The following is a 138,319-nucleotide window of genomic DNA, read 5'->3' as shown; positions in this document are numbered from 1 at the left end:
GGGCCGCGCCAAAAGGAACATCAGCAGGAGTGGCCGCCCCAGAGCCCGTCGGAATCAGACGGGGAGGACATGCAGGCTGATGAGGCAGGCGGTGCTGAGCCCACGGACGGGGTGTCGGAGCACCCAGAAGGCCATGAACAGCTTCCCCTAGTGAGATCGGGACTTGCTCAGGGGGGTGAGGAGGTGGGTGCAGATGCCCCCTATGTGGCCCCTCCCTCAGGGCCTACTCCTACAGGGAATGTGGGGTTCCCCCTGATGCTGCCACTGTAAAGGGCTGGATTCAGGAGGCCGTTCAGGTCTCACTGGCAGCGGCGCTTAAAGCGCGGAAGCCTGCAAGGCATTGCAAGGCAAGCTGTGATCCATGTGTCGTCCTCAGACTCAGGAGGAGACGGTGCCCGCTAAGCAGCCCAGGGTGGCTATACGCCAGGACTCTGTGCCCAGGGGTAGGGGGAGGTCTTCAGATGAGTCAGGAGAGGACTCCCCAGATTTATTGCAACCCAGGGGCAGTGGGTCAGAGACATTGCTGGGCAACCCAGACAAGGGGCCCTCCTCCTCGGAAGAGGAGGAGATTATTGAGGACTCTGCAGCAAACCTACACAGTCAGAGGCTCTCTCTTATGGAGGATTTTCAGCCACTAATTAACCAGGCTATTGCTGCGCTCGATCTGAAGCCAGTTACAGAGGAACTGGTCTCTCCTGTGTCCAAGGGCTCCTTGGTGCTGCCTAAGGCTAAGGTACCGCAGATTAAATCAGGGATACCTGAGGGCTTTACTTATGCCATCAAAGAGGTATGGGCGGCTATTGTGACTCCCAAAGCGTATGTTGGCATTGGCTAGCAAATTGTACAACTTTGAGGAGGAGACTCTGAACTTGCTGAAGGTGTCACTTACGGATGCTCACTTCGGGGCCCTACTTAGTAGCATAGTGGTACCCAAGGATGGGGACTCCTCTTTTAAGGAGCCAGGAAACAGAAAAGCAGAATCTGCACTGCGCAGGGCCCACGAGGCTTCAGCAGTGGTCATCAGAGCTGACACCACTGCGTCATTGGTGTCTAGAGCACCGGTCTTGTGGATCAACGAATTACCCAATGACCCTCCCGCTGATCAATCTAAGATGCGGCGTAAGCTACTTCGTCTGCAGAGGGCAGCTGCCTTTTCAGCGGATGCTACTCTGGACAGTGTTCCATTCTCGGCACGCGCGGTCAGTGCAGGTCTCCTGGCAAGACACAACATATGGCTGAAATATTGGAAAGTGGATAATACGTCTAGGGCTAATTTAGCTGCTGTTACCTATGCTGGGGGGAAGCTAATTGGGGATGAGGCCCTGAAAGAGGTCCTCATTGGAACTAAGGATAAGCGCAGGGCTCTGCCATCAGCCCCTAGGAAGGAGGACAAGAGTTTTAATTGTAGACCGACGCAAACCTTCAGGGCATTTAGACCTCAGTTTTGTCAGAGGGAGACTTTTAGGCCTTTTTGGTCACAGTGGAACAGATCCAGAGGCCAAGGCAGGCAAGGGTTCAATCAGCAGAACTGTCAGTCTTTCGGAAGCCAGCAGCGGGGCCCCAAGCAGCAGTCCTGACTCACACTCAGGCAAAGTGGGGGCTCGCCATTTGGCCCGTTTGGAAAGAATCCATCAACAACAGGTGGGTTCTTTCCATTATCCTACACGGGTACAAAGTAGAGCTGGCCAGGGCCCCCCCCCCCCAGGAAACAGATTCCTCCTTACCCCTAGATCTGGGAAACCGGAAAAGCACAAGGGGTTGTCCATGGCCATTCAGTATCTGGTGGCTATAGGGGCCATAGAGGGGGTCCTACCTCTTCAGAGAGGAAAGGGCATCTATTGCTGTGATTTTTACGGTGCCAAAAAAGGACGGATCGGCCAGGGCAGTTCTCAACCTACGCCCAGTCAAGCGCTTTGTGATAAAAAGGAGGTTCAGGATGGAAACCCTTTGTACCATCTCAGAGGCATTGCAGATGGGGGACTACATGGCTTCAATAGATCTCCAGGAGGCCTATTTACACATCCCCATTCATCCACTCAGTCGACATATACTCCGCGTCTGCTACATGGGGAGGCATTATCAGTACAGAGCCCTTCCTTTTGGTCTCTCATCAGCCCCCCAAGTTTTTACGAAGGTTCTAGTCCGCTAGTGGCCACTTTATGCACCGAGGGGGTCCACCTGTATTGTTACCTCAACAACTTGCTCAAGAAGGGGCAATTCAGTCGGCTCTGTCCAGAGCAAGTCTGCGTTATGTGCCCATGGGTTTTTGATAAATGTGGGCAAGAGTCACCTGACGCCCACACAGAGCCTTCGTCATCTGGGCATGGTAATGGACACCTCAGTAGGCAAACTATTTCGGCCACAGGATCGGATGGAGGTCTTATCGTCACCAGCTCGAGTGATTGCTTCAAGACTGTGGGCCAGCCTTCTCAATCTAGCAAGTTTGTTGGGTCTCATGGTGGCGGCTATGGACTCGGTGCCTTGGGTGAGGTTTTCATCTACGCCAGTTACAGTGGGCTTTCCTCCCTTACCAGCACAGGATTGCTCTTAAGCATGACAAGAACATTCCTCTCTAGGTGTCTCTTCGTGAGTCGATTTGTTGGACGGCCCGGGGAACCTAGACAAGGGCAAGCTGTTCATAGAACCCGAGAGAGTGATGGTCACAACGGATGCCAGCCTATCGGACTGGGGGGCTCACTGTTGGAACAGTTCTGCCCAGGGGCTTTGGTCGGTGGAGGCGTCGCTCCATAGCATAAACTGGCTTGAGCTGTGGGCTCTCTTTCTGGCCCTAAGAGCCTTCACGCCCTTGGTGAAGGGAAGGAACATCTTAGTGTTTACAGACAACATCTCAACCAAGGCACACATAAACAGGCAAGGGGGGACAAGGTCAAGATCTCCTTTCCTTCAGTCTGTGGAGTTGTTGGATTGGGCGGAGAACAACTTAATATCCATGCTGGGCCATCATGTAAATGGAATTTCCAATGTTCGGGCAGATTGGCTAAGACAGCAGGAGATCCAGCTGGCAGAATGGGGCCTGCACCCTCAAGTATTTTGGTGGCTGACAGAGCAGCTGGGGTGGCCCCAGATAGACTTGTTTGCATATTCTCAGAATGCCAAGATTCAGAGATTTTACTCACGTTTCCCGACGTTGGGGGCAGAAGAGAAGGATGCGCTATCGGTGCCATGGTCTCCGTGTCTGCTGTATGCATTTCCTCCAGTGCCGCTGCTCTCCCATTGCCTCAGGAAGCTGCGGGGGTCACGGGCATCCCTGATATTGATTGCGCCTTTTTGGCCCAGAGGGCCTTGATTTTACGAGATCGTCGACTTGACCATAGGTCATCCACTCAGATTGCCAGACCATCCAGATCTGCTGTGTCAAGGTCCAATTTACCATCCTTGTGTCTAGAAAGTGTTCAGCCAACAAGATTTACCGATCGACTTGGCGTAGTTTTCTGCATTGGACAGCAAAGCGCTCCCTGCAGCTAGACAAGCGCAGGTTGAGGGAATTACTAGGTTTTCTTCAGGATGGCCTTGCACTTGGTCTGAAACCCAACACACTTAAACGCCAGGCGGCGTGCTTGATCCAGATGTAGTTTCCTCATCAGCATTCGTTCAGGCACGGCACCCTCTTCTACGCAAGTTCTTCAGGGGGGCAGCTTTGTTGTCTCCACGGGTCTGTCATCATTTTCCGTCATGGGATTTGCATATTGTGTTGTGGGGTCGGCAGTTTCTGCCTTTTGAACCACTTTGATCTGTATCATTGCAGATTTTGTCCTGGAAGGTGGCCTTTTTTAGTAGCTGTAACATCGGCCAGGAGGGTTTTCTGAATTGCAGGCTCTGTCAGTTAAGAGTAATTTGTGTATTTTCTCTAAGGACTCTGTGAGACTTATACCGGATCCTTCGTTTATCCCTAAGGTAGTTTAATCGTGAGGCGGACATTTAATTACCTTCTTTTTGTCTGGATGCTCGTCACCCTGCAGAGAAGGAGTGGCACCGTCTGGATGTCAGGCGGGCGTTGAAGATATATATTGACAGGACGCAGGTTTTTCGTAAGTCAGATGCTCTTTTTGTGGCCTTTAAGGCTTCTAAGATGGGATACAAGGTCTCTACAGCCATTATCGCTCGATGGGTCCGTTCATGCACTACGGTGTAGTATGAAGCCCAGAAATTTCCGGTGCCTTGCCAGATTACGGCACACTCAACTACATCGGCAGCCACTTCCGCTGTGCTATCTTCACCGGTGTCCCTTGAAGAGATTTGCAAGGCAGCTACTTGGTCGTCGCCTTTTACATTTTCAAGGCATTACGAGTTGGATGAACATGAAGCTGCCAGAGCGGCATTTGGTCAGAGGGTCCTGCATTGGATCCTTCCGGGTCAGTAGCTCCAGCTTGGGTATTTTTCCTCCCGTGGTTGGTGCTGTGGTATGTCCCAAGCTTGGGTGACCTCCTACACCAGCCGAGAAAGGTACATTGGTACTCACCATGAAGGTGTCTTCTGGCTGGTGTAGAAGAGGTCACCCAAGGCCCGCCCGGGTTGTGTTAGGCTGGAGCTGATGATCTGGTTGTAGGGGGACAGTTTTTCTGTCTTTTTCTGCATTATTGTTCGTATATTGTGGTATATTCTCTGTTATGTTCTGTGGTTTTCATTCTGTAGCTTGAGCTGTTTTGAGCACTGAGGAGATCCGCCCACATGCACTGGGTTAAGGATCTTCAGGTATGACTACTTCCTGCCTTTTGGAGCATGTGGGGGGATGTAATCCCAAGCTTGGGTGACCTCTTCTACACCAGCCAGAAGACACCTTCACGGTGAGTACCAATGTACCTTTTCCTCACAGACATGCAATTGTGGATTAGTTATAAATTAACTTCTTCTTGGTCAGAATAACGAAAACATGCGCACCGATCATTCAGATTACAGATGGCTCTCAGCCCCCATGGTCTCAATATTTCTAAATCAGGCAGATATCACAAAAATTGATCAGATGCTATGGAAGCCTAAGAGATCTTGGGGAGTTTGATCCATTAGGTTCAGACTGTCCCCCCGCCCCAGTTTTAAATTCAATGTGTAACTTGATCATCCATTTAGATAAAGAAAGACACATAGACTTTCTAAAATGGGAGACAGGTAATGTCTCAACATTGAAAGTGTTGACTCACTGTGCAGCAGCTGTGAAAAAGGCCAATTCCATGCTAGGGATCATTAGAAAGGGGATTGAAAATAAAACGGCTAACATTATAATGCCCTTATACAAAACTATGGTGCGACCACACTTGGAGTACTGCGTACAATTCTGGTCACCACATCTTAAAAAGGACATTGTTGAACTGGAGAAGGTACAGAAGAGGGCAACCAAGATGATCAGGGGCCTAGAGCACCTTTCTTATGAGGCAAGACTACAACACCTGGGGCTTTTTAGTTTAGAAAAAAAACGACTGCGGGGAGACATGATAGAGGTCTATAAAATCATGCATGGTGCGGAGAAAGTGGAGAGAGAGAGATTCTTTTCCCTCTCACACAACACTAGAACCAGGGGTCACTCCATGAAATTGATTGCCAGGAGGTCTAGGACCAACAAACGGAAGGACTTTTTCACAGAACGTGTGATCCACTTGTGGAACTCTCTGCCACAGGACATGGTGACAGCCAACAACCTCGATGGCTTTAAGAGGGGTTTGGATGACTTCACGAAGGAGAGGTCTATCAATGGCTACTAGTCGGAGGGCTGTGGGCCACCTCCAGCATCAAGGGCAGGGTGCCTCTGAGTATCAGTTGCATGGGAGTAATGGCAGGAGAGAGGGCATGCCCCCAACTCCTGCCTGTGGCTTCCAGTGATATCTGGTGGGCCACTGTGCGAAACAGGATGCTGGATTAGATGGGCCTTGGGCCTGATCCAGCAGGGCTGTTCTTATGTCTGAAGATAATGTGGTCATGGACATGGGGAGTTCCCAATTAAAAGTTTAAAAGTTTTAATAATAAATAAAATAAATAATAAAATTAAATGCTAAGTGCAAATTGAAAAGAAAGCTGTCTTAAATTGGTGTACTGGTATTTAATTCCCAGTTGACTTGGCTACATTCATATGACTTTACTGGGATCTATGCTGGAGGTGCAGACTTACAAGAGCACATCTGCTCTGTGTATATCTTGGCACTGCAAAGCATTGCAGTGCTTTTTTAAATTTAGGTTATTAGCAGCATTAAGGGTATCACAAGGGCAATCTGCTGTAACATTAGGGTGGTAACTCCAGAAGAAGATAGGGAAACTATTATACATTTATTGATAGCAGCTACATTAATTATCAGCAAGAATGGGAAAATCCTGAGTGGCAATTTTGGGATGCAGTAATGTTAATTAAATTGACCCACTACATTAAACTGAAGGAGAGAATGCACTTGCAGGGTAGATTTATAAACTGAATATTTTTAATTATGTATTGGAATAACAATCAATCAATCATCTTTATTACGGTCAAAGACCAGTACAGGATAAAGTACAAATACAATATAATAAAACTCATGCTAAATAAAATATAACTCTAGAAGCTAAATATGATTTAAATTGTAAAATATAACTCTACAAACTGTAAGGTAATTAGTAAAATAAAATACTACTGGCTAAGCCTAAAAACTGTGGGAAGATTAATAGAGTAAATGTACAACTATCCTTGAAAGTAGGGCAACCAAAAATATAGAATGGATAAAATAACATATATAAGCTACATAGAAGCTATGAAGTAAAATGCAGATTTAAATTATAAAATCAAGCAGGAAAATGCTCTCAATAGTCATACATCTGTTGCCAGAGGTGTTAACTAGCAATCAGGACCCTGCAGATCTTGCACGCTTCTCCGCAGAACCTGGCAACACAATGTGAAGAACCGATTGTCATCGGAGAGCAGCATCTTGGCGTAGACTTGACTGGAGTGACTAGGGTATTTAAGAAGAAGGGGAGAGATGAGCCTGTCCCGACTGTCTTTATAGAAGGGACACGAAAGGAGCACATAGTCTATGGTTTCCACCTCCCCAGAGTCACAAGGACAGAGCCTTTCCATGAATGGGATCTTCTTGTATTTGCCTTTCAGAACAGCGGAAGGAAGGCCATGACACCAGGCAAGGGTGAACGCCCTTTATGACTTGGTATTTCCAATTGTACCAGATATGCAGAGGGGGAGACGATAAACCTACGACTGTCCAGGGCCAGAAAGCCTGTCTCCTTACTTAAATCAGCCTGGCATTCCGTGTCCAGAATCCTCTGTTTGATGGCCATTTTTGCCTTGTCCCAGCCCATTGCAAACAGAAGGGACAGAGAGAAGCCCAGCTGTGCCACTTTGTTGTAGACTGCCCGTTTCCATGAGAACTGAAAGTTGTCTTGCCAGGCCCCATGGATAAAGGGCTAGTTTGAGCCAGTGGTTGAGAACTGTCATCCAATCCTTTGCCTCCACTTTTATCATGTCAGTTTCCAGTCATAGGATAGCACTGGAGACACAGCAGGGCACTTGTAAGGTCCCTCTCAGGGATTTAGACTGAACATGTTCCAGTATGGCGAGATTGGATGGATATCCTGGGTGGGCACCATATAATAATTGTGCCAGTGACTTGGCTTCATATAATTTGAGCACTGCAGGTTCATAGTGGCCGCTTCTAGTATGAAAGAACTTCAGGATGGCGGAGGAGCTCCTCTGTGCTGCTAGGGCAACATCTTCACAGTGGGCCCTACCTGAGCCAGAGGCATGAAGGACCACCCCCAGGTACGTAAAGCAGGTGACCTGCTCAATTCTGTGTCCATCAATATTCCAACAGTGGATCTTCGGTCTTCTAGCGAAGGCCATGACCTTAGTTTATTTCCAGTTGTTCATTCTTGCAATGCTGAGACAGTGTTGCCAGCACCCTTCTGAGACCTACAGGGGTCCTCAAGAGGATAGCAGCAGCATCTGCATAGAGTAGGATAGAGATGGCTCTTCTGGCCAGCTTGGGAGGGTGGAAGTCAGGGTTGTTGAGGCAGCTCACCATGGCATTGATAGAGAAGTTGAGCAATAGCAGGGCCAGGATACATCCTTGTTTAACTCCCTTCTGGGATGAAATAGGGTTTGTAAGGTGTCCTTGGGAGCTACATCTCACCTTAAGTGATGTGTCTTTGTGAAGGGCACGGATCAGGTAGAGCAAGTGTTGATCAATAGAGGAGGATTCAAGCTTTCCCCACAGCTTAATTTGGGAGATGGAGTCAAATGCAGCCTTGGTCTATGAAGGCAGCATAGAGGGCGGTAGATTTGTTAGAAGAGTACCTTTCAATGAGATGTTGGAGCACCAGGCACTGATCAGTAGTAGATCTGTCTTCCTTAAATCTCACTTGTTCATCTGCCAGCATCTCCTCTTGCTCTAGCCAGTCCTTGAATTTTCCATGTATGTGCCTGGCATACAGTTTGCTGATGGTGTTGAGCAGGCTGATGGGCCTATAATTGGCAGGGTCATCCCTTTGCCCCTTTTTGAATATGGGGACAATGATCTCCCGCCCCCAGTCCTTGGGGATGCGGCCCTGGAAGTCAATATGGGTAAATAGCGAGGCCAGGACTGGAGCCCACCACTCCACGTTACTTTTTATAAGATCTGTAGGGAGTTGGAATAACAAAGTGCAGGATAATGTACAACAATTTCAGTATTTGGAACACTGCTTATTAGCATACCCATGGATTTAACTTTCTTTGTTCTTGTTGCTTTGGTTTCTGTATATTATACCTGCTTTGAGTTTATGCTTGAATTGTTCTCAGAATGAAATTGAATAATGCATCAGAAATTAAACAATAGAACATGCAAAAACACAAAAACAAAACCCCAACCCCAAATTGTGGGTTGCTTAAACAAAAGAACCTGGAAGCTTCAAGCTTCACTATTAAAAGGCAGCAGGTGCCTACACAAGATTAACACAGACACATTCATAATTCTGTCTTTTGCCATTTAGCAGCTTTGCTAAATGCCACAGCCTCAGCCAGGGGAGTAGCTGGGGAGAAGGGGCCCGTGTTCACCCCTCTCTCTGGTAGCCCCTTGGAGTGAGGGATATAATGAAGAAAATAGGGAGGGGTGGAGCTAGGGGCTCCTCAGCAGCTTGGGGGCCTAGATTCTTTGAACCCAATCACTCAATTACAGCTACACCTCTGGCCTCAGCAAACTCTGATCCTCTGTGCACCAAAGCACAGGTCAGCACCACATCTTCACACTAGATGGGATTTGTTCACATTTGGTTAGTGAACCAGTATTGATTCTGGCTTGCCACTTCGGCTTGGCTCATTTACTTGAGTCCTCTGCAGAGGTGGCTTGATAGCACAGGCATGCTCAGAACAACCAACAGTGTGGCATGATGCAAATGGTATTCACTTTGTTAGAAGCAATGCTCAACCAGCTCTTTGCATTAATTGAGTGTGGTGCATGGCCCCCTGGCAATATCACAGAACATTCTGGGTGCTGCCACTCCCAAAGGGGTGGGATGGGGGAGCTTGGATTCTAGTCATCTGGAAATATTTCTCTTATTGCAAATAGCTCATTTGTTTCCTGATGGTGTCCGATTGTTGCCTAGATTTCACTGGGAGCAAGTGGGGGGCGGGGAGGTTAGTGTGTCCATCACTTGTATGGAAGGCTGAAATCGATAGTTATTTGGTTCTTCCCAGTTGTATAAATCTAATGTTCATTCAGTGTTAATTGTTAGATTTATATGCTGCAGTTTTCTTTTTATCTGCTTTATGCTGATGTGTGGAATCGGATCCTGCAGGGTGGATAGGAAATATTTTAAATCAACATACTTTATGGCTAGGCTCCTGGACATTCACGGCCATCAGCAATGTTTATTCTAACCTCACTTAACACACTGTATTTTTTGTGGATCTGGGCTCAGTATGCCAGCTTAAAAGAAGGGAAAACGTCAGGCATTAACAACGTGGAGAATCTCTCCTGGAGGTTTGGTATCAAAGGCTGAAATATTTGAAGTCCGGTCACCGGTGGAGTGGGGTATTGTCCTTGTAGCGGGAGCTAAGGGCGCGGCTGCTAATGGCTGTAATGGTGGCAATTAAAAGGAAAATAATTGCAGCGCTACGCACACCAGTCATAGAGTCATAGCACCTCCTGAGACCATCCCACACGAACTCCGTCGACGTCTCTATGGTTATTTCCGTTTCCTGTCCCGGCTGCGAAGGGGCTGAGTGTGCGCGTGCGCAGTGAGTGCTTCCTTTTCTTTCTCTGCGGCCTACGGTGGTAGCAAGATGGTGAGTGGAGCTCTTTTCGCTAATACTATCGGGTCTATCTTCTGTCATCCTGCTTGGCCATCGCCTCATCCGTTCAGGCGTTTCTCGGGATTAGAAGTGCGGGGCCTGGATTATTTGGAGAGCGGGATATTGGGAGTATTTGGAGTTGGGTGCCTAGGTAGTGGTAGCTGGCGCCTGGGCCCCTTTGAGTCTCTGCAGTGGGCCTGGGCTTGGATAGAACCGGCTTGGAAAGCGATTCATGGTTAACTTGTCTCCATTTTTCCTCTGCGTCGCCTGACTTGTACCTGCATCTGTTTCCCGCCTTCTCTTCGATTAACATCAAGTTGCAGTTCTTTTTGTTGTCTAATTGAGGGGTAGGAAGGATGATTTTAAAAACATATCTCTTTTTTGTGAGAGGTGGGCTGAATTGTAGGAACCTTCATAAAAATACGGAGCCTCTGCCTACCAATCCTCAGTACAGGGATAAGCGAAGTGTGCCTCTCCAGATGTTGAACTACCACTCCCATCATCCGCTGTAGTAAATTGTGGTTGGGGATGATGGGAGTTGTTGTTCAACATCTGGAGAGTTGCACGTTGCTTATTCCTGCTCTAGGAAATACCAATTTAACTGTATTTTGTTGCACCTTCAGCAAAATAACCTTATAACAACTGGTTGAAGACTTGCAACAATTCTTAAGTGTACAGCCCCCACCCACCCCCCGCTTTCCCTTTAAGACCCAACCATGTTTAATGCTACATGCCTCTGTACAGCTACATGGGAATATGGCCAGTTGAATACCCTGGGATTTACTCAAGTGAATAGGCACAGGATTGTACTCCTTAATTGTTTGTATGTTGGCTACATTTGTATCCTGCTCATGAGATGGCATATGAGGTAATCTCTCTCATTTTCTCCTTCCAACACCCTTGTTAGGTAGGCTAGGCCAAGCGATAGTGACTCTCCAAAGTCACCCACTCAGCTTTATGGCTGAGGAGATATTTGAGCCTGAGTCTCTCTAGTCCAAAGTTGCTGTTCTAGTTATAGAGAAACAGTATAAAATCTTACAAACTATTAAAAGCTTCCAAGATAATTTCCCTTAGGTAACACTATCTGAATGAGAAATATTGTGGTAAATGCCTACCAAGAATGCTTCAGATAGAACTGCCATTCAAACATGAACTGAGAACTAATGATTATGATATGTATGGCTTCTGTTTTTATTGCAAGTAATCCTAAGATACAGATCACAGGCTAGTGAACCCTATGAACAGAGAGAAAATTTTGAAAATTATACTTTAATAACATTTGGTTCATCAAAACAATGCTAATTTGTGGGATTTCCTCTCATCCTATTGAGACTTTTAGGAAGAGGGAGGCCCTGTGGCTGCATGTAGGGCATGCTGGACTTCGCCTGACTCCTGTGTACAGAATTGCTAAGGGATTTTCTTTCCAGAATGATTTTCTTCTAAAAAGGGATGTGTGGAAGCGCCAGTTCTAGTGCGCTGGATAGCTTTTGTAGGAGCAGGGGAGACCTGCAACCTGGCACAACATTATTTGTCAGCCTGACGTTCTTCACAGGCTGGTTGTGAGGATGCGATGGGATATAGCCGTGATAAATTGAAAGATCAAAAGTTAGTTACACCTATGTCCTGGCCTTTTTCCATGATGAAACTCAAAGTGGCATAGGGTTTCTAGGTGATTTCCCATCTATCCAGGCAGACACTGACCGACCATCTTCATCATCACATACTGTTTATAGGCACTATATAGAACTTTTTAAAAAAAACAAATAACAAACCACAAGTTCCTGCCTGCAAGCTGACAATCTAACAATCATGGGACAAAAGGAGAGGAGAACTGATGTGAAAGGGGAAACAAGCTGGGAGAGAGGGGGAAGAGAGGATGAGAATTAACCTAGGAGCAGGAAAGCTTTAATAATAAAAATAATAAAAATAATTTTTTAAAAAATCAAGACATCAAAAGGGAATCGCAAAAGAGGAAAAAGCCAGTTGAAGGAGACTGCCGGCTAGACCTAGACCTACTTAAGCTTTAGAAAGATGACTGTATTATGTGCACACAGACCACCTTCAGGACCCCAATTTAATAAACTGAAAGTTGATTTGAAGAACTTCCTCCCCACTTGGAATTGGATAAGGTGGTCTGAATTGTGAACAATGGATTCCATAGTCGTTTTGCTTTGAGTGAGGCAAAAAGGTAGCTGCTTGAAACTGATTGCGGAAGAGCTCCGCATGCATTCATCTCCTTCAGACAACTTGGTTCTGATGGATTTCCTCCTTTTGCTAACTCCTAAAAGTCCATTAAGTGTTTGCCTGGGGTGGGGGGCAGGTTGTACGATAGCAGAGCAAAACTGCTGGCTTAAACCTAGAAGCCTATGTATACTTGAGAGTATGGGGCATCTGTGTAAATAAATATGTATACAGTTTGGCTGTTAAATCTTCTTTTTTCCAGATTGAAATGTGTGTTAAGCTTCTTAACTGTTGTTGTTCAAATTGGGCATAGGTTAGTTGGTGATGAGTTCACACTTTTAGAAGAATTAACAGGCTTTTTTCATTTCTTTGTAACAGGCCAAGCGCACCAAGAAGGTTGGAATTGTGGGTAAATATGGTACCCGATACGGAGCTTCACTTAGGAAGATGGTGAAGAAGATTGAAATTAGCCAGCATGCTAAGTATACTTGTTCCTTCTGCGGCAAGGTGAGAGCCCGCTTCCCCCCCTGCAGCTCTGCTGTGTATCCATGTTGTGAATAAGCAGGGACTGTCGCTTGCTGAAGAGCATGAGTTCCATCATGCTCTCTGAAGTTGTGGTTTAAGTCCCCGATGGTTTTGTGCTGAGATGGTTGCAGTTGTGCTGTTTGTATGACGGTACAGGACATGTGAAGCCTCATGCTTCATGTAGTGTTCTGAAGTATGCCTTTATGGGTTCAGAGGCAGAATATTGTGAGTGTGGTATAATGTGAGCAAAAATGCCAGCTATGTGCCAAATAGAGATGATTTTTTAATTGATGCAATGCTAACAGGTTTGTCAGATATTTTTAGCAAAAGTGACCCCAGAAGACCATTGCTGCCAATTTAATTTGTCATCAAACTTCCCTCGGTTAACTTACGTAAATACAGAATGGGGATGATTTTTTAATTGGCTCATACCAGATTATGGGTAGCATTCATAGTAAAGTGGGCATGAGTGGAGTGCCTCTGCTTGTGCACAGAGGAGAGGGACAATTTTTGCCCATTTCCTCCTCCTTTCCCTCTGCAGACCCTGTGCCCATTGAAAATATGTCCCTGAGGGTGTTGAGACTCTTGGACATATTTTTGGTGGGCATGTGGCTTGCAGAGGGAAGGCAGAAATCATTCTCTCACTCTCTCTCTCCCCTTTATATATTTAGCAAGGCCCCATTGCTATCAGTTTATCATCAAACTTCCCTTGGTTAGTTCCATAGAAAGTTAAGTTTTTGTGCTAACGGAATGGAACACAATACATTTTTTTGGTAGCCATTTTAATTGAAGATAAATCTACCGGTATTTGCTTTTCCTAGACGTTAGTTACAGGACAATTTCTACTGCTTTCTTGTAGGTGTTAACGCTGTGCTGCATTGTATACATTTAAGATTCTGAAAGCTAAAGGTTATTGTGGCCATCTTGTTCCTAAAGGATGATAGAGAAGTTTTGGGAAATGGCATTCTTCTAGGACTGGCTTTCTGTAAATGTAATACTACTACTGAGGTGGTGGGCATTCAACCCCTGCTCTAATAGGCTTTCCTTCTACTACCATAGCTGGCTCTTCTTTGTCTAAGGCATAAATCTGCATTAAGTGATTGGTGTGACCAAATACAGCTTACTGGACAAGGCAGGCTTGGACATCTGCTTACACCAGAAACTGGGGTTTCTTTGTGTCTGTAATGCTGATCATATATCAGATTAAGTAATCACTTAACTAAGTGTATTATATATTAAAAGGCTGGAAAAGCCTGAGATATACATTGAAGTGCTATAGTGGAATGTTTCCTGGTGTGAATTAGTAATAAACTTTTCTTGCAGACCAAAATGAAGAGAAAAGCAGTGGGTATCTGGCATTGTGGCTCCTGTATGAAAACAGTGGCTGGTGGTGCCTGGACATACAAGTAAGGAAACTTAGCAATGCAGGGTCATTTTGAATGTGTGTGGTGGGGTGGAGGAGTTGATTTTTTTCAGTCTGTGGTTAAGAGGTTCTTCTGATGCTGGGTGGAATTTTGCTGTGATTTAAAGTTCAACTGAGTTGTGCATTTGGATTTTGGTATGTTTTGGAGTCTTGAGATGCTTTATTGTAGGTCTTCTGCACAAGTTCCCTTTGTAGATTTAAAGAAACACTTTAAAATCAGTCTGCTCACGGTCTTGAGAAGGTGGAGGTAGAAATTATTTGTTTTCTTGTCTCCTTTATCAATTCGTCTCCCCACCACCCCCAAATCCCTTCAAGCAATGCATCTAGAGCTTGGGAATTGGCATTCAATTGCAGGTTTCACTTGGAGTTTTCTAGTAAAAACTTCTTAAAAGTGAGTGTCAATTGAAATAAGACAACTTGGTGGTTCATACTAAAAATTAGTTGAAAAGTATGGTGCTAGTTGTTTGTCTCAAATACCAGTGATATTTTTATTTCTTCCAGTACCACTTCTGCAGTGACAGTGAAATCTGCCATCAGAAGACTGAAAGAGTTAAAAGACCAGTAGAAACATCTTTTTGTTTCAGTGTGCTGTTTATCTTCCTCCTGCAGTGTCACGATATGTCATTTTGTCTATTAAAGGTGGATGTGAAAGCTGGACCCTGTTTCATTTTTGTATAAAAGCAATTCCATAGTGCTGTACTTCGTTATGATAATTGGCTCTGCATTAGTTACCTAAAGTGTCCAAAGCAAGGTGGCTTTTGTGATTCCTTGGAGTAACATTTTCCTAGCATGTTAACCAGATATTATACAGTAAATTGTATTTTGCTTACCTGTATATCTGTTCAGTTCAAACTAAAATACAGTAGAATGCATTTACCAAATGGATTTTAGTAGTAGTAATCCCCACCCCAAAGTATGAACAACAAACTTAAAATGTGAAATCAAGATGTTGGATTGTTACAAAGTTCAACTTCTGGAAACTTGCTACTTTTATTTATTACTTCACTTGAGGTAAGCAGTTGCTAATAGCAGTGGAGTAGAAACTGTACTGCTGCAAGGTGATAGTTTTACCTTAGTTTTGATTTGTGCCTTCTCCCAATCTGTGTGGGTTAATGAGATGGATTCTCTGTTGTCTCTGAACACCCATGAGCATCACATGTAGGTTATCTGCACACAGCTGAGCTAAACAGAACCTTTTCCAAACTCAAAGGAGGCACATGCCAAGTAAGTGCACACACATCAGCTCTCCTTGAATCCGACCAGTCTTTGTTGCAGCACTGTGGGCAGAGTCAGATTCAAATCTCTAGTTGGCCATAGAGTTCACTTGTGACTCTGGGCCAAAAGCAAGTCCTTGATAGTCTTTGGCATACAATGCATTTGGGTGTACCCCCCTGCCTAATATATTTGACTCTAAAGGGCTGATACCTCATTAATTAGCTAGTAGGGTATTTTTTAAAACCAGCTTTGCAGTATGTTTTAGACACACTTATATGGAAACATACAAAGGCATTTCCTCTGATGTGGTGCTTCAGTTCTGCAAATGGCCTCATGTGGGAGCTGCAGCTCTACAAATTCAATTTTATTTAGGGCATAATTGATTTTGCTTTAGGTGTGTGAACTTTCTGCATAAGTATTGGAGCACAGCATAATCTTGACCCAGTGGCAGGAACATCTAGTGAAGATGCTGAGGAGGATCCAAAGGGGTTTGGTCAGCACCCTTATTTGCTTTTACATTGTGAGGAATATGTATAACTTTACATAACCTTTACCCAGCAATTTGTATACCAACGCAAGACAGGGCTGTGGGGTTTTTTGGTTGCAAGCAGTAAATCTTGTGTATGAACTTAATGATTTATGTATTGCACTGTCAAAATGCATGATCCCAGATTACACTTTTTCTTGGCAGATGTGATTTATTTTAGGGGTTTTGGCCCTATTGTTGCTGTTACGCTAGAAACTATACACGGCTGTAATGAATGCTCAACCTGTACAATTGTAAAATTTTATTACATAGCCATTACAAGCTTCTAGAATTCTTCCCCCACTACCCCCCTACACAAAGAAACTCATACTATAGCCAGAACATCCAACCACTTTGAAAAACGGAAGCATGAAACCACCTAAATAAGTCACTGCATATTCTGGCTTCCTTAAGTGCATGCTAGGGCATAACTATGATTTGGAACAAAACCCCTTGTCATTCTGAAGTCTGGCAGTGGCTTTTGAAAGGGTGTGACTTCTTCCATTAAAACAACTTGGAGTTGTACAGATACAATTTTCCATCTAACACAAACTGAGCTAAGCGCACAATATACGCTGGCTCTGTCTTGTTACCTAACAAGCCTGGCATTTGCTGTGATCAGGAAGATAAAGGCAGCCAATCCATGTGATAAGAGGCATTCTTACACTGATACACATTTCATTACACAGGAAACAGAATAGAAAGATTGGCATCCCATTTAATTTATTCCAACGTTCTCAGTTTAGCAATAAAAAAGAGCATTGTAATTTCTCAAGAGTACAAATTGTGGGTAAGATTTGATACGTGCAATGTTTGCATGAAAAGCAGGCAACAGTGTCCTTATCCATATGAATTACTAATATTCCAAAGTGAAATTTGGGTGTTTTCCAGCAGGGGGGAAAATGCAGCAACACTGAAAAATCCTGCTGGCATTTTGACTTTGATATCCAGGACAGTTTTAGATTTGTACTTAAGAATCTAAAAGCTATAAGTTCATGTTGGAGGAGCAGTTGATATTCGTCAAGGCACTAGTTCTAGTGTTTTCATCAAGTGCTAAATATATTGGAAAGTAAAAGTGAGCAGAATATTTTTGCTGGGGAGAGGGGGTTCTAATAATTGTAAGGCTGGTTCTTTGAGCTTTGTTGGGGTCTGCTAATTTCAATTTTTTGTTATGTATGACAAGGGTAGCATCGTGTGTCCCATCACTACAGGGGTGGTGAGAAGTTCATTACTTCCATCTTGTTGCATCTCGTAGGCCGATTCTGTGGACAGTGCCCACTTGGGAAGTGCCCCAGCGCATACTCACTTTCACCACTGCCCTTATCTGTACTTCCTCACGGTTCATCATCTCTGCCTTCAGCAGCAGCCAGTGCTGCTTCTCAGACTGCTCAATGGCTCTTCACATGTTTTGCCAAACGGTTTAGCTCTTTTCTTTCAGCTGATCCCAGCCTTGGAAAACCCAGCTCGAGAGTTATCCCTGCATGCATTTTCTCCAGTTCACATAGGTATATGGTATATTATTTGCATCTCTGATGGTAGAGTTCTCATAATCAATTTAGAACCTCATTTCCAGAAAGGGGAAAAAGAGAAGCATATGTGAAATCACCTCCAACTGCTAAATTACCACATAGTGTTTGAAGGTGGTTCTCCAAAGTAACTATGACAATTTTCACTGGTGGGGGAGGGGGGATTTTGGAGAAAAAGCTCTACATGCAAAAATGAGGTAGCAGAGTAGCTGTCCCAAGGAGGACTCTACTATCTCAGACAAGCCACCCACCCTCTTTTCCCTGCTCAATACTGTCACTCAAGACGGCTACAGAAAAGGAGGAACTTGCACTTGTTGGCTTTCCCCTCCCCTTCCAATATATTTAAAAACCCAACCTCCAACTATTCCACTAAGTATTCGAACCTAGCAATTGCCCTGTAAATATAAATCAGTATATATAATACAAGAAAACCTCATTGCCCCATGCAGGTGCTAAGTCATTTTCAGGATCTGCATGATCCAGACAGAAACAAATCAGAAGTGTGAAACAATGTCAAGAAATATAATCCATTCATGAGAGCTGCATATTCAACATATCTTCCCTAGCTCCCAGATATTTATTATTAATCTATACATAAGTGTATGTATAATATATATATCTTGTCCATTTGCATTTCTTGGGGGCTTTACAAAGCACTATATATAGTGTAGTTTACAAAACAAGCATTGCTCAACTGGGGCCCATGCAACAAGGACATTGGCAGCAGCCGATGTGTGGGTTTTATATGGGTTTTTGCTTTGTAGGGAAAAATTGAGAGTTCTGGGGTTCTCCCAATAGCTGATCCCTCTCCCTCTTTTTGCTTCGACTCTCATGCCTGATGGAAAAGGGTGACCCATAACAAAGGGTATGGATACGGATAGTGGTATGCAAGTTCTTATCAGAATTATTAAATCGAAGCCTACTGCAATTAGGTCCAACACAGGAGAAAGACCATTGTTGCTCAACAGCTTATATAGCATCACACGCTTAATGAAGGTTTTGTAGACATTCAGGGCTTTGTGGACTTTACCAACTTGCGGGGGGAGTGGTGGTGATGGGAGAGTCACATTTCTATGGACCTTGTGCTAAGGGAAATGCCTTGTGGGAGAAGATGGTGGCAGGGTGTAGCCCCCTTGTATCCCCTGCCTCCCAAGAAGGAAAGCCACATTCCAGCTGAAAGGGTGCTAGATCATTATTCTTTGAACCGCTCACGTATGCTGCCACCTAAACAGGACAGGTTGTCAGGGTTCTATGTAGCAGGCAACGTGCAGTATTTACAGTCTTTGGTGCATATGTGTTGGTGTAGAGGGCACTGGGACGAAGATGCTCTGATCTAGCCTGGTGGGGGCACAATCACCCTGCTTTGGGGAGAGAGTTGAATGGAGGATTCTACAGCCAAGAGGGTAGATTAGCTCCCTCGAACATGAGCAATATTTACTGCTTGCTTTGGGTAAGTCTGTGAGTGACCTAGGAAAGGTGCTAGGCAGAGGCTTTTTGCTCTTGGGCAAAAAAAAAAAAAAGCCTAAGAAACAAGGCCCGCTACCCAGCCCCTTTGTGATTCTCCCCCAAGGGTTTAAAGGCAAGCAACTGAGAGGCACATGAAGCCCACAAAAAGCTGGGATCTTCTGGAATACAACAAAGGAGGAAAGGAAAACAAAATGCACTGAAACCCATGTAAAATCCAGCACTGGAACTCAGCTGAGCTGCCTGCCAGTGAGTGGGAATGCATCCTCTATTGCACGCTCAGGGCCTGCATGCCCCTGTCCTCTTGCTCATGGACAGTATAGAAGAGATGGCACTGTGGATCTCCACGCATGGTAGGTGCCCCTTGGATCACTTTCCCAGTGTTGGGATTAACACACCAGCATTCTCCTCTCTGGCCGTTCACTGACATTTTGCACTAAAGAAGGAAAAGAAAATCATCACAACTGGCTAACACACACACAGATAATTGCTAGAGCTTGCTACATCAATAGGGTTTCATATTCAGCCATAGGAACAGTAGGATTGTTAAGGCGGCACCAGACCATGTTATGTTCAATACTTTTTAGACTAGCCTGTAACCTTTGACAGCAAATGAAACTTCCCAGTCAGGGATGTTCCACAAACAAGGAGGTTTTCTTGATAATAATTCCCAGGGATAATTCTTCTGGGGAGTGGGGTGGGAGTACAGACCAACACTTGTAAAGTGCAACATGAATGGTTTGGGGATTTTGTTGTTTTTGTTTTAACTGGGATTATTCTGGGAAACTCACTGGCTGACATGTTGAGAAAAATTACTCAAAGTAGGCCCACTGAAATTAGGACACGTTGAGCATTGCCTAACTTGTCCTTTTAATTGCAATGGGGCTACCTTGAGTAATTTTTCTCAACAGCCACTGTCTAAAGCACACAATGTTGCTAGAACAACTTCTTATTTCATTAATATGAAATAACCACGTATTCTCCCCCTATTTACCTTGCCTCCACTCCCTTCCCCTTTCCCCCGTGTCTGTTTCTAAGTTGTAAGCACACACACACACACACCCGGGTTGGGACCTGTCCTCTCATCCGTTGTAAAGCACCATGTACACAGGACTGTACAATCTGTGGTGGTGCGCGTCCTCGTATGCCACCCATAGGACTAATACAAGCAACCCACCCATTGGCATGACTTCTTGCCCTCACAGCAGGAGAAGCATGAAGAGTGAGGACCACGAAGGTCTCTGTATATGAGCCTGCAATTTTAAGTCAATGGAAGAATGCATATACTGGTGCAAGACAAGGTAGTGCATACACAGGCGGCTTCATTCAGCACAGCTAAATCCCTTTAGGGAACTAATCCATTTAAGGGGGATTAGCCACAGCTGTGGGGTGTGGACACTCCAAGGCAATTAGAACCTTAGGGGAATCAGGGTTGCTTCTTTCATCCCCAAGAGGGGAAAGTTGCATCAAAGCAACCACACCCTACATGTCCAGCAGGGGAGTTACTAAGAACATCAAATTATGCCAGCTGGTCTTAGAAAGTAAAAAGGCGCAAGCATGCATCTTGGAGTCTTTCCCAACTAAATCTTTAAAGAATGGCAAGTACTCCTACCTAGGGACAACTAAAAGGTGCCCGAGGAATGACCTCCTGGTTCCATGACTGGGATTCTGGCTCGTTAAGAGGCAGTGCTGCCCTTATGCTACTGCTAACAGCTTAGGTAATGGATGCAGGGCCAAACCAACCCCTTTATCCGTATGCCCTTGATTTGTCAAATCCCATGCTGTGGGGTAAGTGGGGCTTCCTGCTCTGCATGCAAAAAAAGGCTAGGGGCCCTTTTAGCACCACTGAACACAGTGGGACTTGCTTAAAGTAAACAGGCCCAAGACTGCACTGCACACCTATTCACTGTTGCAAGGCTACACATCTGGCATTCTGTAATCCCCCTCAACCCTCCACTGTAGACTCCAACCAAGGTGTCTGCTGAAATCTTGTTTCATGCCTGCTTCTGAATAGATCCTTCCACCTACAGGCAAAATATGCCTGTCATTCCACTGCTAAGGGCTCTCTCCCACTGCAGGAGCACAATTGCTCAAAGAGGATGTGCAACAGGGCACCAACCCTGGTGGGAAAGCACAACAGGGGGTCTTATGCTGGTTGCACTGGGGCTGTCTTTCTGCCCCTGTTGTACCACATCAAGGCTGTGCAAGGTACAAGGCCAGTTACATGACACTGGCAAGGATCCCTCTGAACCCCTTACCTATGTCTGAGAGTCAGCATGGCATAATGGACAGCGTGCTGGACACAGAGCAGGGAGACCTGGGCTCACATTTCTACTCCACCACCAAACTCATCTGATGACCTCAGACCAGTCACCTCCTCTCTCAGCCTAAGCCAATTCACAGGATTATTGCAAGGATAAAATGAACAATTTAGGCATGCCACCCTGAGCTCCATGGGAAAAGGGCAGGGTAGAAATTAATAAGTAAGCCCAGCATTGTCTGGGCCTTTGGGGGAACTTCCATAGATGATGGATTGGAGGGCAATCTGGCAGGTACAATGCAAGCCATGAGTGATGCTCTGCTTTCCAGGCAAGGAATTGGGTTTAATTGTGGCAGTGAATGCTGTTCTTTGCAGTGCTGCTGCTAAACCTAATCTACAGGGTCAGGTTAGAGGATATTCTGGTTCTTGATTTCCCACAAGAATATAAACACCCCATCTGGTTTCTGGAGAGGCACACAATCCTGGCTTGAAATTCCACTGTGCTTGACTCCAAATGGTTCTTTTGTGGGGTGTTTTTTTAATATAAACACAATAAAGATCCTGTCTCCCTCACCAGGAGAAGACAAGGTGGTAGGTTTTTTATTTGTTACATTATTGTAATTTGACTCTTATCCCGTTGTGAGCTGCTCTGAAAACTACTCAACTGAAAAGCTGGTAATACATCTTGGAAATAAATAAGTTAAATATAAGGCATAAATTGGCTATCAGCTTTGTTAGCGTCTACCCAGCTGAAAGGCACAAAAAGATTTCATGTCTGCTTTTAAAAGCAGAAGCTTAAAGTTCGTAACCATCCCTGTTCCTTGATAAATGCAAACATTGAGTGTGAAGCCTAGCACTTCTGCGTCAGTGCAGAATGCACGAGCAAGCTTGTTCCAACTGAAGAGTAGGAAAGACCCATTTATGTGGGAAGATCCAAAAGGCTTAATGTCTGCAGTGTGAAGAAAGGAAACTAAAATGATAATGTAAAAAGTGTACTACACAAAAGAAGAGCATTTATCCTGAATGATGCAAAGTAGTCATAGACAATTAGAACAAAATTACAGGAAAAATGTGGAAGAATGGTATGTGGTAAGGAAACCATAACCTAATCTGTTTCAGCCGCTCCCCGTCGCTTTATGCGATTGCGGGGTTGTGCCTTCGGCCCCTTGAAGCAAGCATGGGGGTCGCCATGTTTAAGACCCGCCATGTGACACGGGCCAGCTTATAAGGAAGTAGGACCGGCGTTTCAAGATGCGGAGTTTCAGTGAGGGAAGTCTGGTCGCCAGTTTGGGACCAAGTAGGAATTTGGGGGGTTACACCTGATTGGCTGTGGTGTGGCCTTTTTTTGCCTACGTCTCACTGAATCTGATTTAAGGTTGTTAAATATTGATCGGTCACTTGCTGATGAGCGTGGTTTAGTTTAAATGTTGTAATCGTGTTTGACTGGAGGACCCTTTCAGGTGATTAGGCAAGCCGAGGAACAGCCCTTGCAGGTTTTGAGGCCCTTGGGCTGGGATCCACCCCTTCTCAGAGGCAGGCCAGCACCCATCACTCAGAGTTTTGTGGCTGGGTGGGTGGGGCAGCCTGACCTCCCCTCAGTGGGGTTTTACCCCGTGGTTGTTATGAGGTCCAGATTCTTTCTGGGTGGAATTAACACCCAGTCTGTCACCTGGGGTTGGGCAGTCCTCCTTGTGAGACTGGCCCTTATTTGGGACAACCTTACTCTGAATTGTCATGCCTCACTGCAGCATGACTGTTACCTAAATTAATAAAGTGGCCCTAGTTTATCCAACTGTACGTGTCTTGTCTTTATTGGGGTCTGGGGGTGCAATATCACGCTGCTCGATCACTGGAAAGGGATAGCTGGCTGAATGCTGCTCCTACTCATCAGAATAATTAGAAATATGTTTACATTAAATAGTTTCTGGCAAAACAAGTATTTAGGCATTATGAGAATGAAACACCATTATGTGCAATATATATGTGTCTATAGTACTCCTTGCAACAATAAGATGTAAGGCCTGTTACAATACTTACGTTTGGGGCATGTTTAAGGTCATATATCCCCATATCATAAAGAAGGGGTAATTGGAATTCAATGGAAGAGACAGGTGTTTATAATACCTTCACAAAATAAGAGTTCCCAGGGTTACTCAGGGGAGAGCAATTTGAGTTACATCTCATCCAAATCTGCTTGAGTGCTAGTAGGGATGCATCCAGAATATAATAAAGCAATTGGTCGCAGAGATAGCACTGAGGATGCTATTTCCAGTCCCATAGCTCTCTAGTATTCTTTACTGGTCACAGTATTGATCTCAGGGATGATGAACAGGTACAGCTAGCAGCATTCTTCTACACCAGGCATGCTCAACTTTGGCCCTCCTGCAGATTTTGGCCTACAACTCCCATAATCCATGGCTATTGGCCACTGTGGCAGAGGATTATGGGAGTTGTGGTTCCAAAACCGCTGGGGGGGGCTAAGTTGAGCAGGCCTGTTATAAACCATCTTTGGCGGCCATGAGTCTCAAGGTGGGCCTCTCTAAAAAAAGGTAGCACTGAGTTCCTTTGCTTCTCTCCCATTCAGCAGCCAAAGGACAGCTTCACACATGTAAGTTCATCACTTGGATTGCAGCATCCAAGCAGCAATCTTGCATGTGTGAATGAGCCATCCCAGATGGAAGAGAGCCTTTGTATTACCCAATGTCCTCTCAAAGGCAATGATTCTCAGTGAAGTCATTTCTGTTAAGCGATATAAATCTGTACTGGATGAACTATCCCACATACTGGACCAGTACTCTAATGTTTAAGATTACATTTGTCTGAAGGAGCCCCTAAACCCTCTCCTCACTTGCCTGTTTAAGATTGTAAAGGCCTTGCTTATCGCAGTTTGGGATATTCAGGGAATAGAGATGCTCCAGCGGACCACGCTCATCTGGTAGGCGCATTGTTGAGATACGTTCCAAAACTTGATCCAATTCTTGCTGGCATGGGGTCTGCAAAAGGCCAAGAAAACAGAAGTAAGTTCAGGACAACCTCAACTTTTCAGTTTCAACTGACGATTACTTTCACCTTTGACATACCTTCACTTTTGTCAAGTAAAATCAAGAGACCACTGTTACCTCTAACAGGGATTCCCAGATGTTGTTCACTACAACTCCCAGCAGCTCCAGCTGCAGTGGCCTTTGGCTGGGGATTATGGGAGTTGTAGTCAACAACATCTGGGAATCCCTGTTAGAGGGAACACTGCAAGGGACCCCACATAACAGGAGAACACGCTGCTCACAGTGTATGCACATATATGTGTATGTGTGTACACGCACACACACACACGTCACACTATCTGAAGTCTTAAGGTTATTAAATCTTAAAAGAGGGATGAAGTACCCAAGTGTTGTGGCACACTGGCGGTTTCCTTAGGGTCCAAAGATGTTGTACAGGGCCCATATATGTATGTGCAGTTGACTAGACGATTAAATGCCTTAAAACACTGACTCACGCTGCTTTTTATAAATGGATATGGAAAAAAAACTGTACAAGAAAAATGTAAGAGGATGACTTTGCCTACTTCAGACAGATCTGGGCTCTTTGCAAGCACTTGTACATTAGCATTGCTCCCCACCCTAAGTAATCTTGGAAAGCAGTTCTTTACATATTTGCATTCCCACTGAAATTGCCCTCTTACTCTCTATAAACTAAGCTAACCTACCTGAATCCAAGAGCTATCATTATTATTTCTTGTTTACACAGTCAGACAGGTGTTATTGACTGTTTGTTTTATCCAGACATCGAGTCCTTCCCAAGGACCTGGGGTGGCTGAATTTTATTGTCAATTGTTATAGATATCGTCGCAGAATATAGGCTGTTCCCAGTAAAGCTGCTTTTTGTAATTGGCTGATGGTGATTTCTGTGTCCCCTATGGTGTTGAGGTGCTCTTCAAGGTCTTTTGGAACTGCACCCAGGGCGCCAATTACCACTGGGATTATTTGTGTCTTTTTCTGCCACAGCCTTTCAAATTCCATTTGTAGATCTTTGTATTTGGTGATTTTTTCTATTTCTTTTTCTTCTATTCTGCTATCCCCTGGTATTGCTATGTCGATTATTTTAACTTGTTTTTCTTTCTTCTCGACTACAGTGATATCTGGTGTATTGTGTGGCAGATGTTTGTCTGTTTGTAGTCGGAAGTCCCATAATATTTTTACATCTTCATTTTCTTCAACTTTTTCAATTTTATGGTCCCACCAATTTCTGGCTACAGGTAGCTTGTATTTTTTGCAGATGTTCCAGTGTATCATCCCTGCTACCTTGTCATACCTTTGTTTGTAGTCAGTCTGTGCGATCTTTTTACAACAGCTGATCAGGTGGTCCACGGTTTCATCTGCTTCTTTACAAAGGCGGCACTTGCTGTTTGTTGTGGATTTTTCGACTTTTGCTCTTATTGCATTTGTTCTTAGTGCCTGTTCTTGTGCAGCCAGTATTAAACCCTCAGTTTCTTCCTTCAAGTTGCCATTCTTAAGCCATTGCCAGGTCTTGGTGATGTCTGATTTTCCACTTATATTGTGCAAATATTGACTATGCAGGGGCTTATTTCTCCATTTTTCTGCTCGGTTCTTGACTTGTTCTTTCTTGTAGGCCTGCTTTCTTTCATTGGTGTTGAATAGTTTCTCGTTCTTGACCATTTGAAGTGCATCTTCTTCACTGTCCCTTATATATTCTTCAAGGCCTCTTTTCTCCTCCTCTACTGTTTGATGGACTTGCAGCATTCCTCTTCCACCTGAGCTGCGAGGGAGGTATAGCCTATCTACATCACTGCGGGTCATGATTTTCCTGGTCTTACGATCTAGCGTCTCTAGCTCTGCCTGGGTCCAGTCTATTATTCCTGCACTGTATCTGATAACAGGTATAGCCCAGGTGTTTATGGCTTGTATGGTGTTCCCACCATTGAGTTTGGACTTGAGGATTTTTCTAACTCTCCTGATGTATTCACTTCCAATTTTTCTTTTAACTTCAGTGTGTGCGCAATGTTATCAGCCTGGAGAATGCCCAAGTATTTGTAATGTTCTTTCTCTTCCAGGTTCTTGATGTAGCTTCCATTGGGTAGTTCTATTCTATTCATATTTGCATTCCCACTGAAATTGCCCTCTCACTCTCTGTAAACTAAGCTAACCTACCTGAATCCAAGAGCTATCATCATCATCATCATCATTATATTTATATCCCGCTCTTCCTCCATGGAGCCCAGAGCAGTGTACTACATACTTGAGTTTCTCTTTCACAACAACCCTGTAAAGTAGGTTAGGCTGAGAGAGAAGTGACTGGCCCAGAGTCACCCAGCTAGTTTCATGGCTGAATGGGGATTTGAACTCGGGTCTCCCTGGTCCTAGTCCAGCACTCTAACCACTACACCACGCTGGCTCTCATTAGGGGCACTTAGATTACTGATTCTTTTAAAAGGACAAGAAGTCCACTACTACCATGCTTAGAAAGAAGCACTACTACTAAGCAGTGACTGACCTGAAAGAAAACAAAACCATGGCTGCACATATCCAAATATCTCAGTGTGATAGCTGCATATATCTAGCTATCACACCGAGAATATACTACATATGTAGTTAAGCTGTGAGAAGTACACAGAGCTGGTTCAGATGATTCTCCAGCCAGGCCCTTTAAACCTGTGGGGCAAAAAACATGGTAGCGCATCTCTCCCTCTCCATCTGGTGCACCATCTACCATGCGTAGAGGAGTGGTTTGGATGAACCACCTCCCCACAAAGTTAGGTCCTAGCACAGCAGGTGGTGGGGCAGAGGGAAGAGATGTGTGCACCCACAAGTACGAGTATTGACTGAATTGGCCCATTGTCAAAAGACAGCGCGAGAACCACAGCGGTGCATGCAAGTGTGTTGCCCTTTAAACACTACAGAGCAGCTTAGGAATTGTTTTGCTGTGAGTTGATTCCATATGGCCTTATAAAGAGCAAAGGCCACAACATGTGGGCAGAGTCAATGGCATGGATCTTTCTCATGGAATCCTGATGCAAGGGTACATCAGACCAGTCACATTACATGTATGCAAGTTGCACAAACATTGTGTAAGTACACAGAGTAAGCCCAGTATTCTCAATAGGTTTCTTCTTGTGCAACATTTGTGCAATTTGGTACATACAATGTTACTGCGTAGCCCTGCGTGGTATGCCAGCCATTGTTTTGGGCTGGGGTTTTTGTTGTTGTTCCTTTTGGGGGCAGGTTGGATAGCTTTTATTTAGTTTTTGGGCAACACCAGACTCCACAGTACACTTGGTTCAAGGACATGAGTCTTCCTTCTCTCATTTGGCCACCAGCCCTCCTCCTCTTCCCTCTTGATTTTTAAGAGCACAAAGACCACACACAAGTAGTTAGTGTGCCAAGTCCCTAACACACAGCCCACCATGGCTTTGAAAATCAATCTCAATACTCTGGCTCACCAGTTTCTTTCCAAGAAAGCGCCCTGAAAATCTTTCAGCCACTCAGCCTCTGCTTGGCACCAGGCCAGTCAGAGAACAGTGAAGCGAACTAGACCAATGCGAGTGGCAATTCAGAGCCGAGAGAGAGAGAAACCGCATGCAGCAGCCTAGCAGCTCTGGGAGTGTCTTAGAGGAAGGGCCACAGGGGGAGGCCCTTCTCCAAATGGACAGTTCTCTAAATGGAAGAAAGAAAGAAGTGGGATCCCCCAGGAATCTGTACTGGGACCAGTGCTCTTCATAAATGATCTAGAAGTTGGGGTAAGCATTAAGTTGGCCAAATCTGCAGATGACACCAAACTATTTAGGGTAGTGAAATCCAAAACAGATTGTGAGGAGCTCCAAAAGGATCTCTCCAAACTAGGGGGGTGGGCAACAAAATGGTTCAATGTTAACAAGTGTAAAATGATGCATATTGGGGTAACCACCCACCCCCAACTTCACATATACACTGATGAGGTCTGAACTGTCAGTGAGTGACCACGAGAGGGATCTTGGGGTCGTGGTGGACAGCTTGTAGAAAGTGTCGACCAAATGTGTGACAGCTGTGAAAAAGGTCACTTCCATGCTTGGAATCATTAGGAAAGGGTTTGAAAATAAGACTGCTAATATTATAATGCCCTTATAGAAAACTATTGTGCAGCCACATCTGGAGCACTGCCTACAGCTCCGGTCACCATATCTTAAGGAGGACATTGTAAAAATGGAAAAGGTGCAGAAGAGGGCAACCAAGATGATCAGGGGCTTAGAGCACCTTCCTTACAAGGCAAGGCTTCAACACCTGGGACTTCTTAGTTTATTATTTATATTGATTTATTTATTTGATTTCTATACCGCCCTTCCAAAAATGGCTCAGGGAGGTTTGTACAGAGAAATAATAAATAAATAAGACGGATCCCTGTCCCCAAAGGGCTCACAATCTAAAAAGAAACATAAGACAGACACCAGCAACAGTCACTGGAAGTACTGTGCTGGGGGTGGATAGGGCCAGTTACTCTCTCCCTGCTAAATAAAGAGACTCACCACGTTAAAAGGTGCCTCTTTGCCAAGTTAACAGGGGTTGGAGCAAAATGTTTAGTTTAGAAAAAAGATAGAGGTCTACAAAATCATTCATGGTTTGTAGAAAGTGGATAGAGAGAAATGCTTCTCCCTCTAGTATAACACTAGAATTAGGGGTCATCCTATGAAACTGATTGCCAAGAAATTTAGGACCAACAAAAGGAAGTATTTCCCCCTGACACACACACACAACGTATAATCAATCTGCCATAAGATGTGGTGACAGCCAACAGCCTGGATGGCTTTAGCTAAATTAATGGAGAACAGGTCTACCAATGGCTACTGGTCTGGTGGCTAGTAGCCACCAGACTACTCCACCCCCAGGCTCAGAGGCCAGATGCCTCTAAATATCAGTTGCAGGGGTTTAACAGTCGGAGAGGGGGCATGCCCTCAGCTCTTGCCTGCGGGCTCCCAAGAGGCATCTGGTGGGCCACTTTGTGAAACAGGATGCTGGACTAGATGGGCCATCTGACAAGTGAGGAAGACGATCAAGAGCTGAACTAGAAAAGGCAAAATATCATCTTGGCCTTGCCCAAACCCAATAATTCTCATGAAGAGAAGTCCTCTGGGGTTTCCCTCCCATACAAAGTGTTATCTGTTCTCTTGGTCCTGATGTAACCCTTTGGCCCTGTATGAAGCAGGAAGGGGGCAGCTTCACTCTCATGTGGTCTGTGATACTTCTGATTAGCATCTCTGGGGTCCACTACCAGGTTTTAAATGTGCAAAGCAGACCTGCATACTCAAGATCTCCTGACAGTTCAGGCAGGGGCCAGCAACCTTTCAGAAGTAGTATGTCATGTCTGTGGGATGGGGTCTTGAGGAACACCTCCTTCTGAGGCCTTTGTGCACAAGGCCGGAGGGGGAGACAGCAGCTGCTGCTCCCACCGTGAGAGGAGGAGGAAAGGCCCCAGTTGTTGGCAGCTGCCTCCCGTGCCGCCCCTCCGCCGCCACCTCCTCCATCTTCTTGGCTTCGGCTGCTGATGTGTTCTAACTCCCCAATAGCAGCAACAGCAGTGAAGGCAACAGCAAGCCCCTGCTCTGCTCTGCTCTGCCCTCCCTGCTTCCTGCAGCAGGAAGGGAAGACATATGGAGCAGAGCAGGGGCTCAGGGCTGCCTACTGGGGAGTTCGAGCACGTTGGCGGCAGAGGCAAAATGATTCTGAGTGGCACTCACACTGCCAGTCCAGTTCAGAGTGGCAGTGTGAGTGCCACTCAACATCATTTCATGTTTGTGTGTGAATGATTGTACTTGCATTGCATTCATTTTAAAAGTGAACTTGCTACAAGGCCCTTAAATACAGGGTACAAGCAGGAAGTGTACCAACTACTCTATGAAGGTGATTCACACGACTTACCTTCTCGGAGCTGGGGAGGGCTGGTGGGGAGGCAGGCTCTTACTTGCCTGCCCCCCCCCCCACAATCAGCTTTGTTAAGCTCTGCTGGTCAGTGTGGCACATGAGTTGCACCGCAGTGAGTGGCCGAGCTGGGAGTCGGTGGAGGAAGGACCTCTGCTAACTGAGCAAAGAGACACCTTTTAAAGTAGTGATTCTTTTATATTTAGCAGAGGGAGAACAACTGGCCCTAACCAACTCCAGCACAGCATCCCTCCAGTAGATGCTGTTGGTATCTGCCTTATGTTTCTTTTTTTAGACTGTGAGCCCTTTGGGGACAGGGGACCATCTTATTTATGTATTATTTATTTTTCTTTGTAAAGCACTTTGAGAACTTTGGTAGAAGGTCAGTATATAAATATTCATAGTAGTAGGAAGTCCTCCAGCATCCCACAATGCACTGCACCAGGAGCATAGTGCATTGGGGGATTCCTCCACTGACAGGCACTCTTGCTGCCCAGCTTTGTACATGCTCAGGCTGCTGGCAGCCCAAGCGTGCACACGACCGGGGAGCAGCATAGAAGCGTACCTTCTACCTCCGTAATAGCCTGGGTTAAAAAAAACCTCATCAGGTTACCTGGCAGGGAAGTGCCAGGATTGGGCTCGATCCCATCGCTCCACATGAGCAGCACTATTCAGGTCAGAACAGCCCCATCGTATGTTGAACAGAACACACAGATCTGTATATGCATACAACGTATGAGTGCTGAACTCAACACGTGACTAGGATTATTGTTGACATCCTTTTACCAACTCACCCTGAGAGTTGGTGGCCGTAGCTCAGTGTGGTGCGGGAGCTTGGGAAGCTTGCCCATCTGTTTTTGCCGTTCAATCTCCTTCTCACGGATGACAGCCATCTCCTTGCCATTTTTCACGGGCTTGATCCTTCCACTCACCAACACACCGCCACCATCGAGATGGTTTTCTTCGGGAGGTTCCTCGGTATCTAGACAGACAAGAGAAAGGTAAGGGTGGGGGAAGGACCAATCAGTTGGGTCAAATAATGTGCAAACACAGCCAATTTGCCCAGATGCTTACAAGGTGAACAGTTCCCATAGACAACTATGAAGGTTATGAACTCCAGCTGAACTACATGTCAGTGGCATACCAGCTATGCAAGATTTGAAACCTCTCCATGTAGAATGGCCAAGAGAAGGGGGTGCTTCTCTTTTGGGGAGAGCACAGCTTGAGTTACACACACATGCACACACACACACTCCATACAAATGTTGTAGTCTTTGAATGCTTGGTTGCACAACTGTCAAAATATTTAATGCATTAATTTTAATCAGAACCCACACATGTCTGAACCAGAGGAGACAATTTGGCTAAGCACACAGAACATCATGTCCCATTTGTACTATGAGGAGAAAGAAAATTATCTCCAAAAAAGCTAAATGTCTGGCTTTCGAGCAGCACACTGTTCTTTGTTTATCTTTTCCCTTTCCCTTTCTCTTTTTCCTACCAGCAGCTCAGATATAGTGGGGCAAGTTCATTCTTGACCCATCACCCTCAGGCTTTCATGAGGCATCAAAGCAGAATCTGGGCTTTACAAGGCCAATTGGGCAAGGGGGGTGGATGTAAGGAGAGCAGGTAATTGCCCTCAAGGGCTCAAAGATGCAGAAAAGCCAATAAGTAAATAAAACACATAAAAGGAGAAAGCAACCAGCTAAGACATCAAGCCAAGAAACAGATTTAAAAAACCACACACAAACACAAATGTAACAAAGCAGACTCTGTATTGTTTATAAACAAGTTCATTATCTCAGTTATCATGATGTAACTGAAACCAAAATATAAAAGTTCTTCTTTTAAAAGGACATAGCTTGCAAACACACACACAACCTGCTCTTGCTACAAGAGCTGTTTAGCGTCAGGTTCCAACACACACGAACATAACTAGACCTGGCATAAGCTCACCTATCAGAACTCAGGAAACACCCAGAAGGGGATCAGGGTAGGTCATTAATTAAGGTCAGGGCTATCCCAGAACAACTCACCAATTTTAGCCTACTTCCCAGAGGGAAGAAAACTTGTGAAATTTGCACAGCTCTGTGTGTGTCTGTGTCCCCCTCTAATAACAGTTACAGTTTGATACAAACCAAATTCAGAGTACATGGGAAGGGGTCCTAGAGCAGGGATTCTCAACGTTGGGTCCCCAGATGTTATTGGATTTCAACTCCCATAATCCCCCAGCCCCAGTGGCCTATGGCTGGGGATTATGGGAGTTGAAATCCAATAACATCTGGGGACCCAACATTGAGAATCCCTGTCCTAGAGGACCCCAGAGGGTTCTTGTTTGTGTTTTGGGGGCTAATTTATTATGCTGTTTCAAGATGGAGGTCACTCAAAGTATAGACAACGTCCTTTTGTAACTCTGTAGGATACAAACCAAATTCATAGCACGTGGAGGGGATTTTCTAGGTAGAAGTCAGCATCACTGTTCCCTTGAAGGTGCATGGCTGCACACGCACACACACACACCTTCCACGCCCCCAGATGCAGCGATCTTTAAGAGCCTTTAAGTTCACTTGCTGCCGCTGGCGACTACCCCCTGGCCCTCCCGGAAAGTGCATGTGGCTGCTGCTCCCCCACCCCCGCCGCCTTTCCCTATTGCCTCAGACACCAGGGGTCCTTGCCTGGATGGCCTAGTTCCCAGTTGTCTCTCTTCCTACTCCCTCCACCTCTGCTCTTCCCCACATGCTGCACGGGCTTTGGGGAAGGGAACTGTCGCCACTGCCACTAAGGAAACACAACCAAGGAGAAAGGAAGGGAGGGGAGGGGAGAGAGACAGGGCAAGCAGGGAGAGAGAGAGCAAGGAAGGAAACAATGACTGGATGGGGGTGGGGGAGGAAGAAGGAAGGGGGGTGCATCTGGCAGCAAGTGGGGGGAGGGCTGGCTGTGAGCTGAGAGGCTTATCACCTCGCCCTTGGCTGTGCTGGAAATGAGGCTGAGAAAAGCCGAGTCTTCCTCCTCCTGTGCTGCTGGTGAGCCTCAAGATCAAATGAAAGCAACATCCTTCAGCTGCATGTCGGCAACTCTCAGTCACAAAACAACTGGCTCATCCCCTTCTGCTAAGAATAGCGTTTAACTATTTGTGCATCATGTGTGTCAAATAGGAACGTAGGAAGCTACCATATACTGAGTCAGACCATAGGTCCATCTAGCTCAGTATTGTCAGACTGGCAGTGGCTTCTCCAAGGTTGCTGGCAGGAATCTCTCAGCCCTGTCTTGGAGATGCCAGGGAGGGGATTTGGAACCTTCTGCTCTTCCCAGAGCGCCCTCAGTGGAGGAATTAGCCTGCCTTGTGCTGCAAATGCACAAGAAGAAAGAAAATGCTGAGGCATCCTTGTTTCGCGGTTTAGCCACGTTCACGCCAGGATTTTTTTTTCTCCAAGAGAGAAACCATACAGACTGCCTGATACTGCTCCCCTGCCTTTGGGGCCTCTGCTGTCTGCTGCAAGTGCAATACACATCAGGCCTCATCCCATGATGGCTTCTTTAAAGGCCAGTGAGGAGGGATTCTGTGGTTTAATAAGGTCTTCCTTTCACAGTGTCTTCTCTTGCATCTCTGCCCCTTAAAAAAATGAATGGCCCATTCACAGGCCATTGAGATCCACAGCATTGATTTTGATGGATCTGGATGTCATCCAGAACATGACACCTAGAGTGGTAATTACTAATTAAGCAAGAAACCTACAGTCCAGGCTTTTAGGGCATTCTTTCCTCTCAGATGCAATCTTATGTACCTATTGTGCAGAATTAATTTCAATGGGGCTTAAGTCTAAGGGGTTGATTTTCAAATGGCGGCGGGGGGGCTTATGCAGGTCACTCTATGCTGATTAACTACTTGACATCTTTTTTTGTTTTTTGGCCCTGTCCTACTCAGGAGTAGTAAGAGTGGATTTTTGCCTACATTCCAGTACATGCTTATGACTGGGCATTCCCATCTGCTTTTGTGATCGTGAGAGATCAGGAGGTGGGAAGTGTATGGAGTAAATAACACAGAGCACAAGGATACGTGCCGGCCACGATTAAAATCACACTTCTGTAACGGTTAAGCCTTTCCTAAATAATTGCTTTGAATTATTTAACCAAGACCCAAAAGGTGTTTCAAAATCCCTCCTTTGCTATTGAGGTTGGTATGCAGGGTTTACCTGGAGCCAGGCCTTCTTGGTAATAGGGCCGGAACTCCATGTTCAGGCCATAAGAAGCTGCCTTATACTGAGTCAGACCATTGGTCCATCTCCTCAGTACTGTCCGCACAGATTGGCAACTGTTTCTCAAAGGTTACAGGAAGAGTCTCTCTCAGCCCTATCTTGGAGATACCAAGGAAGGAACTTGGAACCTTCTGCCACCACTCTGGTTGCAGTTGGGCACCAGGGACGTGCTAGGCCTGTCTCCCCGACCATCTGGCAGGAGCGCTTGCACCTTGTGGCCTGGCTGGGAGGGTTTGGAGACACAGACGGCGGGCCTGTACCTTGGGAGAGCCATGCCGGGCATTGGCACTGCGACCCTGGCAAGAGTCCACAGCACTCAGGACACAGCACCGCCGCCACCTGCCGCATGGCCACCAGTGCCCAGTGCGCCACACGTGCCTCAGGGAAGCAGCTTCCAGACGGGGCGGCTGTGCAGGAGCAACCCAGAGAGACAGCAGCCAGCAGCAGCACCAACAGCGGTAGGGCCATGGGGCGGTTGGAACAAAGCAACATTCTGCTCAAAACCCAGCACCCGCCCCACATACATTCCACCGCCCTCTCAGTGCCCCCAGTCTGGCCCTGCTTGCAAGATATAGGGAAGGGAGAAAGGCCAGCCAGAAGGTACCTTCCTGTCGTACGGCTCCCCCCGCAGCATCTTGGGGGCCATCCAGAAGGCTGACCCCACCAGGGAGAGCTTCCTCTCGGAGTCCTTGGTGCACAGTTCCGCCACTTCCTTGGCCAGGCCAAAGTCCGTCACCAGGGCCTCCCGTCCCCTGGGGGTCACTTGGATGAGGCAGTTCTGAAATAAAGGCCGAGACTGATTTTGCTGGGGTGGGCCCTTTTTGCCCCTTCTGCCCCAGCCTTTAAAAAAAAAGCGAAAAAGAGAAAAAAGGATGAACATGGGAGCCCTGTCTCCTAACCACTGTGGATCTGTGTAGAGCAGGATAGAGCTACTGAGGCAGAAGCATGAGAAGACACTCTGTGTATGTCCAGAGGCACTCTTGTTCCACATCAAGCTCTCTCTCTTTTTATCCTTCACATAATCCCTTTGATGGCTTTTGGCAGCACACTGAAGGTAGTCCAGACTAGATAAGGGCTGAACGTTTGTTCCAGAAGCAACTTTTTAAGGCATATAATAATGCACATGTGCTCACACTGCCTTGATACTACGGCCACAAACAAAGCTCATTCTGCTCACTGATTAAAAAAAATTATAGGAGGGAACACTGGTCAGCATGTTAAAGTGAAGCAAAAAGCAGGCTCAAAAAAAAAAAAAGCAGTAGTTCTACTTAGAACTACTCATTTGTAAACATTTTGGTTCTGTGACGAAATGTCTCACTCTGATGATTTTTTCAGCAGTCCATGTGAAAATTTTGATTATTTGTTTAAACTCCCCACATTTGCCCCAGTGATCTCATCACACAGCCTGGTGTGATCAGGTATGTAGTCTTACAACATCCTGACTGCTGCATGATCGTGATTGGGTGAGACTACCTATGATACCAATTCCGGAAGGAGGATGAAGGAGCCAATTCCGGAAGGAGGATGAAGGAGCAGGGGAAACCAATGACATCAAACATGATTTTTTTTTTTTTTAAGGTGAACATTCCCACAATCAGTGTATTTTTCAGACTAAGTTTCCACCTCATTGAAATGGCTAGTTCTGACTGACCCCCCCACCCCACCCGCCCCCAATCAACACAGGTGAATGTTCAGAGTTTCATCTACAACACATTCAATTTTGAGCATCTTAGACATAAAAGGGACCACTCAGCAATCTTGGGTATCTAGGACCTTCTGCAGCAGAAGACCATAGAATTTTGGCTTATAGCTGGTTGGATGTTGCTGCAATGTAAAAATGCCATTTTACAGGTCACTTCTATGAGCTTCTGTGCTGAGGCAGCAGTTCAAATTGGTTGCTGAGGTCTAATCTCATCCAGTCCTACGGCTGGTGCAGGAGTGGACACCAGTTTGGATGCCAAACTGACTGCCAGCTCTGCTGCAAGAAACCCCTCCCTCCCCCAGAAAAAAAACACATAAAACCCAAACTCCTCACCCACCTACTTTTGAAACCTCTGTGTTCCAATCCAGTTGCCCTTCTGGCCCATACGGACTATCAAGACTGTGACAAATGTATGCTGACCAAATGCAATAGCAATGGGTGGCATGAGTTCAGAGCACAGAGCTAGCCAGTCCTGCCCCGTTTTTCACAAACGGCATTAAAATTCAGCCCAAGTATCACAGCATCACTGGCCCTATTTAACCCCAGCACAGCATCCTGCCAGTGGCCATTGCTGGTGTCTACCTTTTTAGTCTGTGATCCCTTTGGGAGCAGGGAAACCATCTCATTATATAGGTGTGTAATGGAAAAAACAAACAAATAAAGGAACCCTTCTTTTCTGTATAAACTGCGTTGCAAACTTTTGTTGAAAAGAGGTATATCCGTAGTTGTAGCAGTTCTCTCGGGGATGGGATGGGATGGGATGGGATGGGGGCCACAGCTGGCTACAGCAACCAGACCAGGTGTGTTGATGTGCCCCAGCCCAGAATTCCAGCAGTAGGTTGCTGGAGCTTGGCAAAGAGCAGGCCGACTCTCTTCTGCTGATCAGACCATTACCTGCTGGAAAGCCAAGGCCTTAGGTTTTTCTATCTGACCAATTCAGAGGACTCCTACACGACCTTCCACAACAGCCTCAAGGTGGCTAACAATTAAAAATATAGCGACATGTAAAAACACTAATGACCACACACACACATTCTATACTACACAACCCCCTCAAACGACCACACAGAAAAAAATGGCAGATTAAAACTCACTATAAACTAGAAGCTGATAAACAAACACTGTCAAAAAAACCCCCAGCGAATCAGGCAATTAAACAGGAACATCATAAGGAGCTATTAAGAGGCCTGGATGAAAAGGGCAGACTGTATCTGGCACCCAAAAGGGAGCAAAGAAGGTGCTAAAGGAATATTTTTTACTAGCTGACCCGTGCGGCCGCCGCCGCCGCCTCCGCGGCCGGGCCCGGCCAGTCCCGCCGCCTCGCCTCCGCGGCCCGGCCAGTCCCGCCGCCTCGCTTCCGCGGCCGGGCCCAGCCAGGCCAGGCTACCTCTCTCTCTCCTCCCGCCCCCCGTCTCCAGCGGGGCAGAGTGCGGCCGCCGCCGCCAGAGGGCCTGGCCGGCCCCAGAGTGCCATGGCCAATGCCGCGGCCGGCCCCAGAGTGCCGCCATCAGTCCCGCCGCCTCGCCTCCGCGGCCGGGCCCGGCCCCGCCGCCTCGCTGGGCCCCGCCACCACGGCCTGGCCCGCCGTCATCGCTCTGGGCCCGCCGCCTCACCCCGCCTCACAGCCGGGGCCGCCGCCACCTTGCTGGGCCCACCGCCTCGCTGGGCTCCGCCGTCGCGGCCCTGGGCCCGCCGCCTTGCCTCCGCAGCCGCCCAGCAAGCGAATTCGCCTGGGTGTGCTGCCAGCCAATCAGGCGCCCCCTGCAGCCCAGCCAATCAGCTGGGCTGCCGGGACGCATTTCTCCTGGGCACACCCAGGAGAATTATATATATAGATTTTTAAAAAAAATTATTTTATTTTATTACATTTATATCCCGCTCTTCCTCCAAGGAGCCTAGAGCGGTGTACTACACATACTTAAGTTTCTCCTCACAACAACCCTGGGGAGGGAACTCTGTAAATTGGGCACCAGGGCTGAAGAGGCCATCTCCCCCATAGCCATCCAACTATCCTCCAAAAGGTAGGGGCACCCAGAGAAAGGCCTCTGAAGAAAATAATCAGGCAGGTTCATGTGACAGGAGACAGTCTTTTTTGCACATACTATTACTCCTTTTTGTGCCTGAAGTGGGCGCTGAACATCCATGTCCTGGATAGATTGCCTGGTTAAGTCAGCAACAACAAACATTTGCATAGTGCTTTCAAGTGTTTTTTCAAGGGCTTTACATTTATTATAAGAATTAAAACACGGCACCCCCACCCACCCCCGCTTAAGTGTTATTATTCCATCTTTCCATGTTGTAGATGGGGACTGAGACTTGCCCAAGACTATCTAGGAGTTCATGGCAGAGGTGAGATACTAACGGAGGACTTCTTGATTTGTAGCTCAGTCTCCTAGATAACTTTAGTAGAGAATGCTTTCCCAGCCAGCCCCAGGACAATTGAAAAATCCACGACTCATCTTGCTGCCACAATCCAAAGGACCAGACCATCAGTTATCATGGCTGTCTTCAGCAGCTTTTATCAGAGGCTATATTCTCACTAGTACAGGACTAGTGAGACCACAGGATTAGGAGAACTATCTCTTCAGGGGGCTACAAGCAGCACCCCTCCACATGATTTGGCACTGCAGGCTTGCAGTCTCCATCTTGGCTAACTGGACTCATGGGACTGCGAGCCCTCCACATGCCCATATTTGGCAAACTTGCAGTTAGTCGCTTAGCACAAGCAGCATGGGGCAATTTTACATGTGACTGAAAAGTACCCCCATGTCCCTCTCTGTTTTGCAATACAGAGAAGGGTGCTGGCTGAGTATGACACGAGTTAAGGAGAAGCACTATTTTTCAAAATAGTCAAACTCCTCTTGTTGGTACAAAGAATTAGTCTTACTAATCACCTCAAAAGGAGCTCAGATAAGGCTATATCACTCCCCTGCCCCCACTATCGCAGCATTACTGGACTGAAGGGACCAGGGAAGAGGTTCATTAGTGTGAAAAGCATTCCAGTTTCCACAACTGGAAAGTCTTCCTGACCCACGAGATAAGCTTTGAGCATGCCCATTTACTCTATCCCATGCAGGTTTTTCAAACCATTTCACTCAATTGTCCTTCAAGATTTCACACACCTGTGACTGAATCACACACCATGTACAGTATTCTTTTGTTGACCATGGATGTCATTCTCTACAGTCAGGAGGCGTGACCCGTGTTTGGCCCCAAGGCATGTTTTTGCCTACTTTAACCCTAAGCCCCACTCAATGGTGTGCTCCTTCTTCAGACTCAGCATCTTCACGTGCTTTGGCTCTGGCAATTCCATCTACCATGCCATTGCTGCAGCTTTGCTTCCAGCTCCTGGTCTGGACCGATCTCTGGAGTGCCCCTAGATCTTCCCTGGCAGCAGCCACTTTCCTGGTTCCCTATCTGGCAGTGGAATGCTTGCCTTTCCCTTTCCCTGTCCTTCTGCTTGGCCCCCTGGGAACAAGGACCCCAGCATTTGCCTTCCGGCAAGGATAACAGATACCCCAACAGAATTGGAAGAAGGTACTATTAATAATCTCTCCCTCTCTCCCCCCTCCCTCCTAAATCTGAACTCTGCACTCTCTCTCTCTGGCAAGCCTTAAGCTGATTTAATCGCAATTCGGACCTTTAAGCTTGCCTTTTATCAATTGCCTTACAATTTTTCATTTCCTGTACCCAATAACCCTTAAATAAATCCAGTTGCACCATATTCCTATCTCAAGCCTTTATTTCCAGACCAAAGCTTTGCGCAAATTGACACTGTAATGAACTATTCACTCCAGTCGTGCTAATTCCCCACACAAGCCCAAAAGTTGTCTTGGGATGTTCCACCAGCATTCCAGAATACTTCCATTAACAATAGTCTGGGACTATAAGGGGAAACAAAACCACCTGTTGTTAACAACAGGTATGGCACATGCTTTGCATGCAGACAGTTCAAGGTGGGGCTGGAAAGATCCCTATCTGAAAACCTGGAGGCTGCTCTGTCATTGTAGACAATACTGAGCTAGACCAAAGGTCTGGCTTTGGATAAGGCCATTTCCTATGCTCCTTAGTTCCCAATGCGTCAACATCCTATGCAAAAGCTGGAGAACTGGAGTCGAAGGCTGGTCAGAGAGTCTGGAGAGCATTCCAGAGGAGTGCTGCAATATTAACCCCCTCCCGTTCCCTGACATTATCTTCCACCGTTGTCCGGTCTTTTCAGCATAACTGTGTGAGTAGAAAAGAGATTGCTAAATGGGAGAATGAACAGTATGTTCTGACGGGTGGTTGCTTAGCAAGTTCCTCTTATAGTCCCAGACTGCTGCTGGCACAGGGATGATCCAAATGGGCACCCAGTGGCCTCCTTTGGCTGCAGTCTTCCCCAGGAAGTGCTTTCAAGGCCTTCAAAGCACACGGAAACAGTGGCTTGACAATCGCTCTTCAGCACGAGCAACTTCAGTTTCAGCAGCATGCCCTACTTGCCCATTTTGCTCTCTTTCCAGCACTGAAGGTACATACTGGGGGATGGAACAATGCACTCATTCTTTCCCATCCTTCCCCTGGACTGGGGTGATGCGCTTCCCCATTAATTCAATATATAATCTATAACAGTGTTTCTAAACGTTTTGGGAGTCGTGGACTGGTACATTCTTTGTGTGCAGTATCCCGGACCAGCAGTTAGTAAAGGGATTGCCCCCCTCACCCTCAACCCCACCCCCAGGCACCCCCCAAACAATTTTGAGCTTGTGGGGGCCATCGCCAGGAGTTCTCTGGAGCTCATTTCTAGGCAGGGAGCCCTCGCGGCTGGGATAACGCTCATTTTGAGGATGCAAAATGAGTGTTATCCCAGCAGAGAAGGCTGCCTGCCTAGAAATGAGCTCCAGAGAGCTCCTGGAGGTGGCGGTCTCCATTGGCTTGAAATTGTGTTTCGTGTGTGTGTGTGTGTGTGTGTGTGTGTGTGTGAATTCCTCATGGACCAGCATGGATCAGCCCTCAACTCCTCATGGACTGGCACTGATCTATAATCCACACCACAACCTGATGAGCTATGGCTTTGTTGTGGCAGCATTTCCTTTTGCAGTGTCTGTTCTAGCCAAGTATGGAGGACATATTAAAGCCAACAATATTCCTATGTTTCATAGTGATTCTCAGGTATTGCCATATCAGGGGGATGGGGCCATAACTCAGTGCTAGAACATCTGCTTTGCATGCAGAAAGCCCCAGCTTCAGTCCCTGATGGCATCTCCAGGTAGGGCTTGGAAAGACTCCTGCCTGAAACCTTGGAGAGCTGCTGCCAGTCATAGCAGGCAATATGAAGCTAGATAGTCCAATGGTCTGACTCAGTATAAGGCAGCTTCCAATGTTCACAGCCCCATAAATGAGGACGATGGCTGGTGGGGAGGAAATTACACCTGTCAGTTATTACACTTCCCCTCCTGGATTCTAATCCAGGTGAGTAGCATGGCTCCCTTTTTAAAAACATAGTTTATTGGCATTTAGACTTAGAAACTGTTTTTAAACATCAGGATTTAATCCTAAGACATGTGAAACAATCATAAACGAGTACCATTTGGGCATGAGCAGACTGTCTTTCCCTCACAGCTATAGTTTTGTTTCACATGAAAACATTGCTACACAGAAGGCACCTCCATGACATATCTGGAATGTCATGACATATCTGGAATGTCATGTTAAGGTGAAGCCTGTACAGAATATGATGTGTGACATTAACACATGTGGCTTTCCCCACACTGTCTGTGTGACGGACACACACAGAAGCTGTGGCTAACCAAGACTTCTGAGCATGTGCATACACAACTGAAACTCTGTGAGTGCATGTGTGTGGGCACTTGCACACACATACATGCAAATTTTACAATGTGTGAAGTGACCATATCTAAGCACAACCCACTTCTTTAGGTCTGGGATTGGGGAGATGAATTTCACAGCCAGAGGACAGGACTTCTCTGTCACACACATATCCAAGTTGAGAGGAGATGGCCTCCCACACAGATCCCATGCTGAGTGGAAACTGGGATAAATCTCTTGGGATAAAACACATTAACTCTCTCTTGGGATAAAACACATTTATCCCTTGGATAATCTCTTGGGATAAAACACATTTCTTGGGATAAAATCTCTTGGGATAAAACACATTATCTCATCTCTTGGGATAAAACACCTCTTGGGATAAAACACATCTCTTGGGATAAAACACATTAACAGCTATTCACTTCCATTAAGGTTCAGGACAGAGATTCTGTGATACAGTTTGACCCTGGGACCTCTTAACCAAGTATTTTAGAATAGACTTTGGGAAGAACACCATGCCAGATAGCCAGAAGTCTGATTTTCCAGTAAAGAAGAAGAAAAATACGAGAGGAAAAAATGCCACAAGTTCCCCCCTCCACCCCAATAAAACAAAAGGACAGAACACAAAAAGGTCAGAAAAGAGCCCCACCCTGCCCTTTAGGGCTGCCTGCCTGTCCATCTTTGATTTTGTCCATTTTACTTTCTTAGCCACACCGGCTACAATTGCATGCAGTTAAATATTATTAGCTTTGAAACCACATTGCATTTTTCCACTGCCTATTTTCCAGACAGAGATTCTGCCCAGGGAGTCATGTCCTTGCTTCTACTCCCCCCGCTGCCATCTTATTTTGCTTTTTCTCAGTCTGCCTTTCCTCCCCACCTTTATTAAAGATCATACGCAACTATTGCTATGCAGTTCTAATCCAGATCAAACAGTGTCCACCCAGTTACAGGACTCTCCACTTATTCCACATGAAGCCCAAGAGACAGTTACTTATGCCAGACTGAAAAGAAAAAAGAAAAAGAAAGATAACCACTTGTCATCATAACAAACAATATAACTGATAAAGTTAGATAGTTTATATTTTGCTTTCCTTTATTCATGTTGTCACAGTAAAATGAACTCTGCTCTCTAGTGCAAAATTTGCCATACTGAGAGTGTCAGTTTTCATATATTCTTGCAACTTGGAAACATATGGGCAGCAAGCCTCAACAAATTTTCTTTGGCTCTAGGAATTAACTCAAAAACTTAGGAACCAGACTATCTTTGGCTCCATGTTGGGGAAAACAAAGTCATTGCTCACCCCCAGCAATGCCCTCTGCTCCATGGAGCAGCGGACTGCCTCTCTTGCTTGACCCTCCTCCTTTTGGTCACACTCAGGCAGGCAATCTGGCTCAGGCAGGCAATGGACTAATGCAACCAGTAGGAGGAGGAGCAAGCAAGCAAGCAAGCAAAGTCAGTTGCTCCTTCCCCACTGGTTGAATTGACCCATTGTGTGTTTGAGCCAAATGGATACAACCAAGAGGAAGAACAAGCAAACTAGGCAGGGGTGAGTTGCTCCCATCTGGCTTAGGCAGGCGATGGACCAATGCAACCAGGAAGAGGAGGGAGGAAGCAAGGCGGACAGGTTGCTCCCTCCTCTTCTTAGTCATTTCTTTTCATCACCTAGCTCAGGCACCATGGCGAGATAGCACCTGGGAATGATTGAGCCCCTAGTGGTAAAGACTCAGAAACTAGAAAGGATCTCTCCAAACTTCAGGAAACTAGATAAAGGGGGTCAAAATCAGGGGTGGAGTTGTAATTGTGCACACAGGTTTCAAGAACCCATGTGCAGCTGCCAGTGGGGCCACTACGTGGTGCCCCTTCCCTCTGCTGCAGGCACTCAGAGGCACCCAACCCCTGGGCAGTGGCTTCAATGACGGAGCAGCCTGTGGTAGGCTGACCTTCCCCTGCACATGTGTGACGGCCCGCTGAGTGGCCAGCACAGCACTTGGTTGCCTTTCCAACCACTCAAATGGCTGCCATGCATGCACGGTGGCCAGCTGAACAGCAAGGGCAAGGCAGCCTACCCTGGGCTGCTCTGTTAGGGAAGCTGCTGTCTCACACTCAGCAAATAAGAAGCGGCACCGCTGGGTTGCCCGGGCGGGGGGTAGGGGGACAGACTGAACAAGGGCTGCCACTGTGCTCCAGTGGTCCCTCTAACTGGGATTCCCAGAGGTTGTTCACATCTGGGGATTCTGGGAGTTGTAGTCAAAAACATCTGGGAATCCCAGTTAGAGGGAACAGTGCTGTGCTCCTTATGCCACGGGTCAAGAGCCACCACTACAGGGCTTGCAAGGCTTTCCAGCATGTGGCATGATCTTGGCACATGCTGAAATATTCGCAAGACCAGTCATCATGCCGAAAGAATCGGCTCATCGTTGCTTTACTGTGTAAGAATGGTTACAGGCCTCTCTCCCTCCCACCGACAGCTCAGACCCCAGCAGCGTATATGTGAAGTTGGGATTTTTTTACCCCAATATGCATCACTTTACACTTGCCAACATTGAACAGCATTTGCCATTTTGTTGCCCACTCCCCAAGTTTGGAGAGATCCTTTTGGAGCTCCTTACAGTTCACCCTATTTTGGCATCATCTGCAAATCTGGCCACCTCACTGCTTACCACAACTTCTGCATCATTTATGCATAATTCCCCCCACCCTCAAATGTGCAGAATTTATTACTGTAGCATGCTAAAGAGGCACATGTACATAAGCTGGAAATGCTATACAGTCCAGGGTCCAGCACAACACATTCCTTTCTGAGCTTCTTTTTTCACTCTCCTACCTGCATTCAATGTAGTAAAACCCATTAAATCTGCAGTTGGCACAGAGAAGTATCTGTTGTCACATACTGTAAGTGCAAAGAAAGGCACAAACATCATCAGCATCAAGAGGAAGTCTTGTATTGAAAGAAAAATGGCCATTCTGAAGCAAGCTGTATCTGTCAAATGCTGTATGGAAGCAACGTTTATTTCTCTTTCTATTAAAAATTTATTCCCCGGGTTTTTCCAAACACTTCAAAGCAGCTTACTATATACAAAACAAAAATTAAAAACTGAACACACACACCAAACCGAGAGAACCTACCTTAGGCAATAGATTGTCATAAGATCTTGAAGCAATGCCTCATTTACACTCTGGCGTTTCAGATAGCTTATAACTGGGAGGTATCATTCAGTGATTAATCATGTGCAGACCTGCTAAACTGGAGAACTCAAAAGTTTAAGTTACCCCAGACCCACATCTTGATCCCAGCAATTCAAAACGTGACTTCAGGAGCATTCCTCAACTCTCAGCTACTAGGCAAAGGATGAGCAACAAGCATGAGAGATCCTCCTTGGCCTGCCTCTTACATGTATCAGGAATCCTGAAACTTTATCCTAAGTCAAGAGACCCAGAAGGTTAATGAGAAAGGAAAGAAGAGAGAAGATGTTGGCTTCTATGGTTATCACAGAATGCATGCAAATTACAAGGAAATGCAAGGAGACAGACTGTAGAGACCCACAAAACATTTCAGGTCCATCAGGGAAGCACACATAAAAACAAAAGTGCTGAGATACTATCCAGTCAGTACTTATCTGTTAGTTCAAACCTGCACACAGTGCCCCACCTCTTGTTCCAATGTAATATGCAAAAAACATATCTGATGTTGCAGGAAGGAGCCTGTTGCCTGCTGAGTCTTTTTAAAGCAATTTTGGCCAGGGTGTGTGTGCAATGGGCTAGGCAGCACATTCACTGCAGACCATACAGCCTAATCATGAAGTTAAAACATACCTATACATAGTTGGAAGCCACCTAATGGCGCAGTGGGGAAATGACTTGACTAGCAAGCCAGAGGTTGCTGGTTCAAATCCCCACTAGTATGTTTCCCAGACTATGGGAAACACCTATATTGAGCAGCAGTGATATAGGGAGATGCTGAAAGGCATCGCATACTGTGCGGGAGATGGCAATGGTAAACCCCTCCTGTATTCTACCAAAGATAACCACAGAGCTAGTTATATTTTGCAAAAAAAACCCCAACACCCCCCACAGATCAATCACCAGAGTTAAATGTCTGTACATGAGATATGTTAATAGTTAAATGTTATAATTGCTTCCACGAAGAGGAATATTTTCATCACACTCAAAACTTAAGTACTGCATTGATTTATGTTGGGTTTTCTGGAGGTGTGTGCAAAAGCTTTGACTAGGGGAGCCCAATTCCTCTATTTACTATGATAAGAAAAGGCACCACTGTCCTAATTACCTGATCCACTGCTCTCAATGTCACTGACTTACTCTTCCAATATCACAGTAGGGCTATGCAGAGGAGTTATCACAGCCCCTTTGGCAGTCAGTGGCTTGCTGCTCTGATGTCACAGAGAGCCTTGATAAGGTTGATATCATACCATTTGCTGTTATATTAGGCTCATTTTTTGCCTGTTTTATTCCCTCATCATATAATATATTCTGTCTGGCTCCAACTTCCACTCACATTTCCCACAAATACCATTTGCTCCTTGCTAAACAATTTGTGGTTAAACTACATTTGGTTTTTGAACCCGAGAAATTAGAATCAGATTTCAGCTGGATCAAGACTCTGTCAGTGCTTACAGTAAAATCCTTATCCTAAACAGGCATCAGAGCAAACACAAGAAACTACAGGTTGCTTACCTGTAACTTTGGTTCTTCTAGTGGCAAGGGCTAGAGGGCTTCTGTTTAATCAGTTTTAAGCTGTTTTGGACTTGGGTTGAAGTTGTTGTAATGTGTTTGGGTTCATCTGGAGATGGGGGGACAGGGGGTGCCTTAGTTGACTATGAGGCAGCTATCCTGGTGGTGGTGGGGAATAGAAGAAGTAATGTCGGCAGGTCAGCAGGCCGTTCCAGGGGAAGGGTAACAAGAAACTTAATAGCTGTCTCCCCTTCCGGCTGTCCTGCCAGCTCTTTGACCTTGGGGAGCACTGCCAACAACCCACATAGCCTTACTCTGCTCCTCTGTAATGCCGGATTGGACCAAAATAAATCTGAACTCATCCATGATTTGATCATGGATGAAGGGCCGAGCTGGTATGTATTACTGAGACTTGGTTGGGGGAGGGTCCAGTTTGGTCCCAGCTTCTTCCTCCAGGATATTCTGTAGAGGAGCAGGTGAGGGGATATGGGTGGGGAGGTGGAGAGGCTGTGGTTTATAAGGATAACATCTCCCTTACAAGGGTCCCTGTTAGGCTATCGGACCATATTGAATGTGTGTACTTGTGTTTGGGGACCAGGGATAGATTGGGACTTCTGTTGGTGTACTGATCGCCTCACTGCCCAGCGGAATCCCTTACTGAGCTCACAGACTTGGTCGTGGAACTCGCGTTGGAGTATCCCAGACTCTTGGTGCTGTTCATTTTGGGACCAAGCTGTCCAGGGTAGCTCAGGAGTTCATAGCGGCCATGACAACTATGGGCCTATCCCAAGTGGTCTCTGGACCAATGCATACTGCGGGTCACACGCTTGATTTGGTCTTTTACTCTGATCAGGGTGGTGTTCGGTGGGTGGGGACTCTTGTGATTTCCCCATTGTCATGGACAGACCATCATCTGGTTAAGGCTGGACTTACAACCACTTCCCACCTCTGCAGGGGTGAGGGGCCCATTAGAATGGTCTGCCCAAAGAGGTTATTAGAACCAGTAAGATCCCAAGAAGCCTTGGAGGGATTTAATGTTGGCTTTGCCAGCGATCCTGTTGATGCCCTGGTTGAGAATTGGAACAATTTGCTCACCAGCGCAGTAGACATGATTGCTCCCAAGTATCCCCTCCGACCCGCTTCAAAATTGGCTCCTTGGTATACAGAAGATCTATGGGGGCTGAAGCAGCAAGGTAGGCGACTGGAGTGTAAGTGGAGAAAAACTCGACTCGAATCAGACAGATTGCGACATAGAGCACATCTAAAGATCTATGCTTAGGCAATACATGCGGCAAAGAAGCGGTTCTTTTCTGCCCATATTGCCTCTGTGAGTCCATGTCCAGCAGAGTTGTTTAGGGTTGTGAGGAGACTAGTATCTGCTCCCCCTCCCTCGAACCAGAATTTGGAGTCATCAGTTACCCGCTGTGATGTGTTTAAAGAGTTTTTTGCAGATAAAATCTCTTGGATTCGGGCCGACCTAGATGAAGACTACACAATTAATTTGATGTCTGAACTGGAGGTGCCCACCAACTCCTCTTATGTGATTCAACTGGATCAGTTTCAGTTTGTGACTCCTGAGGATGTGGACAAGCTACCTGGAGTGGTGAGACCTAGCACTTGTTTACCCTTCCCCAACATGGCTTGTTCTATCTAGCAGGGAGGCTGTTGTAGGAGGCCTGGTAGAAATCATAAATGCTTCTCTGAGTGAGGGCAGGATGCCTTCTTGTCTTAAAGAGACAATTATTAGACCTCTTCTAAAGAAGCTTCCATTAGATCCCTCAGAGTTAAGCAATTATAGGCCTGTTTCCAACCTCCCATGGCTGGGAAACGTAATTGAGAGGGTGGTGGCCTCTCAGCTCCAGTTAGTCTTGGAGAAACTGATTATCTAGACCCATTTCAAACTGGTTTTTGGGCAGCCTATGGAGTGGAGACGGCCTTGGTCAGCCTGGTGGATGATCTCCAATTGGGAATTGACAGAGGAAGTGTGACTCTGTTGGTCCTTTTGGATCTATCGGCGGCTTTCAATACTATCGACCATAGTATCCTTCTGGAACGTCTGAGGGGGTTGGGGGCTGGGAAGCACTGTTTTACAGTGCTTCCGTTCCTACCTTTCAGATATATTCCAGATGGTGTCAATTGGAGACTGTTGCTCTTCAAAATCTGAGCTTAAGTATGGTGTCCCTCAAGGCTCCGTACTTTCTCCAATGCTTTTTAACATCTACATGAAACCGCTGGGAGAGATCATCAGGGGATTTGGAGCTGGGTGTTACCAGTATGCTGATGACACCCAGATCTACTTCTCCATGTCAACTTCTTCAGGAGCTGGCATATCCTCCCTAAATGCCTGCCTGGAAGCGGTAATGGGCTGGATGAGGGAGAATAAACTGAAGCTGGATCGAGATAAGACGGAGGTACTTATTGTGTGGGGTTAGAACTCTAAAGACGATTTTAATCTATCTGTTCTAAATGGGGTCACACTTCCCCAAAAGGAACAGGTTAGCAGTCTGGGACTACTTCTGGATTCACACCTCTCCCAGGTTTCTCAGGTTGAGGCAGTGGCCAGGGGTGCTTTCTATCAGCTGGCTTTCTATTCAGGTGTGCTTTCTATCAGCTGGCCAGCTGCACCTGTTTCTCGAGATCAATGACTTCAAAACAGTGGTACATTTGTTGGTAACCTCCAGACTTGACTTCTGTAATGCGCTCTACGTGGGGCTGCCTTTGTACGTAGTCCGGAAACTTCAGTTGGTTCAGAATGCGGCAGCCAGGTTGGTCTCTGGGTCATCTCGGAGAGACCACATTACACCTCTGCTGATGGAGCTACACTGGCTGCCAATAGGTTTCAGGATAAAATACAAAGTGCTAGTTATAACTTACAAAGCCCTAAAAGGCTTAGGCTCTGGGTATCTAAGAGAGTGCCTTCTTCACTACGAGCCCCACCGCCCATTGAGGTCATCTGAGGAGGTCCATCTCTAGTTACTGCCACCTCGTTTGGTGGCTACACAGAGATGAGCCTTCTCGTTTGCTGCCCCAAGATTGTGGAATGCGCTCCCTGCTGAGATACGATCCTCCCCATCTCTGGCAATTTTCAAAAAACACCTGAAAACCCATCTTTTTGCCCAAGCTTTCTCAGCTTTCTAAAAAATTTTAGGTTTTAATCTCTGGTTTATTTTTAAATTTTTAAATTGTTTTACCTTTTTTGTATGTTTTTAACCTTTTTAATGCTATTGTTAACCACCCCGAAACAAAAGTTTGGGGCGGTGTACAAATTTGATAAATAAATAAATAAATAAATAAATAAATAAATAAATAAATAAATAAAATAGTGGCCATCTGTTCTTTTACACAAATGAGCTATGTGCCTGCACAGAGGGGTGTGCACGGACCCAGCTGGGCCGGTTCGGTTAGAGTCCAGACCAGACTCAAACCAGACCAGCCAAGTCCAGTCCGGCCCCCATCGACCTCCCCACCCCCCACCCCCGGTCCAGGTCTGGACACGTTCACAATCCTCTCTAATAAAAGCCTTGGTGTCCGTCCGTGGACGGACACCAAGGCGTGTGTTCGTGCCTCCCTGGCCTGTTCTGCGCCTGCGCAAAGCGCAGGCGCAGAACAGGGCAAGGGAGACACGACGGCCGGCACCCGGTGGCCATCTGGGGCGGCCAGAAGCGGCCGCCCCGAAAAAGCAGGGTGAGCGGCGCCGGCGAACACTGGCCGCCGCCTTGCCCAGAGGACACCCGCGGCGACAAGGGAGAGGCCCCAGGGAGCGGAGGACCTGGCCAGAGCTGCGGGCCGCGGCGGGTGGCGGGCCCGCTGGAGCCGCGGGCCGCCGCGGCGGTGGGTGGCGGGCCCGCCGGAGCCCTGGGTGGCCGCCCCGGCCGGAGACACGGGCCGCGGTGGGTGGCGGGAGGGGGAATGGCGGCGGAGGCCCAGACCGCCGCAGGGAGACGGAGGCCGGGACCGGGGGCCGAGCGAAGGCCGAAGTAAACAGAAAAGCAAAAATACAGCCTCCGCCGCTGCCTCCGAAATCCCACCCTCCCTCCCTCCCAGCTTCCAAAACCACCTTACCCTGTCCCATTACAGTTGAACAAAGAAAGTCCTAAATTTAGGAGGGAGAGGGGAGCTCTCAAGCAGTGCTCCTCCCTCTTCAAAGGCTCTGCCCGAACTGGCGCTTGGGGCCGAAAGGACGCAAGAGGCGTCCTTTCAGTCCCAAGCCCCAGTTCGGGCAGAGCCTTTGCAGAGGGAGGAGCACTGCTTGAGAGCTCCTTTCTCCCTCCTCAATTTTGGACTTTCTTTGCTCAACTGTAATGGGACAGGGTAAGGTGGTTTTGGAAGCTGGGAGGGAGGGAGGGTGGGACTTCAGAGGCAGCGGCGGAGGCTGCATTTAAAAAACAAACAAACAGTAAAGGGGAGAGGAAAAGGCTAGCGCCCGTTATTATAACGGGCTTCAGAACACTAGTTTTAAAATAAATAAATAAATAATTTTTTTAAAAAAATTTTTTAAAAGTACCTTTAGCCCCTTAAGGGGGCATCCTGTATGCCACGGGGTGTGTGCGTGCGTGTGCGTGTGTGTCTGCGAGGATTACCCTTCCCCCTGCTGGCCTCTGAAGTCACCGCTGTGGCCCGGGAACCTCTGGACCGGTCCACACATCCCTACCCGTTTGAATCTAACAAGCTAAATTCTCCTGCTTTGGGCAGGAACCCCGCCTTCAGCTGCTATATGTGGCTCCTGATCTCCTCAGTCACAGAGTCTGGCTTCAGTAGACCTGTGGGGAAGACAGGAGGGTGTGTAAACGGACAGATGACCACTAGAAGAACCAAAGTTACAGGTAAGCAATCTGTAGTTCTTCGATGTGGTCTCTGTCTTTTACACAACTGGGCACATAACAAGCTAGCACCCAAGGAGGAGGGAAGAAACAGAAGCAATATATAACCATCCAGAAGTATTCATTTCAGAAAGAATTACATCAACTGAAAATGGACTGCAGGACACTCCTGCCAAATACAGCATCATTCAATTCCTTGACATCAATAGCATAATGATGGATAAATGAGTGGGGCGAAGCCCAAGTAGCTGCCTGGCAGATAGCGTCCAAGGGGACAGCACGATCAAAGGCAACAGAGGCTGCCATGGACCTAACTGAGTGCGCCTTAATGGTTGTAAGCAACTGCTTATGAGCCAATTGATAGCAAAGTTCAATTGTGGAGACTAATCCATCTAGACATGGATTAGGCAGAAACTTGGAGACCTTTATGTGGCCCATCATAGGGAACAAACAGGGAAGGAGTTTTCCCTCTACTCAGCAGATCTATGGACACAGAAGGATAATGCCCTCCTAACGTCCAAACGATGTAACCTGCGTTCCGTATCCAAGGAAGGTTCTGGAAAAACACAGGTAAAGTGAGTGGCAAAGAACAGTGAAACATAGAGACACCTTTAGGAAGGAATTGGACATCTGGCCTGAGCACAACCTTGTCCTTGTGAAACTGAAGGTATGGCAGATTAACCCAAAGGGCCTGCAATTCACTCACCCTCCTAGCGGAGGTGACTGCCACCAGAAAGGCAACCTTCCAGGTCAGGAGATGGGGGTCAATTGAAGCCAAAGGCTCAAAAGGGAAACCATAGCAAATCGGCCAAAACCACAGACAGGTCCTAGGCTGGAGACATAACAGAGTCATCTGGAAAAACGTGAGACAAAATTTTCAGGAAGCACTTAACTAACAGGTCGTTAAACCAAGAAACCTGGCTTGTTGGGAAATGCACCACAATGGCAGCCAAACAGACCTTAAGGGACTAAGGTTTTAGACCAGACTCTTTAAGGGAGAGCGATATGTACAGACATCCTGCACAGGGTGGTTAAATGCATTAAACCCATGCAGAGAAGCAAAGGAGCAGAAGCGAGTCCACTTATGACCATAGGATTTTCTTGTGGACTGCTTCCTGGCCGCAAGCAAAATGTCCCTGGGTCTCAGCGGGAAGTCGGTAGGACCTTCCAGGCCGTCACGTGCAGGGGCCGAACATCTGGGTGGAGCACCCATGCCCCCTCCCACGACAGCAGGTCCGGCAGGGCGGAAAGGCACATCCAAGCCACTATCAGCCACCTCAGGGCCAGAAACCAAGGCCTCCTGGGCCACCATGGGACTATCAGGATGGCCCTGGCCCAATCCACTCTCAGTTTGCGCAGCACCCTCAGAATGAGGGGGAACAGAGGAAACATGTACAGTAGAAGGCCAATCGTGTACAATAGAAGGAAACATGTACAGTAGAAGGCCAAGATAGGATGAAGGCATCGCCTAGAGAGCCCTCGTCCTCCCCTCCCCTGGAGCAATAGAGGGCACATTGAGCATTGTCCCAGGAAGCAAATATGTCCAGAGTTGGAACACCCCATTTTACAAATATGTCTCTGAGCACACCATGGTCCAAAGCCCACTCGTGGGAGACTGTCGTCATCCAGCTCAAGGTGTCCGCCTGGACATTCAGGGAACCCTGGATATAGACCACATGAGGTGACACCGCATGTGCCATGCACCAGTGCCAAAGATCCAGCAATAGGAACAGAAGGCTCCTCGAAGACGTGCCGCTTTGTCAATTGACGTAGGCTTTCGCCGTTGTATTCTCCATGTGGATTGTCACTGAGCAGCCCACAATCACGGGCAAGAACCCTTTGAGTGCACTGAATATGGCCAACACCACCAAATAGTTGATGTGCCGAGTCCTCTCCCTGGGGGACCAATGTCCGCTCAGGCAAAACCCATCCAAGTGCGCCCCCCAACTGAGCTCCGACGCATCGATCATAATCACCCATCGTGACTGAGGAGCCTGGAAAGGGGCATTGACGTTCAGACGGCAGATCTCGGCCCACCATGCCACAGACACCCTCATCCACCGAGGGGGCGTGCACTCCAAACGGGCCACGTCCCGAAGGGGATTGAATACATCCAAGAACCACCTTTAAATAATGCGCATCCAAAGGCGCACTTGAAGAAGCACATAAGTGGTGGCCACCATATGCGCCAACAAGCGCTGCACCGAGCGCATAGTCTGTGTGCCCCCATCTAGAAAAATAGCGGCCAGCCTCCTGAGAGTACGTATGTGGGCGTCCGGGAGGAAAACCTTCTCCAAGGCCGTATTGAAGATCAGCCCTATGAATTGTATCCTGTGGGTCAGTTCCAGCTGAGATTTCTTGAAATTGATCTGGAAACCCAGAACCTGCAGAGTATTCATGACTGTCTCGAGGGCGTCCAGGACTGCTCATCTGGTGCTTGCCAGGATGAGCCAATCATCCAAATATGGCATGACATACAACCTTCGTTCCTGCAGGAAAGCCACCAAGAGGGCCAGGCATTTTGTAAAATCCCTTGGCGCCATCGTGAGACTAAGTGGCAAGGCTTTGAATTGATAGGGGATCCCTCCTATCTGGAAGCACAGGAAGCATCGATGCTGAGGGCATATCGAGATGTGATAATACGTGTCCTTTAAGTCCAGGGAGGCCATCCACATGTCCTTTTCTAGGATGGCCAGTATGGTTGGTACCGACAGCATCGGGAAACGCCTGTACACCAGTTGCCTGTTCAGGGCCCTGAGGTCCAGTATATTATGCCGACCTCTGTTCAGTTTCAGCACGACAAAGTACCGGGAATAGAAACTGGGATTCTCCGGATTGCGACTCTTTCTATTGCATCTTTCGACAGGAGAGCAGAGACCTCCTGCTCCAACTACAGAGTACACGGAATAGTCATGACCCCGGACATGGGTGGTGTCCCACAGAATTCAAGGGTGTAGCCCAAACATATGATCATGAGGACCCACTGGTCCATGGTCACCTTGTCCCAGCCCACTGAAAATGGGGCCAGGCGAGTCCAAAAGTGCCCCGAGTCATTGTTTCTTTTGGAAAGTGTTCAGGCACTGTTTCTGAAAGGCCAGCTTACTAGGCTGGAGGCTCAACTTGTATCTGGACTGAAACTTGTTGCCCCCAAAGGAATGTTTGGACATTCAGACACATAGTAGGCCTGATAGTTGGTCACCCTTAAGTGGAGAGCCGAGGCAGAGTAAAGCCTCCTCCCGAAGGAGTCCAATTTTTTGCCCTCCTTGTCACCCAGTGCCGACTGGCTGTGATCCCTGGTCTTTTGCAGAGACACTTCTACAATAATAGAATTAGAGGTGGGATGATTCTTTAGAAAGGCCTATCTGTTGGTAGTGAAGGACTTTGTGCTGTCTCTTGTCTCAATGACAGTGGAGGACAGACTAGTGAGTCAGAGGGCTAGAGGGTCAAGACATTGGTCATCCTTTCTCTACTGCTCTGACACTATCCCTTTGATATGTAGATTGCTAATCTCAGGGACTTCCTTCTTCTCTTCCCTACCTTCTACCTTGCAACATGCAAGCTCCTCTCCCTGCACCATGTGTGCAGAGAAGCAGAAGCCATCTGCATCCAGCTAGCTAAATAGATTTCCTATCCACAATGGAGTTCTCTAATAAATACACTTTATATTGATTTGAAACTATGAACTGGCTCCAAGTTACTTTACTCTCAGCATACACACATGCCTAACTAAATTTCTGCTGTGTTGTGCCTCTGTGCACTCTGCTATAATGAGAAAGGGGTTCTCTTACCAGAGAGAATTCCCAACAGTATCATCCTGCAGTTGCACCCTATAAAAATTATCCAAATGCCAACTGAGCTGAGAAAGAGTCGCCAGCTTTTTCCAATGACCCTGCATGACCCCCAGTAATGCCAAGGTGTAAAGCAGACAGTACCTTGGCCTCCATGTCAATAAGGCTAAATGAGGGATCCAGTTCCCCTTTCTGCTGCGTACCGGGGCTCATGCCCAGTGCATACGCCATGCGGGCCACATACGCAGAGTACTGCTTATAATCTTCAGATGGAGAAACAGGCTTAGAGTCCAATTGTACGTCCAGAGGGGATGACCCCAGGGAAACAGCCTCCAATCCTGGGGACTAGGGTCACTCTCAGTTCGATTTGGGAGGCACTAGAGAATCTTGTGCCAAAGCCGTCGAGACCATAAGGGAGTCCTTGTTTCCCTCAATGTCCGGTACCGAGACCGGAGGCTCTGGCGGTAGCACCTGAGCAAGCAGCGATGCTTGTTGCTGAGCCAGAGTCACAGAGGGTGAATCATGTTGCACAGGCTGATCTCGAGAGGGGTGTTACAGGGACTGAGAAGAAGGCCTCCCTTCCTAGTGTGAGGGGGGCTCACGCCAATCGCGAACAGTTCCTGGTCTCCCATACGCGGGACCTTCTTGGTACTGAGAGCTGTATCGGGGCCTAGCATAATCTGAGTAGTCCGAACGATAGTCCAGCCTTTGTCTACCTGTTCACAGATCAGGAAATGAGTATCATCAGCTGGGCTGTCCATCTTGGATCACGTAAGCAAAGTCAAACTTGCAGTTATTTCAACTAATCAAGCCAAGCAGATCCTTACTGGACAACAGTAAGGAAAGAAGGGTAATGATGAGTAGAGGCAGCAGAGAAACAAGGGAAAATCTGCCAGAGAGAAGTGAAATTATTCTACAAGGTGATATCTTCAGACAGGCAGCCAGAAGCAGCATACAATGAGAAGGGAGGCAGGGAAAGTGCTCAGAAAACAAGATAGTGGTGAAATGACATAGGATTCATTCTTCTGCTAATCTACCACAAAGGAGGCTTTTAAAAAGAGAAACAACAAGAAAAGCCATGCTGGATCAGGTCAAAGACTCATCCAATCCAGTATCATGCCTCAGGCAGTGGCCAACCATGGGCATCTAAAGCATTTCCAGAGAGCTGCGAGTTAGAATTTGCCCCCCCAAAACAGACACAAAAAGTTGATTTTTTTAACCCAGACATAAATCGGGCCATGTTCCAATGTGTAATGAAAAACCAAAATTGTGTGTGAAGTGCTCCCTGATAACTCGCAGGGACATTGGGGTAAATCTAGCCAATATGTGAACGCACACCCTCCATTCCAGAGGAGAAGCTAACTAAAAAACCCATCTGGAAATGCTTCTGGGAAACCTGTAAATGGGGAAGAGAGTGCAAAAGGAAGTTAAGAAGCCATAGCTCCAAATTCCTCTGTGTGAGCAGTCTGTCACATCAAACCCAGCAGCACTAGGTCCATTTGGCTTCCAGTTTTTCAACTAAACCAGGAAGCATATTGATCTTCTTTACCATGTTTTGGGAAGAATGGGAAAGAGAAACTCTTCCATAACACTTTGCACATTAAAATTGCAATGAAGGTAGTAAAGCACACTATCACTACCAGAACTACTACTATCACTTCTTCTTCTTCCAGGCTACAGATACTTCAGCCTGAGACATCTGGAAGTTCATATACATAAATATTATACATAAATATATTATGTAATGTGCCTCTGCTTGGGACAGGAAGTGCTGAATCCCTAGGGGACTTCCAACAGAATTTACAGAAGGACTCCAATTCCCTTCATTGTTTGGAAAGACCCTCGCAGGACTAACTGCTCTTCTCTCTCTCTTTTGAAACTAAAGATAAAGCACACCAGTTGAGTGATTGAAAAAACCTCTTAAGAGTACAACTACTGAAAAAAAGAGGTCTGCTCTAGGCAGTAGAAGCCAAGTGAAAGTATAAGCACTTGCAGCTACTATATAAAATTTCATAGCTCCTAAAAATAAATCCAAGCTCTAACACACACTCACAAGCTTCCACCACTCTGTTAATTAAAAATCTGTATTGTGTTACAGCTGTTGCAGCAACCACTGCATCTGCTAGCATTTCAAAAACAGATACTCGTCTGGTTCAATTGTACTCTTGGGTTTATAGCTGCTTTATTTCTGTCTCTTGGACAGGTTTATTCCTTTCTCGGAGAAGCTCCACCCAAGGCTGGAATGAAAAGCTCAGGCCATGATAGTTTGTATGCTCTGAGTCAGGCATTAGAACAAGTCTCCTGCCCCATCTAAGCTCTGAAATCGATCCTAAATAACCTGGCAGTGGGTGCTTCTAGTCTGACTGCAGACATTAACACACTGACTCCAACTTGGGGGCAGGGGGATGGGAGCAAGAACCCAAGTTAAAACATCTTTCAAATGAGGGCAGAAAAGAAAAAGCAACCCTCTTCACCCCCAGTCATTCTTGAAACATTGCCAAAAACATTGCCAAAAGACTAAAAGTCAAAGCAATAGTTTAAAAAAATTGCAGTTTATCTCAGGTAGCAAATATCTCCTTTCCCATGATCCTGGAAAGCCACTACTAGTCTGAGTAGACAATACTGGGTTAGAAGGACCAGAAGTCTCTCAGTATAAGGTTGCTTTATATGTTTAAATGCTGCCCTGTTCTTCTCAATCACATGCATGTGCACACATGCACACAGACCCCTTCCTCCATCAATCCATTTTGGCTGTGGAAATGCTAGCTACAACTCTCCATTATTATGTTTAAAAGACGACAGCAACAAAAATCTGGAGTAACATTCAAATATCAGGTCTCAAAGTAGGTTAATATAAATATTTTAAATGGCACATGGGGACTCAAAATGACTTTTGAGCACCAGCTGAGGGTGTGTGTGTGTGTGCGTGCGTGCGCGCATGCACACACACATGTGCACAGACACACACAGTCTAGTGAAGGTCCCCCCTTCTTTTGAGGTGAATACTTGGCTACTATTGTTGCCAGGAAATCCAATTCTGGGGAGTACAGAGTGCACCCCACAATGCAATTGGAGACTGTATGCCCACAATTCCATTCTGGATATTTCAGTTCATAGGATCATGAACTCTTCACCTGTCCATATTTGCCAAAAGCTCACAGCTGGTTACTTGGGCCAATGTACCCCAAGGTCATAATAGCTAAGACTGCAAGGGGTAATCCCCAATCTCTCTCTATCTCAAGAGAAGCAATCAGCCAGCAAGTAGACCTAATTCAAATGGCACTCCTCAAGGGAAGAAAATACTCCCTTTTCTCAAGAGAGATAGCATTGACAGCATTCTCTACTGCAACTCAGATAAGAGTAAGCATTTCCTCATCATCAGTAGCTTATTTGACTGTCAACAACCAGAGCAGAGGCAGCTCTAATGAGCACCTGGAGTGGCATTTCCATTTAAAGATAAGCCTTAAGTCCACCAGCTATTCATATCTACACACTGACTTCCACGAATCACTCTTGCCTTTTATTTGGCAAGTCACACCCAAGATTGACCAACTATGAACTTCATTGTTCCACATGAGTTTCTGCCTCTCCAGGGAGAGAGCATGACTTATGAATTGCCTCCAGGAATGTTTTGGAGTATACGTTCTCCTGGCCACATGGCCTTGGAATCTGTATGGACCTTTACCCTGCTGGTTCTTAAGCTTGCAAGGGGTAGCCCTTAATTCCTCATCCTTTTTCCTGCAAGGAGACGTGCCAGTGCACCAACCTGCAAGTGCATTAAACACACCACCAGACTAAGGATAGGTAAAGGATAAGACTAAGGATAGGTATCTCCTGTCTCTTTGAGTCTCTTTGCCCCCTTTCTTTCTCTCTATTCTTGCCTTTAAGCACTTTCTACAGCAAACCTTAACCTGCAATTTGGACCCTAAGCTAAATCACCTTAAGTAAGACTCCAGTTTAGACTATTCGTTAAATTTTATTGCCTTGCCTAACTAACTTTTGCCTTCCTATATCCCAATTGACCCCTAAATACATCTGTGGTATTGCATTTCTGCCTCATTTTTTCCAATCACCAAACTTGCTCAAATTGATACTGGAACAGAATGGCTCCTTCAAGCCAAGCAAATCCCCCGACCTTAGACAAAAGCATAGTTGGAATGTTCAGCCAGCATTCCGGGGCAGTTCTGGTAACACCATACATCTTGAGCATATATTTGAAAGCTACAAGATAAAGGTGATTTTGGAACCAACATATCTGTTTCATCTCGGCTGAGCATTAGGATGAACTTCTTAAAAAGTTAAGAACAGTTAGACCATGGAACCACTAAGAGGCTGAGCACATGAGCAGCCCTACCCAGGCTTGGGCAGTCCTAGTGGGTAGACCTACCTGAATAGGGCTGCTCGTGTGAAGCACTGGGATCAAGGCTGAACCCGGCACTGCCTTGCCAGATAGCCTGGGGTTTTTTAACCCAGGCTTTTACCTGGGTTAAAGGGCACTTTATCCCAGGTCCAAGGTTGTGTGAATGCTCAGACTGCAGGCAGGTACAGAGCAGAGCCATCACTAGAGCCCCCTTCTCACAGGGGAATGCCCCAATGCACCGTGCTGCTTGCGCGGTGCATTCTGGGGCTCCTGGAGGCTGGGACTAGTTTTCCCGGCCTCCAGTGATCTGTGTTGTTTGGAGCGGTGTGGATCATGTGGGCACACCAGGTGTGCCAAAGAGGAGATCACTGATCATCTGAGGGAAGATAGGTTCATCCCTGCCTCCCCCCACCCCACCTGCCCTCCTCGCTCCTCTCATGGTTATGTGTACAACCTTAGTGACTAGTCCATGGTCACCCAGAAAGTGTAATGGCCTTTCCCCCATACTGCTGAGTGCTGGTATATTTTCCCATCCTGTTCAACTGAAGTGGTAATAGCTCAAAGTCCTACTGCTGGCAATGCATTCACACACTGGATGAAAAACAACTGGGACAACTGGAATCTACCCTCTTTCTTCTTGGAATTTTTTCATCTTCTTATGTGATTTACAGTAAATTTAAAAATTTGAAAGAAAGTGAACATCAATAGTGTCAGAGAACACACAAGGCCGACAAAGCTGCTTCCAAGTAGTCATATTCCCAGGACCATTTCACAAGACCACTTCTTTTGGGTTCATTATCAGTCCATGACATCTTTTACCCCCAGTTAGCCTAAAGTGAATATAGAAGAGGCAAAAAAGCTGTGCAAGTGCATCATCCATCTATTCAGATTATAATTTAGTACACACTTTTGCAAACATTTGCAGGCCTATTCAAAAAGGTCACCTTGGTATGCGGCTAGCCATGGGGAAAGCCTGAACATGTTAGCTCCCAGTGCACAGCAAGATGGTTGCATGCATTAACCACCAGGTACAGGATTCAGCTTCAGGCACACCACTGCAAACATCACTGTGTGGAGGACTGCAGCCAAAAACAAAACACTTTCTAAATCACCCGTCTACTCAATGCCTCCCATTCATGGAAGCTAAGTATCAGTAACCTTCTGTGCTAAGTCACAAAAGAAAATTCAACGAGATGTAGTGTTGTACTTCGTTACTGCTATTCAAATTTCACACACATCTCTATCATGCCACTGAGAAATGCTGCACACCCATTCCCGGGCTCTTGGCCAAGACTCCCTCCATCATTTTTTTTTAAACCATCCCAAAGACTGCTTCCCACTGTCCTGCCCTTTACCCCAACTTGTGAAGGACTCTGGCAGAGGTGGCAGGCATAGAAAGGGTGCCAGACCACAGGGAGTGGAGCAGAAGCTGCCCGCTGCTTGCCTGGTAGAGTGGCTTGGATGTTAAACCAGTCAGAGACAAAATGTTGGCGTGATAAATGGGAAGCATTCAATAAGCCTGTGCAAAATGCCCTGATTGTGAGTTGAAACCAGCATCTCCAAACCACATTTTATTACTCAGAGAGCCACAGCCCAAGAAGGGCTCTCTTTGTCACCAGCCCAATAGCTCTGATGAAAACCCCACAAAACAATGCTGGCTATACTCCAGACAAAACACATCCTAATCTGATTGCTCAAATTTCATGAATATCTGTCTGGTGTAGACTGGAATAATTGAGATACAAACCACGTAACCATTTTTTAATTGTTCCAGAAATACAGCACAGCACCATAAATGGTAATTCGCCCCCACATGAGGATTTCCTCTGTGGTTCTCATTTTATTTCCTTAGACAATCATACCAGCAGCGTGTGAACGTTGCTCATCTCAGCCACAAAACAGCACAAACAAATTCCTGGAGTGATGCATGAGGAGCAGCAGTCTAATGACATTATGAGCCCATTCTGACAACATGAGCTACCTGAGCAGGAGAGAATTAACCCAGGCAGCTCATGTCATCTGAGGAACATAGGAAGCTGCCATTTACTGCGTCAGGCCATAGATCCATCTCGCTCAGCATTGTCTTCACAGACTGGCAGCGGCTTCTCCAATGTTGCAGGCAGGAATCTCTCTCAGCCCTGTCTTGGAACTTGAAACCTTCTGCTCTTCCCAGAGCGGCTCTATCCCCTGAGGGGCATATCTTGCAGTGCTCACACTTCTAGTCTCCCATTCATAGGCAACCAGGGCAGACCCTGCTTAGCTAAGGGGACAAGACATGCTTGCTACCACAAGACCAGATCTCTTCCCTCTGAGCTACCAGAGGCCTCCTGAAACAGCTGCTCCAGATCCAGATAGTCCCGATCTGATACCCAGGTAAAACGTGAGGTAGGAAGAAAATGGAGCCCAGCCTATTTCACTTTTTAGTGGCTGTGCTGCTGCAGCTTGCAGCGGCCATTTTAATCACAGAGGTGGGGACAGAGAGGGGCCAGGCAGAGCTGAGCTACTGCAATGTTGAGGGCATTAGTGTCGCTGCTCACGCAGTGCCGCGTGAGATCCCAGAGGACCCAGTGTGAGTTTCCCCCCTCCCATCTAGGTTCTAGAGCTTGCCGCAGCACTGATCCTGCCTTCCCCCCAGCCCAGCCCAGCCCACTTTAGTCGTGAGGACGACCTTTATAGTTACAGACACTTCCACTGCAGTTCTATCCATAATGATGTAATATGGGGTAGATACTGCTGAAGAAAGTAGCTCTGGCTGTGCATGTTGATGCAGCTTTGCCTCTTTGGGCTGCAAAATACATCAGACAACATCACATCATGCAACTATGTTGGGGTTTCTGCCCGGAGCAGTAAGGGCTAAAACAATGTAAATTCCCTAACTGTCATCAAACTACATTTCTGTTGGAGAACATGATAATGCCATATAGATCAAGTTGCTGTAGAGTACTCTCAGAGGAGTTTTTATAAGCTGGCCTCCATATCCCCATTTACACAAATACACTGTACCCTGCAGACGAAATATCTGCCTTTGGCAGCTAACATGGTCACAAAGATAAACAAGTGTAGTCACAGATTTTGGACTAAGAACTACAAGGATACGTAAGGAGGAAGAAAGAAAGAAAATAAAGTCTGTGGCTATTCCCCCAAGAACAGAAATGCCTTTCCAGATTTTGTGTGTGTTTATAATAAATGTCCATAGTTATTCATTGGACACACCATACTTGGGCATTTTTATTCAAATAGTGATTTGGTTAATGGAAATACCAGATATACCCCAAGACTCAAATGGTACTATTGTGGTGGTGTTGGGAAAATGCAATTATTCAGCTAGATAACATATGCATTGCTTTATATGTGCCATGTTGGAAGCAGTGGAAGGAGTGTCAAAGCCTTCTACTGGATAATGACAGGTTGTTTACCTGTAACTTGGGTTCTTCTAGTGGTCATCTGTGCTCTTACACGATTGGGCTGTGTGCCTGCGCAAAGTCCTCGGAGTTTTTCCAAGCTAAATTCCTTCTATAGCATTTAGGTGGTAGCCCCACCCCCTCTGGTGATATGCAGCTGCACGCGACTCCCTCCTCAGTCTCTGAGTCCGCTATCTGAAAAAGACTAAAGAGGGTTGTTCTTCAACGTGGTCTCTGTGCTCTATACGATTTGCACCCTGTGCCAATCTTACCTGAAGGTGGGAATTAGGTGAAGAGTGACTGCAACACTACAGTGCCAAAGCAGGCATCCTTGCAGGCACAAACATCTAGAGCATAGTGTTGCATAAAGGAGTAATGTGACACCCAAGTGGCAGCCTGGCAGATGATGTTGAGAGGAACGGATCTGTCAAAAGCTGAAGAGGCTGCCATGGCTCTTGTGGAATGAGCTTTGATCAAGGGCGGAAGGGGTTGTTTTGTGATCTGATAGCACAAGGTAATTGTACGTATGACCCAACGAGATATAGTCTGAGGAGAAGCTTGTGTACCTCTATTAGGTCCAGAGTGTGCAAGGAAAAGGAACTGAGAGGTATGCCAGTCAGCAGTCCAATGAACATAGAATGCTAGGGCACAGCTTATATCCGGAGTGTGAAGGCGGTGTTGAGCGTCATCCTCTGGATTGGGGAAGAACACTGGCAAGGTACATGGGTGGGAATGGTGAAAGGCAGAGACAACCTTGGATAAGAAGGAAATGTCTGTACGGAGTACGACTTTATCTTTGTGGAAAGTCAAATAAGGTGAATCTACTCCGAGAGCCCTAAGTTCACTAACACACCTAGCGGAGGTGATAGCGACAAGAAAGGCAACCTTACATGATAGTAAGTCAACTGAGGCAGAGGACAGAGGTTCAAAGGGAGGTCCCATGAGACATGTAAGTACGAAGCTGAGGTCCCAGGTCAGAGCCATGATGGGAGAATCTGGATATAAGTGAGATAGTCCTTTCAGGAATCTTTTTATTATAGGGTTGCGGAACCAGGAGCGAGAGTGTAACGGGGAATGGGCGACAATGGTGGCCAAATGGACTCTCAGTGACAATAATTTCAGGCCAGATTCCTTAAGGGCTAGGAGATAGGTGCAGATGTGTTGAGCAGACACCTGTGTAGAGGAAACATCCTTGGATTCTAGAAACATAAGAAAATACTTCCATTTGTGACTGTATGATTTTACTGTTGCAGGTCTGTGAGCTGCCGAAAGGACTCAGAGTTCTAGTGGGAAAGAGGCTTGATCCACCATGCATGAGACGAAGTTGTGGCAAGTCGGGATAGAGAAGATACCTGGGCTGCTGGGTGAGAAAATTAGGAACCTCTGGTAAGTGCTTGTAGAGACTGTTGAAAAGCTGGGGGAGGCGAGGTAACCAAGGCCTCTTGGGCCACCAAGGGGTAATGAGGATGCATTCCGGTTGGTCTTGGACAATCTTTTGTAGGATTCTGGAGATCAAGGGTATGGGTGGGAAGAGGTAGGCTGAAAGACCTGTCCAAGGGATGGCGAAGGTGTCGCACAGTGAATTGTGGCCTAGGCCCATTCATGAGCAGTAGAGACAGCATTGCACATTGAGAGGTTACGCAAAAAGGTCTATTGTTGGTCAGAACCAAAGGTGAAAGAGAGAGTGTAGTGTTCGTCAGTCTAGTTGCCACTCGTGGGAGGTAGTGCCGATCCTGCTGAGGGCATCTGCCTGTATGTTGGTCTTGCCCTGGATGTGGATGGCAATGGGAGTGATGGAGTGTCAGATGCATCAGAGCCAAAGCTTCATGGAGAGGCGTAGCAGCATAAGAGAGGATGTACCTCCCTGCCTGTTCAAATACACCACCTTTGCCGTGGTGATGTCGGTTTGAATCATTATTGTGAAGCGAGCAATGAGAGGAGGAAACCCCTTCAGGGCTTTGAAGATGGCTAGGAGTTCTAAAAGACTGATGTGATGAGAGGCATCGGTTTTGGTCCATTGGCCATGGAGGTTGAAGATATGGGCACCCCAGCCCCATTCTGATGCATCTGTAGTGAGGATGAATTGGGGCTGTGGAGGGTGGAATGGGGAGCTGACAATGAGGTTGTTGGGGTTGTTCCACCAAAGAAGAGAGTGACGTACTTGTTTGATCTAAGATCGTAAATAAACAACTAACTAACTAACTAACTAACTATGTAAGGGGATCCATAGATGGCGAGCTGAGGAGTCTGAGTGAGGAAGAAAGCTCTGGAGGAACCATTGTTGTAGGACCCAGGATCTGAGGCACCCGTGAAGAAGAATGTGAGTTGTAGAAGCCAAGGAACCTAGCAGCTGCTGGATAACTCTTGCTGTGTGGCAGGGGCGAGAGAACACCTCTGTCGTGAGGGAGATGATTGCTTTAATCCTCTGGTCTGGGAGGTAGAGTTTCGCCTGGACAGAGTCAAAAAGGAGGCCCCAAAGCTCTATGGACCTGGTTGGAGCAAGTTTGGATTTGGTGTAGTTTATCTAGAGGCCCAACGCGTTCAGGAGAGTGACCGTAGTTGTTAAGGCCTGGCTCAGATTTTGGAGATTGTTCACTATGAGGAGCCAGTCGTTTAAGTACGGGAAGACCTATATCCCCTGTTGCTGCAAGTAGGCGACGATTGGGGCCATGCACTTTGTGAAGATCCTTGGTGCAGAGGCTAGACAAAGGGTAGCGCCCGGAATTGATAGGTGTTTCCTGCCACTGTGAAGCGAAGGTATCACCGGTGTTGGGGTCAGATGGCTACATGGTAGTAGGCATCCTTCAGGTCTAAGGAGGTGAACCAAGCCCCTTTTGGGAGGAGGGCTAGCTTGGTAGGAATGGTGACCACTCTGAAACATTTGTAAATAACGCATCTGTTGAGTTTGCAGAGGTCTAGAATAGGTCAAAGGGTACCATCTGGTTTCAGGATGGTAAAGTAAGTGGAGTGGAAACCTTGAGAAGATGAGTTTAGCACCAGCTCTAATGCGTCCTTGTTGAGTAAGGATTTGATTTCTGAGAGGAGGGCGGGCGTGGGTATAGTCACAATTGGGGAATTGAACAGAGGAGGGAGTTGAAACTTCTATTGCTTATCCAATCCTCACGATAGTGAGGACCCATGAATCCATGGTAATGTGTTCCCAGGTTGAGAGAAAGAGGGATAGACTGGTCCCCCACCTGAGGTGAGGCCGGGAGTCATTGCCATTTTGGGACAGCAGGTGAGGGTCAGGATCTGAGCACCCGTTGGCTGTGAGAAGGAAAGGACATATGCTTCCTATAGGGTTGGTATCTAGGCGCACAAAAGGAGCAATCAGGCTGTTGTGTCTGATTCAGCGGGCGTTAAGATTGGTGCTGCTGCCATCGTGAAGGCCAGTAAGGGCGAAAGGCAGGAGACTGGAAGCTCATAGAGCATGCGGTATTGCAAAGACGTTGGGCTTTCTATAAGGTTTCATCCGTCTTCTCTCCAAAAAAGGCTTTGCCTTCAAAAGGCTAAATCCTCGATACATACTTGCACTTTGTGAGTTAAACCAGAAGCATGTAGCCAGACATGTCTACGAATAGCTATGGAGGTGGAGTGTCTGACTGCATGAAGTTCTTGTTTTGCTAACTGTGCTGCTTCTCTGAGGAAGACCTTAGCTGGGTCTTTGTCAGGAGGGAGATGGTGTAGGAAGGGGGCTAGGCATTCCCAGAGAAAGTGGTTATATTGAGCATTATATGCCTGGTAGTTGGCGATCCGAAGATGCAGGTTGAAGATAGAGTAGAGTCGTCTGCCAAAGGTATCCAGCTTATTTCCCTCTTTATCTGGTGGGGCAGAGGCTGGGCGCCCTCTATTTTTCAAGGAGGACTCAACAACCACAGAGTTAGGAGCTGGGTGTTTAAGGAAGAAGTTAACTGTCTGTTTTTCCTGGGTATGGACTCTATAAAAACTTTCAAGTGTCTTAGTAGGATGGGGTAGAGATGAGAGTTTTTGCGATGTCCATGAGGGCAGAATTCATAGGAAGAGACATGGGAGCATGTGTATCTGCCTCAATAAGACTGAAAAGAGGCTCAGGATCCGCCTTGACCTGTTGCAAGAGTTGTACCCCTAAGGAGTTAGCCATGCAAGAAATGTAGCCTGCATAAATCTTATAGTCCTCCGAGGGAGAACTGGGTTTTAGGTCAGACAAGAGTTCTTGTGGAGATGATCCAAGAGAAGCTATATCCGAGTGAGATAATTTGATGTCAGGATCTTCATAGTCAGAGTGTTGATCAGATTATTCACCCTCAATGGGAATGGGCAGGTCAGTGTCCTTTGGGGTCTCAGGGAGGTTCTCATGTCTAGTGTCAAAGTGGGTAGAGGTTGGAGGGTGGGCCAGATGATTTTGTGGTGGAATCTTAGGTGGCAACAAGGAGGTGGTGGTCTTTGTGTGTCAGTGGACTGTGAACGAGGTATGGTAATCCTAGGAGGTAGAGCTGTGGTTGGTGGTCTAACAATAGTGTGCTGTGGAGATTGAGAGCGGTCCCTATGGGTTCCCCTGTAATCCCACTGGTCCAAGCTGGGATGTGTAATGTCGAGAAGCTAGGTAAGTAAGATGTCGTAAGGGCTCACAGGAGTCCCATTGTCTGGAATGGTAAAGTGGCTCTGATGGTGGAAAGGAGTGATTGTGTTGGTGGTCATCATAAGTGGAATAATAATGGTCCTGGTAATATGCACGTCAGGGTTGGCTACGGTCTCTATGTGTGTGTTCAGGGTGTAGCCTCTCAAATTCAGAATTGAAGTCCTCTTCCATGAAGTTGGCTTTGGGTTCGTAGGCTTGTTCCTCTTCTTCAGCGTTCAGTTCTGAAAGGGGGTCGGGCTTGTAGACTGGATCTTCGGTTTCAGATGGAGCAGCAGGAGGGTCTTCGGTATCGAGGCAGTCCTCGGATTCGAGGATGTCTGGGGCATTACCCGAGGTGCTGTTCTTCGGGTTCGAGTGGCTCATTAGAGGTTAACTTGCCCTTTTTCTTCTTGGCAGGAGGTTCGGGCAGGAGGGGAAGCTTCTGCTTAAGAGCTTGTTTGGTGTCTGAAGCCTGTCGTGGCTTCTTTTTATTTTTTAGGGCTAGAGATGCCATGGATTCCTTTGGGTTCAATGTCGTCGGGATCGAAGTGGACGGTACGGTGGGAATGGTAGGAGCCATAGGCTCTGGAAGCAGTTTGGGTCCTGGCACCGAGGCGCCGAACAAGGTAGGAGATATGGGTAAGCACTGGCGGGGAAGCACTGGCCATCACCTGCATAGTAGAAGGCTGAGAGGCTGCCTCAGAAGATCTCAATACCTGCTCCCAGAGCCAAGATCTTAAACGGGAGGCTTGGCTGCTCTTAGCCTGTTTGGTGAACTTTGCACAGTGTGTGCTGGAATCTACTTTATGTGCCTCGCCAAGGCAAAAGAGGCAGCGATTGTGTCAGTCAGTGGAGGGGATCTTAGCCCTGCACCGGACACAGAGTTTAAATATGACCTTGCCGGCCATAAGATGCAAGGGGGGGGGGGGACACTGAGCCCCGAAGGGCAGGGAGAGGAGGGATGCAATGTAAAGTGATGTTGTTTTAAAATGTATTTTAATTGGTTTTAAATAGTTTTAATCATTTTTGAATTGTTTTTAGTATTGTTTTTAGTATTGTTTTAATTGTGGGTTTTATGTCTTTTTAAAAAGTTGTTGTATACCACCCAGAGCCTCTGGATGGGGCAGTTTATAAATGTAAGAAAGAAAGAAAGAAAGAAAGAAAGAAAGAAAGAAAGAAAGAAAGAAAGAAAGAAAGAAAGAAAGAAAGAAAGACGCTAGCAAACAGAGAGAAGAGATGACAAAATCAAAAGAGAAAGAAAGAAAAGAGCAAGATTAGAAGGATAATTATTTGGAAAAGGCAATTTAGCTTGGAGCTACTCGAAGAGAAGTCAAACTGTGGATGAAGAAAGACTGAGGAAGGAGTTGCACACACAGCTGAATATCACCAGATGGGGCAGGGCTGCTGCCTAAATGCTATAGAAGGAATTAAGCTTGGAAAAACTCAGATGAGGTCTCTGCGCAGGAGCACAGCCCAATCGTATAGAACTTAGAGACCACGTTGCAGAACAGCTGTGACTAATGAGTTGGGCCACCAACGGAGGAATAGAACAGAACTTCCCATACTGGGGCTGGAGGCAACAGAGGGCCTGGAAGGAGAGATGCTATCTCTGGGGAGACTCTAGGCTAGCACTCTATTGGCCTTTCCAAAGGAAAAGTGGGAGACTGGAGTAGAGCAAGAAGACAGTACTGGAGAAGGCAAGGTATGCAATGATCAAGGCTGGTGGGGATGGAAACAGCTCCTCAACACACTTTCTACACCTTGCAGCTTGGGAAAGAGGTCTGGGATAAGAGATGTGGGGGGGCAAGAAAAGTTGCTTGGGGCACTTTGTGAGCTAAGATGGGGGACAGCAGCCCACCATGCAGTTCTTGCCAACAGACTGTTGGGGTGGGAGGAAGCCCAATCTACATACAGTGAACTCAACCCAGAATAATCCTTTTGGCATTCCTGCTAGTGAGTTCTCTTCATATTGATGTCTATATGTTTGCAGTAGTTTGAGCTTCTGATCCATGTCTTGCCAAGCCTTGTGTTAGGAGTCCCCTCTCCTCTGATCTTGAAGTAGCATTGTTAAAAGCTGCTTACAGCTCAGCAAAAAATAGTAATTTTAAGCTAAGGATATACAACAACATCTGAAGATTTTTTAAAAGAGAGGGGAAAACAGGAATTAAAAACCCCACAACCTGTGGAAACAGAGCAATTCCATGGAGCAATTGCTCACCAATCTTCCAGCTGGGATGAACAGCAGCTATTAAAAAACAGGCAGAATCTACAAAGAGGAAGGGTTTAGTTTAAAGGTTTATTGCCCTGAGAAGCTTTCATAGTGCTTTGTCTGTCCATACTGGAGAGGCTGGAGCTTCAATTGCATTTTATTATTACACACACTAAAAGGGTTATGAATCAGGTCTGAAAGGAAATGGAAAGAGAAGATGGAATATATTGGATTCAAATGATCTGAAAATTTCATGTGGATGCTCCATAAAAAGTGTGCTAACAAAGGAAGGCAGTTCCAAAGGGCTGGCATGTCTTGCTCTAAGCACTGTAAAAACAAAGATACTAAAACATATGTTTCATTTTATAAAATGTATTAAATTAAAATATCTATAAACCACCTCCTTTCACCCAATAGGATCCACAAGGCAGCTTAACAAAACAGAACAAGCAAGGACGGTATAAAAACAGAATTAACAACAACAACAATAACACTGTTCAACATACAACAGCACCGTTACATCATAAAACAAGAGAAGTTTTTAAAAAAACCAAAGCCAGACAGGGCATAAGGACAAGCAATGATCAACAGACCCCAAATACCCTCTGACATAGCAGCGTATTACCAAAGTGCAAAGGTACCCAAGTGGAAAACAAGGGCTCCAATGAAAACAAGTTCTCTTTTTCCTCTGCAAGCCCAGTTTTCAGGTTGCCCTCCATTCCCATCTGAAAAGCCATGCCTGAAGGTTAGAGGATCCTCCCGAGCAACATTCATAGGAACATAGGAAGCTGCCATATACAGAGTCAGTCCACTGGTCTATCTAGCTCAGTATTGTCTTCACAGACTGGCAGCGGCTTCTTCAAGGTCACAGGCAGGAATCTCTCTCAGCCCTATCTCGGAGAAGCCAGGGTGGGAACTTGGAGCCTTCTGCTCTTCCCAGAGTGGCTCCATTCCCTGAGGGGAATATCTTACAGCGCTCATACTTCTAGTCTCCCATTCATATGCAACCAGGGCAGCCCCTGCTTAACTAAGGGGACAAGTCATGCTTGCTACCACAAGACCAGCTCTATCTCTTCAATGTTGTATAAGGGGAGACTGGCAATTCCCTTGGGCACATGCTAAAGTGAACATAGGAAGCAGTCTTATACTGAAGCAGTCTTATACTGAGTCAGACCATTGTCCATTTAGCTCGGCAGTGACCCTGCAAAGTTTCAGGCAGAAGTCTTTCCCAGCCCTCACTGGAGAAGCCAGGAATTGAACCTGAGACCTTCTGCATGCAAAAAGCAGTTGCTTTCTCATTAAGCTATGGCCCCATCCCTCAAAAAAGTGTCTCTTTTGTGTTGGATTCTGGCCTGCAAAATCTATACACATGTTGAGATGTCATGGTTATTTTATTAAGCATAAAATGAAATATTCAAATGTGAAAAAGAAAAAAGGTTAGCATTATGTTATATTGCAACAAGAACTTTAAATTGGTTTTAAGAACAAAAGCAGCATCTATCTGATCAGTTTGGTCAACTTATTGAATTTGAACATCCTTAATCAGGTTTTCTTCTTTATATTCATTACAGTAAAAAACACTGCAAAATGTGAATACTACTAAAGTTAAGGTAGTGACTGTCCTTTGGACTGGACTCCCAACTGCTAAGTGCTATTCTTGTTTGATCACTGAAGAAATACTGAACTTTGAAACTTGTTCCTATATGCCAAAACTTTCTTTTGCAAAGGAGAGAGCAAATCCATCAGAATGACACAGCCCCAACAAAGTAATCATTACTGAGATCTAAACAGGGCCATAGTAATATCAATATCCAAGTTTGTGAAACTAAGTCAGTTCTATTCTCTGGAACCAAGCCTGCAAACCTAAACATACTTAACCAAATTCCAGGGAAATCAACAAAAAAATTCCTCCTATGTAACCATCTGTGTATAGGATCAAGCTGCACGGCATAGTTTATGTTGCTGGCTGCTTTCTTTAATTTCCAAATTCTACTCCTCTTTGAACAATACCACACATCCCCCTTCCCCTCCTCTGCAAAACCTTTAAGCCACAAGACATCACCAGAAAGCCTCACACAAGCTGCAGAATGAAGTGGTAGAATGCTAAAACAGAATGGACAGTACCACTTCAGAATGTAGGTAGGAGATAACATATGTGAATGCTTCCCCTACATTAAAACATCCCTGTATACAGAAAACCAGCAGAGACAGCTAAGGACTGGGCTAGAACCTTTATCCCTTATGTCACTATCTTCTCTTGAAAGGAATTTATTTTACATGGAGTTGTTGAAAGTGGTATCCCCCACCTATAGTGGGACAGTCCATTCTCTTGCATAGCTAAACCAAGTCCAGGACAGTGGCATTTCAGACTACTGAATCAGGTGGTATCTGGCTCCCACATGTGCCTGGAGATCAGCTGCCTCTACTGATGGGGCAGAACATCATCAAATTCAGCAGGAACTGTTCTGGGTCACATCCCAAACTCCCTTCCAGCCTAAAAATGCTTAGTTGCCTACAGCAGTGTTTCCCAACCTTTTTAATCTAGAAGCGTACCTAAATAAAGTTAAGTAAGAAAGAGTTAGGTACACTGGCCTCTGAACAGATTTTTTTTTTTTTTTTTGGCAGCGGTAAAGCTGCTGCATGATTTATTTCAAGTCAGCTCCAAAAACAGAACAATTTAAAACGAGGGCCAGCTAGCTCCCTTGTGCACTGGGATGCTTGTTTCCCAGTGCATTATGGGATGAGTCAGCTTCATTGCTGTACAGTTATTTATTTAAGCAAACTCCAAAACAGGGGGGGGGGGTATTTAAATGCACCACTTTTAGACTCCGCTCATTCCCTTGTGCTACAGGAGCGATGGGTCCTTCCTGGTGCATTATTGGGGGAGGGGGAGTCAACTCCCTGGGGAGGGTGCTTAAACATCCTGCTTTTGAAGCTGACCCAGTCACACTGGTTGGGAAACACCGCCCTAGAGGCAACTATAAATCTCAACAGGCAATCAGGGAAGTGGCCTTTAACCATTCCGAATGACCTCCTAAAATGCACACTTAAGTTACATAGGACATTTGTTACTTGTACTTTTGTAGTTTTAAAAAATTAAGATAGCAGTTGGTGTGTGGTGGCGTGAAGGGGGAATTAGGATGGGGATCACGGTCTACATGTCTAAAACTATGCTTTTAGATACACATAAAAGTATGCATAAGTTAATGAATGAAAAAGAAACACTGGTCTTACCATTAAGGGTTCTTTTTCACAGTGTATGGAGATCATCCTTTAACATGGGTTATGCATTTTTTACTACTACTACTACTACTACTACTACTACTACTACTACTACTACTACTGGAACCAACATACTCCCTGTAGACAGGACCAAAACAGAAAGTGAAAGAGGCCAGTTCCTGCAGGCAGGCAGAGCCAAAACCCCAGTTCCAGGGCTGGTGCATAAAGAAGTTGAGTGAAGAAAGCTATAACAGAGAACAGGCAATAAGACATGAAAATAGTCCCAAGGATATTGGGTACTTCCCTGAAAACTGCATATACTGTGAGCTGCCACCTTCCCAAAAATGAGACCCAAGCCCACGGAAGACACCCGATGAAAACACATCTACGAGTCCTTCCCAGTGTTTCTTTTTCCATAGTATAAGAGTCATCCATTAACATGAGACATGCTGAAGCAGTGAAGAAGAGTGAGAGATGGAAGAAAGGATGTGTCTGTACTACCTGCTGGAGGATGGTATGCTCAAATGCTGCTTCAGTGGAGCGGAAAGAAGCAATTTTATAGTGCCTAATGAAGGGTGTGATTTAGGACCAGGTTGCTGCCTTACAAATTTCACCTAATGGTGTGTGGGCAGAGAAAGCTGCTGATGTGGAGGTGCTATAGGTAGAATGCACACTAATGCCAGAAGGAATAGGAAACCTCAGAGAGTAGGCTAAAATGACGCATGCTCGCAGTCACCAGGAAAGGGTAAGCAACAGCTTTGTGCCCAAAGACAAAGGATGAAAGGAGACAAAGAGGGAACAGCAAAAATCTTTTGCGTATTGAATATAGGTACAAAGAGCCCTTCGTACATCAAAGGTATGCCAAAGCTTCTTTGGGGGGTGAGAAGGTGAGGGACAGGAAGAAGGAAAGACGAGGTCTTGAGATCTGTGAAAGGTGGAGTTGAATTTTGGCATTAAGGTGGGATCGAGCTTGAAACATAAATAGGTTGAAACAAACATAGCTCCAAGAGTCCTCCAAGGGCTCCAAGTTCGAACACCCTACGGGTCAAGGTGACAGCCACAAGGAAGAGGACATTGTAGGACCAGAGTCTGAGAGGAGCAGTGCACAGTGGCTCAAGAGGTGCCTTAGTTAAGGCACTGAGCACCTTGTTGAGGCTCCAAGATGGACATCTATGAATCAAGGGAGGAGCTATACTGCATGCTCCCCCGAGAAAGCAATGGATGTGAAGGTGAAGCAAGGTGGACTTTGGGGCTGAAAACTGGAGGATGGAAGCAAGGGCAGACACCTGGCATCTGAGGGTACTTGGCTGAAAACCCATGTCCAGACTGGCCTGGAGGATTTCAAGGGTTTCTGTAACACCTGACCTGAGTGTGTTACGATGTTTCCAGTGTGCCCAGCAGGAGAAGGCTGCCTAAGTAGATTGGTAAATATGGCTTGTTGATGGGTGACAGGAAGCCAGGATGGTATCAAAAACCGCAGATGAGTAATTTTTCTTGGCTAGATAAAAGCGTTCAACTTCAAGGTACAAAGTTGGAGCCACTCTGGGTCTGGATGACATAGGAACATAGGAAACTGCCATATACTGAGTCAGACCATTGGACTATCTAGCTCAGTATTGTCTTCACAGACTGGTAGCGGCTTCTCCAAGGTTGCAGGCAGAAAGCCCTCTCAGCCCTATCTTGGAGAAGCCAGGGAGGGAACTTGAAACCTTCTGCTCTTCCCAGAGCAGCTTCATCCACTGAGGGGAATATCTTGCAGTCCTCACACATCAAGTCTCCCATTCATATGCAACCCGGGCAGACCCTGCTTAGCTATGGGGACAAGTCATGCTTGCTACCACAAGACTCTGGTGGAGAGCTGGTCTGGTGGAGAATGGGACCTTGTAAGAGAAGGTCTGGATGGATGGGGAGATGTCAAGGGGACCTGAAGAGAGGACCATCAGAGAACCAGGGCCTCTTGAGCCAGTGGGGAACAATCAGGATATCTGCTTGTTCTGCTTGTAGCTTCCACAGGCATTTTCCTATGACTGCTGTTGGTAAGAAGACATAGAGAAGTCCAGGGGGACAAGGTGCTGAGAGAGCATCCATGGCTTCTGCCAGTGGAGAGTGTAGCCTGGTGAAAAATCAGGGCAGAAGATGGTTCTGCGGAGTTGCAAATAGGTCCACCTGTGGTAGCCCCAGTGCCTGGGTCATGTGTAGGAAAACATCGGGGTGCAGGGCCCAATCCGCTGGGTTAACTACCTGGTGACTGAGCCAGCCAGTCTGATTATTGGCTACTCCGCTGAGATGAACTGCAGATGGGCTTCTGTCCAGCAGAATAGATGGGAGGATTCTGCTGTCAGAGTGGGAGATTTGGTGCCTTCTTGTTGACTGATGTGAGATTTCACACTTACATTGTCCATGCAAATGAGGACATGGCTGTCGTTCACAAGTGAGAGGAACTGCTGGAGGGCTAAATGGATGGCACAAAATTTCAGCCAATTGCTGCTCTGACATAGTTTGGATAGTCTCCATTGCCCTGGGAATATGTGTTGTTGCAATGCACTCCCCAGCCCGACAGACTGGCATCCATGGTGATGATGATCTGGACCGGTTCTTCCAGGGGAAGACCCCTGAGTATGGCCAGAGAGAGCCAGCAGTGGAAGGATTGCTGGATCATCAGAAGGAGCTGTTTGTGTGTACAGGCTACGATGAGGTCCTGGAATGGTAGGAGGTGTCATTGAAGGGGCGTGAGTGCCATCTGGCCCATGGGGTGAATTCTATGCAGGTAATTATTGAACCCAGTACTTGGGCCAGAAACACTAGGTCTGCTGTGGAGGGGGGAGAGGGGCTTTCGAGCTTGTTCCTCCATTTGTGGGGTAGAGATATGGTATCTTGCACTGTGTTGAAAAATGCTCCTGGGTGCTGGAGGATCTGAGAGGAAAGGCTTTTCTGGTAGTTGATCAGAAAGCTGTGAGAGTGCAGGTGATGGAAAGTCAGCTGTACGTCCCTGCAAGGCCGCTGGAGTGAATGGGAGTGGATCAAGAGCTCATCCAAGAATGGGTATATGTGAATACACTGCATCCTGATGTGTGCTCTAAGTACCACCATGATTTTATTGAATACTTGGGATCTGGAGGAGAGGCTGAATGGCAGGACCTGGTATTGAAAGTGCTGGTGATCATAGTAGAACCTGAGGAAACTCTGGTGAGCTGGCAGGATTGGCAGGTGAAGATAGGCCTCTGAAAAGTTGATTGATGCCAGAACGTCCTGTGGTTTGGTCACTTCTTTGATGGCACAAAGATATTCCATACAGAATTTCTTCTTCTGGACAAAACAGTTCAGTCTCTTCAGATCCAGTACTGCCCTCTATGACCCATCGTGTCTGGGCACTAGAAATAAGATAGAATAAATACATTGGCATACTGTCAAGGGGACGGGTTCTATTGCCCTGATCTGGGCAAGGTGATGAATGGCCTGACTCATCCAAAGAGGTCTGGTCAGATTCTTGAAGTTGGGAGACAGTATGGAATGGTGGATATGACAGGTCTATGGAGTAGCCACTGGAGACAGTGCTGATCACCCAACGGTTGTGTGTGGTGTTGAGCCACGTGGGGGCAAAATGAAGGAGTCTGCCCCTGACCAGCACCGAGTCACTGTTTTCAGTTAGGTTGGGATGAGCAGGTTGGGATGAACCCAAAATTGGGATGAGTTAGGTTGGGATGAACTCAACTGACATGAGGTTTGGGGTCGGGGGTGTGTGTCTCTTTGGTCAGTGTTGCCATTGGTTATGCCAGGTAGATGAAAAATTAGTGATGTGGTTGTCCCTGTATTGGGATCCAGGTGGTCAAGATTGCCTGGAGGAAGAAAGGAAGATGTGTTAGGTCTGTACTGCTTCAGAAAATCTTGGTGCCCTGATGGCATAGCCTTCTTTTTCTCCCAGGATTCAACCAGGATCAGATCCAGAGATTTCCCAAATAACTTTGCCCCCTTGAAGGGGGTCAAGCCAAGTTGAGTTTAAATTTGGGTTCAATGTTCCATTGTTTGTTTGAGCCAAAGGCATCTGCATACTGTGACGCCGGACACCATGGCCTTGAGGTATGTTGAATACAGTCCAAACTGGAATCTGCAATGAGCACAGCCACTTTGGCTAACTTATTAATACCCTGATTGATCTTAGGATTATCCGGCGGAATATACTAAGCCAATTCTTTTGCCCAGAGAACAGGAACTTGGGCAAGACAGAGGTGGTGGCTGCCACCCTGATAACTGTCACAGAAACCTCATGGGCCTTGCAAAGAAGAAAATCACATTTTTTTGTCCTCTGAGATCTTTAACTGTTTAATAGTTATTGCATAACTATCTTATGCAATATTATGCCAAAGACCAGCTGGATAAGGATGGGCCCGGACTGGTCCAGAGGCCATTGAAAAAGCCTCCGGACCGGTCTAGACCTGGGTGGTTCGGTTCGGGGTGGGGGGTAGCTTTAAGAGTGGCGGGAGGATTTACTTACCCCTCCCGCCGCTTTCCCATTCTGGCGCCCTAATCTTAAGAGTAATTGGGGTGGCAGGATACCTCCCTGCCGCCCCTTCCCCGATGTTGCCGAAAAACCTCCCAGGAGTGCTTTGCGCGCGCGCACGTCACAGAAACGTGAAGTGTGCGCACGATGTCTCTGTGACGTGCGCGTGCGCAAAGCACTCCTGAGAGGTTTTTCGGCAACATCGGGGAAGGGGTGGCAGGGAGGTATCCTGCCACCCCAATTACTCTTAAGATTAGGGCGCCAGAATGGGAAAGCGGCGGGAGGGGTAAGTAAATCCTCCCGCCACTCTTAAAGCTACCCCCCACCCCAGTGCCGGACCGCAGTTGGCAGTTCCGTGCACACCCCTACAGCTGGACTACCGGGGCATCTACCTGAGGAACAGGCATAAGACATAATATCTGGAGGAAGAGGGTTTATTTATTTATTTAATATATTTCTATGCCACCCAAAACCTTCGTCTCTGGATGGTTTACAATTAAAATCTTTTAAAACATTAAATCAAACCATTAAAATCATTTAAAGATTAAAATAATTTAAAACCCAACTTTAAAAATATCAAAACTATAAATCTCATTAAAAGCCTGGGTGAATAAATGTGTCTTCACAGTGTCTTTTTAAAAGTTGCCAGAGATGGGGAGGCTCTTATTTCAACAGGGGACACATTCCAATTTCCAGGGGCAGCAATGGAGAAAGCCCATTCCCAAGTAGCCATCAGACAAGTTGACAGCAACTGCAGACAAACTTCTCTGCGGTATATCTTACTGGGGCAGGTGCCAATGGGTCTGGAAGAAAAGCTATTGTAACTAAATTAGTAGAGGAAGAACGGAAAACCTCCTGATCAAAGGTGGGGTGTAGACTGAGTGGTTTCTGTAGGCGAGATATCCTTAATGGTCCTCTTGGCCTTGGCAAGTAGTACCTCAAAATTGGCTGTGGTGAAGAGGTGAGAAGAAATGGGAACCTGAGGACAGGTTTCCTTATCAGACAGTTTTCCATCCTCCTTGTCTGACTCGAGAGAGCAGTGTGCAGACTGACTGGATCTGGAGTAAGACACTGGGACAACAGGGTTAGAAGGTGGGCAGGGCGGCAGCATTGCTAGAGTAGCAGGAGGGTGAGGCAGGGGAATGGGGGTGATGCAGGTGCCACCTCGGTGGGCGGAGGAGGGGCAGGCTGCGGAATTGGCCATCTTGGAGGGCAGGCCTCTGATCATGATGAAGACATGGCCGCTCTCTTGCACAAATTCTGTAGTAAATCTATAACACCTATACTACATCACCCCTCAGTTCATGTGTCAATGGTTATGATGGTTAAACCAACTTTGGATACAGCAATCTTTTTATTCCTCTAGCCTACTTAGTAGGGCTACCATGTAGGTTTTAGCACTAAAGGAAAAACACACCCTTTGTTTTACATTACTTTGAAGTGTTTAAAAATTCTGGACACTGGAAGTTTGAACATCTCTGCCTTAAAAGAGAAGTATGAAACTTATTCCCCAATGGTTACAGTACTTTTATACTAACAAGATAGCTAAACATTGGTACACAAAGTAGTCCACAATACTTCATTTATCAGAAAAGCTGGAAAATGGAAGCATTTTGAATCAAATGGCCAGAAATTGACTATATAATAAAACACTGACTAAATAAACAGGCAAACAAAAATCTAAGAGCTCATGTCCAGTTTTGAGACAAAGTAAACAAAAGGTAAATTGAACAGTAATAAAAGGTATTTGTGAGCCAGGCGCTCAGCTCTGTGTCTGCTCGGGCTGCCTGCAGCCCGAGCAGACACACGGTCAGGGATTGGCACCCTCTTACCTTACTAAAACCCCAGGCCATCTGGCAAGGCAGCGCCAGGATCGGCCTCGATCCCAGTGTTTCACATGAGCAGCCCTACCACAAGCCTGAGTAGCCTTAAAATGTATTTCATCAAAAAGACTGATTTAGGAACAGATGAATGATTATAAATATATGCTATAAAAGGGATACCAAACAGCCTAGAAGGTATTACATTGGAGCAGGCTTCTGGAGAGCAGAGTCCAATGGATCAATTTCTCTAGGAGAACTAGGTGCTACAGAAGAGTGTGTTGGTGTCACACATAAGAGTCAAATACCAGAGTGTGGTGGATCAGGTACCTTCCAGTGCTGTGCAATCTCCATACATGCAGCAAGCAAAAATATGCACATCAAATTCCTTGTGGAGAACTCTCTTAAGAGCAGACAAGAGTGCAAACTTTGTGTTTGGGGTTATCTTCCCTTGCCCTCTTGAGTGCTGTTCTGGTTGACTTACTTGTTATGCTCTGCAGGGGAAAGAGAGTCCCAAGAGTGAACTAGTAGTTGCCTCTTTGCCATCAGAGCCACAGTTGTTGGGTGAGCAACACTACAATTACTGTGGTGACAGGCCCACTGTCTACCCCACCTACCAACTCTGGGAGCACTTAAGATGTTGAGGTTCTCTCATGGGAAGTTCTGCCCTCTCATGAGTGTGCACAGCTTGCAACAGCCTATGTAGAGGAAGCTGCCAGGAAGGAGAACAGTGCTGCAGATAGCTTGGCCTCTCACAGATGGGCCACTGCATGGGATAAGGAGGACTTGGGGTGTGGGCTAACCCTCCCCTTCCAATATGAGGTGGTAGGGATAGGCACCAGCTCAATGAACAGGCTTAAAGGGAGGCCTTGACACAGGCTCTGGATTATTAGCTTGATGAGTAATTCTAGACTATGGATTTCCTGGAAAATGTGTAACCAGAAGCCTGCTACAACAGATGTATATCTTTAAAAGGGGCTTAGACAAATTCATGAAGAATAGGTCTATCAATGGCTAGTAGTTAGGCCACCTCCAGCCTCAAAGGCACGATGCCTCAGAATACCAGTTTCAGGGGAGCAACAGCGAGAGAGAGAGAGAGAGAGAGAGAGAGAGAGAGAGAGAGAGAGAGAGAGAGAGCGCACACACCTCACCTCTTGCCTGTGGGCTACTCAGAGGCACCTGGTGGGCCACTGTGGGAAACAGGATGCTGGACTAGATAGGCCTTGGGCCTAATCCAGCAGGGCTGTTCATCATTTCAATGCTGCTTTAGATTTTAGACCCAGGATTGAGACTTAAGTGAGGCGGGGGAAGAACTACTGCATGATCAGTGATGACCTTTAGTTCTTACAACTGGTAGGTCCACCCTGGGAAAAGTGGGAAAAAAACTACCGTACGTATCTCTAGAGTTGGCACCAGAAGGAATACTGAGGTTCTTCAGACTCTTTCACTAAGGAAGTACAGCTTATAAATAGAGCAGCCCTGACAGTTTTTGATAAAGGACTACAACACTGAAAACCACTAAGGAGCAGTTGAGAAAATCTCTAATATTTAAAAGAGAATTCTTTTTCTGCAGTCTGAGCTGGTGGTTTTCTATCCTGAAGAATTTCAACCCTATTATCATGTCTCCACTGCCCGTGCTTTAACCTTCTTTTCTATTGGCTAAGTACCTTCAGGCTTTTATCACAGGACTTGCCTTCCAATCCTTTTATCATTTTCAGAGCTGTCCAACACCTTTCCTATTTGTCATCATCTTTCTTGAATAAATTGTGCTCAGAATGGAACAATGCACTTCAAAAGAGGTCTTCCTAGTGCTGAGTCGATGCTGTTACATATACTTTGGTATTTGACACCCCCTCCCCAATACAGTAAGTTTTATCTGCTGCAACACGCAATTTCACTAGAAATAACTGTCTCTTCAGAGTTTGTATCAAAGTAGCCCAGAAGTTATCATAGTTCTTCCCCTCAGTGTCTCCCTGACACCCCCACCCTTCAATTGCTGGTCTCACCAGTGGCAGTGGCAATGCCAGCACAGTAGAAGTGGTGGAGCACCACCACGTGAGGAGGAGGGAGGCTTTCTTTGTCCTGCCCTACTACTAATACTACAAATATTTATATACCACGTTTCATGAGTCCGTGAGGCTTCTCCCACTGCCTTTTCATGAGTCTGTGTGGCTTCTCCCACTGAACACACACAAACTTCAGTGTGTGCTCAGGACTACAAGATAAAGCTTTGGTCACTTGAACTTCACACCCATTGTGGCAATAGATGGATTGTATAAGTGAGGCCTACTTTGGGCCAAACTAGACATAATGGCAACAGACCCCAACTTGGTAAATTCATGTCTGTCCCAATCATGTCTAAAATGGGGGATATGGCCAGAATCTAATAAGTAATAGGGAACTGTAAACAAGGGGCATTGAACTGTTCTCACACTCTCACACCATCTGTTCCCTCCAAGCATTGTTCTCTCAGCTGGGTTCCAATACTGCAAGTGATCCCAGCTAGGAAGAGCTCTTGGGGAGTGGCTGGAGGGACATACGCCTGGGGAGGGGAAAGGATTCCCACCTTAACCATGTTTCACTTTTGCTCTTGAACCTGGGCTCAATCCCTGCATTTTATGCAACTGAAGCAAGTCTTAAGGAGTCTGATTTGCCACCATCATAGGCAGTTGTACCTCATATAGGCTTTATACATATGGGTCTGGAGGATTAAACACTGAAGTGATCAAACTTGAAGTTAGGGCTCCACATTTTGTCTGTCTGATTAACCAGCCAGCTATTTGTGGTCCAAACTCCGGCTTCCCTCAGGTCAGCTGCATGTGCCAGAGTATTTGGAAGAGGGACAAATGCTTGCCTTTTCTCCCCTGCCGAGGTGTTGAAGAGGAGAGAAACTCAATACAATTTCCTGCCTTCTTTGAGAAATGAAGAGGAGGTAAGAAAAGAGCCTGCCCCTCCCACAAGCCTTACGCTCATGACAGAGAGAACTGTGAGGGAGAGACAAGGCCTTGTTGGATTTCTATTCGGGCTTCAGAAAGACTGAAACAGCACTATTCCACACATTCTCCTTTTGCAGTTACCAGATCATTGCAGAACTCAGAAGTGATGGGAGGAAAAATTGCCACCACATGCTTCATGGGGAATGAAAGGGAAAGAGAGCCAGATGTGCATCTGGAGGCTTAGGGTACCCTAAAGCAGTGTGCTTGCAAACAAAACAGGTTGCTAATTCTTGTGTAAATCACAGTAGGGCCCTTCCTGCAACTTGCCCCCAGCTACTGCCTTTGTCTATAAAAGATGACATGCACAGGTCATAAAGTGGAGCCTGAAAAAGGAAGCAATAATAGCTAGCCCAAGGATCATTCTCTTGCCTTTGATGGGGGAGGAGGGGAGAAGAGGAGGGAGAAACATGAAGACAAGATGCTAGGCTATCCAGAAAGGCAGTAGGAAGATGAGTAGCCTCCACATTATAATCCCTTTTGCACTCTCTCTTCAAGTGCAGGTCCCAGTGAACTGTCCTCTCAATTCTTTCCAAAAGCGTTTTCCCATTTTACACAATTTTGGCAGCGCCCATGTGGGGAATCCCCACTGACTTGGCAGCTTTGGAAGGGAGGGGATGTGAAATGAAATAATCCTGTTTCTCATGAATAAACCTATGTGATTTCATTAACAAAACAAAAACTAATTCAAAGCGGAGCACTGACGAGGCCCAGCTTGATGCCATGGACGGAATGACGTAATCCGAGGACAGTCTCCACATGCAAGGAGCTGCTGTCTCCAATCAGGCTCCGTATCTGGACAGAATGATATTTGCCCTTGTCACATTTACCCAGGAGGCCGTCAACCAGCTGCCATATCAAACGCTCCAACAAGTTTTCCACTCTATTGCTGGGGCAATTTCCAAGAGACACCGTCAAGGTTGACAGGCCTAAAATCTGTCACGCCTCCAGCCTGAACCCTTATAAAAGAGAAGAAAGAAAGGGGAAAAAAGCTGCGTCAGGATGAGGACAACACACAAAAGACGCAAGCAGGGGCACGTCAGCAGTCCTTCTGCTGAGAGTAGAAGAGTTGCAACACAGCCTGAATGATGCTTAGCAGCTCAGATTTTAATGCTGCTTATAACTTTCTTTGAAGTGGAAGATGACAGGGGAATCAGTTAAAAAGTTATTAATAGAAACCATTATACAGTGGAGAATTATTTGGCTATCATATTTATAGGCATTGAGCAGCTCAATCCTATGTAGAACTAGGCACACAAGAGACCATGGCGTACCTTACTCTGCATAGGATTGGGCTATTACATTCCCAGGTTCTATACATATATTTTATTAAACCATGCAAAAACCCCACTCAGCCAGAAGTACATTTTCTACCCTGCACTGTAGATCCTTATTCTTATACAGTGAGTATAAGCCACTTCTCCTGCTAAGGTGAAGAAACTGATGCAAGAAAAGGGCCTAACCAGGTGTTCAGTACAAACGAGACTGGACTCTTTTGCAAGAGGATACCTGACCTCACCTTCATTGCCAAGGAGGAGAGAAGGCCTCCAGGATTCAAGGCTGCACAGGACAGGCTGGCCCTTCTGTTCTGCGCCAATGCCTCAGGTGGCCTGATGATGAATCCCATGCTTGTCTACAGGTCCCTGAATCCACAGGCACTTAAGGGGGAAAACAAGAACTACCTCCCTGTGTTCTGGAGAGCAAACACAAAGGCCTGGGTAATCTTCATGTCATGGTTCAACAACTGCTTTGTTCATGAGGTGGAGCACTACCTGAGGGAGAAGAACCAGGCTTTCAAGGCTCTGCTGCTGTTGGACAATGCTCCAGGGCATCCTCTCGAGAATGGAACTCTTGTGGTTGGCAAGAGATGATTGTGCTAAATTTCAATAGGATTTCCTCTAGTACATTTAGCCAGGGTGTCAGTCATTGATTTTAATGGTTACTACATGTGGGCTTCCCTCTTCAGTTTTGTAGAATATTTCTTCTTCTTCTTCAAATAATTGATTTTGTATATTTTCAATATTACAGTTTGGTTTTCCATTTCCTATGTACCATTTATGTAAATAAATGCCTTTTCTTGAAGTTGCCATGAGGAACTACTTTGCCCAATATATTAAGCCAGGTAGATGCAGCATTCTGGGTGATCTGTCTTAAAAGAGTTTCCCCCACATCCATATTCCACCAGTTGTAGTCCGAGGCTTAGGTAGCAGAAATCCTATCTGCTTGCTATAGGCAGTCAACACAGCTCATCAGATTCTTTCAGAAGGATTGGGAAGCAGAAGCACTCCAAAATAGGGGTGTGCACGGAACCACCAACTGCGGTCCAGCACTGGGGTGGGGGGGTACCTTTAAGAGCAGCGGGAGGGTTTACTTACCCCTCCCACCGCTTTCCCACTCTTTTGCCGTAATTCCAAGAGTAATTGGGGCGGCAGGATACCTCCCTGCCGCCCCAATTACTCTTGGAATTACGGCGAAAGAGTGGGAAAGCGGCGGGAGGGGTAAGTAAACCCTCCTGCCGCTCTTAAAGGTCCCCCCCCCGAACCTGACCGCTCAGGTCCAGACCGGTCCGGAGGCTATTTCAATGGCCTCCGGATCAGTCCGGGCCCATCCCTACTCCAAAAGGATCCATCTCTATACTGTCAGCATATTTTATTTGAGTTTCAATATGTCCTTACAGCACAGCTAAGTAGAAACCAAGAACAAGCACAGAATGTAAACCGGTGTCACCCATGTCCAACAGGACAATGGGGCTCAGGAGGGGGGTAGTGTTTTTCTCTAATACCACATAGATTATCTTCTTCACATTGTAAATTACCAAGTTTCAAACTAATACAAAATTTGCTTCTCTGAGTATGAGATTAAGCCTTAAGCCTTTAAAAAAAATAAATAAATCCAGAAATCATCATATTCTGATTGCTCTTGCAAGTTCACTCTCTCTCCTATCCACCCACCCCTGAATCTTCTGAATCTGCTTACTCAGAGTTGTTGGCACTTCTCAGGTCAGTTTGCATAATTGTGCACCTTCTTGACACACTTGTCCATCAGCATAACCAGGCTTCACAGCCTATAGATCTCCAGCATGTTTTACCTAAATAAGCTGCCTCATTCTCTGCTTTGTTTGTTTAACTTTGGGTATGTGTAGAATTCAGTTTAATTTTAAACAATATGAGAGCGTGGTGAAAGCACAAGAAGATGTTGCATTTATTTTTTGAGTGAGAGAAGAACATGGAACCAATAAAGCCCGAGGATAGCCTCATTTAGCACAGGCTAACTCACTGCTATGTGAACTCATAATTCGGCAGCACTTTAGAGCAGGTGGTGAGGTCATTGGTTTTCAGCTGGTGAGTCCTGACCCACAACTGGGTCATGACCTGACCAAAGCAGGTTGCACCTGGGGCACTACCTTCATTTTCTCTTCTTTTAATTCTTTTTTTTTTTAAAGAGAAGGAGAGAAAGAGAAGGGAGAGGGAGAAAAGTCAGGAGGAATCCTGAAGAGGGAAAGATATGGCTCATAGGATTAGAAGTGGGCCATAGATTGCGGGTTGGGGTTAAAAGTGGACCTCAGCTCTGAAAAAACTGAACACAACTGGGTTAGATTTTTAAAAAAGAGAAGCAAGTTCCTCAGGTTGTCAAGTTTACAACCATGCAGGCTACAGTAGCCTAAAGGGTCATATTTGGCCTACAAGGCTGCCCCCAAAGCATTTCTCCTTTCATACCCCACCCCCCAGAAGGGTTGGTTTACAGACAAATCTTTTAGAAGCAAGTCATGCAAATGCATTTCAACCAGTGGTGTAGATAGGTAGGGATTAATTCCACACCCATACTTGGTGAAATTTTTTAGACCATGGCAATAAGATCTCTCTCACTACCAATTTGTCGACATCACCACCACCAATCAAGTTGAGAAGAAAAGACTGCCAAGACTTTCTCAGATGTCCTTTATGTTTGATTTCTGGCTCTAAAGGTTTTTTCAAAACCATCTTGGAAGCAGGAACAAGGACCACTTCTTATTAATGCTACTGGTGGTTTCTGGTTTACAGACTCAGGGGAGAGAGGGAGACTGCGATGCCAGGCAACCATGTGAACTAGGACAAGAATTCATGAGCAAAAGCAATTTCAGTCTGGCTAACATTTGCTTTCTGGAAGACCTCAGATTTGCAACTGTAATTGTTGCTCACAGGGAGAATCCCCAATCAAACTCGAGAAGAAGAATCACATCCAAGGATCATTATTGTTTCTAAAAGCCAGTCAATAGGAAAAGTGACTCAGTAGAAGTCTACTTGAGCTGGCAAACAAAAAGGTAGGGGGAAACTGTGACAAATTAAACATTCAGCATGGATTGCGTAATGGCATGAATAATTCTTTTCAAACTGAGAGATTTCTGCAAAAAAAGCTGTAGCTTACTGCAATGCTCAAGGCCTTAGCTAGGAAACAGGAGCCCTTAGATACTCCTTTAAAATGAAACATTTCCTGACTCTGTTGAGCTCTCACAGTGGAGGAATACTGTCTAAGGCAGCTGCAGAGTCCACTTATCAAAATGCCTGAGTTAATGTTTTAAGGAGGAAAAATAGGCCTATTTACGGAAAGGGAAAAAACTCACATAAATTAACAACATTCTCCCATTAAAAACAGACAAACATTAATTCTGAAGTAGGAGTTGTAGCAGAGGGAAGACACCTGATAAATGAATGCTGAGAAGTCTCAGACCCACCAGCCATATCTGGTCCACTACTTTTTTCCATCTGTAGCCCTGCCACTCCCCTATGGCCATGCAAATATGCCTCCTTCTGCTATTGGCCTAGCCCAAAGGCTGTATCATTCAGTACCCAATTCAAAAGAATTTTGAAAATGGGGAGTTATATTCATAGGAAAGTGCTTTAAAGTTTCAGAGGAAACACAAAGGAGTCCCGCCCTTTGAGCCCAGTAGAAGTTATCTCTTTGTAAAACAAAACAAAACAAAACCTAGATGTAACACAGAATTTCCCCACTGCTTTGGTTTTTGTAAAATGGGGGGGGAGCGAGGCCTTGGAAGGGCAGGAGGGAAGGTCTCCTGCTAACTGAGGAGAGACGCACCTTTTTAAAGTGGTGATTCTCTTTGCTTAGGAGGGGGATAGCAACTGGCCATATCCACCATCAGCACAGTATCTAGGGATGTTCCTGAACCAGTTTGGCACCTCCTTAGGGATGCACCAAACTGGGTGGCCTGGGTGCCCACATCCAAAGTGCCACGGTGGCCATGTGCATGCCGCTGTGTGCAGGCTGCTGGGAGCAGTGCTGCAGCCACATGCAGACTTTGGGACAGCAAGCACCATGCCTGGAAAAGTGGTGGTGGAGTGGCAGAGAAAGTAAGGACCTGTTGATCTGGTTTTTAATGGAATTGATCCCCGCCCCGCCCGTGGCTGCCCGAGCCAGTTTGGGCACATCCTAACAGTATCCCTCCAGTGACTGTTGCTACTGTCTATCTTATGTTTTCGTTTTAGACTGTGAGTCCTTTGGGGAAAGGGATCCATCTTATTTATTTATTATTTCTCTATGTGAATCGCTTTGGGAACTTTTGTTGAAAAATTGGTATATAGATATTCATTGCAGCAGCTGCAGCAGCAACAGGAACACAACTACTTTACTTTCCCCCCCTCTTGTTGTTTGCTAAGAATCCCTCTCGCAAGCTGCTTTTATAAAACTGTGTGTTGACAGAACTGGAGTTGGAAGCTTGCAGTGGTATAAGAACATTTACAGGTCTGAAACAGACACACAGCTCTTTGAACATCAGAAGACACATTTGATTTGTGTTAATCCTTAATGTACTCACTGCTGGTCAAGGCTGTGCCTACAGCAGTGTACATCCAGGGGAGCAGTTCTAGCACCTGCATTATTGGCATTAACAACAGAGTCACTAGTGCCACTATGACCGCACTCTCTCAGGAGCAGTGTAGTACACTGGGAAAAGATGACAACCTACCCATCAATTCTCTTTGAACAGCTACATCTGGAACATGGGGCAGTTTACCCTGTTTAAGTGTTGATGTAGCTGCCGTAGCAGCTGATAGGAAATGGACACTAGAAACTGCAGCAGCACTTAGACCAGGTCAGTGCCATCTACCTCACAACCTAGGTTTTCTATTCAAACCTTTCTTAGATCCTGAATTTGCAGAACAAGCTTAAGAAGCGTGAAAAGCAGAACAGCTAAGCAGCTAAGTGCCAACAAGGAGAGGAGAGGGGAGTGTCTCCTTCCCTTCAGCCTCCAAGGCAAGCTAGTGGACAGGGTAGAAGTATTAATGAACAGCAGGTAAGAAGAGTCTATGGGACTTCAGCTGGAAAAAGGAAAGCATTCTCCTGCAATTGTTGGCACGGTTCATAGTGCCTTCATCCCAAAAGAAAACATTTATTAAAAATTACTTTCAAAACAATCTTTTGTGAGTCATATTCATCTCACCCATCCCTGTAGACATCTCAGCAATCATCCTAAAACCTCATGCCATGTTACACCTGCACCTGAACAGCATTACATAACATACTTCTTTCCTACAAATCCCAAGAGCAAATCCTAATAACTTGAAATTCTCTCTACCCTCTCCCCAAATTTCATCCACCACCCCTACTCCATTGAGGAGGATAGCACAATAGTGCTGCAGTTGCCTATGGTGTTCATTATTAAACTTAGACTTGAGAGTTGAGGGGTGGGGGTGTGTGTGGAAGAGATATGAAAACAATGGAATTCAGCATGCATAATTATAAAGATTTTTAGGAATTAAAAAGCCATCAAATATCAGTTTCAAAATTGTGTGTGTATGTCATTTGGTGGCTACACAGAGACAGGCCTTCTCGGTCGCTGCCCCGAGATTGTGGAATGTGCTCCCTGCTGAGATACGATCCTCCACATCTCCAGCAATTTTTAAAAAACACCTGAAAACCCATCTTTTCGCCCAAGCTTTCTCAGCTTTTTAAAATTGTTTGTTTTAATTTTATGGTTGATTTTAAACTGTTGATTTGTTTTAACTTTTATATGTGTTTTAATAGTTTTATGTTAACCACCCAGAGATGAAAGTTTGGGTGGTATATAAGTTTGATGAATAAAAAAAAAAATAGGCAGATGCATCTTGGAATAGTGAGCAATCAAGATGTGTGTATTCCCTTTATCATGGATTCTCAGCCTTTTCATTTGAGAAAGGAGGCAGCTGGATCATTAGGCAACAAGAGAGTGAAAGGTGTGCTAAAAAAACAGATGAATTATTTGTGTTGGTCTTCACTGCAGAGGATATAGGACTGACACCTGTGCCTGAACTGACTTTTTCCCTTGGCGGTGGCAAAGTGTTAGGACAAGTCCTAAGGCTTGTCAAAAAGATAAAAATTAACAAGTCATGTTCTGGATGTAATCCATCAGAGAGTTTTTAAAGAACTCAGATGTGAAATTGTTGATCTTCTAACAAAACTGAGTTGAGCAATTACAGGCCTGTTTCCAACCTCCCATGGCTGGGCAAGGTAATTGAGAGGGTGGTGGCCTCTCAGCTCCAGGCGGTCTTGGAGGAAACTGATTATCTAGACCCATTTCAAACTGGTTTTCGGGCGGGCTATGGGGTGAAGACTGCTTTGGTCGGCCTCATGGGTGATCTCCAATTGGGAATTGACAGAGGAAGTGTGACTCTGTTGGTCCTTTTGGATCTCTCGGCAGCTTTCGATACTATCGACCATAGTATCCTTCTCGAACGTCTGAGGGGGTTGGGAGGCACTGTTTTACAGTGGTTCCGTTCCTACCTCTCAGATAGATTCCAGATGGTGTCGATTGGAGATTGTTGCTCTTCAAAATCTGAGCTTAAGTATGGTGTCCCTCAAGGCTCCGTACTTTCTCCAATGCTTTTTAACATCTACATGAAACCGCTGGGAGAGATCATCAGGGCATTTGGAGCTGGGTGTTACCAGTATGCTACTGGTGACGTACTACTGAGGCACAAAATCCTAGCTTCACATACATATATTTATGGGGTCTGAAATAAATTAATCAGGAGAGATATCTTTGGGTAGTGATAGATGACCCAATGAAAATATCTATGCAGTATGTAGCAGCTGAGGAACAAGGAGAAATCCACGCTAGGGCGCTTTCCAGACTAGACCCTACAATGGGGTCAGGACGTATCTTGAAAGTGTGCTTCCACACTTCCTGCGTTGTGACATCACAGTCCCTACGTGGACAGCAGGATACCATTCATATTTCCAATGCCTTGTATCGAATTTAATCGCTGCAATATAGAGCTAGGATGCCGTATTACTGGCATAAAGAAGTTGCTGGTTTTTCAGGTTGTTAGTTGCTGCGAGACTGTTTATATTTCAAATGCGACTTGCCCAAATGGAGGCATTTTACTGCTGATGAGCAGCTAGTCTGGAAAGCGCCTAGGGATCACTAGGAAAGTGATGTAAAATTAAAAAAAACTGTCAATATACAACTTTTGAGTGTATATAGTGTACAATTCTGGTTGCCACATCTCAAAAGGGATATTGTAGGTGGTGGGGAAAGTTGAGAAAAGGGTAATCAAGGTGATCAGAGCATAGACAGAACACCTTCCCCATGAGCAAAGGTCAACACATTTGAGGCTTTTTCATTTAGAACAAAGGTGACCACTGTTCCCTCTAAGGTGTGCGCACATGTGCATGCTCACAAGTTTTTGAATGTCTGCTCAGTTCATTTTAGATCCCGCTCAGGTTGAATCAGAAAGGCCCCACTCTGAATGCATATGAACACATACTGCCTTGATATTGTCACCCAGAACAAAACTCATTCTACACGGAGATGGAAAAAAACAAAACCCAGAGGGACCACTGAAGGTGACTAAGGGGACACATGACAGAAAATAATAAAATTATGCATAGTCTGGAGAAAGTGGATAGAGAGGGGTTCTCCTTCTCTCTCAGAACACTTGAACCAGGTATCATCCAATGAAACTGATTAGGAGGAGGAAGTACTTCACACAATGCACAATTTATGGAATTCGCTAGACTCAATGATCTCAGAACTAATTTCCAACTTGAGTCTACTGTCGGCTCCCAAGACCTCATCAGAATTCTATACGGCTCATTCTAGCTTAGCTGAGAACATACTGTGCCAGAATGAATCATAAAGCAAGTCATACAAGTCTTTACTTGACCCATCAGTCACCAAAGAAAGGAGGGGGAAAAAAATACAGATACAGATCCTAATTAGAGGTGTAGCCGTCCCATCAAGTAGGCATCTTTAATTCTCCGATTTGTCTGGGCATGTTCACCTCCGTACACCAGGACACCATTGCCTGATGCAAAACAAAAGGTTAATTTTTAGAAGTTGCCTTGCTGAAATGGCCACTACTGCTCTCCCACCACCTCCCTGATGCCTTCTGAAATGCTGTGGTGGTTGCCCCTGGAATCACAACAGTGAACCATGGATAAGGGGCCTCACTGCCCCTTGTCCAAATGTGATAACTAAAGAAAGTCAAAAACATACATTAAACCAAGGGTCTTCCTAGGGTAATGGGGTGGAAATAAAGGGTGATGACAGTGAGCAGATAAAGAGCAAAGCAGACAGTGAAACCACCAAGCTGCTGACTGAAATTCTGGTAGTGTTAAGGTTTCATGTGCTGCTAAAATAAAATCCTTTCCCTCAAATTGTGATGCCTTTTCTCTCCCTCACCCCACCCCCAGATCAATTCAGATTATTTGCTGGGTCTGATTTCTGCTTAGAAAATAGTTTTTAAAAGCAACCCTCATTTCTGCTCACACGATAAGACTATTCCCATGAACAGAAGCACACAAGATCAGAACTACTCTCCTCTGAAGACAAAAACTGCAACTTCTAATTTTTGTCTTCACAGAACCAAAGCAGCAGTCTTGCATTGCACCTCACACATATACTCCTCACATAAGCTCTGGCCTATTGTTGGAGCTAACTTCTTAACAGAAGCACACACAAATGCACCCAGTTAATGTTTGAAATCTGGTAAATGTTAACATTCACAAGTGATTGTTTACAATTCCAGATTAATTTTGTGAGTGTCTGAAGATACATAAATATATAGGTAGATCTCATGTCTTGCGTACACCAAAAAATCTTAGCAAGTCACATGTAGGTCAATAAGCAACAGTGTGGCTCTGAGGTTTCAGACATTTATCTGAACTTAGCAATCATCATGGTCCCTTGCAACCATAAGCAGAAGTCATCCTACAAGACTGACTTCCTTTCTTAGTAGGTTCCTGACTGACGAGGGAACCCAGATCTGAAGCAAAGTTCTTAGTTTTCCCCATGACACTCTATAGATGAGAAAGCTGGACTTTGAAGAAGCAAGATAGAAAAAGTAATGATGCTTTTGAACTTTGGTGCTGGAGAAGACTTTTGAGGACACCATGAAAAGCCCATAAAACAAACAAATGGGTCAATCCAGAATTTTCACTCAAGGCACAAATGACCAAGCTCAAACTATCATACTTTGGACACATTATGCAAAGACCCAGCTCCCTTGAGAAGTCCATAATGCTGGGAAAGGTTGAAGGAAAGAGAAGAGGATGACCAGCAGCAAGGTGGATGGACTTGATTACGACAGCAATGAATGCACCACTGAGAGACCTTAAAGGCCAAGTTGAAGACAGATCATCCCGAAGATAATCTATCTATGTGGTCGCTAAGGGCTGACACCAACTTGACAGCACTTAATCAATCAATACCCGAAGCAGCAGTACCTACGATAGCTTGTTCCAAGGTTATTTGATTTTCAATCATTGACCCAATCTTGATGTCCTTAGCATTCTCTGGGCCTCTCTCTAGATCCAATGGATGACAACAGTGGCTCTGTCCAAAGTGAAATCCTGTGACTAAAGTCCCACACCCATCTACTATGAAGTAAAACAACAGAGAAGATTATGTTGTACAACAAATCATCATCTTATGGATAAAGTACCAAAATCAACTATTTACTTCATGGTCACTGGGGAAACTGATTTCCTTCTCCCCATAGGACTTCACACTTGCCAGTCACTACCCACCAATGAAGCTCTACCCACTTGAGCAAATAAAGCAGATAAGGAAAGCAGATGCAGTACAGACCTTACAAAAATATACACTACATGTCAAAAAGAAAAAAAATGGGGAAAATGTTTCCTGCTTCACATAAGCAGTGAGATGTTTTAGACAATTTTTACTTCCATTTTCAGTATGAATATTGTGTGTATTTGTTTTCCAGGGAAATTATGAATATGTTTACCATATCATCCAAATTAATCTTGGATGAGCTGGGTACTTTTACAAGAGGAAGATTCCCAAAAATAATCATTTCAACAAGTTAACCCCATATCATTACAAGTGAAATTTAGATTTATTGTAGAGAGATATTCATTAGAACACTTAACCTCAGGCCTATATTACAGCAAAAAGATCACCACAAATGAAGATACTGAAGTGAATTTACAGAATATCTGGTGTCACAATAGCTTCTTATGCGTGGGAGAGAGAGAGAGAGAGAGAGAGAGAGAGAGAGAGAGAGAGAGAGAGAGAGAAGCACCTTGAATATAAATAAGTGTGCAAAATAGGTCAGCATGCCTTTCCTTGGCCAGTGAAGGTTGGGGTTTTTTTTGTTTTTTGTTTGCTTGCAGTTATCCTGGATGGTGGTGGTGGTGGTGATGGTGGTGGAGGATCACAAACTAATCAGTTCAATACTGCAAATAAATAAATAAAATTTACCAACATTTTTATTTTGTATGCATTCTAACAATAGAAGGACAGTTTAAGAGTGTGCTCTAAACTGAAGATACTAACTGCTTTGTCATGTCAGACAAGTTCATTCATTGCACATACAACCTTATTTCTGCACACAAAAGTAAGGGGGTGGGGAAGGTCCTTCTGTAGCTTGAAGAATAAAGGCATCCAAAACAAGGAGTTTGTCCACTAGTTTATTTATTTAAAATATTAATACCTTACCCCTCTAGTAACACTACTGCTTGGGGCAACTCACAACATATAAAATAGTATAAAGTATAAAATAGCAAATACCAATGTGGAACTAAGAAATTCCACATTGTCTCCTTCACAGAAGGACTGAGACTGTAGTTTGGTTATATCTGGTAACACATACTCACAGGTGTACAAGCTATTTATTGTTTAACTGATTTTACTAGTTGCAGTTTTACTGCAATGTACAATGTAGTCTTTTAAATAGAATTAATTGCTGTTGGTACACTGCTGGGTACCAACAAAAATAATCTCTGTGGTAGAAATATGTATTTGAAATATAAATATACATAAAACTCTGGTTCTGACAAAAAGCCCTTCACTGAAGGAAGACCACTGAAACATCCTATGAAATCTATATCCTGAAAAATGGAGTGAGGGGACCAGTTCTAGACCTCAAGTCCTTCCACTGCTACAGAGAGGAAATCAACATCTATATAGGAGCATGAACAGGCTAATAAACCAAAATATGGCTTGAACCTCTCTCTCTCTCTCTCTCTCTCTCTCTCTCTCTCTCTCTCTCTCTCTCTCTCACACACACACACACACACACACACACACACACACACACACACACACACACCCCTACCCAGAGATATGGCAAAGAGAACTGGGCCACTAGATCACACTGTCTTTTGTCTTATGTAATTTCATTCTTTTAACAATGCATTGCTCTCAGTTAGGCAGGGTAATTCCCCATCCTGAAAATCATCTAGAACCATGAGCACAACAAGTTTCCATATAGGTCACTCTCTTCCACTATGTTAAACAAATGGTGATACTCTGTAGGTTGATTCAGGCGATACTTTGTCCACTAACCTTAGCACATGTAGTTAGGGGTGTGTATGGAGGCTGGGTGCGTGTGTCTTTAAGGTGTGGGGAAGGTGCTCTTATCTCGCCCGCCGCATTTCCCTTTCCAGCGCTGCTTTAAAAAATGCTGGCGCAGGGCGGCTGTATACTTTTCTTGCCAATCTGGTCAGCATAAAACCAGAAGTGGCGGGTGCACACATACCTGCCACACACATGCACCCGCATGCTGTACACCTGCACCCACCACTTCCAGTTTTACACTGACTGGGGTGGCAAGAGGGTATACAGCTGCCCTGTGCCAGCATTTTTTTTTTTTAAAAAAAAAACAACAGCAGAGGGGGAAACATGGTGGGGAGGTAAGAGCACTCTCCCCATGCCTTAAAGCCACCCCCACGTTTGAACCAGTTCCAATGCGGGGGTTCCAAACCTGTTTGACGTACCTTGAATGGAATGCCAAACAGGTTCGTGCACATCCCTACATGTAATAAGGATGTGTGCATGCCACAAGTGCACATGTTCTTCCCACCTCTCTCTAATTGTGTGGAGGGTGGTTTATATGAACCATCCCCCACATGAACTACAAGTTCTAGTTTACACTAGTATTTATAACACATGTAGAGGAGTGGTTCATCAAACCACTCCTCTAAATGTGTTATAAATACTAGTGTATTTATAACATATTTATAACACATTTACCTTCTTCAATCACTCCCACGTGATTGGAGAAGGGACACATGCACTCATCCTCAACACGTGCACTACGGCCAGCTGGCAAAGTGTAATCTAAATCAAATACAGCTTTCAGACAAATAATTGCTCGCTTAATGGAAATTTACTTGTTTTTGTGAATTTATTTATTTATTTATTATTCAATTTTTATATCACCCTTCTGAGCTGGCTCAGGGCGGTTTACAATTAAAAGAAATCATTAAAAACAATTAAAACAGAAATACAAATATAAAAACCAATTTAAAAAAATCTTTAAAAACAAACTATCAAAACAATTAAAACCCTGAAAACCAGTTAACATTAAAACAATTAAAACTAATTAAAAACCCTGAAAGGCCAAGCTAAACAGATGGGTTTTAAGGGCTCTCTTGAAGGTCAGTAAAGATTACGAATTTCTGCTGGGAGTGCATTCCACAGTCCAGGAGCAGCTACAGAGAAGGCCCGCCTCTGAGTCGCCACCAAATGAACCGGTGGTAACTGGAGACGGACCTCCCCAGATGACCTTAACGTGTGGTGGGGATCATGTAAAAGAAGGTGCTCTCTAAGATATCTCGGACCCAAGCCATTCAGGGCTTTAAAGGTAATAACCAGCACTTTGTATTTTGCCTGGAAACATATCGGCAGCCAGTGTAACTGTTTCAAAACAGGCATCATATGGTCTCTCCGGGTTGCCCCAGAGACCAATCTGGCTGCCGCATTCTGAACTAGCTGAAGTTTCCAGACTACGTACAAAGGCAGCCCCACGTAGAGCATATTCCAATTGTCAAGCCGGGAGGTTACCAGCTGATAAACCACCGTTTTGAGGTCATCCTCTTCGAGGAATGGGCGCAGCTGTCTAATCAGCCGAAGCTGATAGAAAGCACTCTTAGACTCTTCACAGCAAACTAACTCCATAACAAAATAGATTTTTTTTAAAAAAGTAAAGGTAGCAATTTGTATAGGGTTACTGTTTAACAAACAAAAAGTGCTATGTAGTACAGAGGGGTGATTACATTCCATTTAAGCCATGATTAACTTGTGTAGACTTTCTGGATATAGAATATAATATTTTGGTATTATCTCCTCCTTCCATACATGTAAGTTATAGTTGTGCTAGAAATACATAATTAAGGGCCAAGAACATGCCAGGAAATCCATATCAGTTGTCTCATCACTGCAGTCTGCTTCTTCTACATAATATTCCACAAAATGAACAGTAGCATCTTGATAAAACTAAACTGCTGAATGAATAACTATTAACTGGGCACAAGGGCAACAGCAGTATAAGATGAGTGCCCTCTGGGTCACTGACACAAGAGCTAGTGTGATTGTGCAAAACTGCTGTCCTCTAAAAACCGCACAATCCCAAGAACTGTTGTGAATCCCAGAGGCAAGGCTGCAACTGCCCTTGAACCCAAAACAGTTTTATGTAAATAAACACACCAGCTAAGAGGTCTGAATTCCAGGGATTTTATGTAACCCAACAGATAAACAGGGGAAGGGGAACAAAAAAATCTACATGCATTTCTCTGATGGGGCAATAACACAATATAAATATTGTTTATACTCTCTCTTAGGGGCAAACAAGGTCCCCAGACAGAGCTGTGCAATATAGGTAGCCACTGCTGCAACCTCCCCCCATTTAGAATATATGAGGTAATCTCATAAGAAGGCAGTTAACATTCTAGATTAGAACTCTTATTCCAGCAAGAACACTGCCAAAATCACCAGGAGAGCATTTTAGGATTCTATTTCTTGAAAGAATATTAGCAAAGACAGCTTTGCTGAGGGGCCTGTTCTTATGAATGAGGTGCTTCAATGACATCAGGACTAATTGATGCACAAAATATTCAAGAAAGTGCTGAAGCACGATCATGAACAAGCAGAGAAGAGTGTCAGCAGAAGTTATGCCCATGGTAAAAAGCACAGGTCCTTAATAAGAACTGCAAAATAAAAATCTGTTCCTCTTGCATAGCAATGAAGGCAGTGATACAGGGACCATAAAGTCTTCTGCACCTTGGATGGCCCACTTTCATTTATTTCCTCATTTCTAAGAGCGGTTTTGGATGTACTAAACAATCAGGGGAAGAGGAAGCATAAATGAGTTGTTTGTCCTCTATCTCACATTCTAAACATCTTCCCTTAGAAAGGGGCTCAGCTTCAGATGTTCTAAACAAGCATGGGGAAAGGAAGCAAAGTTCAGAAAAAACCTAGATCCTAATGGGAAATTCAAAGGTTTTTTATTTTATGGCTCTATTCTAGATTGTACTCCAGACTCAAAAGAATCTAAATCAAATCTGCAAAATGCCCCCGGCAGTGCTAGTCTTGACTCCTATAGGTCCTAGCATAGACAATGTTGCTGTCTCTAAAAGTCACAGAGCCAACATGAATATGATTCACCCCCTCACCCATCAAATGATTTGAACTTATAGGGGACAGAGCTAATATTTTATCCAGATGCTCAAGAAAGTTCAGGAGGGCTTGTTTTAGGGCCTCTGTGGAAACTGAAGTCTTCATGAAGTTTTAGAACTTGTTGTCCAACAGGAGATAGACTTTTTGGTGGGGAGGGGTGGTGGTAGTTTAATCATCTACACTAGAGAAGCATGTAGCAGGCTTTGAGGCCTCTGTGTCATTAGGGCTAGAGGCATCTAGGCTATGGAAACACAACCTGTAATTAATCCACAATTCAATAGTCTGGCATTTATTATTGATTAGAGAAATAGATGAACTTGAAAAATGTGATAGTGGGTTTTTTTTTTTTTTTTTTACAGACTTTAGGTTGCAGAAGATCAGTCAAAGCACATCCTTTCAGCATTGGATAGTCCCACAAATAGCAATAATACAATATATAGTCAAGATGCAAAGGATGAGAACAGCACAATTCCAGGGGTAATAGCTGTCAGCCAGGAGGCAGGTTTGCCTGCCCACAGGTTCCGCCAGGGCTTGCAGACAATTTAAAAGAGTAGTCTTCAATGGGACTTTATTGTCTGCTCTGATCTTTAGCTGGACTCAAGGCTAAAGTGTACTAAAGTACACCTACCTGGCCACCTACATGGCGGTGTTGCAGAACAGTAGAGATCAAATGGGCAGTTCCAGCCGCCTTTAAGTTACCCTAATGAGTGACATGGAGAGTAAGGTGCTTAGTTCCTGCTGCCAGAGTACCCATAGCATTGCTGAGGGCTCCTGAAATGGTGAGACAGTGTTGTAGGAGGTAGAAGGTACCCTTGTTGCTGTTCACGGCTTGATTTTTAAACAATTCCCATTTATAATAAAAAGTTATACTAGGGAAGGATAGTCCCACAAATGGCCCTCAAAATGTTTAAACTAAAAATCATACAAGTATGTGTGATAGGAATAAATGGACTGAAGTCATCATAACTGATAAGACTCTCAAGTACCAGTGAAAAGGAGCCCACGACACTCCTAGACCTTCCTTTCACGAAGTACTCACACACACAGGATGTTGGGGAAATTAGAATAGGGAAACTGAGTGTTTTCCTCAATGACAAACCATTAGTTTTGAAACTTTAGAAAAAAATCAATACCCTCCCAAGAGAAGCGCTTCTTCAAGGAAATACATCTTTTCCTCGATGGATGCCCTACAAGGATTCCCAGTCTTGGGTGTCCAGATATGGGACTGCATCTCCCATCACTCCCAGACACAATGGCTTGAACTTATTGCCCACCTTGGCACATGGGCAAACAAAATAATTGGAGGACTTTTCATGCCAGGATAAACAAATTATGATCATCTCAGAAGTGACAGGACGGAGTAGTGACAAACGAAACTGTAGGCACATTCCTTCCCCATGTGGACACAGCTCCCACTTTCTCCTCTTCTTCCCAGGGTATGAACACATGCACAAATCAGTGTTAGGCATTATAAGAAAGATAGGCCTGAGTTCATGTTCCTTGAACAAGCAGATTCGAGAGGGCAGGACAGAGACAGAGGCCTCCTCATTGCCCCTAGAAGCCTTGTGCACTGATTGTATATGCAGGCGGGGGGGGGACACACAAGAGATAGGGTTTTATTATGCCCTATAGGGATCCCTCTGTAGGCAGGTGTGTTACCTGCACAGGTAAGGATCATGGTCAGAGTAAACAGATGAAGGAACAATAACATACCGTGGTCTACAGGAGAAATATGTGAGCCAGGAAATATCCTCCCATAATTTTAATCACTTTATTTCCCCCCCACCCGCACCTTTTTAGCTACTTTCCAGTAGATTTATGAGATCACCCAGCATTCTGTGTGTGTCTTTGTGTCCCCCTCCCACATCAACTTCACAACACCTGGACCAATATGAACCAAATCGGGTGCAGTTGTAGGGACACCTCAACTGTCAAGTTTGTGATGATGTCATCCACACCGATCCAAGATGGCGGACGCGTAAACTTTTGAGGCGCAAGTGGGCTAACTTGTGAACCACTTAACCAATTTGAACCAAATCTGCTACAGCTTCAGGGACACCCAAATGGCATAGTGAGTGATGATGTCATCCACTCCAATTCAAGATGGTGGCCATGTGAACATCTGAGGTGCAAGCGGGCTAATTTGTAGACTGCCTAACCAATTTAAACCAAATTACATACAGTGACAATGAGTTACACACAGGAACACCTCAACGGCATAGTTTGTAATGATGTCATTCACCCCAATCCAAGATGACAGATGCGTAAACATTTGAGGCACAAGTGGGCTAACTTGTGAACCGCTTAACCGATTTTAACCAAATTTGCTACAGCTGTAGGAACACATAGTGATACCCCAATGGTGTAGTCTGTAGTGATATCATCCACCCCAGTCCAAGATGGTGGACATGTGAACTTTTTGAGATGAAAGTGTACTAACTTGAGTACTGTCTAACTGATTTGAACCAAATTTGGTACAGTTGTAGTGAGTGACACACAGGGATACCTCAATGGTGTAGTTTGCAATGATGTCATATACCCCAATCCAAGATGGTGGATGCATGAACATTTGAGGTACAAGAGATCTAACTTGTGGACCTTGCTTTGAACCAAATTTAGTCCAGTTGTAGACACAGTGAGAGGAAAGTAGACCAATTAGTTCTTACTAGAACACTTTTATTTCAATAAGATTGCAACAATGTATATAACATAATCAAGGAAAGCAATTATATATGTGAATATAACTGAAAAAAGAAAAAAAGAAAAGCATAACTTTAACATAATAAAATACAACCTACCTAGGAAAAAAGAAATGGAACAAAGAAAAAACCACTTTCTTCTAAGGATATATCTCTTTTGTTTTCAAAGCATAAACAATTCATTAAAATTTGACCAAATAGCTGAAAATTCCTCTTTATCTTTCCATCGGGAGGGGGCGACAGTTCAAATGCAGACAAGGAACAGGTGTAATTATCCAAAGTTGCAGTTCAGGAGTAAGTTTGTCTCCCCAGTACTATATTATAATCCTTTTGGTGACACACCACCCTGCCAACCAAGCACGAAGAATCCACAATTCTTGATGTAATGCTAGATTCTATATGTTGGGGATGTACCCCAACAAAACATGAATGTCCTTGACAGGCAATGACTGCTACAAAGTCAAGCCAAAATGGCACAATAACCAGACAGGACCAAACCATATGCACCTACAACTTCTAGCAGTCTGCAACTATCATTTATTAAACATTCTCTGAGTAGTGTCTACTCTAAGATGTTCGTGTGTGCACGTGCTCACACTTTTTAAAAAAATGTCCACTCAGTTAATCTTAGATCCCACTCAGGTTGAATCAGGAAGGTCCCACTCTGAATGCATGTGCGCACACACTGCCTTGATACTGCCACTGAGAACAAAACTCATTCCGCACACAGAAGAAAAAAATTAGAGAGAACGCTGTCTCTGAGGTGTCCAGTAGACACAGAGTAAATATTTCTGCTGTATTAGCCTCATTTTGAGATCCAACGAGGCATGTTTCACTTTATTCAAAGCAACCCACCACTGATTTAACAAGATAGGGTTTTCAAGATCATTGTACCAAAGATATCTGATATAATCAATATCAATCTTAGCAATATCTTCTGATAGAGCAAGACTACAGGCTTAGGTGCATTCAATAGATGTTACAGATCTAATCATAGAAATTGAGTTTCAGAAGCTGCAATCACATCAGGTCCAAAAAGACATGACAGTAAATGTTTTAGCTGAATAAACTGTCAGCTAGCATTTAGAGATAAATCAAACTCGGCTTTCAAAGTATCGAAATACTTAAACACAGCTTCAGAAGAGATCAATTGATCAAGTGTAATGATGTTGTGGGAGGCCCAGTTAGCCCAATAAAAAGATTTATTAGCAATCTTCAAACAGGGATTCTCCCAGAACATAAGCTTTTCATGCTGGAAAGGATCGAAACCATGTCTAGAACCCAAACTTCTCCATTATGCCTTCCGGCTTTAAACAATGATAATGACCTAGATCCATGAACAAATGATGAAACCAACACCTGCCAAGATTTCAATGGGGTCAAATAATAACTTTTGAGCTGTGCCCTTAGAGTGACCGAAACCTGGGATTCATGATTCCACCTTAAGACTGAAGATAAAATAAATTGAAAATATGAAAAGTTAAATGCACCTTCTTCAATAGGTCATTGAAGTTTATGAAGTAAAAATCTGGGTGAGTGTTCTTGCCATAAGAAGTCAATGACTATTTTACAGACTTGTTTAAAATATAATGTACAAGAATTAGAAGGCCTCTTAAAATATATATGAGCCCTCAGCATTAGATTCATCTTAATCACATTTATTTTGCTCCGGATACTCAACAGAATCATAGCACACGGATCTAAGCAGTTTTTCATTTGAATAAAAAAATTTGAATGTACTAATTGAGAAAGCTTCCCAGAAATTACTATGGCTAAATACACAGGAGAATCTGGATACCACCTAAATTCCCAAACCCTACACTCATCAGGGAAATCTGCAGAACCTAAAGGCATCAAATCTGATTTACCCCAATTTATGGAGTAAATTTACTTTTAAAATTTGGTAATTTATCAGGTTACCGCAGTTTTTGGAATAACCTGATAAAATTACCAAATTTTTGAACTAAAGAAATAAAATTAGGAATAGAGACCTCTAGTTTATCAATAAAACATATCACCTGCATATAAAACTACCTTGTGCTCAATGCCACCTAATGTAATTCACTTTATATTATCAGTCTCTAATAGGCAGGGGTTCTAACACCATATTGAAAAAAGAGGAGTCAGAGGACATTCCTTTAGATGCATTTCTTATGCCTGTTGTGTCCAGTCCCCAGAAGCCTCTTCCAAAAACCTTAGAAGGCCAGGACTACTTGTAATGAATCAGGACTGAATCTTCTCATTTAGCAAAGTCGGTCTACTATGCCCCAAAACATTCTGCTCCCAAGTTACTTGCTTATACTGAAGGCTCATCTTCTTTACTCTCAAGCCAGAGAGCAAAGAAGATAAGCCTTCGTGAGTATGAACGTGTAGGTGGGTGGGCGTGTTGGGGAAAGAGGACCATGAAGGAGAAGTTCCCCCCACCCCATGGAAATGACTCTTTCTGAGTCATTCCTTCCTGATGCTTTCAGCAAGTGCACATGTGGAAGCGGGGGATGCTTTTCCTAATGCTTCTCATTTCCTCTTTTTTTCCTCTTTACTATTTCCTGGTTTTGTTTAGAACAAGAAAAGCATTCATTATCTTTCTTCAAACTCAAGGAAAACCATCATCATCCCCATTCCCTTAAATCCCCCACCACCAATAAAAAGAGCATATTTTGCCAGACAAAGAGCAGGAAAGCAAAACATATGGGAGTGTAAACAACATAAACGGAGAAGGTCAGAATATGAACCATCTATAGTATGAACCACCTTAGACCAAGTGAGGGACCTGTAAATTTCCAATCTGTACAGTTGTGTTACATTTTCCATCTCACCCTTCTTCGGAGGATTTCAGGGGAATATATGCTGGTCTACCCCACCTCTTTATCTTTGGAACAACTCCATGGGGTAGGCTAGGCTAGGTTTGATGTGGATTATGACATTAGTATGAACCCATGTCAAGGTGGTTTATGGCCCAAGATGAATCAGAGATTCCTGGTCACTGACTGGCTTGTGCTTCACATCAAAGCAAGACTTTGAACCGAAGTCTCCTTGGTCCAATACTTTATACATTACAATGCCCAGGTTCTCTGAGTCTTTTGAGATATAAAATGACATAGCACAAGCAGAGGCGTATCTACGGAAAATAGTGCCCAGGGCAAGCACTGAAATTGCACCCCTGTCCAAACATCTGACACCAACTTTGCTTTGTTCCAGTAGGGTGGGAAAAAGTAACTTAGAAGGGAAATACAAAAACAAGCCCACCTCCCACACAAAATCAGCACAAGGTTCCTGTAAGAATTTAGCAGTAAACTGGGTTTTCCAACAGTCCCCAAAATTGTCGCCTCCCTATTGACTGAGCCATCCATGATTGATCCCTACAGGGAGCATAATTCATTACAGCAGAGGTTTTCAAATGTGTGCCCTCTGATGTTGCTGGACTACAGCTCCCATCATCCACAGCCAAAAAATCCACTGTGGGTGATGGCTGTTGTCAGGGCCGGTGCTAGGGGTTCTGGAGCCCCCCTGCAATCTATAAATCGGCACCCCCTCCCTCATCAGTATTAATGGCAAACTATACCACCCCGCTTCCCCAAAGTTGTTTACAAACTCTCAGTTTGTTCATGCGATGCTATTATTTTAGCTAACTTGGCAAAGAGGCCACCTTTTAACGTGGTGATTCTCTTTATTTAGCAGGGGGAGAGTAACTGGCCCTATCCACCCCCAGCACAGTACCTCCAGTGACTGTTGCTGGTGTCTATCTTGTGTTTCTTTTTAGATTGTGAGCCCTTTGGAGACAGGGATCCATCTTATTTATTTATTAATTAATCATTTATTTATTTCTGAGCCATTTTTGGAAGGGCGGTATAGAAATTGAATTATTATTATTATTAATAATAATAATAATAATAATAATAATTTTCCTTCAATATAATCTAATTGAAGGAGGAAGGGTGGCAGAATTCAAGGCTCATTACTGCTCTCCCCCACCACCACCACCACACAAACACACAATGGAGGTAGGAAAACACATCTGGGTATATGTGCCAAGATGGTTGTTATTCCTGTCTCCCACCGACAGAGAATTCCTCTCAGGCCCTGAAAATGTAGGAGAGCCACTCCACACATGCTCAGGGGCACACCTACCCCAGTGAGCAGCAAGTCTCTTCTTCAGTTTCCCAGGAGGAAATGCGCAGTTTGCATAGGCTCAGAAGGTCACTTGCCACTACACTCTGCATATGCTCAGAAGAAGAGACATACACCCAGAGAAAGTGGCGGCATGCTCTTCCTGACCACTCTGCATCCGCTCAGAGGATTGCTCTTTCTCAGCACTTTTCATATGCTCAGAAGAGGCACATTCTTCCCGAGCACTCTGCATATGTATTGCTCTCTCGCAGCATTTAGCATACACTCAGAGGCTCACCCTGCTTCATCACTGTGCAGACATTCATAAGAGGTCCCATATGCCCAGAGGAATGCTTCCTCTGCGGAACACTGCATACGCTCAGAGCACATCTAGGATCACAACTTTTAAATTTTAAACAATTATGAAATATTTGGTGGATTTACTTTGTGGAACAGGAAGAAAGACTTCCATTTCAAATACATACATAAAGCAATCTCATCCACAGATACAAGAACACACCCACCTACCAGAATACTTTCAGAAGGGGTATGCAATTTATCTGCAACACAAGAGACCTGAAGCCTATCCAGTACAGTCTTATGTTATTTATGTATAGCATTCTTGTCTGGAAAAACAAGAATGCTACATAGTTTATATTGACATGAGGCATTCACAGAACACAACCTTACAAATTTGGACAATGGAGTATCTGCCAAGGTTGGAGATGGGCAACAGTTTGAAAATGGTCTAAGAGGCAATACTTCCCACAACATACCACACATTTATTTTGTGTCATTGTCACCTATGTTGTTGAAAAACAACATCTGAAGTAGCTTTTACTGGTCAAAGTGTTCTTTTGAACATTCACACAATAAATCCACACAGTGGCATTGTGCAATGCCTTGAACAGCAAGCTACATGTTCCCACTGTGTATGAAGGCATTTTCTTCAGGATGCTTTTCAAATTAAACCCTACCACACAGGGTCACTACACATCACCTAAGTGTGTTCCCATACTCCCTGTGTTGTGTCACCGCAGTCCTTATGTTGACAGTAAGGGGCAGTTCACGTTTCTGATGCCTTATTTTGGATTTTATCTTTGTGTTATAGCGCTACAACGTTGCAAGTCCATTGCAGAAAAAATAGCTTTATTTTCCCATTGTAGGAGTTTGAGATTCTGAGGATCGTTTTCAATACAACCCTGCCAAGCCGAAGCATTTTACCCCATTGCCGCATGTAATGTGGAAAGCACTTTGCTTATGAAGAAAAAAAATCATTTTAAAAATCTACGTTAAAACATTTACCCTCTCCCTTTTTACCTCCAAGCCATTTTTGAGGTCAGCTGGAAAATATTTGCTGTGTATTGCAAAGACAAACTGTTGCCCAGGGGTGAGGAGCAGTGAGAGAGAAGATAAATCACACAATTTAATTACAAACACACACATATCCATCCCTTGGTGCTGACAACTGAAATATATGAACAACTGATAATACTGGGACCACCAGACTGGGACATGAGAGCTAATCCAATTAAGTCTTTCTGCACTTGCCATAGAAGAGAGGAACCTCCAAAAGGATAGTCAGAGTCATTTGCTCCAAGGACAGCAAACAGTCTTTATAACAACTGGAGCATGCACTGCTATCACAAAAGGGGACACTGCCAATAAAAACCAGCCAGCCAGACTCCTCATGGCAAGCAATTCCCATCATGGCTGCAATATTTCAAAGAATTCATCAAGTGACCTGCTCCCGTCACACTGAGTCTCCATGTCATATGATCACTGGGACATAGAACTGAGATAGAGAAGCTCAAAACATGAGTGAAGACTAAACCTGTACTTCAGACCTAAGTAACAGCAACGAGGCAGAGTTCATTCACTGCAGCTCATTGCCCGATCTGAAAGCCAGTGTGACTCAAGGTGTGTGTTGGATGGGCTGCACCATGACGCTTTCCAGGTTAGCTGCTCAACAGTGGCAAAATGCTTCCATTCAGGCAAATTGCATTCAAAATGTAAATAGCAAAGCGTCCAGCAGGGGAACAGTCTCGCGAAAACTAGCAACCAAAAAAACCCAGCAGCCTTTTTACACTGGACATACATTTTATCAATAAATTGCAGCGATTAAATCCTAAACAAGGCATCAGAAATGTGAACGGCAACCTGCTGTCTGTGTAGGGACTGCAGTGTCACAATACAGGAAGTGTGGAAGCACACTTCAGAGATACACCCTGACCCCGTTGCATGGTCTAATCTGGAAAGTGCCCATGCAAATCCTTCCAGAAAGAGCCAGAAGTGGTAGTATTCTACACATACTCTCCTAGGATAAAAAGGGCCAAAAGCAAAATGTATGTTGAATGGCACGGTCTTTGGGCCTCCCCCCGCCTCTTCAGTGGTTGTGCGTATGCAAAAAACCCACAAAACCTTGATTAGAAGCATAACTATAAACTGAATCACGGTTCTGAGCAGCACAATGGATACAGCTTGCTCTTCTACATCAAGGCGAGACATGGCCTGAAGGGTAGGTGAAGCTACTCACCCCTGCCGTAAATTAAGTACATATACCTAAGAGCTTTACTGATCATATCTTCATACTGCATGGGCAGTCACGCAGCACTGACTAAACTCTCCAAGTCCTGTTCCAACGTGTTTGGAGAAGAATAAAAGGATGGATTAGTTGACGGTTTGGGGGAAGGCAGCTTTATTAGCAGGCCTGCAGCCATGGTCAGGAACATCTGGAGAGACTCCCTTCAATACAATATTTTTAGAGGTAAATTGCTTTAGGGGCATGTAATTTCAAATTGCCTGGAAAAGGAGAGATGGGGGGGGGGTGGCGGGGAAGCAAGTGAGAAAGAAGTATCTTTAAAAACAAATACACCCACCCACACAGGCAACAGTGACTAGAAGCAATTCTGTGCTCTGAGGCAAGGACAGTCAGAATGGCCCTTTCTTAGAGCAATCGCCCCAGGAGGCAAATTTGGGGGGCACTTGCAGGGCAGCAAGATGCCCCCACCCGCCGCCATCAGAGCAGCTTTTCAGGACCAATCTGACCCTTGCAAACTTTACAAAGAGAGTGGGGAGAAGGGAGAAAGCGGTCTTCCCGTCCTCTGCAACAGCTCAAGGAGGCGGCTGCTGCTGCTGCTTGCAACCCTCCTTCCTCCCTGCCCCCACACTCAGAGCTTGCAAGCGGGGCTGGCTTCCACCTAGGTTGTGGGGCAACTGGCAATCTTACATAAAGGGAATAAAAATTATGTTTAACATATGTGTTAAACAAACACTGTAAAAGCAAAATCTAAAAATAAGTGTCATGAAAAGCAATAAAGGTAGATAAAGAGTTGGGCTAGTCTTTGCGAGCAAGATCACGCAGCATTCTGAATTCCTAAATTTTTATTCAAGCAGAACAAAAAAAATGGAAAGTAACATGAACAGTGCAATTCTATGCAGTGGTCTTTTAGATGTTTACTTAGAAATAATCCAATGAGCCTTACTACCTAGCAAGCATGTTTAGAGATGCAGCTTAGAGCTGTTGTGTGTCACATAGGGGGGAAAGAAAGAAAATGCAATGGATAGCAGTTTAAAAAACCAGGGTAACAGGGGATGATCAAGCCATTAGGCAAGGCAGGAGAACTGGACTGGTAGCAAGCATGAATTGTCCCCTTTGCTAAGCAGAGTCTACCCTGGTTTGTATTTGAATGGGAGACTACATGTGAACATTGTATATGGGGCCACTCTGCAAAGAGCATCTGCCTGCTTGCATGCAGAAGGTTCCAAGTTCCCTCCTTGGCATCTCCAAGATAGGGCTGAGAGAGACTCCTGCCTGCAACCTTGGAGAAGCCGCTGCCAGTTTGTGTAGACAATACTGAACTAGATGGACCAATGGTCTGACTCAGTATAAGGTAGCTTCCTATGAATGGAAAGCACAACTGCACTCTGACCTAGTACATCCAGTGGGTGGTCTTCAGTCAAAAATAGACTAAATCTCAGTGGTGGGAGAGACAAAAGGAGCCAGATACTACTGACAGTGGGCACTGTGGGTCCAGTGTCCACATGTGCTTGGGATTCCCTCAGAGTCTACCTCCTCTGCAAAAGCTTCTTTTCCATTCTGGCTCCAGGTGGCCAGATGCAGCCTTCTCTTGACCAGGCTCTCTGCCTAGTTACAACAGAAGCAGGAGACACAGCATGGATGCCTAGGTGTGGGATGTTCTTATCTTGTTATGCTAGAGATAGTGCAGGCACAGTGCCAGTAGAGGAGGGTGTTTGTGGGAAGAAACACTAGGCATACCCTTCATCTGGGTAGTGGATTCGGAGAAACACAGATGTTGCAGCAGAGCCATTCAGCTCCCAGTTTGCTGGGTTGCACATGGTAAAGGCTAGATAGTACCCATTGCTTTTATTTACTGGCCACACTAGAATAAACCAGCAATTATTAAAGAAAAATGTAAGGAATTTCTGGAATTTCACAAATATAGACACCGAGCACGTAAAAAGACGCCTAAACCTAAAATTCACTCCACATGCCAAGTTTCAGTGTGAACAGGCAATAGTAATTAAGTTAATGTACTGGTATTTCTAAGGACTTATTTGTAATTACTAGTGAAAAAGTATTAAATAGAAAATAAACTTAGCATTAAACCAATACCAATGCAACTATGCCACCTAATGGCACAGTGGGGAAGTAACTTGCCTAGGGAGCAAGAGGTTGCTGGTTCAAATCCCAGCTGGTATGTTTCCCAAACTATGTTTGGGTTTCCCCCCAAACTATGGGAAACACCTATATCGGGCAGCAGCAATATAGAAAGATGCTAAAAGGCATCATCTCATACTGCGCGGGAGATGGCAATGGTAAACCCCTCCTGTAGTCTACCAAATACAACTACAGGGCTCTGTGTGCGCCAGGAGTTGATGGCACAACTTTACCTTTACTTTAATGCAACTTACTTTCATGTAAACTTGTTTAACATCAGGATGCATGGAGGTAAAATTGACTGGTTGTAAAACTGGAGTGCTGGACTAGGACCGGGGAGACCCGAGTTCAAATCCCCACTCAGCCATGAAACTAGCTGGGTAACTCTGGGCCAGTTACTTCTCTCTCAGCCTAGCCTACTTCACAGGGTTGTTGTGAAAGAGAAACTTAAGTATGTAGTACACCGCTCTGGGCTCCTTGGAGGAAGAGTGAAATATAAATGTAATAATAATAATAATAATAATAATGAGAACTCCCAAGTGCAGCAGACTGAACAAGATATGGGTGGTGGTAGTGCAGGTAGTGCCATTACCTATACTTCAGGATTAAGCAGGTACAATACAGTCAGTGGTTTGTTTTCGCTCCTAAGGAAGCACTGCTTTCTATAAAAGGAGCTGCAAGGAGGAGTCCCCTAGTTCTATTAAAAAGATACAATAGTCGTGCAGCACTTGGAAAAATAGAGTACAGGTGTTAATGAGTGCTCCAGGTCAATTCAAAGGCTTAAGGCTCCAATCCAACGCACACTTGCTCGGGATTAAACCTCACTGAACCCAGTGGGACTTCCTTTCAACTAAATAGGGATAAGACTGGGCTGAATGCTTGGTACAATAGGCATAGACATTGAGGCCTGCTGAAACCCCCAAAGGATAAACAGTCACACACAAGAAAAAAAGGAAGATCTGCTCCTCCTTCCTCTTAAGGAGAAGAAAAGCATTACTGGCATAACCATGGCAAACACACCAACAATTCTGTTTCCATCAGACAGTGGATTACAGTGATTTTAATTACTTTATATTGTTTAAGTTCACTAAGAGAAAATACATTTGCAGGAAGGATGTCAGAAGTGAAACACAATCCCTGCATACAAAGTGTCACAGCACAGACCATGAAGATGTATTATTATTATTTCTTGTTTACACAGTCAGACAGGTGTTATTGACTGGTTTGTTTTATCCAGACATTGAGTCCTTCCCAAGGACCTGGGATGGCTGAATTTTATTGTCAATGTTGTTGCTATTGTTATAGATATCGTCGCAGAATATAGGCTGTTCCCAGTAAAGCTGCTTTTTGTAATTGGCTGATGGTGATTTCTGTGGCCCCTATGGTGCTGAGGTGCTCTTTAAGGTCTTTTGGAACTGCACCCAGGGCGCAAATTACCGCTGGGACCAGGGCCATTATTAATTCAATTTCTATACCGCCCTTCCAAAAAATGGCTCAGGGTGGTTTACACAGAGAAATAATAAATAAATAAGATGGATCCCTGTCCCCAAAGGGCTCACAATCTAAAAAGAAACACAAGATAGACACCAGCAACAGTCACTGGAAGTACTGTGCTGGGGGTGAATAGGGTGAGTTACTTTCCCCCTGCTAAATAAAGAGAATCACCATGTTAAAAGTTGCCTCTTTGCCAAGTTAGCAGGGGTAGATGGCCAAGACAGACTTGGAAATGTATGCTGGCATGCCTCCTCTCTTAGATCTTATACTCAACAACACTGTAAATCCAACAGAAATTGGCAGTGCATGCATACCTGATACTATTGAAGGCATACATATTACAGAGATACTTTGAGATGCTCAATCAATCTCGGGTGGCTGAACGCCACTTGTCCCTCTCAGAAGTACTTACCATATGGAGAATGAAAATGGGTTCACATGTTGCTCAGCTTAGCTTGGGTGGTTCAGAACTGCTTGCACTGCTGGTGTCTGAAAAACACCCCCCCAGTACTGTGCAACAGGGCTGTTCTGCTATTATTTACTCTGGTGAATCACATGTCCTGTCACTGGGAATAATGCAAGTAGCACAAGAACATGCGATTGTACAAAGGTAAATAGCAGAGGTGAGTTTTTCAGACACATACAGGTAGGTGAACAGTTTTGAACCACCCATGTTAAGTTGTGCAGTATGGCAGCCACAAGAAGGATTACACAGGTGTATTTTGATAGAAGGGGAGGAATCTCCAAACCAGTCTTCAGAGTTCTGCTCTATACCAGGGATTCCCAACCTTGGGTCCCCAGATGCTGTTGGACTGCTATTCCCATTATCCCCAACCACAATGTCCTTTGGCCATTGTGGTTTAGGATGATGGGAATTGTAGTCCAGCAGCATCTGGAGACCCAAGGTTGGGAACCTCTGGTGTACACAATTGCCTTTACTTGGCAAGACACATTTCTCTTCCCTGAGGACACACAGACATGCACATCTGTATCCCCTAAAAGTGGTAAAGAACTCAAGAACTAGACCGAGAGCAAGGGCTTAAACAATGGTTAACTAAAGTCAGGAAAAAGAGCAGAAGTGAAGGGGAAGAAATGAAAAAGATATTACAGCTGTCTGGAGAGTCAGATTTTACAAGGACAAATTAGGGTGTTAAAGCTCTCTTTTTATACATTCCCTTTAGTTGCTATGGGATGCCTTTTTGTTTTTAAATGGCCCTGTGCCAGACCTGGAATAGAAAGGCACCAGATGGAGAGCAACAGTGGAAAGCCAACTAAAGGGAGTAAGGTGTGAGCACATCCTTTGAGGAGGAAGGGGCGTGTGGGAGGATTGCCATGTGTTTCATAAATGCAAAGTCATTTTCCTTCTTCACTCACTTGAGCTTTTAAGGCAGTCTGCATTCTCAAGTGAGAAACGTTCAGGCAGAAGCATGCCAACTCAGCTCTATAGCCACATTGCTTGGGAATCTGTGCCTTCTCAAATTTATATAAAGAGTGGAACATTAAGATAAACTTCTTAACAATCCAAGCAGTTCAACAACAAAACCAATGACCTAGGAGGTAGGTGGGCTATCCTTTGCTGAAGGTCCTCCAGGGCGCTTCCCAGATTACACACTACAGCAGAGGTAGTTTACTTCAGCTTGGCAGGATAATATTGAAACCTTAAATAAAGAGTGTTGCGCAAAGCCACCAGCAGGGGGAGCAGTCTTTTCTAGACTGCGCAAACCTACTACAATGGGAAAATACAGGGCTTTGGGGGGGGGGCAACCTTGTAGCACTGTAACGCAAAGATAAAACCCCCAAAGAAGGCATTAGAAATGTGAACATCACCTTGCTGACAGCACAGGGCCTGCGATGTCAAAAAACAGGCACTATGGAAGCACACTTAACAGAAATGTAGTGACACTGTTGTAGTGTGTAATCTGGAAAGCGCCAAGCAGAGGCTGAACAGTCATTGTTGGGGATGCTCTAGGTAAGGATTCCCTGCACTGAGCAGGGGGTTGGAAGAGATGGCCTAAAAGCCCCCTCCAGCTCTGCAATTCTTATGTTGAAGTCACTTTGTGTGGCCAAAATCTTGCTCTGTTATGACAGACTGACATTCAGAGCTTGCTCCATTGTTATGACAGACTGACATTCACAGGAGCAGCCTCTCATAACTCAGCCAAAATCTTCTTGAGTAGCAGAGCGCACAGGCGGAGGAAGAGGTGGAATGATTTTCTCTGATCTCCCCTGCCTCCTTGGAATATGTCCCCAAGGGTCACATGATCCTCGGGAACATCTTCCTAGAAGGTAAAGAGCACTTATGGAGGCAGGAGAGACCAGTGAAAACCACTCCCCCTTCCTCCATGTGCATGCTCTGCTGCTTGGGAAGAGCCTGCCTGAAGGGATGCAGCCTCTTGCTGCATCCTTGGAATGCTGCTCAGCATTCTACCAGCCACAGAGTTGTCTGTTAACCGTGTAAGATGGAAGGTTAACTGTCATCATTTGTGACCTGTAGGACAGGCGGTGTGCCACGTTATACACAGGATTTCTATTTAAAACAAAAACACTACCTTGCTTCACTCAAAAGGACAGATGATCAGAACTACCTCCAGATATTACAGTTCAGCTTGTATAGAAGTGATGTTTGTATTGTTTCCAAAAGCCATGGGTGACATCCTGACTAAATTACTCAATGGAAGTCCTACAGAAATTAAGTAGCCCTTTAGAGTAACTCCTGAGTAGTACTACTGGGTAACAGTCTGGATGTCAGCCCATGCTATTAAATCGAGCCTTGACTAATTTTCTTTGGATGTACGAGCCAGTCCAAAAAATTGAGAAGCCAGGCAACTGACACTTTAATTATTATTTTATTTAACACATTTGTATACTGCCCAAAACGTAAGTCTATGGGCAGTTCACAACAATAAAAATGACAAATAAAAAGGTTAACACATTACAACAATATAAAATTTAAAACATTAAAACTATTAAAAACACAATTAAAACAATATCTAATTAAAAGCCTGGGTGAACAAATGTGTTTTGACTGCCTTTTTAAAAGCTGTAAGAGATGGGGAGGCTCTTATTTCAGCAGGAAGTGTGTTCCAAAGCCTCGGGGCAGCAATGAAGAAGGCTGAGTAGCCACCTGATGAGCCAGTGGCAACTGCAGACGGACCTCTCCAGATGATCTCAATGGGCAGTGTGGTTCATAGCGAAGAAGACGTTCTCTTAAATACCCAGGACCCAAGCTGTTTAGGGCTTTATAGGTTATAACCAAGACCTTGTATTTTACCCGGATACTTATTGGCAACCAGTGTGGATCTTTTAAGATAGGAGTGACGAAATTACCAAACTTAGTGATGGATATGGGGGAGGGGTGGCTGTTCTAAGTAACGTATTTAGAACAGATGTACCTGGGACAAACAAACATTTTATTAAATAACTCTCCTCTGAATACTGTAGTTTAGGCACCACATTTAACTTTCTAGATGCCATGACTCTCTGGCTCCTGTGATGTTTCAAGCCCTGTATTATGTCGGCACTTACCTTAACTTTGCCAATATAGCAGTTCTTCTGCTTAGAAGAACAACTGTATAGAACTGCCTCACTGAAGTGTACTGTAGATCAGTTTAGAAATACATCAGTGCAAGAACTAACTTGCAAAATGATTACGAGAAAGTGCTGCAAACTCAAGGATATAATTAGTTCAGCTATGTCATATTGTTGGATAGATGCTGCAGGCAGCTTTAAAAAAAAAAAATCCAAACTATCAGTGGATGACAAGGTTGCTATCTTGCTTCATCAAAGTCAATGGCAATCCAGAATTGTGTCTCAGAAAAACATTAGTGCTGCCCTACTGCTAGCTTTCAAGTGATTAAAATATACAACGTACTTTCAGGAAACAAGTCACCAAGACTGAAAAATGTATCATAAAACAGAATACTACAGGATATTGAAATAGCCAACAAAGTCACTCAATCCGTGCAACATTTCTCTCTCTCAAAATAAAAGTGTAGCTCAGACATGGCAAATCCTCAGATTCCCCACCAGTATAGATTCCAGAGAGAACTTCTGTAACTAAACCACAGAAGAATTCATGGACTTTGCTAGATAGGGAAAACAGGAGGATTAAAAGAAGTATAGCTTCGTCTTACTATGAATGAGGGCAGAAAGAATGAAGAGTATCAATATTTACAAAAATGATAACAAATCACTGCAAGCAACCAAAAGGTTTCTTGCGCTCTCGTCTCAGCAGTAGGAAAGGACCTTCACACCTTTTGCAACTGCACCGTTAGATACAAGAGGTACTGGTCTCCACAAAGTGCAGCTATTCCACATGCATTAAATTGGCGAGGCACCATGCATTACAAACTGCCACCACATTTCAGCATCAGTGAGGTCATATTTTAAAAATCAGAAATGGAACTTCATGTTAGAATTTTCTGTCATGATTTAAAAGTAATTCTGGTTTCCTTTCCAACTGATAGCCACTGGAGCAGGGCAGTGCAGTTACCCAAGTCTATTAGCAGAAGTAGTAAAACCTTCTGTGCTGAAAGCTAGTGTAGCATCAGGCCAAAGGCTAAATTCCAGGCAAGGTCACAAGTCTTCATAACAGTGAAGATTTGGAAGACTGTAAAGAAATTCCACTTCATAAAGTTTCTGAAAAAGGTGTCCCACCTCAACTAAAATGCTCAAGTCAGATCAGTGGCACTCTTACCCCTGGACTTACACCCCCAAATCCTCTTTAGTCTGTCCTGAGTGGCGTGGTCGCCGCTGGCCCACACTACTCCAGGCAGCCAAGTGTGATTGTGAACTGTACTGGGTGCTTTAGAGACAGAGTGGGGAAAGAAATATGTGGGATGAGAATATGTTAAGTTGCATGTTGAAGTGTTTCTGCTAATGCATATTTGCATTTTTCTGTTTTCTATTCTTACACACGTTTTCTATTCTTACACACGTGTGGGTTCAATTGATGTTTGTGTCCTCAAGAACCCACATGTTAAAATTACTGCATGTGTCACAGTATGTGTGTAGGGAGATGTTGCTTAACTTGGAGGGGGGGCCTCCAAAGGCCTTTAGGTCCAGGATCGAAAGTTACCTAGGTGCACCTCTGAGTCAGATATTTGAAAAACACAGAACATCTAGAGCCTAGACTGTAGCTTAATTATTTCGCCCTACATTAACCTCAGTTCTGCAGCCATTTCTTCACTTCCCATTATTGCTCTATGGTAATTTTTGTCCCTTGGACCTGGCTGTATCATCTCCTCCAAATCCTTCCCCTGCTCTCAGACTTCATTTTCACCCTGGCTGGGTTGCCAGCTTTTACTAAATCAATAGGGATGGGAGACAATGGGTTGTGACAACTATAGCCACAGGAAATACTTGTTTATATACTGCTTTTCAACCAAAAAAAAAAGTTCCCAAAACAATTTACAAAGAAAAAGGAATAAGAAACTGATTCCTTGCCCCAAAGAGCTCACTCGCAGCCTAAAAATAAATGCAAGGGAGACTCCAGCAACAGCCACCGCTTGAGATGAGCAGGGACAGTTGCTCTCTCCCTGTAAAGGCTCTAAATATAAGAGTGCCACCACTCTTAAAATTTCTCTCTTTGTCCATTGAGCAGGGGTAATATTCCACCTGCACAACAAGCTGACAGCTCCAGCAGCACATGGTTATGATCTCATTTTAGCAGGATGATGATGATGATGATGATAACCAGGTGCAGAGCCAGCCGAGCGGCAGCTCCTTCCACCGACGTCACACGCACGGGGCGTGGCTTGGGGTCCATAGGAGCCCAGAGCGAACTCCCCCCTCCCACGCCTGGGCCACCGAGAGTCCGGGCAAACTCTCTGCCAAGTATTTCAGGGAACTCCAACTGCCTAATAGACTGCCTCTCTGGAGGGAGAGAAAGGGGAAAACATCCTATTAGGCAGCCGAACCTGCCTGAAATGATGTGCTGAGAGCTCGTTCGGGCTCTGGGCAGCCCAGACCACGCCCCCTTATCATGTGACTTTGTCATGTGCAGGAGGCGTGGCCTGGGCTGCCGAGAGCCGCAATGAGCTCTCGGCGCATCATTTCAGCCAGGGTCGGCTGCCTAATAGGACGTTTTCCCCTTTCTCTCCCTCCAGAGAGGCAGTCTATTAGGCAGTCGGAGTTCCCTGAAATACTTGGCAGAGAGTTTGCCCAGACTCTTGGTGGCCTGGGTGTGGGAGGGGGGAGTTCGCTCTGGGCTCCTATGGAGCCCGAACCACACAGGGCGGGGCTCTCTCAGCAGCTTTTCGCCATTGGCGGCTTGGGTTCTTTAAACCCTTTCGCCCAATGGTGGCTCCGCCCCTGTGATAATCTCTTGGGAATATCTGTCCCTGTAAGTACTTGCAAGAAAGAGTATAAAAGCAACTAATAAATCAAACACCACAAAACTGAAAGTCTTGCACTGGAATATCACTTGGGATTAGACAAATTTATGGGAAGATTCATCCATATCTATTTGCCATGCCCTGATACATTATTCCAACCTCCACATTTATTTATTTAACACATTTTTATACCGCCCAAAACTTACATCTCTGGGTGGTTTACAACCAAATAAAAACAAATGTAAAACATTAGTTAAAAACACAAACAATAAATTTAAGACACAATTTAATTTTTTTTTAAAAAAACCCACAATATTTTGTTGTTTATTGCCTCTGAATACCAGAAGCTGAGGACAGACTAAAAGGAAGGGGCTGTTTCCATTGTGCTTTGCTTCTAAGCTTCCCAAGGGCATTTGGATGGCCACTGTTGAAGTACAAGGCCAGAGAATCCTTAGATCTAGGAACAAGAGATGTGCACAAAACCAGCTGGCCTGGTTTGGTTCGAGTCTGAACCGGATCATTTCAGTCCCCACCCCCCCAAACACCTCCCCCATCTGATCAGATCAAGGAGTTCACAATTTTTTAAAAACGTACCCCATTCTCCTCCCCCCACCAGCCTCCGTTATGCCTGAAATAGCCCAGTTCAGACGGTTTTTGGTCCTTTCCGAAAGTAATGACTTGGCCACCCAGGGCCCATTTTGCATGCGCAGAAACCTCCAAAATGGCCATCGTGATGGGGAAAAGGCCCGGAAAGGGCTGAAGACCGCCCGAACTGGGTGATTTAAGGCATAACAGAGGATGGCGGGGGGACCTCCGGGGACATCTCCCTGCAGCCTCAGAAAAGCCGCCCCCGAGGGGGTAAGTTAAATAATTTTTTTATTTTTTTTTTAAACTTCAAATACCCCAAACAGGTCGGGGTGGAGTGGGGTGTTCGTTTTGACTGAGGAGTGTTTGGCTCGACATCAAACCTTCGAACTCAACCAGTTAGATATCAAGGTGATGGTATTTTGAAAGAGATCAAAAAAGCATTGCTGGTCCATAAATGGTAATAGCGTCCAGCAAGTTAAAACTTATAAATATCTCGGCCTTGTGCTCCATGAGCGTCTCTCATGGAGACCCCACTGTGACTATCATTCTTGCTGTGCTGAAGGTTTACCAAGCTAAAATTTTAGCCCAGATGCTCTACGGAATACATATTTTTTTGACAGGAAAACTACAGTCACTTGAACAGGTTCAAACGAGATTTCTACGAGGTATTTTCCAACTCGCTCGTTGTGTCTCAAATGCGTCATTTCATTTAGAGGCAGGCATTATCAGGATAGTAGCCCAGGCTTGGTTGCGTTTAATTAATTACTGGCAAAAAATTAACTCTCATGGGTTGAGCTTGGTTCCTTTGGTTCTAAAGGACGAATATCAGTCTATTTGGAAGAAAAATGTACAGGTCATACTGGGTAATGGTGGGTTTTCTGAGCAATTCATATGCCCTTTAGGACCAGATTTAGTCAAAAAAAGTTTTAAAACAGAGAATTTGGGACCTGGAGAAACAAAGGGACCTGAGTAGGGTCTCTACTGGAGTTTATAATTATTATTTCTCAAGTTACCCACTTCCGGCAATGTATCTCACGTACTTGTCTGCTCTGACCCAAAGGAGAGCATTCTCCCAGGCTCAATTTAATGTCTTACCATCTATGTGTTGGAGGGAAGATATAACGGCGTTCCTTATAAGGATCGACTATGTCCCTGTGGTGCAGAAGTGGTTGAGACAACTGTGCATGTGCTCTTACACTGCACCTTTTACAAAACCATCCGTACCTTCTGGCTTGAACCTTATTTGTGCAAATTTTGGGGACAACAGGATGAGTTCTATGTTGAGCTCTTCCTTTCTGGTCGGCACAAGGGAATTACCTTGGCCACGGCCAGATTTTGTGCAGCTGCTATAAAAACAAGAAATGTTTTAACAAATTTTAATTGATATGTTTTATGCATTATTCTTTCCCCCCCTTTTTCTTCTTCTGATAATTGTATTATTGCTGTTTGTTGTATGTATGGTTAAATATTAAATATAAAGAGAGCCAGTGTGGTGTAGTGGTTAGAGTGCTGGACTAGGACTGGGGAGACCCGAGTTCAAATCCCCATTCAGCCATGATACTAGCTGGGTGACTCTGGGCCAGTCACTTCTCTCTCAGCCTAACCTACTTCACAGGGTTGTTGTGAAAGAGAAACTTGAGCATGTAGTACACCGCTCTGGGCTCCTTGGAGGAAGAGTGGGATATAAATGTAAATAATAATAATAATAATAATAATAATAATAATATTGGTTTGCACATCCCTAATAGGAACGCAACTAGTTGCCTTGTACCGAGTCAGACCACCAGCCATCTAGCTCAGTATTGTCTACTTGACTGGCAGTGGCTCTCCAAGGTTTCAGACAGGAGTCTGTCCCAGTGTTTGATGCCAGGGACCGAACCTGGGACCTTCTGCATGCAAAGCAAATGCTCTCCCACTGAGTACAGACCCTCCTGTTCTAGCACAGCCAGTTCTTATTACATAATTCACAGTGGCAATCACTGCTACCATAACTTTAAGGGCTTCTGACTCTTTGCTAGCCCAGCAAGAGTTAAGACTGAGTGGCAAGTTTCATCATAAATAGAAGCCAATATCTCTCCACTCCCACACCCAAATTGTTTATCTGAACTCTATCCCTGACTGTATAAAACAAACTGCTTATGTCTGATAACAAAGTTTACCATAATTCCTCTTTGCCAATACCAGGTTCAGTTATCCCCAAACCAATATTTAAAAAAAAGAAAAGAGGGGGGAGGCATGTTTGAGACAAGGAGACAACAGAACATATATTATGGACAAGAGGGAAGCAGTTCAAAAATAGTGTTTTTAAAACACTGCTTGTGAGGCCCACAAACAAATGCTATCCACACAAAAAGCGCATGGAGTCAAAAGCTTCTTCTACTGTATACATTTTCACTTAGTTTCCTGTGTGATCATTATTAGTTGTGCTAGAAGTTCAAGATATCCAGCATAATTGTTTAATCCTTTGAAATCCAGATTATTATTATTATTATTATTATATTTATATCCTGCTCTTCCTCTAAGGAGCCCAGAGCGGTGTACTACATACTTGAGTTTCTCTTTCACAACAACCCTGTGATGTAGGTTAGGCTGAGAGAGAAGTGACTGGCCCAGAGTCACCCAGCTAGTTTCATGGCTGAATGGGGATTTGAACTCTGGTCTCCACAGTCCTAGTCCAGAACTCTAACCACTACACCATCATCCATCTGCATCCATCTGTATTGCACCTATAAGGCTAGTTCTCCTGGGATTACCAGATGTATTGCTGCATCTTCCAACCATTACTAAATCCAGTTAAACCAAAGTTCAAAGGAAGCTGTTTCAGCAACAGATTAGGGGCGATTTTAGGAATAGATCCAGCAATGAGTCAGCGATAAACTATCACCAAGATCTTGATTGAGGGGTTGCATAGTTTGGGAGAGGTCTAGGGAAGGGACAGATGGCAACCCCTACAAAAAGACACAACCCCTCACTCAACAGAAACACTCTAGATTAGGATTAAAAAAAAAATAACACAATACCTTACAAAACTAATGCAATAGAATCAGCTAGTCTTGAAGGTAACAGTTTATTTCATGGGATGCTCAAAGCACACTTGGAAGGTAGATGATGAAGGGACAGTGGACTATAAGTCAAATTAACAAGGGGAGAACTAAAGACAGTGTGGAGTAGGAAAAACAGCAAGATTAATACAGTATTATTGCACTGAATGGAAAAGTTATTGTTTGCAGTGATGCTTAACCATCTTGTTATGCCTATCCAAACTATGATTGGTACTCGGAATAAGTACCAAACTTATTCATGAATGTCAAGTCCATGTATTATTATTTTTTAAAGAAAACCATATTAACCCTAAACTAAAAATTTACAAGGTCACCAAAATGCTACCCTACTGATATGTTTGCATTTTCAGTGTCCAAACTGTGCCTGTTAATGGTAGGAATTGGCCTGTTTGGCCAGCATAAACTGCAAGTTACTTACCTTAATTGATCCTTTGCCACACTGCAAACCAGATGCATGCACAACCATCATTTTCTTGATCCATTGCATGTACCAATAAAGTAGGCAGCTGCCTACAGGAGTTCATGGAACAACTGAACAGTCACAAAAACACAACCCTTGTTCAGTCAAATCCTATACGTGCTCAATCAGAAGCAAGATCCTCCATATTCAGTACCACTTTGTAGCAATAAAAAAGACCAATGCTCCAAAATAAGTATGCACAGGATTGTTCAAACCAGCTGTCATTCTAGATTAAGTGGCTTGAAGATACCAAAGCAGCCATTGCATAATGGGGATGAAAATGGTCATCTGACGCAGAAATATGTCATATTTCTGCTAACTTGGCAAAGAGGCATCTTTTAACGTGGTGATTCTCTTTATTTAGCAGGGGGAGAGTAACTGGCCCTATCCACCACCAGCACAGTACCTCCAGTGACTGTTGCTGGTGTCTGTCTTATGTTTCTTTTTAGAAACATTAAAAAAAAATTGTGGGCCATTTGGGGACAGGGATCCATCTTATTTATATATTATTTCTCTGTGTAAACCTCCCTGAGCCGTTTTTGGGAGGGCGGTATAGAAATCAAATAAATAAATAAATATTTATTTAGTTATGTATTTATTTATTAGATTTCTATACTGCCCAACCAAACATGGCTGTGGGCAGTTTACATTAAAAACCAAAATCAATTAACTATTAAAATTAAAAACTGCAAGAACAATTAAAACAGTTTGTAAAACCCTGGAAAACCAGGCCAAACCTTTACGGCTTAAAAACAATTAAAAAACCCTGGAAGGCCAGGCCAAACAGATCTGTCTTAAGGGCTCTCCAGAAGGCCAATAATGAATTATAGATTTCTGCAGGGAGTGCCTTCCACAGGCCAGGAGCAGCCACAGAGGAGGCCTGCCTCTGAGTTGCCACCAGACACATTGGTGGTAACTGAAGACAGACCTCCTCAGATGACCTTAACGTGCAGTGGGGATCGTGCAGAAGGTGGCGCTCTCTAAGATAATTCGGGCCTAAGCCATTCAAGGGCTTTAAAAAGTAATAACCAGCACTTTGTATTTTTCCTAGAAACATATCAGCAGCCAGTGCAACTGTTTCAAAACAGGCATAATATGGTCTCTCCAGGTTGCCCCAGAGACCAATCTGGCTGCTGCATTTTGAACTAACGGAAGTTTCCGAACTACATACAAAGGCAGCCCCATGTAGAGAGCATTGCAATGGTCAAGACTGGAGGTTACCAGCTGATGCACCACTGTTTTGAGATCGTCCTCTTTAGGACGACCATATCTGAGCCCAATGCACATGCAGATGAATGATGATCCCACCCGCTTTTTAAGACTGGCCAAACAGGACCTTTGGAGGATCCTGTCATCTTGCCACCTCTTGCCATTTCTTTGGGAGGCAGTGATTAGTAAAAGGGTTTTCTCCATAGCAGCACCCAGGAAATGGAACTCCATGGTCCAGAAGATCCACCTGGCTCCTAGTCTTATCTGCCATCATTTGCTAGAGACCTGACTATTTCATCAGAGCGTTTTCCAGATTACACGCTTCAATGTACTCTCAACATATCCACTATGTGCCCTTCCATATTGCCTGTATTTCCACATTATTATTATTATTATTATTACTGTTGTTGTTTATTCACACAGTCAGACAGGTATTATTGACTGGTTTGTTTTATCCAGACATCAAGTCTTTCCCAAGGACCTGAGATGGCTAAATTTTATTATCAATGTTGTTGCTGTTATTATAGATATCGTTGCAGAATACAGGCTGTTCCTAGTAAAGTTGCTTTTCGTCATTGGCCGATGGTGATTTCTGTGGCCCCTATGGTGTTGAGGTGCTCTTCAAGCTGTTTTGGAATTGCACCTAGGGCGCCAATTACCACTGGGATTTTTTTGGTCTTTTTCTGCCACAGCCTTTCAATTTCAATTTGTAGATATTTGTATTTTGTTACTTTTTCTATTTCTTTTTCTTCTATTCTGCTATCCCCTGGTATTGCTATGTCAATTATTTTGACTTGTTTTTCTTTCTTCTCAACTACAGTTATATCTGGTGTATTGTGTGGCAGATGTTTGTTAATAATAATAATAATAATAATAATAATAATAATAATAATTCAATTTCTATAACGCCCTTCCAAAAATGGCTCAGGGCGGTTTACATAGAGAAACAACAAATAAATAAGATGGATCCCTGTCCCCAAAGGGCTCACAATATAAAAAGAAACATGATACACACACAAGCAATGGTCACTGGAGGTACTGTGCTGGGGGTGGATAGGGCCAGTTACTCTCCCCCTGCTAAATAAAGAGAATCACCATGTTAAAAGGTGCCTCTTTGCCAAGTTAGCAGGGGTCACTGCACTGGTGTTAACATGGGTGTCACTGCGTTGTCAGCAGGGTGCCATTCATATCTGCCATGCCTTGATTCAAATTTTAATGCTGCGTTTCTGTCCTACAATGTTGTAAATGCACTGCATGAAAGTAGCTGCATTTTTTCCATTGTAGGGAGCCTTGCCCCACATTTTATCAGTTGCAGCGTGTGGCAGTATGGGCAGTTCTTTGCTCTCCGCTGCCCATGCTTGCTTCCACTGCCCCCTCGCCACAGGGAGAGAAACAGGCAGGCAGAAATCTCAGCTTTCCCCTCCTTTCCTCCCCACAGATCCCAAACCACACACCTCCCTCCTCCTCTGCTTGCTTCCAATATAATTTGAGCTTGTCAACACAGAAGAGGAGAGGAGAGCAGCTGAGTAGATTTCTGAATCCAACCCTTTCTCATGCACTTTTTACTGAAGAGGAAGCCCATTGAACTAAATCATTTACTTCTGTGCAACCTCACTTGCTTACTACAAGGCAAAGGGCAGGGAAAGAGAACAGTCATTTACTTAAATGGAAGCCCATTGAATTGAATCACAATTCTTCTAATTCTGTGCAATCCCACAGCCCTCACTGGAGGAGCGCTCCCCTCCCCTCCCCTCCACCTCTTCCCTCCTATTTATTTATTTCTCTCTCTGGAAGCAGCGAGGGCAACGGCAGAGAGGAGAAAGGCACCCCACAACCACCACAAGGCTCCCCAGCCCTGGTGAGGCTCTGCCTGTGGCACCCACTGAGGAGGAGTGGGGGAGGCTGCTGCTGCTGCTGCTACAGCTGGCCCCAGCAGCTTGTGGGGGAGCCATGGGGCCGCTGGCCACCACCATGGAAGAGAGTGCTCACCCAGGCACACCAGTTCCTCTGTTCCCCACTTCCAGGCTCACCACAGGATTCCCTTTCACTCCCCCATTAAAAAAATTACTCCTGGAGTCACTTGCGCAAGGATGCAATGATGAAAGGTTTTGTTTTGTAATGGTGCTTCCCCCAGCCGGCAGATTAGTGCAAGGCAGCCGAGACTTTAAAAAAAAAAATTGTTGTCATGTCACACACACTCCACGGCTCCATTGGACCAAATGGAGCAGGAGGAGGGGCAGATAAATGCATTTCAGTGAGAATATGGACACTCCTGCCTGGAAAATACATTGCAGCAGATGGAAAATATGAATGGCCACCAGTTTACAACTTAGCATTAAACAACCATTTACTCTCGTTTTGAAACCATTGCACTATTCCGTTACAGTTTGCAACGCATTAACCATTGCAAATCTCGCAGTCCAGAAAATGCCCTGGCCTTGCATTGGCTGATGCTTGTTTGTTTGCGGGCTCTTAGTGGCTTTTTTTGAGTTTTCCTTCTGCTTTTTACTTTATGTGCACGATATTTTATTTATTTTATTTTTATTTATTTAATACATTTCTATACCGCCCAAAACGCAAGTTCTCTGGGCGGTTTACAAAACAATAAAAACAGCCGATAAAAGATTAAAACATTTCAACAATCAAAATTAAAAAGTTAAAACTATTAAAACACAATTAAAACAGTATCTAATTAAAAGCCTGGGTGAACAAATGCATCTTGACTGTTCTTTCAAAAGTTGTCAGAGATGGGGAGGCTCTTATTTCAACAGGAAGTGCGTTTCAAAGCCTCGGGGCAGTAATGGAGAAGGCCCGTCCCTGAGTAGCCACCAGATGAGCCAGTGGCTCATTTGTTTATCTTCTCTGATATTTTTGTGCAAGCCACCTTGAGCTTTCTTTGAATGGAAAGATGAGAAACATTTTCTAAATAAATGTAATAGAACCCTTTCATGTTTAATACAGATTTGTCCTCACTTATTCAAGTTCAGGACAGCAAAAAAGTGTTCCCATACTGTTTCTTGGTAAAGGTCTATCATGTCTGCTTATTTAAGAGCAGCTCACTAAGAACAACAAATGTGGTTCCAGCATTCAAATTTCTTCTTCAGGAACCAAGAGCATGTACCCTGGTTTTCAAAACACATGTTCATGTATTTACATAAGCGGGTCTTGGCCAGCAAGAGCCTTCCCATGTCAATAAGCAATGTGATAAGCAATCAGCCTTTAGCCTCTGAAAGAGCAAATAAGATTGCTGATCTTGACACAGCAAGTTGTGTTTATTTCAACAGGGATGAAAACTGCATTTCTTTGAGTCTGGGGTCAATTGCCAAATGGATCACTTACGAACTTGGAATGAAACCCCACTGACTTGCTACACATAAGATTTGGAAGAATATACTGAAAACAGTTGGCAGTAACTTGCTTGCAGCCATGGATAGATGCAGTAGACGGAATGCAGAGTTTGAATTAAGGGAAGTCGGGAAGGAAAGCCACTGCAATGGCATCAAGAGATTACTTCAGTAAAGCATTGAAGAACCCCATCTTGCAATGTGAAGGGAAGAAATGAACATTCTAAATAAATTCTAAAAGAAATTCTAAAGAAGTTCATTCTAAGAAATGAACTTTCTAAAACTGAACCCCCAAAGGGCACAACTCTACTTGGCCAGTCACTTTGATTTCCACAGACTTGGTATTTTTGTTCCAACATTCCCGAGAATACCCACAGCCTTTTTTGCAATCAGCAACGGCATCCGTTCTTCGCTGTGGATTATTTGTATTTCTTTCTGCCTACAGCCCTTTCTGGATTGGCAGCACAGACCTCAGTGGAAGATTAAACAATGCTGAAGCCCACAGCAGGAGAATTCTCAGTCTTATTCCTTGTTTCACTTGGGCAACCTTCCTGACTCTCATCAGGGACAAAATAAACTCGCCAAGCCCTTAATTTAGGAATTGCATACAAGTTTTGCATTCCAATCCTCAATCAAGAGAAGTATTTTTCTCCCCCAACCTGCCTTATGCAAATAAGTACTGTACAGTTCATGAAATTTACACTTAGAACAATAAATCAGCACCTGCTTCTTTGGCAGACAAAAACTGCCAGAAGTATGTTTCAAACTGATTTCACATCAATTTCTGAGAGTTATATTTTCCCCTACCCCTGAATTCAGGAAAGACTGAATCTTCCAGTTCCCTGCTTTTAATGGAAAACCTCCCATTATCATTCATATTTTGTGCAGACATCCAGCTGGAATGCAATATTGAAAGAATAACATTATATGGAGATAACTTATTTCACTATTGAAAAGTTCCTCTTCATTTAAGCAAACCACATCCATTAACTCACTACAGTCTATATAAGCCTACTTGACTGAATCCTCCTCTCCCTGGTGCAACAGAGAGCATAGTCTGCTATTTTCCCCTAGCCATGCATAAATTTAAGCATTACAATTTCATACTGGTATGGTTATGCTCTGCATTTCCATCAACTGTCTTTTGACACAATACAGAGTAACAAACAGGGATATACACAAGCTGGTTCGGCACCTTTTCTGGAAAGTGCCAGAAAAGTGCTATACCAGCTTGGGCACCAACATTCAAACCGGCTTGGCAAGGCAGGGAGAGGTTCCCAGCTTGGGCAGCGGGACAGGGAGCAGTTCCTTTTGAAGTGCAGATAAAGAGCTCTTTACCTGCTTGTCCACCACTCCACTGCTTTTCCAGCAGCAGCTGCTCTCCAAAAGGCCACGGAGGCTGCAGGGAACAGCATCGCAACTGCCTGCGGCCTTTTGGAGAGCGGACACTGCTGCTGGAACAGCAGCGGGGTGGTGGACGAGCAGGTAAGGCGCTCCTTACCTGCTTTTTAACAGGAACCTCTCCCTGTCTCACCAGCGGGTGGCTGCTCAAATGGGTCGTGCACATCCCTAGTAACAAAGGAAGTGCAGAAACAGGATTTAAAAATGTATTATCATGGAAATGGTACAAATTCGGATTCTGACGCTATAAAGAGCTTTTCAGATTCAAATCAAGCAATATACTGATGAAATCAAGTTCCAAGATAAATGTGACCATGGCAGAAAAATCGCTTAATACAAATGTCATGCCCCACAGAGCTGATATTAAGTTTTGAAACTAGATAGATAGATAGATAGATAGATGATATTATAATGGTCTATTCCCCTGATATTAAGTTTTCCTGTTGCAAAATATTATTTTAGGGGGGGTCTGCATAGTTTTAATGCTGTTTCACATAAGAGCATTATCTTGTGAAAAGTGCATTTGTAATTTTAGATTTTACACCCATCTTCAGGACAGTTACTTCCCCACTCCAACCATCACAATACAGCTTTCCATCTCTGCTTCAGCCTTTGTTTTTATGTCATCTAAATTACCTGCTCAAGGTTTCCCCCTTAGCTAGGGTTGCCTGGACGAATGTTTAGGTAGGAAATTGCAATACCCTCTGGACATTCCAGTGCTAGCTGCCGGAGTAGGAGAAGCCAACAGGAGGTGGCTAAAGAAAAGCAGACTCCTACCACGTTGTTTAAAACTGCTTCTCGCTTTATCAGGTCATCATGTCGGCTACAAGTATACCGTTCTATCTTACAGTGGTGTTTCCCAAAGCAAATATTGGATATTTAAATGGCAGATGTATGGCCCTAAACATGCCTAGGGAAAATCACCAACAAACCTCGATGGACTATGGCCCTCAGCATATCCACTGTATATTTAGAGATATATACCTGCTATTTGTGTTTACAGTGAGAAACAGCATCATAATCACAGCAAACATGATTGCCACATAATATGTGAAACAGCTCATAGAGCCATTCTTTATGGCAGGGTTCAAGAAATATTGGCTCAGTTCATCAGTTGGATAAATTTTTTCACTCGTCAGATGGTTCCTCAAACTATGTTAGTACATTACCCATCATGGGTTTTCCCCCCCCACTTGTCAAGCATCATTTTTCACTCATCATGGATGAGAAGACAAGTGGATTTCGTGAGACCTGCTTTATGGCATGCAGAATTCTGGACCATGCCACTTCTAACTGTATGTGAAGAACAATACATTTGAATGGTCCTCATACAAAACAAAAACAAACAGAAAACAAAAGCAAAACTCTTCGTGTCTGAAGAGGTACAGTCCAGAGTTCTAGGACCCCATTCTGCATAGTGCAGAAGATTCGTTCTTAGACTTTACTACTACAGAAGGTCTATTCCTCAGATCCCAGCCCTGCAGATCCACATCGGACAATCATACTCCGAGATACCCAACACCTTATCTGCCTAGTGCGCATAGACCCCCACTGGCATCACCCGCTGAATTGTTTTCAACAATTCTCCATTGTCATTGTTGATCCACTGCCATCCATTCAGCCCCCTGTGCCTGTTCCCTGCCTCCAGTCTTACTCCTCTTCTTCCTTGTCTCCTTTTGTTCCAAAATGTCTCATAGTTCACACAAGCACCTCAACTCTTAACTCCACCCCATCAGTGTCATTAAAGGTGAGGAGAGCTTGTCTTGTAGTAGCCTGGTTTGCATTTGAATGACAGACTATATGTGACCACTGTAAGATATTCCTCTCAGGGGATGGGGCCACTCTGGGAAGAGCACCTGCACGCAAAAAGTTCCAAGTTCCTTCCCTGTCATCCCCAAGATAGGGCTGAGAGAGACTCCTGCCTGCAACTTTGGAGAAACTGCTGCCAGACTGTATGGAACAGGGATTCTCAATGTTGGATCCCCAGATGTTGCTGGACTTCAACTCCCACAATTCCCAACCAAGGGCCACTGGGGCTGGGGATTATGGGAGCTGCAGTCCAATAACATCTGGAGACCCAATATTGAGAATCCCTAGTGTAGACCAGGGATTCTCAACGTGTGGGTCCCCAGATGTAATTGGACTTCAACTCCCATAATTCCCAGCCAAAGCCCACTGGGGCTGGGAATTATGGGAGTTGAAGTCCAATAACATCTGGGGACCCACACGTTGAGAAACCCTGGTGTAGACAGTTCTGAACTAGATGGACCAGTGGTCTGACTTGGTATTAGGCAGCTTCCTATGTCCCTAATGTTCCCCATCCTGTTCCTTAGAACTTGAAATCTTTCACATCTGTCTGTTATTTCCAAGCACACTCAGTCGCAGCTCATCCATCCACCCAATCCATCCCCTCCATACCCAGTTTCCCTATCCCCCTCACAATGAGCCACAGACACAAGAAAATACTGTACCAGGTGCATATACAGCCACGAAGTCCTATTGAAATACATGAGGACAATATGCACCAATATTGAAGCTTCCCCACTAGAGGGCCTTCAGGACAAAAGAGGCTCTGACTCTCTCTACTTTTATTGGGAAATCCACCCAAATAGGATATCTTGAAAACAAAGATACCAAAGAAGAAGATAAGGATGACAGCACCAAATTTACCTCACATCTATGACAGGGGGCAGTTTACTATGACCGGGGCAAGATTTCAAGCATTGGCAAGTTTTAATTGCAGGGCTGCTGCCCTCCAAACACAACTCCCCATGTCTCCAATAGACATGCACTGAAAAAAGTTGAAAAGTGGCCCGCAGTTACCACCCTCAGTAAAAGTGGTGATTCAGAAGGCATTTAAAGGCAGAGTACCCCTGGAGATGAGGAGGGCCCTTCTGTTGAAGAGAACAAAGGTCATTTTTATTAGAGCGATTTAAACACACAGTGCCTCTGGGCAAATCACTGTGATCCTAACAAAAAATGGATTTTATGCCATGCACAAATACAGGTGCGGCACAGAGGGTAGAATGCTAGATAGAACCAGGGAAACCCGAGTTTAAATCCTCACTTAGGACTTCTCAGCCTAACCCACCTCAGAGAGCTACTGGGAAGACATAGTTCTCTTTGGCAGAAAACAAGGTTTTGACTCTAGAGTGAATTGTGCAACTTTTTTTTAATAGCATATAGGCAAGCGACACATCTCTTAACAATGAACTCATTTGCAAAAGTTTAAATGACAGACTGATGAACATGAGCGTTCCATTTATGAAAGTGTTCATTTCTATTTCACTCTTCCTTCAAGGAGCTCAGGATGGTGTATATGGCTTTCTCCCTCACCCCCCATGATTTATCCACATACATTCCTTTTTATTAACAGTAGCTGGTAGCAGAGGGAGGGGGAAATGGCAGTTTCTCAGCATTTTTCATTTACTGAAGATGCAGGGTGGGCAATTGCCGGAAGGGGATGTATTTCAAAGCGTAGAGGCAGCCCTACAATTAAAGCTTGCCAAAGGTTGCAATCCTGCCCTAGACAGAGCAAACCACCCCAATTATAGCCATGGTGTGAATTAGGGACCACCACTCTTTTTTCTTTTTAAAGTCCCCCCCCCCAATGCAATTAGGGTGGGTTTTCCAATGAACCTAATAGGAGTGGCAGCCTTTCACCCTGAAAGCCTCCTAGTAGAGAACTTTCTGTTTTGGTGCACTAAAAAGGGTTATAGGTTGCTTGCGGCCAGCAGCCCCATGCTCCCCTCACTGACCCCATTGCCATTCCTTCAACTCAGCCCCCAAACCTCTCTCCACTTCACTGATCTCAAAGTGCTCTTCACGCACTCCCATCCATGTCCCAACCCTCAACACATCACCTTGATATGACACACTTTCGAGCCGATACTCAGGACCGAGCCACTAGTCAATACAAGATACTGCCCCAAGTGGTCGTGTACTGGAGGAATGGGATATAAATATTTTCAATCAATCAATCAATCAACCAACCAATCATCTCCCCCATACTAGACAGAGCACATTTATGAAAGAAAACAGTCATCCAATTTGCTGCTACCTTTAGGAGCAAACACATCAGTCCACTCAGCACTCCCCACTAGGAGCCCCCTAAATGCATCTCCCAGCCAATTATCTAGCTCCCACACATCCAGTACTTCCCTTCAACTCCCCTCACGTTGAGCTGTCAGAGTTTGATGCTAGTACATGCTTTCTCCACCCCAAGTTCAGACCGAACAAGCATGAACAAGCATGATGGAACAGCCGACCAGTGCATCTGAGCATGTGCAGGTCACATTCTCTCATCACCAGCACCTACAGCCAGCTCACATAGCTGCGGAAGGAGGGCTTCGAGGCAGGCTTGAGCCCCTCAGCTCTTCTCATTGTAGTACTCAAGCACTTGCAACCACCTAGCGTCTCCGTTACCCGCAAGCCCTAACTGCACGTTCCCTCGTATCCAATGCTTCCACACACTTGCATCGCTAGCACTGGAGTTTAGCACCTGACGGGACGGGAGCAAGGGGCTGGGGGTTAAAGTTTGCCTAGTAAGCTTTCGCCGTAATTCCAAGAGCTGATGCAGGTTACTTAGTGGCGATCGAAGCACTCTGCACATGCCTAACGACCCCCCCCCCATTCCTATGCTGTAGGTCCAAAGAAGAACCACAGAAAAGTCATTCTAAGCCTGCAGACTTGCAGAGTCTTGGCCCAGATTGCGCCCGGCGCGTTTTCAAGTCGCCAAGAGTCACTTTGCACACGTTCAGAAACTGAGGAGCGAGCCCCGAAGGACGGCACTTCCTTCCGACGCCCTTCGCTCCCCACACAGCCCCCTTTCGCGAACTTCCTCTTGAGCCCGCCAAAAGCCCCCCGAGGCGCAGAGACAGCCAGCCGCCCCCCGCCTCCATCCACTCACCGGTTCCGCGGTGCTCGGCGCTGGCTACGCCGTACTCGGCGGCGCAGGTGCCCTGTCCCTGTACGAGCGCCTGGAGGGGCAGCTCGGCGCCGGGACGCGGGTAGCAGCGGAGCCCGGAGGCGCAGCGCGGCGTGTAGACCCCGCACGTCTCCCCCTCGAGACGGGCGCAGACCCGGCAGCAGCCGCAGCCGGGCTCCCGCACCAGCTCCAGGCAGGCGGCAGAGTCGGGTCCCGACGACGACGAGGCGGGCGGCTGCGGGCAAGCGGCCAGGCGCTCGGTGGTGCAAGGCGGGCAACGGAACAGCACCTCGGGCAGCGCCAGCGACGTCCCCAAGCCCAGCCCGAGCCACAAGTAGCAGCCCACGACGACCTGCTGCAGCTGCACCATCTTGGCGGCACCACTTGACTGAGTGACCTACCGAGCGCCCGCCGGCCGGGCAGGTGCTGCTGGGCGAGCGGCTGGAGAGCGCCCCGACTCCGCTGGGTCCTAGAGGGAGGCAGGCGGGAGGTCTGCTCTGCTGCTCCACCCTCCTCGCCGCGGCTCGTGCTCTTAGGGTGGCTCGTTGACGGCCTGCCCGTCTGCCCCTAAGACTGCGCACTACATGGGAGAAAGCGTCATTCAACTCTGCGGAGCGTACCGTCCTGATCAGAAATACAAAAAAACCCTGCATTAAGGACTGCCATCTCCCTCCCACCTCCCTGGCAAGCCTCCTTTGCTGTTAGCTGCATGACACAGGCAAAAATTCAACGGGTGCAGCGTTTCCGTGGCAGTACTGTGTATCCTCAGCCCCTGGACCTTTCAGAGCCAGGCAGGGGTGTAGCTAGAGGAGAGGGGGCCAGTTGGCCTTGGAAACAAGGCACACTATCAGTGTCACTTTCCTCACAGGGTTGTTGTGAGAATAAAAAGGAATCATCCTATGATGAATCATTGATTTCCATCTTCACAGTAGGCACTCAATGAAAGAAAGGGGGAAAACCTCCAAGAGCAGGAAAATGAAAATATCTCCCTGCATACTAATCTCATACAATGCTTTAACTTTATTTGGCATCCATGACTGGGCCTTATCAATTCAAAATGGAACCAGGAGGAGGCTGATAATTAATTTCACCCCACACACATACCCTTTCCAACAGTCATTATTGCAATATGTCCCTTCATGGTATTGAAGCAACAGACACAATATACCACAATTACTGAGGCTGCAATTAGTGCACACTTATGTAACCCTTTAAAATCAGTGGGAATTCCTAAACCTGGATCGGATCTGGCTGCATGTGTTTCCCAAATACAGAGAGCATATTAGAAATATATATGACAAATATTTATATATCGCTATTCAATAAAAGTTCCCAAAGCAATTTACATTGATATAAATAAATTAAATTAAATTAAATTAAATGGCTCCCTGTCCCCAAAGGTCTCACAACCTAAAAAAGAAACATAAGATAGACACCAGCAACAGCCACTGGAGGGATGCTGTGCTGAGGTGGATAGGGCCAGTTGCTTTCCTCTCAGCAAAGAGGCACCTTTGAATATGTGTCCATTCTGAACATTTGTGATGCTGTATTGCTTGTGATTGCATCATGAACCTCACCGCCCATTGAGATCATCAGGAGAGGTCTGTCTGCATTTGCCACCAGCTCGTCTCTGTTGCTGCCCCGAGGCTTTGGAATGTGTTCCCTAGAGCAATAATAGCCTCCCCATCTCTGACATCCTTTAAAAAGTCCTTAAAGATGCATTTCTTCACCCAGGCTTTTAACTGAGATTGTTTTGATTGTTTTGAATGTTATTTTTAGAATATTGTTTTACAAATTTTAAATTGTGTTTTACATTTCTTGCTTTTAAATGTTTGTTTTGTTTTGTTTTTGTTTTTAATTAATGTTTTACTTTTTAATCTTGTTATAAACCACCCAGAGACATAAGTTTTGGGCAGTGTAAAAATATGATAAATAAATAAATAAATAATGCAACACTAATGTCATGTTTTGTGCCATTGTGCTGGCATAGCAGTTGCTACACCCAGTCTTAATTTTAAACATTTGCAAGGTGTGAAATAAAGATGCGCTCTCAGCTAACACTCTATATCTCAGCAATCCTCCCTTCCAAGTCTAAGTACCAATATTATAATCATGCATTTTCAAGAATAATCCAAATAACACATTAAAATATTATATGTTTAAAAAGACTGAAAATACTGTAAACTGAATACACCTAGGCCTAATAATAATATACCAGACAGTTTCAGATTAGCTGTATATAAACACTAGATTATATACATCAGTGATCACTGGTGAAACTGCTGCTAAAATATTTTGATAGTCAGATTTTCCTGTTCTACTTTACTGGTTTGAATCATGACTAGATACATCATTTAAAATTAGCACAAAAACCTTACAGCATCTTTACACCTCAAGCAAATTCTCCAGGTAGCATATAGGACCCTTTCCAACAATGGAAACACAGCGTAAGTGGCATAAAATTCTGTCTGAAAGGGCATATAGAAAATAATGTTCATGGTACATCAAAGCAGTCCATGGGCCCTCCTTCAAAGAGCTGTAGCAGACCAGACTCTGGCACTTACTGAGATCATTTGGAGAGATCTGCATCGAGTTATGGTCCGAACACATTTCCTTGACAAGTTGCAGGGTCTGACTTCCTTCCTTGTTTGTCTTTTAGAGGCTCTTAAAAACTCATCTCTTCACCCAAGCATCTGTTATTTAAACTATTTAAATGATGTTAAATGATTCATTGTATAATTTTAATTGTTTTAATTTTCTGTTCACCACCTAGAGGCTGGCAGTGATAGATGGGTAGATGGATAGATAGATATTCAGTGATGTCATTGACAATTCAGAAGTGCAGGCGCTCTCCAAGACTGCCCCCATGGCTATGCCCACCCCAACAGCTAGAGAAGCTGAGAAGTGCCAGCGCTCAGTCCCTGCGCGTCCCCCCTCCACTACACCCCTGTAGATAGTCTAATGGATTAATCTAAGAGTTCTCAAACTTTGGTCTCCAGATTTTGCTGGATCTCAGCTCCCATCATACTCAGCCACAATCACCTTTCTGGGGAAGGCTAATCTGGGGACCCAAGTTTGAGAACCCCTGGATTAATTAATTTGATATTGCACCCCTACTACTTATAAGCAGAAGCTGAAACTCAGTCTCGTTCCTTCCTTGGCTCTTCCTTAGAACATGCCAGCCTATAACACCGACCAGCCTCCCACAAGAAGCAACTGAGACAAAAGCTGGCAGTGCCATCCGTAAAGGAGATGTAACCATTTTTGTTTGCTTCAAACACGAAGAAGAGGCTAAGGCATCAAGTTCGATACACAGAGCTTTTCTGAACACTGCAAATCCTTGAGGATGAATTTTGAATGGCTGCTTGCTTTGACTCCACATTATGCAGGAGGGAAAAACAGGCCAGGACAGGCTCAGGGAAAGAGAACTCCAAGAGGTGACAAGCAACTATAGCACTCCTCTTCATCATTTGAAGTAAAACCACAGCAGCATTTTCACTTTTTGGTATGTTATTGATTAGCATGATCACAGCTCAGGGACTGTGAGAATTTTGTGGTGCAGCACGTGGTTTGTTCTGCTCTAATCAAGGTGGTATGGCAAGTCCTTGATTGCTGTTAGCTGAGCTCCCTTGATATGATGGGGACCTATCTGACCTGAGCAGCATTTGGGTAGGCAGCTGGGTGATATAGGGATTTGAGAGGCCTCGGGATTTAAAATGCAATGCCAATGAGCAACTTCTGTTAAATTAAGCCATGTCAACATTGGCTAGATCTCAGAGGCTGTTGAATTATACCTTGTCAATACAGATTGGTTGATTCATTTCAGAACCTTCACATGTAAACAAACCAAGAATTATCTTGCTGGATGTTTTTTACAACCGGCTTTTAGTTCGCATCTCCTCTGGAATGGAGGTATGCATTCACATATCGGCCAAATTTACCCCACAGTCCCTACAAGCTATCAGGGAGCTCTTCACACACAATTTGGGTTTTTCATTGCACATTAGAATGTAGCCTGATTTATATCTGGAGTAAAAAAATCCACTCTTTTCATTGTTTTTTTTTGGGGGGGGGGCAACTTCGAACTTGCAGTAAAGCCTCACAGTAAACCTGCAGTAAAAAGCCTGTTGTCTGGGAAAGCACCTGCTGATGGCATCATCTGATTACTGTTTTAGTTTGCAAAGTGTTTTCCCATTGTGTGTGCTTGAGAAGTGGATGCCCAATTTTTTAATGGGCATCTGAGACGGAAAGACTTCCCTGAAGTGACCCGGGAGGCAGAGGGGAGGGGGGCCCCATGTTCTTAATGGTGACTGTTGCTTGGTGGCAGTTGGGGGTCGCTCAGCATGCAGGCTTGTGCCTGGTGAATGGCCAGCAGCACCTCACAGGGGCATGGGCTGTGATATCATTGGCTGTCCTGGGTGCTGTGGGCCATTTGCCAGCCTCACCCCTCATGGTGCCCCCTGAGCCATTCCTTGACCCAAGCCTGTTGAACTTGCCTGTATCACTGATTAAAGCCAGACCTCTAGATGCCCTTGTTTCTAATGTGAATTTAGATGCATACAAATAGGAGTCTGTGGGCAAAATAATTTTACAAACAGTAAATGTAGCAGAGGAGCTGTTTATGATATCCTGCATGACTTACTCTTGCATTTGACATCAAGCACTATTTTCAGCAATAATGAATACAATTTTGTTTGGCAAACAAGTTTTGTATGGCAAACAAGTTCAGCTAAAATAAATGAAGACTTCATATTTTGTACAGTGCCATTGGCCCTGAGGTACATGTAAGCTCCACTGTGCACACAAAGCTCCTGTGGGAGCAGTGGAACAGTTCTTTTCTTTTCTTTTCTACATTTATATCCTGCTCTTCCTCCAAGGAGCCCAAAGCAGTGTACTACATACTTGAGTTTCTCCTCACAACAACCCTGTGAAGTAGGTTAGGCTGAGAGAGAAGTGACTGGCCCAGAGTCACCCAGCTAGTATCATGGCTGAATGGGGATTTGAACTCGGGTCTCCCCAGTCCTAGTCCAGCACTCTAACCACTACACCACGCTGGCTCTCACTCTGAAGGAGAGGAGCAGGCTTTTAAATTCACTTGGGTGGAAGTCTGTTTCATTCACTTCAAAGGAAGGGAGCAGACTTTCCCATTCACTTCATTAGAGAGAAGCAGGCTTTTCCATTCAATTCAGTGGAGGGGAACAGACTTTTCCATTCACTTCAATGGAGGGAGCAGCTCCATATGCATGTTGGAAGTTGCAGTGGTCAAGGGGTTATCCCCAGCCAGAAAGTAAAGGGTTAATCTTACCTCTAGAGGTGAAGGGTTCTGGGGGATTTCATATGTAAATAGCTTTTATGCATATCTGCTTTTGTGTCAGCTAGGCACAGAGACACAGATAAAATTGTCTCGCAGACACAGACAGACTTCTCTCTCCTTTTTCTTATTTTTAGGTAAAGTTTCTTACAATGAATTGTGGTTCTGAGTGGTTTCTTCAGATCCCAACGCTGCTAATAATGCACATACATGAAGCTGCACCCTTCACTAAAGTGGATGGGAAGTCCTATAGATAGGCAGCTCTTGATACCCAAGACTATTTAATTCTGGAGATTGGTAGGTGTTTATCTACAGTAAATAGTTCAGGATCTTCCAGTATGACCCCTTAACATTCAAG

At 45.1% G+C, this 138,319-nt stretch overlaps 2 protein-coding genes and 1 long non-coding RNA gene across 5 annotated transcripts; 2 read left to right on the top strand and 1 right to left on the bottom strand.

Annotated features, from left to right (window-relative positions):
• Positions 1 to 10,094: 10,094 nt before the first annotated feature.
• On the top strand, positions 10,095 to 15,041 carry RPL37A (ribosomal protein L37a). Its single transcript, XM_053261457.1, has 4 exons — positions 10,095 to 10,249; positions 12,815 to 12,943; positions 14,285 to 14,367; positions 14,886 to 15,041. Exons 1-4 carry the CDS (start codon positions 10,247 to 10,249, stop codon positions 14,947 to 14,949), a joined length of 279 nt encoding a protein of 92 aa, XP_053117432.1. The 5' UTR covers positions 10,095 to 10,246; the 3' UTR covers positions 14,950 to 15,041.
• A 1,790-nt stretch (positions 15,042 to 16,831) lies between these two features.
• Positions 16,832 to 133,041, bottom strand: IGFBP2 (insulin like growth factor binding protein 2). 3 transcript variants are annotated; one of them, XM_053261425.1, is made up of 5 exons: positions 132,633 to 133,041; positions 35,142 to 35,315; positions 31,076 to 31,263; positions 24,228 to 24,368; positions 16,832 to 19,551 (listed from the first exon to the last, which is right to left on the bottom strand). In XM_053261425.1, exons 1-5 carry the CDS (start codon positions 133,018 to 133,020, stop codon positions 19,384 to 19,386), a joined length of 1,059 nt encoding a protein of 352 aa, XP_053117400.1. In that variant the 5' UTR covers positions 133,021 to 133,041; the 3' UTR covers positions 16,832 to 19,383. The 3 variants fall into 3 exon arrangements, with proteins under 3 accessions (XP_053117400.1, XP_053117408.1, XP_053117418.1); XM_053261433.1 differs by lacking the exon at positions 132,633 to 133,041 and adding an exon at positions 37,507 to 37,841; XM_053261443.1 differs by lacking the exon at positions 35,142 to 35,315.
• Positions 64,091 to 70,095, top strand: LOC128329787 (uncharacterized). The gene is made up of 3 exons (XR_008309787.1): positions 64,091 to 64,498; positions 68,209 to 68,335; positions 68,801 to 70,095. It is a non-coding gene; the product is annotated as an uncharacterized LOC128329787 (long non-coding RNA).
• Positions 133,042 to 138,319: the final 5,278 nt, after the last annotated feature.

This window comes from Hemicordylus capensis, chromosome 1 (assembly GCF_027244095.1).
Source record: "Hemicordylus capensis ecotype Gifberg chromosome 1, rHemCap1.1.pri, whole genome shotgun sequence".
Lineage (NCBI taxonomy): Eukaryota > Metazoa > Chordata > Lepidosauria > Squamata > Cordylidae > Hemicordylus > Hemicordylus capensis.
Note: the sequence above shows the minus strand (reverse complement) of the source record. Positions and strands in the feature narration are given on the sequence as shown.

Coding starts and splice junctions, on each gene's coding strand:
- IGFBP2 (XM_053261425.1), bottom strand. CDS start 133,020: ATGGTGCAGCTGCAGCAGGTCGTCGTGGGCTGCTACTTGTGGCTCGGG. Junction 35,316..132,632: donor CGCCGAGCACCGCGGAACCG/GTGAGTGGATGG, acceptor CCTTTATTTCAG/AACTGCCTCATCCAAGTGAC. Junction 24,369..31,075: donor TACGGCCACCAACTCTCAGG/GTGAGTTGGTAA, acceptor GGCCTTTTGCAG/ACCCCATGCCAGCAAGAATT.
- RPL37A (XM_053261457.1), top strand. Junction 12,944..14,284: donor CTTGTTCCTTCTGCGGCAAG/GTGAGAGCCCGC, acceptor CTTTTCTTGCAG/ACCAAAATGAAGAGAAAAGC. Junction 14,368..14,885: donor GGTGGTGCCTGGACATACAA/GTAAGGAAACTT, acceptor TATTTCTTCCAG/TACCACTTCTGCAGTGACAG.